At 45.4% G+C, this 117,363-nt stretch overlaps 2 protein-coding genes across 9 annotated transcripts in view; one reads left to right on the top strand and one right to left on the bottom strand.

The window, feature by feature from the left end:
• The window catches only part of PRDM10 (PR/SET domain 10), a 53,455-nt gene extending 46,738 nt beyond the window's left edge, over positions 1-6,717 (bottom strand). Inside the window, exon 1 of one of the 2 annotated variants that reach the window (XM_066607934.1) lies at positions 6,640-6,717. The gene's annotated coding sequence lies outside the window, so the exon portion shown is untranslated. The other variant, XM_066607935.1, reaches the window with a different exon arrangement.
• A 33,162-nt stretch (positions 6,718-39,879) lies between these two features.
• Positions 39,880-102,527, top strand: APLP2 (amyloid beta precursor like protein 2). Of its 7 annotated transcripts, XM_066607936.1 has the most exons (18): positions 39,880-40,033; positions 73,372-73,545; positions 74,195-74,324; positions 79,317-79,429; positions 80,257-80,450; positions 80,531-80,742; positions 83,268-83,435; positions 85,904-86,034; positions 86,122-86,196; positions 86,389-86,547; positions 86,761-86,889; positions 90,629-90,728; positions 90,809-90,982; positions 94,746-94,781; positions 97,080-97,156; positions 97,384-97,458; positions 98,706-98,861; positions 100,930-102,527. In XM_066607936.1, the coding sequence occupies exons 1-18, from the start codon at positions 39,962-39,964 to the stop codon at positions 101,029-101,031; spliced, it is 2,277 nt and encodes a 758-aa protein (XP_066464033.1). In that variant the 5' UTR covers positions 39,880-39,961; the 3' UTR covers positions 101,032-102,527. The 7 variants fall into 7 exon arrangements, with proteins under 7 accessions (XP_066464033.1, XP_066464035.1, XP_066464034.1 ...); XM_066607938.1 differs by lacking the exon at positions 97,384-97,458; XM_066607937.1 differs by lacking the exon at positions 94,746-94,781.
• The last annotated feature ends 14,836 nt before the right edge of the window (positions 102,528-117,363 follow it).

The raw sequence follows: 117,363 nt of genomic DNA on the forward strand, positions 1-117,363 counted from the left end.
TTCTGTGCAAGTTTTGTGTGTCTCATAATGAACAAAACTCGCTTGGAAAAATTGCCTGTGTAAATATAGCCTTAGTCTTCTATGTGTCTCTGCTACTAATAAAATAAAAAGTTTCTCCGAAACTACTGCATGTGTACAGCAGACATATTGCTATAAGCAGCATGCCTTTAATGGTCTTATACTGTCCTCAAAGACAGCAGGAAAACTAAGCCGGAGGCAAAATGTGTGAAAGGGGCCTAACTTGTACCAAGTTTAACCCAGGATGCTGAATACAGTGATAACGTCCCAACAATGTACAAAATTGCTCTGATTGGTTCTCGAGCGCTGGCTCGGCCAATGGCTGTAATTGGTGCATCGAGTGTTGGCTCTGATTGGCTGAGCCAGCGTTGAAGAACCAATCAGAGCAATCTCTTGCTGAAGGCAGGGTTTTCAATCCTGGGTACCAGCAAGAGATGCTCTTTCGGCGATCAAAACTCTACGTAAGCCTGCAGGAACGCCGGAGAACAGCGGGAGGGACCCGGACGGCGCCTGCTTTTTTTTTTTTTCAAGCTTGCTTGGCTGCGTTTTCAGTTGTTCTGAAAACTCAACTGAAAACGCAACCAAAACACTGGCAAAACGCATGCCAATGCTGCTGAAACCGCAGTCAACGCAGCATTTTTGCAAATGCCTGTGTGAGAGGCCTAAGGGTATTATACAAGCGCTTGCGGCTACTGCTAGCACTTGTGTTTTCCCGACAACTGCCGGGCTGAACTTGCAAGCACCCTTAGGTAGCATAAGTGACTGCGAATCAATTTCACCAGCATTGCTGCAAGTGAAGGGGACAACAGGGGCACTGGATATTCAACAGCAAGACAACCCCCGAAAACGGAATGGTTTCGTGGGTGGTGGCCACAGACAATGACTCTCTCGTTATCCTTCCTGGCTGATTCTTCTCTAGTTTTGCATTTTGCTGGTGTCCTTGTCCCCACTGGTACATGAGGGGATACCTGCAGCCCAATCTGGTTGTACAGGTAGTCCTGCTCCTCCAGGATGGCTCATCCATACGTACCATTTCAATAAGGTTTGCTGCATCTCCCAGCACAGTCTCAAGTCCATGGAGTATGTACCAGGATACAGGCTGTTATACAATAAGCGGTACATAGAAGGGCATCAACCCAGCATCAGGACCGGCATCTGTGCGAGGAGGAGCACTGCCACAATGCCCTCCAGCGGGCTACTGGTCTGCATGTTTCTGACCAAACTGTCATAAACATACTCCATGAGGGCCAATGTCCTGTAGTGGGACCTGAGCTCACAGCCCAGCACTGCGCTGCTTGATTGGCCAAAGACCACCAGACTTGGCAGGTCCACCATTGGTCTCCTGTTCTCTTCACAGGCTTTAGCAGGTTCACACTGAGCACGTAACAGACATGAAAAAGTCTGGAGATGCCGTGGAGCGATGTATGGCCTTCCATATCATCCAGCATGAGCTTCCTTTGGGCTGGAGCGCCCCCTGTGTGGTGTATAACCAGCTCTTGCTGCAGCTGTGCAGGACTAGGAGCTGGGACCTACAACATGCGATGAGCAGCATTGTACCTAAGCCCATACTGCAAACCTATGCCCAGCAAGAAGGAATTAACTGAGCGCAGCCACTACTCTATTAGACAGGCTCCTGTGGTTTGCAGCACTTGCCTTAATCTCTAGTTTCATGCTCCTGGAGCACATTAAGCTGAAACCCACTTAAACCTGCCCAGTAATGACTGAACAGATGCATTAGACTGTCTCTAAGACTGAGGGATAAATGCAAAGTATAGTTTATAATGAACTAATCACACATTCCAGCACCTATAGATGTCTCTGGATGGGACTACACGGAGGAGTCAGTAAGGGCTGTCACCTGCTGGATGCCACATTGTCCTAGGAATTACATGCCACCAGAACACCACACATAGTAAAGAAGGCATCTCATCTACATGTCAGAGCAATGTGCCCAATCATGTTTAGCCCCCGGGACTGGAAAGAAAAGAGATAGGGCTCCTGTTCACCGGCGAATTTTCATTGCGTTCCCCACAATGATAATCCGGTCGCGGGGAACGCTCTCCATAGCATTGCTATGGAGAGCGCAGCCCCCCTGTCCACAAGCAGAGAATCATAGCAATTCTCCGCTCGCGGCCGGCAAATCGCAGCATGCTGCGAATTGACACGATTATCCGCGGAAAGCCTCTCTGTCAGATAGGCTCACCGCGGAGATTCGTCTGCTGGCTTCTGCTCCCGGGCTGCAGCTCAACGCCCGTAGACAGGGAGCCTTATCCGACACTTAGATATTGATCACCCATCAATATCACATTGGTGGGGTTCGACTCCTGGCACCATTGCCAATCAGCTGTTTAAAGGCACCACGGGCACTTGGTAAGTGCTCAAGCCTCTTCCCCTTCACAGGTCCCCTGGCCTTCCTGCAGCCCAGTTCCTATCAGGTAAATAGAACTGAGCTGCAATAATATACTGTGCTGGTATACAGTGACTCAACTGAGTACTGCGGTCCTCTCAAACAGGGCAGACGGACCTCCACCCATCTGATATTGCTAACCTAAGTCACAGATAACCCCTTGAAGCTATTACAAGAATCCGAATGTATAACAAGCACAGAAATCACGAGGTGGGCGGCTATTATCAAGAATAACACAGTTTACTAAAGAGTGGTAATAAAACAGAATGGAATACAATACTTCTTAAAAAAAAGAAATAAATAAAATTAAAAAATATATATATATATATATATATATATAAAAAACAGCCCCCAGTGGGTTTAAAATCTATTTGCTAAAGATTTTATATAGAATTAAATCAACACTGTGCACATAAATTACTTATCTTGTACGGATTCTGGTAACGGCCTGTATTATACTCCAGAGCTGCGCTCACTACTCTGCTGGTGGTGTCAAGAATTGTTCTGAAGAATAGGCGGTGCACAGTCAACTTGCAGCTGAATACAACACTGGTGCTCCAACTAAGGGCTTATTCACACGTCCGTGCATCGTCTGGGACGGGGCGAAGCTAAGTTCCGCCCCTTCCCATTGCAAATAGTGGCGAAGGGTGGAGAGGGGGCTCAGTGCACTGCGCCCAGCCCGCCTCCTCCCTCTGCAGAGAGGGACACCGTATATCGGCCCGAGCGTGGAAACCTTGACGATATACGAGCGTGTGAATAAGCCCTAAAGGCTGATTTACACACAATTATCGCTCAAAAGCCATCGTTTGAACCAATTTTGAGCGAGTGCAGTATAAATGCTCCCATCGTTTGCTTTTCTGCCGAACGATGGATTTCATGTGACAAATAAATCCATCATTCATAATAGCAGGGACCGCACGCTGTGATTTTCCACAGGAGCGCTGTTAACATTGTATTTAGCTGCAGTCCCAGGGCAGAACAAAGGGGCTGTGTGCAGATAATAGACCACCTGCTGTTATCTGCATACAGCGAAGGGAGCCTCATTCACGTGCAAATTAAGCTAATAAGCTGCTAACGGGCATTAGTGCCCATTAACAGCTTACGCAAAATGATCGCTCAAACTGTCAATCATCCTGTCCTTTGAACGAATTTTGAGCGATCATCTTTGCGTGTAAATGGGCCTGAACACGTCTTGAATGCACAACTCGCCATTCCCTAGTAAGGATGGGCTATAACAGCAGACAACCGGTTCCAGCACCGTCACTTTCTAAAGAAACAGAATGGCAAAACTCCAGTGTGCAGAAGAGTTCAGAAATTGGATCATCAATAAGTCTGATGAATTCAGTTTTTTGTTGCACTATACTGATTTTAGGGTCAGAATTTGCAAAAGGCTTTCCTGCCCGCATTCACCAATATTCCTCCAGAATGATTTTAACACCTAGAAGAATCTACGCCATTATGAACTGCTGTTGTTCCGATGGTCAAAGGTGGTCCAGAGCTCTACTACATGACTATGAGCGGTTTTCCAATTTTCCAATATTTATCCTGTACTGCTCCTGAGCGGCATTCTGTATTATACTCCAGAGCTGCACTCATTATACTGCTGGCTGCTGCTGTAAACTGTCTAGTAATTCAAATAGGGGGGGAATTGCTCTATGCCAATGTTTGTAATGAAAATCACCCCCACTATGGAATATAATGCAGGATTAAAGCGTTTTCCAACACTATGGAAAAAAGTGGCTGAGGGAATGGTATTAAATAAACTAGCATACCGTCACTGTGGATAGCTATACTTTCACTGCAATGGCAAGGCTTCATATTACATTACTTCAATGGGAACTTTGTCTGTAATACCAAGCCTGACCACTGCAGTGAAAATGGAGCTGTCTGCTTCCTGCAAAAATCATTTCAGTGCATGAGTGCACTGGCTCACAGAGCAGCTGATAGGCAGGGATTGCGGGCAGCAGACCACCGCCAATTTACTATCAATGGTCTATCCCAACACTAGATCATCAATAGTTTACAACTGGCCAACCCCTTTAATCTTCTAAAACTAAAATGTTTTTAGACTGTAACCATGGAGATACAGAGAATGTGATGGATTTTCGCGCTGCAGCGTATTTTTTTGCCATCGCACAGCAGCCGCCAGCCGTGTGAATGGACGAGAAAAAGCTAATTAAGATCGGGACTTGATTGCGGCAATTCTTCGTTTTATGGTGCATTCGGGTGAACATATACGGTCGTGTGAACGAGGCCTAAACCTGATCAGTGTCCTCCTCACCCCATGAATGCACTTATGTGGATACTGGCTGGTGAGCGGCTCACATAGCATTATGTACACCACCCTATCTTTATGGCCGGACCACAGGACTTGTCCCTCGTGTGCTACCCCTTCCCTCCTAGATTGTGAGCTCTTGTGGACAAGGCCCTCACTCCTACTGATCAGTTTGGTTATTAGTTTTACATTGTATGTAATGTCTGACTTTGGATGTTCCCGCTGGTTTGTAGAGTGCTGCAGAATATGCAGGCGCTATATAAAATTTAAAGGGATTGTCCAGTTACCAGACAACATCCCTTTAATAGGGCTGCCTGTAATAAATAAACCGATCAGGATTTACCCCTCCCCCACCGGCAGGATCCAGCGCTGCTGTTGTCATGACAACTGCTGTCACCAGCATTCCGGTGAGCGCTACAACCAATCAGAGGCTGCAGCATTACCGCTCGCTCTCCTGGCGTATCCTGAGCAACCAAGATGCAAGGAGTTGGGAAACATGACGCTGCAGCCTCTGATTGGCTAAAGCGGTCACCTGACTTCCGGTGACAGCAGCTGTCACAACAAACACTGGGCTGCAGCACTGGATTGCAGTGGCGGCGGAGGGGTAAGTACCAATCAGTTTATGTACTACAGGCAGCCCTATTAAAGGGATGTTGTCCGGTAACCAGACATCTCCTTTAATTATCATAAAAGGGGTTTTACAACTTCATTTTTTAATATAATTTTGGACCCCTCGTGAGCCAGACTGTATTTTACCAATGAACTCCCTGTGACAACAGAGAAACACAACAGGGGGCGTCTGGTCTAATGTGGAAGCCCGTCGGGTTTATGGGACGTCACTGACTATATCCGCCCTGCCTGCTATTGGCTACAGCGGTCACATGGGCAGTCACATGACGGTGGCAACCAAAGTAGACAGAATTAAGGGACAGCTTAAAGTTTTGGGGTCTTTTTAATGCGATTTATTTCCTAACTACCACCAATGTACGGAGTATTCGGAAACCCTTCGAGGTCTGATTTCATTAATCCGTGCGCCCATGAAGCTGCAGAATATATGAGATTATTATAGGGCCCCCGTATATTATATGCCTAGTCACACACAGGCTGTTATTACGCGGACACTAGAACGGGCCCTGGGTGGCCAGCTCTTATGACATGGGGCCACAGAATATAAGGCAGGTGCCCCCATGTCACGTGATATATATGGAGGGCCCCGCAGTTGCATTACATGGGGCTCTGGAATCAGCTGACAGGATGAAAACGGCGGGAAGGCTGTGAGAACGGAGAAGCAGCGGTCAGCCCCATCCTCTGCTGGGTGGGGGGGACCCGGAGGTTTAGGGGCGCCCACCGCCCCAGCTGCAGCTCCGGCAGCAGTAAACCCGCTGTGTATACCCCCCGACCGTCACAGGCCAGACAGCCTCACAGCTCCCCCGCCTCATCCCTGCCGCTGTCCCCTCCAAGTCCCCGGATTCCCCGCAACTCCCCCCGGCCGGAGCGGGTAAGATGCGGTATCCCATCAGCTCTAAGGGGGCGGGGGATGGACTATACCACAACGCGCTGTGCGGCGGGGCGACCCCGGGCGAAAGGCCTCTACCCTACCGCTCCGGCGGGCGCTCTGCACGTACCAGTGACACCCGTCACGGATACCAGCGACCCCCAAACCCCAACCGAGGCGTAAATAGCCTCGGCGTACAGGAGAAGGAAGCTGTGTCGCCATTTTGGGTGGGACTAAAACGACAACAACCCCGGCTCCAGCCCACAGCACAGAGCGGGACGAGGAGGAAACCAATACCACCTGAAACGTGCCCGCCACGGTGCCCACCGACTATACCCCCACCCCGACCTACCTCGGGGTATCTGAGAGCCCCCCGCGCGCGGGCCGCCCCGCTCCGGCCTTCACATTTCTTAATTTAAATGAAAATTCCCAACTCGTTCTTACCTCAGAATGGTAGCTGCAGAGATGGTGGCTTTCCCCACATTAGCATAATCTGCCTAGCAACCGCACAATAGCCAACACTGATTGGTTCCCTTCCTCCGCAGGAAGTAACAACGGTTTTGTCTAATACGTCGTTTTATAAAGACCGTGAATACAACGTGAGAATGCTGCCGAGTCGGGACGGTATTGATAGGAACCGGGAACATGGGGATACCGGGGGTTTTACATTTATTATCCCTATAGCCTGGAGCTTCGCCATAGCTATTTTAGAGACGGCTCAGCGACCAATCAGAGAGGCCGACACTTTAGCACCTATGCTGGAACTGCAGACTGTGCGCCCCTAGAGGACATCAGGAGAACTGCAGTATGTGCTAAAGTAATGTGTGAAGATCAGGTGATGATGTGACCCTCCAGATGCGTAACCTGAACTGCTGGGCTCCAATGCAGAATCTGTACCAAGGCCTTTACCTGCCATCTGCCAGTAATACTGGGGTCTTGTGTGGCAGAGGAGCTAACAGGAGGGACTGCTGCATCTGCACCCCTATAGTCACACCTGTAGTCCATATGTTCTATCCAGTATAACACAGCACCAGTATATTCCTCACTGATATATATATATATATATATATATATATATATATATATATATATATATATATATATATATATATATATATACGCATCTGTGTGTCTGCTGTAGATCCAGCATACAATGCTGGAAGAAAAGTTCTGCAAGCAGGACTTTTTCGTCTACCAATGTCTGTTCGCATACCATTATACTCAATGCGGTCTGTTTGGCGCTATCCTAAAACAAATCCGTTCGGCCAGGAGATTCCGCTTTCCTTCTCCCATAACAGAGCAGAAAAACGGACCCCATAATACCAGTGTGAACAGAGCCCAACATGACTTCCGGCCAATCATTGGCCATAATCACCATCAGTCCTCCCATTTATATGCAGTATACTCAATTGTAGGCCATGATTGTGGCTGAATGCCATTCTTATCACGCCACGTCTTCCATCTTTTGACACTTATGCAGTCGTGTTAACGTCAACTGTCGGTGTGGGGTTTGATTGGTCGGTGGGAAAGTGGTTTCCTCAGCCAATCAATCATTATTGTAGTATATACCGGTCCCTCCTCTCCAAAGGTGCCGGTTATTCCTCTGTATGGTGGAGTTCTGCTCCTCCGCTTCCATCTCTGATTCAGAGACATCCCTGGTGCTAATACTTTTATTAGCTACTTACTGCTGTTGTTGCTGTTAATATTGACATCTGTCAGTTGTAATCCCCTCTACCATCTAGGGATAGTCTAGGTTGCCCCCAGGTTCCGGACATGGGGCTGCCCTTGTCAGGGCGATCACCCCGCTTTAGGCAGGGTTTTCTCGTATTAGTATCACAGGTAGAAAATTCTCTTTTCCCCTTTGTTTTGTTTATTTAATGATTGTTTTGTTCTCCGAGCTCTAAGAAGGGTGTATATATGTCCTCTTGGACAAATATTATATCCAACCCAGATGTGCTTCCGGTGTCCGGCTTATATATGTAGACTGAGTGACTGGAGCGAAGCAGCGACTGGACACGGTTGTATTGGCCCACTAGTGGATCCTGAAAAGAGTCAGATTTTTATGCCATGCGCAAATTTCAGAGGCGGACAGCGTTGGATCTCGGGAATTGCAGGGTTTTTTTTCAGTCACAATCTGTATCTTTTTATTTATTTATTTTTTAATTCTTAAATCCTGCATTTTAACACTGATCACAGAGCCTAAAATTAGTCTGTTCTGTGGAGAAGGCTTGGCGGTAGTCATCTCACTAATCACGACAGGATTGGGGGGTTCAGATGGGGTGGATTTGCCGTGGAATTTCAGTGCGGAACCTGCACACAGATGTTCCGCAATATTTACAGTAGCAACAAGGTGAATGAGATTTTGAAAATCTTGTCCACAAGCTGTGGATAGAATCCGCACAAACCAGCGCGGAAATTCACTTGCGGTGCAGAATTCAGTTCTGCAGCAAGGCGATTTTATCACTGTTTCTGCTGCAGAATTTACCTCTTCTTAAAGGAGTATGCGATAAACCCCGATTCAAAATCCATATAAATGCTGCGGGTTTGGAGGCAGGCTTTCCGCTGCTGATCTGCTGCAGAATGCCCGCTGCGAATCATCCCTGTGTGCACCCAGCCTTAAACTGAAAGGTGACACTTATATGTTGACAACACCTATTGTGAATTCGGGAATCCTATGTTAATTTGTGACCATCTACTCCTCCTTCCAGTACAATAACCTCCGCACAGCTCACAGAGCATGCCGAACAGTCTCCTATACAAGTCAATGGGTCAGCTCCTGTCCATAGTGTAAATGGCCCATGAGGCTGCTGTAAATCTGATCTCTAAATGCTGTTAAATGAAGCTCATGCAAAATGGCCACCCCTATAGATATATATAAACAAAAAACTACAATCATGAAATAAAAACAGATTAGAAAATTTGAGCACTATCTGGTTTTAATTAAAAAAAGATGTTAGTCTCTTTAATATCTTTCTTTTTTTCTTGAGTCTCACAAGGAAAATTAATACTGTAATATAACAAAGGACAAAGCATGACTGCTTGACAGTGAAGAAAGACACATGCTGTATGTTCCAGACATGGTCCTATCGAATGTCTGCTCAGAGGTCTGGGGGTCCTAAGTGCTGTAACAGGACAATCAACCCAATGACCTCACATTTTAAGGAATTGGTTAGGGCATCCATGAGCTATATATGTTAGTTTATACCTTTACACTGTTTTATTAATTTCACAAATCCATGCCATACAAGTTTTATATAAAGTGTTTGAGATAACATTCACTGGACTATCATCCACTAGGCCTGAGACACAATATTTAGGATGCATAATGTTCTTGGCAGCTAGAATAGATAATCTATAAATTCAAGGACGTCTCTACAGTAATCTTGAAGAACCCCACATTCCCAAAATATATCAGTGGTAGCTAAACAGCGTGGGCTGTCCCCCGAGGCACCAATTGTATATAGGTACTAGTGTATCTTGTCTCCACCTGAAGAATGGGTGGAGACATGGGCTAGCCAGGTTGACATTGAGGTGATGCCCCTAGGTGTTGATTGGCTGATGCACACATGTAGCATTCCCCGCTGTCAGATTCCCCGCCGCCCTCCCATGTCGCCTCCCGAATCCGCTATCAGTGTTAGCCTAAGCGCACTTGCATATCAGCTGTTACTGCTGTCACTGGTTCCCTGGCGCCTTTTTCCATGTCAGCTCCTGGACCAGGCTAACGCTTCCCATTGGCCTAGCATGTACGGTCTTGTACCCGCTGACGCTGTCCTCGTGGCCGCACTCCCATCTCAGCTCCCGACTACTCTCTGCTTCTACCCATTGGCCTGCCAGCTGCCTATCACTCTCTGACGGAGGATGTTTCCCCAACCACCAGAAGCACGAGCTGCTGCCACTTGAAGTTTTATCTCTTCCTTGCCGGCGTATGTGGGTGGTGGCTGGAAGAGTTGCCAGCGGCAGGAGGCTAAGGCGAATCGGCCGGCCCTAGGACTTCCTTGCTGGCGCTGTGAGGTGCTCCAGGAGCCGGCACTACAAAGGGGAGCCTTATGATAAGAAAATTTAACCGCAGGAAAGGCCGGGATCTTGTGTGGCCTCCTGCAGGACGTCAGCCAATCTGGAGCTTTCGGGGGCGTGAACAAGGCGTTACCTATCACTACAGGTCTCCACCCATATTTCTGGTGGAGACAAGATGCACCAGTATCTTGAATATAATCTAGAGGCAGTGGGGTAAATTCTAGGCAAGAAATTAACTTAAATTAACCTCAGGCACTTACAAGAGGAAGCCAGAGCCAGCAAGGATATCCACACAGTCATTGGAGTCCAAGTCCAGTATCTCCACCTCCCATTTCTGAAGGGGGGCGAGGTGTGATATCAGATGTCCATAAAAGGTAGAAATGCTTTCCTAAGATAGTTTTCAGCAAACCTAGGAGTGACCTATTTAGAGAGATACTGAGGCCCCCAATACATGTCTCGGTTGGCAATACCTGAAGTAGGAACTACCTGGGACACCAAACTGGATGTGCAATTGCTGGAAGGTGCATATGATATTCTCAGTAACTATGTAAGGGCAGTTAATTAGCAAAGCCTCCAGAATCATGAATCCAGGCGCTCCAGCTGGGGGTGGTATAGATTGCACCATAAGAGCATGTGGGATCAATAACCTCCTCAGGGGTCAAATGAAGAGTGACCTAACACTCAACGTGAGTAGCATAGTAATAGGCAGCGCAGGTCTACGGCCTAAGGGCCTCTTAACAGTAGCCCCTGCAGGATCTGATCTAGCACCATTGCGCGTTCCCGGCACACTGCTGGATTATGACCAAAGAAAGACAACCACCACTACTGTCCTGCTAAGTAGTAGTAATAAACTTGGGGGAGTGCTGTACCACCCCAATCAGCTTAATTACGGGGTAGAGTGTACCTATAATACTTATTAATAAGTATTTTCCTGTGTAGATTACAGAAGAAACTCCTTGGAATGCAAATAGCGGTTGGGATATTGGTAAATAACCTGAGAGAAAAGCAGAAACCATTAGGCCGCTTTCACACAGGCGGCAAAATCGCGCAATTTTTGCCACACTGCGATAGCACAAGAAAACGTATTTATGTGAAGCCCATGCTTTACAACGGGTTCCCTCACGTTAACAATGTTCTCTCTGATGCTATCTTGCAAGAGAAAAAAAACGCGGCATGCTCTATCTGGCTGCAATTTGCGGGGTTTTTTTTGCAGCCCATGATTCCCAATAGAGCCTTCCTGTCTATCGCATCGCATGAACTTGCAATTTTCATGCAATGCATTTTTAATATTAGAAAGTCCCATTGACTTTTGCGATACCAAATCGTGCGATTTTAATTTGCGATTTTATGGCAGGCGGCCACAATGCAAGGTTATTTTCACAAAAAAGCAGCGATATCGCAGACAAATCGCAGGAACAAAGACGCGAGTTTTGCCTCGATTTTCTCGCTGCAAAATCGCAGTCGCCTGTGTGAAAGAGGCCTTAAGGACAACATGCGCCTGATCAGGTGCAGATCCTTCACCTTGTGTCTGTGCACGGCTAAAATTATTTGCAACGAGACACTTGTGAAATATCAAGCACAGGGAGGAAGATGGAGGTGACATCAGCGGGTACTCATGTGCTTAGGTCACTGGGAGGGAGGACCAGAGCCATTGTGAAACCCAAGTGAAGATTATCATTTCTTGTCAGGAATATCGGGGATACAGGATACAGTGGATAGTAGCTGCCACTAGAAGGCGGCATAAAGCTTGGACAAAAGTTGGCTCCTCCTTTTCAGCTATACCCCTTCTGCATGATGGGGAAGGTCCGTTTTAGCTTTATGTCCAAAGAGGTCAGGCATGTCTTGCAAGAAGAATTTTTTATTTTATCAACATACATGTTTACGGGTTTAGGTTCTCCTATCATGCCCACAGGGTAGTGGGAAACAAGTAGCCTCATAGCTCACTTGTTTTGCCCCAGTCCTGAAGATGATTGTGGCACTCCTGTCCAGGCGTGATGCCCTCCGGCTACCGTGTAGGCTGCTCCACACCCAGTTTCACGGAGGATGCGCAGCCCTGGACGCCACGTGCAGTGGGGTCTACACAGACGGCGCCCTTACTGGCTGCTACTACATCAGCTACAGCCACTGCTCAGGACTCCCATCTGCCCTCTACTGTGGCATGCCCTGTCTTTTCCTGCCCTGGGCTTCTTGATTTCAGCATGGGGGATGCCTGGCTACTCTTCCATAATTCCGCACCTTTATCATGGGGGTGGCGCATATAGCTCTGCCATAACGTTCACCTCCCCCGGCATGGGATCTCAATTTGGTATTGAATGCTATAGAACAGCGACATCCCTTTGAACCCCTTGCGGAAGTGTCGCCTTGCATGATGACTGTCAAGGTGGCGTTCCTAGTGGCCATTACTTCCATTCGGAGGGTGTCGTAATTGGTCGCATTCTCAGCTGTACCACCGTTCGTGGTTTTTCATCAGGACAAAGTGGTCCTGCGTCCCAATCCTTTTTGCCAAAGGTGGTTTCGGCCTCCCACCTCAATGAGGACATTGTATTGTCCGTATCCGGTGCACCACATGGAGAGGGCCCTTCACAAGCTCGATCTCATCCGAGCTTTGTGAATTTACTTGGTGCAGACAGCCTCGTACTGGCGTTCTGACGCCTTGTCTTGTTTTTGCTCCCCGAGGGCGCACGCCATGGTCAAGCCGCCTCCAGGGGTGCAATTTTGTGCTGGATTAGTTCAGCAGTGGCTGAGGCCTATCGGACCAAGGGCCAGACTCCCTCCTTATGAGTGACTGCTTACTCGACCAGGGCTGTGGGAGCATCATGGGCAGTGCGCCATGGGGCGTCTGCCGCACAGGTGTGTAACGCTGCCACATGGCTCTCTATGCACACCTTCACCAAATTTTACATAGGGCGGCATTGGCTGATGCTGCCATCGGCCGCAAGGTTCTACAATCAGCTGTGGTCTGACAGCAGGCGTTCGTTATAATACCCACCCAAGGGGACTGCTCGTGTACGCCCCCCCCCCCCCCCCCCGTATCCCCGTTATTCCTGATAAGAAAACAGGATTTTTTACCTATGGTAAAATCCTTTTCTTGACCAGGATATCGGGGATACAGCCCCCTCCCTTTATTATTATACCAGGTTATGTGGCTCCCTGTTGGAGCCCTCGGTTCTCGGATTTCACATGATGTTGCTAATATCATGCTTTTTTGTATCGTGTTATTGTGTCTCACATTCATGTGTTTTCACGGTTTTTGGTTGTGCTTCTCTGCTAGGACTTCTACCACTGCTTGCTGACACACTGACTTTCCCCAGCAGGCAGGAAGGGGTATAGCTGACAGGAGCAGCCAACTTTTGTTCAATCTTTATGTCGCCTCCTAGTGGCAGCTACTATCCACTGTATCCTGTATCCCCGATATCCTGGTCAAGAAAGAGATTTTACGGTAAGTAAAAAAATCCTGTTATGACAGCCTACAATTTTGTTTTGGATTAGACAATGACTTCAGTCACAGCAGACACATACATGGGAAAGCAGTCATCATTTATATTCCATTGTGACATGAAGACTGTTGAAATGGCTTCTCATCACTGTTGTCACGACTGGAGTCCGGGCGGGTGGAAGTCCCTAGTCCTACCCGCAATCCCTGTCCCTACCTACTTGCCCCCCTAGGCTAGGCCCTAGGGCAACAACTGGGCGACAGTCCCTAAGCTCACTAGGGATGCGGGTCAGGAATGTGGTACAAGGGTTCAGTCGAAATCGAGTCCAAAGCAAGTGAGTCAAAACAGGGCATCAATTCAAGGTAATGCGGGTGTAGCTGGAGACCAAACATACACTGGCAAAGTCAGAAAGAAACTGAGCAGTTTAAATGCTATCAGAACTCTTGCCCCCGCAGCTGATTGGGGCAGGCAGCCTGACAGCAGCAGGACCCAATCACAGGACGTTGGGAGAAACAGCCCCCGGTGCCTGCTAAAGACAGGCAGAGACAGAGCAAGCGCGCCCGGGTGTCATGGCAACAGGGACGTGGCACGGGACGGCAACCACCACGTCCCCAGCAACCTGGCTACCTAGGCGCCCGCTGCCTGAGCACGGAAGTGCGTGCCTGGAGCCGGTGGCCAGGATTACGGTGGCCAGGGGAGGTCACAAAGACGAGGGCTCCCCTGCACCGCAGCCCGGGTGATAGGACCGGCGGTGCGGGCACGGAGACCCCGAGAGCTGCCGGTCCTGACAACTGTCTGATCAAAAATCTATGGTGGCTGAACTCTAAGCTATATACATTGAATGACCACTGCATTAAGAACATCTACTCATTAATGGGTTGGTCCACTTTTTTGGGGCCATCGCAGCTTTCAGCAGTGTGGAGTATTCATTGTCATGTTTCTTCTACCACTCCCTAGTGATCTGATCTTGATGACAGAACATCGTCCCGTTGAAAGATAACACTGGTCGGGGGAAAATTTCCTGAAGATAATGATGTAGATTGTCAGATAACAGGTCCTGGTAGCATTCACCGTTCCTAGGCCATGCCAGGAAAATGCCCCCCAGACCATAACATCACCACCAGCAGCCTGCTGAACCCCAATGGTATAACCATGGGATATGGCTTCATTCTGTTTATGGCAAATGCGGACCCGCCCATCCATATGGTTCAGCAGGAAACAGGACCCATCACTACAGATGACCTGCCATGTGTCCAAGGTCCTTTGATGTCTTTCCTGAGGCTATGCGAAGCATTGTATGCGATGACATAGGGTCATCAGGCGCACCCTCATGGGTTTTCAGCTATTGAATCTGAGTCGACACAAGGTACACCGCATGGTCATTGGGCAAGTTTGTCTAACTGCTGGGTCAGTTGGTCCACTGTGGCATGTCTTTGCTAAGATACCAGAGGTGCCCCCCAACAATCGCCTCTAGGATCAACCAAATGTGGCCAACCACCGTGTGATCTTCTGTTGGATGTCTGTCCATAATTCAACCAGTCTTGGTACACTCTTGATCTTGTGGTTCGGGAACAGCTAACAAGTGCGACTATTTCCGAAATAGTGGCACCACAACTCTGGGCACCAACAATCTGCCCGCGGTCAAAGTTACTCAAGTCACCACATTTACCCACAACTGCCGAATGTCTTCTGCTGCACAAAGGAGAGGTCAGCACATTATCTGAGAGCGGATCATGGTGCTCCCGTCACATGGTACTATGTTACTGATCACGAGATGTCACGCACCGGTTATTCCTAATGTAGTAATAGTTCTCTGTATATACCTTTATTTTTAGAAAGAGTAAAGCTGTTATTACATCGCCGGATGGACTCGTGAATTATGGTGAAATTACTCCGGAAACTTTCATTGTTCCCTTTGGAAGAAAAGAAAATGTAATTATTGCTAAATTGTGTAAGAGGAAAACTAGGAATTGTTTCTAGAATGCAGTTCCAGAAATGGAAGTCACATATTTCCAGCGGTCTCCAGTGAAGAAGTGGTGCTCAGGAGGCCCATTGTCTCAAGCTTTTACTTGCAATCCCAATAATCATATAGTACTGACACTCAAGTTACTGTTTGCACCATCTCCTGGCCAATATCAGACAGCATAGTTTTGGTTTATTAGTACTTTGCAAACTATTTTGGGGTATTCTCTATCTGGTTCTGTGCAATGACAGCCAGCGAGGCACAGAAATTAGTTGCAGGGACCCTTAGACAGCCACTACTGTGATACTGTCACTCTGACGTTCTACAAAGCATGTCTGTCACACAGACCCAATTAAAGCAATAAAGGGGTGAATGCCTCATTCCCATGCTTCCTCCTCATTTGCTCTTGGCGTGTTGAAGGGAGGGGGGGGGGGGGATGGTGTCTCTTTCTACTTTTGTATTGTCCATGAGATACAATAAAACGCTGCGCACAGCTTCAATGGATTTTAGTAGGAACAAATTCCAGGATCAAAGGGTTAATGTAGCTGTTAATGAGCCATAGTGGAGAGCTGGCAGATAGAACAGCCTGGCCCTCACTATTTTTGTGCCTGGTCAGCGGCAATGCTTTGAATATCGGATGAGATGAAGAATAACAATGGCAGGGGAAGTGATGCTGTATTTCCTGAGATATTTTGGCTGCAGACAGGGTGTTGTATTAGATGAAAAGGAGACATATATGGAGGTAACTCCCTGCCCGTATGTGTGCATGGCATCAGGCAACTCTGCCACATGCAATATTTTAGTCTTGAGCAAACAGGACTTGGCAAAAATGTTTCTTCCGCTGTCAATGCCCTTTTTCAGCAGTGCCTCACATGGTAAACGTGTGACCTCAGTATCATATCTGTGCCAAATTCCAACTCGATGCGTGAAAACCGACTTGGTGTGCGACTCACCAAGTGCTTAGTGACATTGCTCACGAGCACCACTTGATGGCAGCAGAAAGCTCATGTATTTGGTAACTCTGCCCTCTATATTCATCCTTTAGGGGGCAGTCTCTGAGAACTGCTATATAGATACTATTCACTTCCAGTAGTCAGTTGGCTTTATCATGAGAGTCAGATTTCAATCAGTGTATAGTTATAGTGAAGGGTAAAATGGTAACAAACCCTCCATTTGTTTTTTTTTTGAGCCTCTTGATGTTAACCGTAAGCATCACTGACTGCAAGCAGAGATCTTGAAAAAGAGGAACTGAAACATGAAGTCTATTAGTAAGTCACAGATGTTTCCATTGTACAGTGATTAGGCATGCTTTACAGAACACTGAGAAACTCAGATGAGTTATGAGATTTTCTCCAGAAAGTCCACTGGGAATGATGGTTATCTTGTATACCTTCAGTGTCTCCTGTGGGCTGGGCCAGGTGGTCGTTGTACAGATAGCTGCTAACCTGTGACCCCCTTCTATAGTCCTGTTGTGCCTGTGTAGCTTTCAACATTCAAGATGACGTAATAATAATCTTTATTTATATAGCGCCAACATATTCCGCAGCGCTTACAAAACAGGGGGAACAGAAACAAGGCCACAGTTACATGTAGTAATCAGTTGATGGAGACAGTAGGGGTGAGGGTCCTGCTCCAACCAGCTTACATACTACAGATAATGGGGTAATACAGAAGGTAAAGGGGCTGGAGATGTGCACGGTATGGTGAGGTGGAGAGTGAGGGATGCTATACACATAGACAATGGTCAAAATGAGCCACACAGTGGCTGAATTGGTATGGCTGCAATTTGGGGCTGAGGAGGGAGTGAAAAGTGTCAAAGAGTTGTTTAAGGTTATGGGATAGCGAGGAGACGAGAGAGGTGAAGTAGACTTGTTTGGCATGGTGGAGGGCAAGGTTGTAGGGTCTGAGCATGAATTTGAAGTGGAGAAAGTATGCAGACTTTTGTGACTTTCTCCATAACCCTTCAGCACGCCTAGAGCACTGCCGGATGAAGTGCATTTGAGACTTAAAAGCCTAGGCTGCCAGAGCCTGCATAGGTTGGTTCGAGTCACGGGGGGCGCCACTTCATCTAGGGTGCGTGTGAGAATGGAGTTGTAATGTGTGGCGGCCAGGTCGGGGCAAAAGAGGAGAGATATAGGAGACAGAGAAAACTGTAGGGTCTCAGCGAAGTTTTGGGTGTGAGTGGCCTGAAGGTTCCTGTAGGTACGGTAGGAGGGTCTGGAGAGATGCTGGGGAGCTTGACGACAGAGAAAGAGTGGAGGTTCTGGTCTGAGAGCGGGAGAGGGGAGTTATTGAAATGATGAGGAGAGACGGAAGAAGACCAGATCCAGAGTATTGCCATCTCTGTGACTGGGAGAGGCTGTGAGTTGTGAGAGACCAAGGGAGGAGGTAAGCCATAGAAGCTGAGAGGCAGATGGGGTCATTATGTTTAACCTATACGCTAAATGTACATTAAAAACGGGATGCGAACTGCCCTTAGTGGAGAGTTATGATTTCTGCAAATAAAAGTTGAAGGGATCATTCCCACGGCTGTATGCGTACAACGCTGCGTGGATCACACAGCGTCTCACCGTCTTGGGAGCCGGCTATGCTGCATTCTTTTTGTATATACGCTTATATAAATGGATCAATGTTCTTTCACTGACTCCATTCACTGCGTAATACGCAGTGAAAATACATTAGTGGGAATGAGCCCTAAGGCTTGTTATAGGACAGACTCCTGACCACTGTACAGTAATTATAACAAGTCTAAAAATCAATAATAAAGTTTTCAATTGAGTTACAGCAAGCAGAGTTCTTGAAAACTATGAAAAATGCATACACATTGTAGACTAAGCAATTAAAGCCTGCCCTGGCATGCCAAGTTTTCACTGCCCCTGATTAGCACACGTGTGTGGATGTAAATGCCCCTTTTTGGCCTGATCAGCTTTCTATGGAGCGTTACAGATTTTCCTGCGATCCAGTGATTTCCCCCTCTTCTGTGCCTTGGACAGGGAGGTTTGCGGCGCTGCAGTGATTGTGGCTGAGGTCAGGGCTGTGTGTTTGAAGCGTCTCCGCAATAGAAGGTTGGCTTCAATATGATGATCGCTTCTCAATAGCCGCTGATTTAATATCTTCTAAACACAATGCTGACCGAATAGCAAGGAATACACACTGACTGCAATGTCTGGAGCCTCGCACAAGGCTGGATGTTCCAGAATGTTCCTTACAATTCAATGGGGAAAAATAGCACAGTAACCAGTGAAGACTCTGAGGAATAAGACGCCTCTTGCTTTACCGGTGTCAACGGTTCCTTTTACATTCTAATTACCCTCAATAATATAACTTCGAATTTCTCAGTTTGCTATGACCTGTAGATACAATGGGGCACATTAATACATAGCGGCACTTGGCTGAGCATTGGATTGTGCTGAAGGAAGAGCGTAGCGTGTGCCATAATTATAATATTGGTTCTCATTTATCAAACCTGTCTAAAGTAAAAACGCATTGCAACCAATCACAGCGCAGTTTGGTGCGGGATGTAATGCCCCTCCCTGCTGCTGTGCTCCATAACACTTACATGTGACTCCTTAGCTCCACTTATATAAGATATGCAGTTTATTCACCTTCCCTGAGGCGTGAGATCTCAAGAAGGAGGAGACATTTATGACATAGGGTGTGACACTCCTGGCAGGGGAACTTTGCCCTGTGTCATAAATCTCTCCCACTTCTTGAGATCTTATGGCCTCAGGGAAGGCTATGTGTTTACTGGTATGTGACTCAGGTATGAGCCAGGATACCTGTGAGGTGCAGATATGGGGATTCATAGCAATCGCCTGTGACATCACAGGAAATACAGCATCCTCAACAGGCACATGACTCAGGATGTCTCATTGTACGTGTTCATATATGCAGCAGTAGTAGCGGGGAAGGGAGCCACAAGGGCCCATAAGTCACATACATGTCAGTGATCGGTTATATGCCTTAAAGCTGAAAGAAGGGAGCAACTAATGAGTAATTACTTTCTGATTGCGAAGGGTGATATGTACTGTGCCACTTGAGAATGGCATAGTAAATGAGGTAGCATGTCTTCAGTATACAGAAGCTATAAAATGCACCAGTTTCAATCATAATAGGTATAAGTTGACGGTTACAGAGGTACATAAGCTTTAATATATAAGCTTGGTGGATACAATATTGGTACAGAGCTTAGCGGTTACAGTCTCTCTATGAGAGCATTTAGCTTGGCGATTGCAGGTAACAACAGAGTACTGAGTATTTAGCTTAATAGTTACGGTCCCTTTCTAAGGCACTTGGCTTAATCGTTACGGTCTCTTTGTAAGGCACTTGGCTTAATCGTTACAGTCTTGACTACTTTACTTGCACAGGGCAACAAGTTATACCCAACAACTTCATTTCTTTCGGCTGTGCTCCCAAAACTTGACTACAGTGCAAACTTCTAAGTAGCAGTCCGAAACTGCCCTAATAATTCAGGAACACTTGCTAAAAGAAACACAAAGCTACAGTCACACATCTCAAGAGGGGAGGACAGCGGATCAATATCCACAAGATCTCAGGGTCTATGGTTCAGCTTTTAGTTTACTGGATCCAATTTGAATTCTCATAGATTTTCGTACTCCAGATAGAGTGCTTTTAGATAGAATGATCATACAAAAAAACATTCAAACAAGCGAAAGTCAACGATAATTGTTCAGTTTAAACACAAATCAATGACCGAACGACGAATGATAATTGTTCCCTTTTTGCTCGTCATGCATTTTATGCAGGCATAAAAATCATCATTGGGTCGATTACTTATCATTTGGTTTAAACAGGGCTCATTCAGTTGTTCTCATTCGCTTATGCAGTGAATGTGAAAAGCTGTTTAAAGGGAACCTGCCACCATAAGTTTCGCTATTAAGCCGATGCTGTATTGCTTGCTGCACTGATATCCTGTGCATGCGCTCTGCAGGCCTCTGCGTCTTCCGGGACACTTTGCTTCACTGCCCGTGCGCCAGATGTGAGGAGAGAACCACACGGTGCATTTTCTGGTGCATTCGCAGTGAAGCAGGGTGTATATGCCTTACTTCACTGCACATGCATGGCATGACAATGGGAACTGGGGGAGGAAGTGGTTGAAAGGAGGCGGCATGAGAGCGAATGAGCTATCGGTGATATCGCTTGCTCGTTCAAATGATAATTCGGCTCTTCTACTTATAGTCCTTAGCTTACTGATACTGATTCACTCTCTTTGACACTTCGACACAACAGCAACTCACTACGAGGTGCTTGAAGCATCCCAAATTATAGTCTCAGCATCCCAAATTATAGTCTCAGACTCCACCTTTGACAGAAGCAGGATGGCACTATGCTCAGCATCCACAACCAGGACCAACCATATACATCATAACATAATTGGTAATCAATTATTTAGACTTCATGGTACCTGCACTTAATTGTTGTTAGGACATGGCATAGCAAACAGTGCAACAACAACATAATAGTGCTAAACATGACAGTCCTAGCTCTGATCATTAGGATCTCTGCAGTCCATAAACAGTAATAAATGGTAGCTCAGTTCACATAGTACTGATGCAAGGGGGTGGGGGGTGTAGTTATGGCGTCATCCACTGGTGTAACTATAGGGAATGTGGTTGCACCCGGGCCCAGGAGCCTTAGGGGCCCCCTAAGGCCTCTCTTCTCCATATAGGGAGCCCGATACTATGAATAAAGCATTATAGTTGGGTGCCCTGTTACAGGTTTCACATTGGGGCCCAGAAACTTCAAGTTATGCCTCTGTGTTAAGTGGTTAAGAGAAGTTGGGGGCCCAAAGATAAACTTTTGCACCCGGGCCCATGAGCCTTTATCTACGCCCCTGGTGTCCTCAACTACCCACTAATGTGCAGCACATAGTTGAGGGTCTACAACTGTACAGCTGGTAATGGTGAGTAATTTGGTGTACAGCTAAGGCTGGGTGAATGCTTGCCGTGTGTGCAAGTTGCGCCCAAGAGGTTTGCGTGCAACTTGCATTGGACATCACACAGACACCTGTTTGTGTGTTGTCCGATACATGGACTGGCCGCACATTGACGGGCATTTGTATGTCCTAATTCTTATCCATGAAATGGACTGGAATAGGATATGCGTTTTTTCACGTGGACCCTCAGTCCTCATAAAATGAAAATGGCAGTGTGCATAGTCCCATAATAGGGAGGGCTGGTGTGCTGTCCGTAAAATAACACAGACAGCTCACAGACCCTAGCACGCTGGAAGGTGGAGTGAACTTGACATAGATCTCACACTGGGCCCCGAAAGAGCTCCTGAGCTTCTCTACGGAGAACCAATCACCAGACACCACCAACCCTCTGATAAACCCCTTCCAATAAGAGCCCCCTCCCCATATAAATCAGAACAAAAGTGTAACTGGAAACCTCTGAGCGCCAATGTAAAATTTGTATCAGGGCCCCCACCTACCATGTGCCATTTAGAACACTGTAGTCTTATGTGACACCAGGGTGTGAATGTAACTGCCTCCTCTCACCACCTACAGCTACACCCCTGGTCCGTTAATAAGAAATTCTCAGTATTATGCTGGTGGCTGATAAGAGCAGGGAACTAGGGGAGAACTGGATGAATTAATAGCAGTGACTACAGATAAGAGGAGCAGGTGTGGAGCCTTACACCAAGAAAGTATCCACACCTAATGTCTCTGCTCTTACCAGAAAGAAAAAAAACCTTCTCTGAGATCTCTAAACTGTCATAATACACAGGCTACTGCCAATAATAATAATGAGGACTGCGCCTTAGGTTACATTCACACTGCTTCTGCAGTATGTTTGATAAATAATTTTGTATATAAACAATGATCAGCCCGTGTAAACAGGCAGTCATTGATCTATGAAGGACTGCCTGTTTACTGTGAATGGAGGCTGGAAAGATGCTCGGCCCGCTGCGCCTCTGTTCTCTGAGCTTTCATCACTTCTATGTAAAAACACAGGAGCGATCGCTGCGCTGACTGACAAGTGCATCTGCGCCCCACAGTCATCCCATGGCCGTCCATGGCCAACGTCGGGAAATCCTCCAGATGTCTAACTCCGACATTCTCCACAAATACAGTTGGTGTGCGCCCTTATGGGGATTTATGTATGAGTTTATCATTATAAAATGTATGTTATATTCTGTATATTATGCTCTACAACATAATATAGCGCTGCAGGCTTATTACAAATCTCTCTCTTGTCCTGATATTTTTTTTACAATGTACTAGTGCAGCCAAAATATATCAGACTGGAGGATTGTCTAGACTTGATGCCTAAAGGGTCCTTCTACATGAAGCAATTAATTGCTGGGATGAGCCAACGAGTCATTTGTGTTCCTACAAACGCTAACATGCGCAGATCATTGTTTACATTTTCACATCATTTTTCGGCACAGCTTATTCATTCAGTCCATCATTGGTCGATCAAGGCATCTAGAAATACCTAGGCACGGCCTGTAAACAACTGAACAGTCGCCTTTTACATGAAATGACGACGGGCGATGATTTTTACTCCAGCATAAAATGAACGAAGAACGATTATCATCCATCCTTCAAATCGTTGGCTGCGTTTACACTGAGCATCATCGTTAATTTTCACACAATGCAACAATTATTTGAACCATAATTGTGCCGTGTAAAAGGGCCCTAAGCTGTAGGTCAGAAGGGGCTTTCAATGATAATGTTCCTATTCACTTAAAATAAACTAAGATCTTGAAAAGGGAGAGGAATTAAAATGCGAAGTCTATTAGAAAGTTGGGGTGTGCCGTGTGCATGGTGATACTGTGTATGCAGGGTGATGCTGGGCGCTGTTCGGATCATGCTGGATTCTGCCGGCAGCAGAGGATACGCCTCCCCGGCTCTGCGATGTTTTACAATGATTTCCCATTTTCCCCATCACTGAGCACAGTATGAAGAGTTCTCGCTGCCGGGGATGCAGGAAAACAAAAGCATTTTATCCTGAGTCACGAGCCGCAGTACGCCTCATCACATCCAGGAGATGCTGCCACGTACACAGGAGCCCATGCAGCGAGGCCTCGGTTGTCGAGTCTCTGGGTTCTGTACCCCAATAAATATTAGTCCTTGAGTCTCCTCTACTGTCAAGTTGATAAAAATTCTATGCAGCCGTTCTGTGAAAGCTGTGTGACAACCAATATGGCCGCCATTATAACTCCCGCAATAATAATTCCCAAGTTTCCGAGGGACTTAAATAGCAAATGCACTCAGGTAAAAAAACAAACTGAATTTTGGCAACTTTTATTCTAAGGGGAAATTCTCTTTACAGTGCCCTACTGTGCAGGGAGCTGGTACCCGTGTCGTCAGTCTCCCAGTAAGCCCTTTTCAATCTTGCACAGGTTCCGTCCTGGTTCCTGTCTTTTATGCAGAATATTGGATGAACCCATTAGCTTTTAGAAGTGAGACAAAGACCTCCTTGGTCTCCGTTTCACATGGTTTCCATACCTGACAGTTGTTTTTAGCTGCATAGAAAAGTGATGAGTTTAGCCCGGATAGAAGCCGCGTGAAGCAAAGAACAAAAGAGGTCTCCATTTCACTTATTGAAGCCCATGGTTCCGTCTTGGTTCTGTCTTGGTTTCTATCCCCATGCAGTTTTCTGTATAGCACATGGAATCTAGGATGGAACCAGTGCAATATTGAAAAGAGATTAATGGGAATGTAAGGCCAATGGGACATTTAGGAGTGGAGGTCACATGGGATATGGGCATTAAATGGTTAATATGGTCAGTTTTTTTCCTTAGTGCCTCTGTAACTCACCTATGCTGTGAGGCCATTTCAGGATCAGCAGAGGAACTTTTGAGCGCTTTCCAGAACATCTGCCTGGAGAATTAGGTGACTTGGTGACAGCACTGTATTGGCTGTCCATCAGCTGGCGGGAAGATCTTGAGCCCATAAGAAGAGGAGAAGCGGGATCCTGGCATCCAGATGTAGATTGAGCTGCAATGGAGGACCTCCTCAGGCAACTGATCATCCGCACTAAAGAATTCGGCAGTGAAGAATGCCTAACACGGCGCTTAATGGCGCCCCCAGCAGGAAAACACCAGAGCATGGAGATGTCATAGAGGTCAGCGATCTGGAACCAAAGGTAGATTACCTCTGCATCAGACATGCTGGAAAGAGAGCCAAGAGAGAACAGAGGCGCTACTTCCCAACCGCTGCTGCCCGCAAGAAGCAAAGTGGACCAGGGGAGGGTGCCGCTCCTGTCAGCATCAAAGGAACAAAGTGCTACAGTAGCAGGGAGCGGGTGAAGACCCTTAAGGATGGTGAGATCCCCAGCGGTCAGAGTCCGTCTCTGTCTGCTGGCAACGCTATTTCTTCCCCTGTACCTAGTAATAGTGACCTGGATATTGCAGATTTGTACAGTGTTTTATTAACCCTTTCTAGCCTGCTGCAAGGAACTGCATGGAGTGGGGCTAGGTTATCAGTTAGTACATCTACTGACTCTTGGCTGTCAAGTGGAGGTCCAGGTCCAGCTAGGGAGACAGTTTCTATTAGACGCAGTTTAGAGAAGGTGCAGTTGTTGGTCAGGTGTGTATGAAGGAGGCACTGATGTGTGAGCTGTCCCCTCTGGGTGTTCCTCTCCCTCAGAGTTTACAGGAAAAGATATGGAGAGGTGAATTTGTGGAGCTGCTGGACTTATTGCCGTCGGCAAGAGAGTTTGCAACAAAGTCCGATAAAAAGGTCGATGTTAAGGAAGACAAGTGGAGGAGAGCTCCTGTGAAATCTTTTAATGATTGGCTACAAACCTTTTGTATATTTGCTGTTGCTTTGTCAGAACGTTCACAAGTCAGCGCTTCTGGGTTATCTCAACATATTGACATAATTTTAGAAGCGTATCATAATTTTGGCGAGCTTACTTGGTATTCATATAATGAAATGTTTAGCCATAAATTAGCAGTTTATCCTAACGTTACATGAGACGTTTGCCTCTGAGTGAACTTAATGCTCCTTCAATGGCCGAACTCTAATTTTAAATGGCAGTCTTCTAGTACTACTTTGCCTGGCTTTCATAAACGCGTCTGCTTCACCTTTAACGAGTGTAAGTGGTTACAGAATTGTAGATACAGCCATGAATGCTGCTTTTGTGGTGGGATGCATACCATGTAGCGGTGCTCTGCTTAACGTCCATCCCTCTGGTAAATTGGTAAATTGACACCAGTGAGGCTTCCAAGAATGCTGTCCTTTCTGGAAGTCTTTCCAGATCATATAAAGGCCCAGCTAATTAGTTCGGGTTTGCAGTACGGGTTCTTTGTTCCCGAGTTTACAGGTTCAGGTTGTTCATGAGTTAAATATTTTAAGTCCGTGGATATGCATCATGACGTTGTTAGAACTAGAATTGAAAAAGAGGTGGCTGGGGGCCGTGTCGCTGCCCCTTCTGATAGCCCCCCCACTCCCCCCCTGCCAGTTTTAGACTCTAAAATGGATCAAAAAGTTTTCATATTATTCACCATTTATCGTATCCCACTAATTTGTCACTCAATGATGAGATTGATACTAATTTATCATCAGTTGAATAAGCTTCCTTTGATTCAGCATTGGTTTTGTTAAGACATTCTGACCTGGCGCCTTATTAGCCAAAGCTGATAACAAAGCCTTTTACCTGTGTCCCCCTGTGGCTATAATTTCTTCAGGTTTCCAATGTGAAGGGAAGTTTTACTTTGATACCTGCTACCTACGGGATTTTCTTTATCCTGTTTTTACCTTGAGGCCTTGGTGTCCTTTCTAGAGTGGATTGTGACACAAGAGTTTCCATCAGTTGGCATCATGCACTATTTGGACAATTTTTTGCTTATCGGTCGTCCAGATACTGCTGAGTGTAAAATGGCCCCTGCTGGTTTCTAGAAACTTGTGGGATTTTTTGGTATCCCTCTGGCACATGAGAAAACAGTTATTGTGTTTGCTTGGAATTTTTAGGCAATTACTATTGATAGTCGTACTATGGAATCTCTTTTACCACAAGACAAGTTGCAGTGAATACGTAATCTTTGGGGTACGACACTACGTCGTAAAAAGAACTACAATCTTTTATGGATATTGGTCTTTGCCACAAGGATGATTCCGATGGTTGCATTTTTTCTCGAAGATTACTTAGTGCCACTAAGGGCTTTAAATCTCCTTCTTTATATGAGCGTTTGTCTCGTACTTTGAAGGAGGACTTGGCAATTTGGTTAGAATTTTTGTCTGATTTTTAATGGTCATTCACTTTGACAAGCTGATTTTGTTGAAGCCTCAGAATTGCGTTAATTTACTGATGCCTCAGGTACTCGTGGATATGGAGTTTTCTGGGATGGGCATATGCCATGGCTCAGCCGACCAGTTTCCTGTGTCAAAAACTGCGTGACTAAGAATTAAGCATTACCAGAGTTCTTCCCTGTGGTAGTGGCAGTGGTCCTTCGGGGTCAGTATATTCAGTATATTATAGTCAGTATATTCCCTGTTGTAGTGGCGGTGGTCCTTTGGGGTCAGTATATTCAGTATATTATAGTCAGTTTATTCCCTGTGGTAGTGGCGGTGGTCCTTTGGGGTCAGTATATTCAGTATATTATAGTCGGTATATTCCCTGTGGTAATAATAATAATAATAATATACTTTATTTGTATAGCGCCAACATATTCCGCAGCGCTTACATAGACAGGGGGGATACAGAAAGACAAAAGTACAAAAATTACAGAACCACGGTTAGAAAGTAATCAGTTGATGGAAACAATAGGGGTGCGGGTCCTGCTCCAACGAGCTTACATACTACAAGTAATGGGGTGATACAGAAGGTAAAGGGCTGGAGATGTGCACGGTATGGGGAGGTGGAGAGTGAGGGATGCTATACACAGACAATGGTCAGACATTTAGCCGTGTGACCGCAGAAACAGTATGACTGCAGGGGCGGTTTATGACGGCTAGCAGGGATTGCAGTCAGTAGGTCAGGGAGCATGTTATCAGGCGGAGTACAGAGGGGTTTATTTAGGGAATGCGGTATGCCTCCCTGAAGAGGTGCGTTTTTAGAGCACGCCTGAAGTTCTGCGAGTCCTGGATTGCTCGGGTAGCCTTTGGTAGTGCGTTCCAGAGGACCGGTGCTGCTCTGGAGACGGGAATGAGAAGTTCGAATTAAAGGGGCGCTCAGTCTGGTTTCGTTAGCAGAGCGGAGAGCCCGGGCTGGTTGATGTATTGAGATGAGGGAGGCGATATAGGGTGGCGCTGCACTGTGGAGGGCTTTGTGGATGAAGGTAGCGAGTTTAAATTGAATTCTGTATTTAACGGGCAGCCAGTGCAGTGACCGACACAGGGCAGAGGCATCCGAGTAGCGGCTGGACAAGAAGATGAGCCTGGCTGCCGCATTCAGGATGGATTGGAGAGGGCAGAGTCTGGTGCAGGGGAGGCCGATCAGCAACGAGTTGCAATAATCGAGCCGGGAGTGGATGAGGGCAACAGTAAGCGTTTTTAACGTTTCTACAGTGAGAAAAGAGCAGATTCTTGCGATGTTCTTGAGGTGCAGCTGACAGGTTCGGGCAAGAGATTGGATGTAGGGGGTAAAAGAGAGATCAGAATCAAATATGACCCCAAGGCAGCGGGCATGTTGTCTAGGAGTTATGGTGGCACCACCCACTGAGATGTCAGGATGAGGTCGGTTAGTGGAGGGTGGAAATACCAGTAAGTCAGTTTTAGAGAGGTTTAGTTTTAGGTAGAGAGAGGACATAGTGTTAGAGACAGCAGACAGACAGTTAGTGATGTTTTGGAGTAAAGGTGCAGAGATGTCACGGGCAGAGGTGTATAGCTGGGTGTCATCAGCATACAGGTGGTATTGGAGGCCAAATCTCCTGATGGTTTGTCCAATAGGGGCTGTGTAGATAGAGAAAAGAAGGGGGCCGAGGACAGAGCCCTGGGGGACCCCAACAGCAACAGGAAGAGGAGGGGAGGTAGAGCCAGCAAAGGAGACACTGAAAGAGCGGTCAGATAGGTAGGAGGAGAACCAGGAGAGGGCAGTGTCCTTTAGGCCAATGGAGCGTAGCATACTGAGGAGTGGTTTGTGGTCAACAGTGTCAAATGCTGCGGAGAGGTCGAGGAGGATCAGTTGGGAGTAATTGCCCCCCGATTTGGCTGTCAGTAGGTCATTGGATACCCTTGTAAGGGCAGTTTCTGTCGAGTGTTGAGGTCGAAAGCCGGACTGTAGGGGATCTAGGAGAGAGTGCTCCGATAGGTAGCTTACAAGGCGGGAGTAAACCAGCCGTTCTAGTAGTTTGGAGATGAAGGTGAGGTTTGAGATGGGTCGGTAGTTGGCAGTGGCGGTGGTCCTTTGGGGTCAGTATATTCTAGTCAGTATATTCCCTGTGGTAGTGGCGGTGGTCCTTTGGGGTCAGTATATTCAGTATATTATAGTCGGTATATTCCCTGTGGTAGTGGTCCTTTGGGGCCAGTATATTCCCTGTGGTAGTGGCGGTGGTCCTTTTGGGATCAGTATATTCAGTATATTCCATGTAGTAGTAGCGGTGGTCTTTGGGGTCAGTATAGTCAGTATATTATAGTCAGTATATTCCATGCGGTAGTAGTGGTGGTCCTTTGGGGTCAGTATATTATAGTCAGTATATTCCCTGTGGTAGTGGCGGTGGTCCTTTGGGGTCAGTATATTATAGTCAGTATATTCCCTGTGGTAGTGGCGGTGGTCCTTTGGGGTCAGTATATTCAGTATATTATAGTAAGTATATTCCCTGTGGTAGTGGCAGTGGTCCTTTGGGATCAGTATATTCAGTATATTCCATGTAGTAGTAGCGGTGGTCTTTGGGGTCAGTATAGTCAGTATATTATAGTCAGTATATTCCATGCGGTAGTAGTGGTGGTCCTTTGGGGTCAGTATGTCATCAAACTCTGCCCCGGTTGTAAAGTTGTTGTGTCATCTTGTGCCGTTATGCTCAAGTTTGGATACTTTGTTGAGAGCGAGGCACGTCTATGGGCGCAGCAATGTAATTACGGATGCCTTGTCACGTTTTCAGAAGCAACAGTTGCAGGAAGCAGCCCCGGATGCAGACATGGTGGGCTTGGAGTATCCAATACAGCTATGGGGTCCAATATGGGACTAATGCATCAACTACTGGCTTATTCAGTCACAACCAAGACAGTCAGCCTGGGAATTATGGTTCTGAGAAGTGAGTTGATATTTTTACTCCTGATGTGAAGGTTTCTCTCTCCTTTTTAGTTCTCTTTTTCGTCAGGGTCGGTCATACAGCTACTGTGTTTTCCTGAAAATAAGACACCATCTTATATTAATTTTTGCCTCAAAAGAGACACAGTGTCTTATTTTCAGGGATTGGGGGGGGGGTCTTATGGCTCAGCCAATCAGAACCGGCGCTCGATGAACCACTCACAGCCATTTAGTGATATCATTCACTGAATGGCTGTGAATGATCGAGCACTGGCTCTGATTGGCTGAGCCAGCGTTGCTCGTGATACAATCACAGCACTCACTTGCTGGAGACGGGGTATTCAAATCCCTGTTACCAGGAAGAGAATGGTGTCAGCGCGGAGGATTACACTGCAGCCTGCTGCAGCGTTAGAGACCAGCGCGAGGGACCCAGATGCTGTTGCCTAGGTGAGTATTGCTGTTTTTCTTTTCTTTTATCTAGTGTAGCTAGGGCTTATTTTTAGGAAATAGCTACCTACACCCCCCAAAAAACCTGGGTAGGGCTTATTATCGGGTAGTTCTTATATTTGTTGGAACACGGTATGTAATGAAACTTTCAGCTACAATTTCGCAATGGTATAACGTCGTCCAATTAATTCTTATTTTCAGGTTAAACAGTTGGCTAAGGGCTATAAATGTAAGGCGTCCGGACCCGATTGTTCTCCCATTTCATTTAAGTTATTAGGTGAATTAGTATCTGTCTTGCCTCAGGTTTGCTCTTCAGAGTGCGAAACATTGCTGTTTGGTTGCGTCTTCTTATTGCCTTTTCACACCGAGCTTCGCACTGGTGAGCTAGTCTTTTGGTCCAAGGCTTCTTTGTCGCCTCTATTACTGTCGGATGTGTGTCTCAGTGAAGGTTTCGTTAAGTTATTGCAGCGTCAATCTAAATCGAATAGGTCAGGTCAGGGTATTTGGATTCGGGTGAACAGTGTGGTTATTTCAGATATATGTCCGATTTATAATTTATTGGTTTTTGTTGAATCTCGGCCCTTATGAAGTGATCCTCCATTAATTCATGCTGATGGTTTTCTCTTTGCCTTTTTCAGTTTAATATAGTTTTAAAGAAATGTTTAGTGTTATTGGGATTAAGTAATGCGCAGGTTACTTCGCATTCATTCAGAATTGGGGCCGCTACAGAAGCTGCTGCCTTGGGGTTTAGTAAAGAAGCAATACTAAAGATTGGGAGATGGGATTCTATGTGCATTAGGCTGTATGTTTGGCCAAATTTGATAACTGTTTAATAGTTTTCCCTTAGGTGTTGCAGAGCGATATATTTGGATGATTGGTCACTCCTTTGTTTCTATGCCCAGAAGAGGACTTCAGAGAGAAGTTACACTGTGAATCTTACACTGGATGGCTCTAGATTTCACATTTTTGGGGGCGTTTTTCGAGGTTTAAAATAGGGTCGGTTATTAGCTAAGATTTAAAGTAAGAGCGGGATTTGGTCTGACCCTGACATTTTAATTTTGCACACTGGAGGGAATGAGATTGGCAAGGTTAATACTCTAGATCTCCTTTGGGAAATGAAAAGAGACTTCACAAATCTTAAGACTATTTTTACACAAGTTGTACTTTGTTTTTCTGGTTTGGTCCTTTCCTGATTTCTATTTCATTGAGCGGATTAGGAAACAATTGAACAGTTAGAGGGATTTTTGCCTGGCTTTTACAGAAGCGACTGTCTATTTATCGGACATAGTATTAGATGTATTTAATGTCAATCTTCAATCTATAATTGAAAAGGCTGCAATATTGTGGGGGGGCATGTCATCCACTATGTCATGGGTGGTGGCGGGTTGGTGAACATTTTTTCAATAGTGTTATTCAGTCTTGGAGTTGGCAGACTTGTATCTGTATGGCTAAGTCTCTGCACGTGTTTATATATATATATATATATATGATACTTAATACAGTTGGGTAACTATTTAAATAAATACCTTGTAAAATCCAAATTGTGTGGTTTGTGTGTTTATTACTGATTAGTAATGGCACATAGGATCCCATGACTGTTGACAACATTAGGCGACTGACAGCACAGGACCAGATCCCTACACAATATCATCCAGTGCCCCCATCATCACACTGTGCAGGAACGTTGTAGCTACTGAGGGTTTCTAATAACAACTTTCAATTCTAAGTTGTGTTGGTGTTATTACAGGGACATTGGAGGGTATTCACAAACATGTTTACATGTTTAAAATTATAGCTGAAATCAACGCCACATCACAGCTGGCATGAATTTCAGTCTGCGACACGAAATAGCCAAACATGCAACAAAGTTTATAAAAAGGCGTGCACCTAATAATAAACTTGGCGTACTTCACTCCACATCTTTCTAGACTTAGATCAACAACTAAAATGCCAGGCTAAACAAATTTTCCCTAATGTGTGTCTGAATCACCGTCCACATAACTGTCCCCCTTTGACACAGGCTTTAAACCAGATGTAACAGAGCTCCACAGATATCGGACACAATGATTGCCTTTGAATCATGTCTTGGTGTTATATTGATGTCATACAAATTAAGGCCCATTTAGACACGACAATTATGACTTTTGAGCGATAATCGTTGTGTGCATTTACAGAGTAAGGTGATTGCTCAAACGTTGAGCGATCACCTTGCGCTCCGAGTGGGGGATGCAGAAGACAAGCGGGGCCGCTTTTCTTCTGCATCCAGCTGTTCTCTGCTCAGAGCGCCTGGCTGTTATACAACAGAGCGCTCCGAGCGGGGTATGCAGAACACAGCTGGACTGCTGTGTTCTTTATCCCCCGGCTGTTCACGGAACGCTCAGCTGGTGGTATACAGCTGTGCGCTTCATGCGGAGTATGAAGAACACAGCTGGACAGCTGTGTTCTTCATACCCTGGCTGTGTTCAGGCAGCAGGATATAGCTGAAACAATAGTATCCTCTGTATCCTGCTGTGAATTCCTGATTAGGCTCATCGTTGTCTTTCAGCATGCTGAAAGACAACAATCAGCGACTGCTTAACGAAAACTGCACAATGTCAGGGCAGTTACACACAATAATTATCACTCAAAATACGGCTTTTGAGCGATTTTTGAGTGATAATCGTTGCGTCTAAATGGGCCTTAAGTTATGGATATTCATTAGGATGTGATTATGTGTTAGCATTTTTCAGTCGTGTTTTGCAAGATGGAATTGGTGATTGGATACTGTTTGGCTTTAAAATAAGGACCTTCTACACGGCTGAAACGCATTTGGGTCTGGTATGTCAGTGTCTGAATTTTAAAGTTCTCCAATAAAGGATTTGTCTGCTGTCTGTAGAGCTGGATATTCTTTCCCCGGCTATGTGGGATCCGTGCTCCACATTATGCGGACATGCACACAGGTGGTGAGCTGGTTTCCCCTTTTTACTATTTTTAAAGAGGATGCATTATCAGAAAATGACCCATGGTATCACGTTTTTATATGACAAATATTTTTTAAAGGATATGTGATGATTTTTAAAAAATATTTGATAATCTATATTTAAAAATAATCCTAAAACCCTGCATTTTTCACACTGACCATTAAGCAAATAGTCTGATACTCCTACATTTCAGCAGTCATCATTAGCATTATCATCACAGCCAGAAATACAATGAAAGAAACACCTCCATATAGATAGCACAGGATCCACCATTCACAATAGCCGATGGTCACATCTCACCTCCTCCCCCTCCCTGCACAATGACCGTTGCATAGGTCATAGAGCATGCCTAAAACCGTCTCCCATAGACGGCAGTTCCCTCCATCCCTATTAGTGGCCAGCGCGCACTGCCCCTCAACCGCAGCACTGCATTATCCAGGTATCTATGTGTTCTGTATACAACCACCACCTGAAATTCCCAACAATAGGTTATAAATATCACAGTGCTCAGCAAGGGATTGATGGGCGCAGGTGCTGGGTGTCTCCCCAGAGATTGCAGAGCGCGCCGAGCCATCATCTAATTACTGAAGAAGAGGATAAATGATGGCAATGATGTGCCCACTACAGCAATCATGATAATTCACCTTCTGTCTGGTCAGTGGGCACACAAGTGGTCAGGGAAGATCACACTGATCGCTGTAATGTAAGGACAGGACTCTATCTCTTATGACAGAGCAGTGGATTCCTTAAAGGGAACCTGCCTAAAGCACCATAGACTACAGTGCAGGTGACAGGGCGCCGGTGAGGTATTTTCATACTCACCCGCCTCCTGGTTTCTGCCTTGTCAGCTGGAAATCCGACTCTTTTCAGAGTCATGTGTGCACACTCTCCTAAAGAAGTCTATGGAAGAGCACGCATGGGGCTCTAAAAGAAGTCGGATTTTCATCTGGCGCAAAAATTTCACGAGAAAGCGTGAGTATGAAAAATACCTAATCTGACTCCCTGTTATCTGCCCTAACAGCACCATAAGTTATTCTATGGTGCTTTAGACAGGTGAAAGGTTCCCCTTAATACCTGATAAGAAAATACAGGGTTTTCCCATCAAACCTCCCACATTTCAATCAATATAATAAAATGATGATGAATGATGGCTTATAATTAGAACTAGATGACAGAAAACCTCAGAGGATTTGGGGCCTCACATATCAAACCTCTGCTGCCCATAGCAACCAATCACAGCTCAGCTTTCATTTTACCAGAGAAGCTTGGCTGTGATTGGTTGCTACGGGGCAACAAAGACAGTTTTACTATTACGCAGGTTTGATAAATAAGGCCCAACATTCTTTGAGATTTTCTTTCATCTAGTGCTAATTACAGTCCATCATTCCTCATTATTTTATCATGAATGATTGATTGAAATGTGGGAGGTTTGAACAGAACACTTTGTATGGTGTGTGAGGGATTAGCGTTTAGGATCGGTAGCAACCTGGGCATAAGCAGTCAGAGACAGTGACACATGGGATAAAGTCTTTAGTCCAGGCTTTGCCTGGGTTTATTTCCAAGCAAACAAAGCAAAATACAGGCCTTTACATCAGGCAAACATAAAGTAAATCCTGCTCGTCTGAGCACTTACTATACATGGAGTGTCCCTGTCTACACACTGGTAACCAAACTGGCTCCTGCACACAGCCAGCCAGGACTCTCAGACCTGCAGAGGTCTCAGCTCTCTCAGCCCACATGCTGGGCTAGCCGGGCTCCCTGCTCCACAGAGCCCTCTCTCTGGCTCTCAGCCAGATGCTCTCTCTCTAGGCCCTGTAGGCCCAGGCTTTATATGGCCTGGTACCAGCCCCACCTGGTACGTGGGAGTGACCATCCCACCCTTCACTTTGGTCACTCCAGGAAAAGCCGGCCCGGATTATGTGGCTTGGAGTCACCTACTCACTACAACGTGTCAGTAACTTAATGTTACTGACACCATACTGCCGGCTTCCTCCACCGAGCCCAGGCTGCTCGGTGGCACGTATCTGCCCAAGCGCTCCCCAAAGCCTCATAGGAGAGCATCCTAGGCGAAATATATATGCCCTCCAGCAATTTGCCGGTCACCTTCTCACAGGTGATAATAAGATTATTGTGAACAAGCACCTCTCCAATAATAACGGCAGGCACAGTCCTATGTAACTAAAAGCTTTATCATTGTATGAGGAAAGATTTAGGGCTCTTTCACACAAGCGCTGTTTGAGTGCTCAGATAGCTACAGTAAAACAGCACGGCTAGCTGAGCGTTAAATCGCTTGAACACATAGCAGCCGGGAGCACGTTGCAGCTGCTATTAGCGAGATTAGCTCCCCCTCCCTTTGCCGGCCAACTCCCATAAAGGTCTATGGGAGCCACCGGCACTGCACTGTCAGAAGATTTGGACATGTCCTACCTTTTGAGGCGCAAAATCTCTGCATCAATCTATTGCGCAATCTTTTGATGCATGATTTTCTCGAAGTGTCAAAAAACCCACTCATCTGAAAGATGAAATTCTATTAGATGAATTTTTTTTTTTACGCACCTAATTAGCACAGTTGTCATTCAATGCTGAGCTGTGCCTCTGATTGGTCACAGCGCTTAGCCAATCAGGAGCAGCGCGTCAGGAGGTGGGGATTTTCAATCCCTAGAGAGAAGAGAAGCAGAAAAAGAGTGCCGGGACCTGCAAGAAGACGCGCTGGAGATGACAGCGCTTCTAAGGTGATGTATTATTATTAATTTTTTATTTTTTCTACAGGTATTGATTATTTTCGGGGATGGTGTTGGGGGGGAGCTTATATTTCATCCTCCCCTCCCCCCCCCCCCGTCCGAAAATCCTTGTCACGTAGAGTCCCCTGCAGTGACAGAGGATTGCAAGCATCTCCCACTGATTTCAATGGGACTGGTGCTGCAGCCGCCGGCCCCATTGAAATCAATGGGAGAAGCAGTGGCAATCACAGCAGTGGCAGAGGATCACAATCCTCACCCATTGATTTTAATGGGGCTGGCACTGCTGACGCCGGCCCCATTAGAAACAATGGGTGAAATCACAAAAAGAATGGACATGCCGCGATTTTGTTTCTAACGCTGCATCGCAAGAGTTAAAACATCGCAAATGTGCATGGAGCCATTGGCTTCATAATTTTGTGATTTCTCGCAGCCTCGCAGCGCTGGGAAATCATGCGATTCCCTCGTCAGTGTAAAGCCACCCTTAGTCAGAAAAGGTATCCTATCTACAAGATTATTTGGTTTCTCTTGCTGAGAAAATCACATTTTTATCAAACATCAGGTAACAGTTTGTTAAATTTATCACATTTTGCATCCCTGTCATGATAAATCAGTAAAGTGTGCTTGCACAAAAATTTGGCTACTTTATGAAAAGTTACAAATGATAATTGTGTCCTAGAAGTGTGCGCCAACTAAACCACACAACCTCTCCTGCCAAAAAAAAAATCTAAACTGCTGGACTATCACAAAACACAAGAAAAAGATGCAAGATTTAAATCTATACGACTCAAACAGGAAAATCAAATAATATATAAGCCATTTGCGTTTTTACACTTGACAGTTTTCAATATCTCTGCTTGCTGTGGTGCTCATGTGTTTAGCTGACAAATGATTGCCTGATCTGCATAGAGCGTAGACCTCATTCACACATCAGTATTCTGTTCAGTATTTTGCATCAGTACTTGTGAGCCAAAACCACAGATGAAAAACGCAGAGAAAAAAGGAGCACCTTCCTGCCACTGACTGGCCAAATGGGGTCCGCAGTTAAAGGGGTTATTCCAAAATCTAAAGTTAACCCCTATCCATAGGATAGGGAATAACGTTATGATCATTAGGGGTCTTACCGCTGACACTGCCACCAATCCCGAGAACGGGGGGGGGGGGGTCCTGTATTCCCCCCTCCTTCTTATTGTGTGCTTACTACACCTTGCACAGGCCATAAACACCCAACCCACGACCGAAATCCATGTCTGCTATTATATGCTTGGTAAAAAGATAGTTCTGGATCTATCTTTCGACAGACATACACTGGCGGCTCCCATAGACTCCTATGGGAGCTGGGGGGAAAAAGGAGGGGGAGGGAGTTTAATAGCATCCAACACTGCGAAAAACTTACAGGTGCCTCTATATAGGCATTGGAAGGCATCTTGAGGATTTATGCTGAGCGAGGGGTTTCCGGGCTGCGACATATTTTTTTGCTAAAACATCGCACCCAGCCATGTGAATGGACGAGAAAACGCGAATTAAGCTCGGGACTTGATCGCGGAAAATCATCCATTCATGCGAATTCACGGCGCAACATATTAAATGCATACGCTCATGTGAAGGAGCCCATAGGATCATTGGGGGTCTAAGCTGTGAGATCGCCACCAATCATAAAGTTATCCTTTATTATGTGGATAGGGGATAACTTTAGATTGTAGGATAATCCTATTAAATCCATGACTTTTATTAGGCCTCATGCACAGAACTGTGTTATAGATCCCTATTATGGCACCATGGACTACACTCGAAGAACCCCTGAATTCATATGGAATCCACAATTTAAAAAATTGGTGTACTGTGTATATTATAACTTATTATCACACATTTTTACTAAAATCTAGAAAACCCTAAGCTATAAATTTGCGAGATGTCCTCTATCTACTTCACAGAAAACCTGAGGGACTCCTATTATGGTTGATACTGGAGCTCCAGAGGCATAGAGGAAATATCACTGGACTCTAGGAGAGCTGGATATGAACCTCTGTGTGAGCTGAACTGATGGCACTGAATAATGGATATTATTACAGGTTCAGCACTGTATGAGGGGTAGTACTATAGGATCTGCACTGAATTATATTACTTCAGGACAGCACTAGATACTGTTATATTATTACAGGTTAATTAAGCACTGGATGATGGACATTATTATAGGTTCAGCACTGCATGATATTATATTATTACAGGACAGCACTGGATAATGATTTCATAGAGGCTATCAAAATTGGGATTATTCACCCTGGAAAAAAGAAGGCTAAGGAGCGATTAGGGGTCAATACAGGGGTCTCTCCCATGATCTATTTATACCCAGGACTGTTACTGTAACAAGGGGACGCCCTCTACGTCTATAGGGACAAAGGTCTCATCACCAACATAGAAGGGGGTTCTTTACTGTAAGAGCAGTGAGACTGTGGCACTCTCTGCCTGAGGATGTGGTGATGGCAAAATCCATAGAGGAGTTTAAAAGGGGACTAGATGCCTTTCTAGAGTGCTACTATATTACAGGATATAGACATTAAATAACCAGCGATTGTTGTTAGTCCGGGTCTTGGAGTTAGGTGGGAACTTTCAAACATTGATCCAGGGATTATCCTGACTGCCACTATGGAGTCAGGAAGGATTTTTTCCCCCCAAAAGGGCTAATTGGCTTCTGCCTCATTGGTTTTTGTTTGCTTTCTCTGGATCAACAAGGGGGGTGGAAACAGGCTGAACTAGATGGACGTTGTCTCCCTTCAGCCTAACATACTATGTTACTATGTTAATATAGGTTCACCACTGGATGATATATTATTACAGGACAACACTGGATATTGATGTCATTTTATTACAGATTAAGCATTGGATGATAGATATTATTATAGGTTCAGCACTGATTGATGTTATATTATTACAGAACAGCACTGAATGATGATATCATATTATTACAGATTAAGCATTGGATGATGGATATTATTATAGATTCATCACTGGCGGGTGTTATAGTGTTACAGGACAGTGGTGGTTAATGTTATATTATTAAAATACAGCACTGGATGATGTTGTTATATTATTACAAGGTAGGCATTGGAAGGTTCACCACTGGATGATGTTATATTATTACTAGATAGCACTGGATGATGGTGTTATTAGAAAACAGCACTGGATAATTAGAAGTTAGGCATTGGATAATGATTACTATTATAGGTTCAGCATTGGATGATATATTATTATAGGACTGGTTGATGTTATAGTATTACAAGACAGCACTGATTGATGTTATATTATTAAAGAACAGCACTGGATGATGTTATATTATTAGAAGACAACTGGTTGGTGTTATATTATTGGAGAACAACACTGGATGATGATGTATTGTTACAGGTTAGGCATTGGATGATGGATATAATTATATGTTCAGCACTGCATGATGTTATATTACATGACAGCGTTTGATAATGGTGTTGGATTATTAGAGAACAGCACTGGATGATGATGTAATATTGTTACATATTGTTACAAGGTAGGCATTGGATAATGGATAGTATTATAGGTTCAGCACTAGACGATGTTATATTATTACAGGACAGCATTTGATGATGGTGTTGCATTATTAGAGAACAACAGTGGATGATGATATTATATCATTACAGGTTAGGCATGAGATGATGGATATTATTACAGGTTCGTCACTGGATTTATATTATGCATTCACGTACACTGGATGCAACCTCTTCTGCAGTGCATCCCGAGTGGGCGTGGTCACTGCTCTGTGATGGGCGTCGTTTTATCTGGTCTAATGGAGAACCGCAGCTGAAGAGGCGGGGTTAAGGAACACTGTTACCTGTAGTGGGCGGGCTGTGGGTGGTGTTGACAGTTTTGGAGTGCGTTCATTTGAGCATTGGTCGGTGGGCGGGCACGTTGAGAGCAGAGTGTCGTGACGTCAGATCCGGTTGGGCAGGCTCCTGGGCTGCGGATTCCACCTCTCGCCAGTCCGGAGCTGGAGGTTGTGACGAGAGGAGCTGTGATCATGGCTGCATTCCCCGCGCTCTGCGCTGTCCTGGCCGCGGTCATTGTCCCCAGTTTGGCCGGATACATCGAGGTACGGTGTCCCTGTCACCCTGACGAGGGGAGGGGGAGACTCTCCAGGGATATGAGCAGAGCCCGGACCGCCCCCTCCCCGCGGTGCTGGTGATACGTTGTCGCCGTGGATGTGCCCCCTCCCCGCGCTGGTCTGATATGTTGTAGCCGCGGCTCCTGTGCGGTTATGTAATGCGGTGTACTGCGCTGTGTGTGCGGGGACTGTGCAGTGGGGAGCCGTAGCGGCTGAGGAGGATGTTCTCCGGGGTGCCGTGCAGGTGGAGGGGCGCTCTGTAGAGCAGATGCTGGGAGTGTTAGTGCTGAAGACACCGTGGAAGGTGACTGATCAGTTATATGGAGATGTGTAGGGCCGCAGGAGCTCTCCAGCATTACTGCTAGATATGAGCAGGTGCTCTCCAGCATGCCCGTAGTTCTGTATGTAAGGGTCAGGTGCTCTCCAGCATGGATGGTAGTATCTTTGTGCTCTTCAGCATTTCAGGTAGTACCTTGGTGCTCTCCAGCATTTTAGGTAGCATCTTGGTGCTGGAGGGCCTGGCGCTCTTCAGCATTTTAGGTAGCATGTCGGTGCCGGAGGGCCTGGCGCTCTTCAGCATTTCAGGTAGCATCTTGGTGCCGGAGGGCCCGGCGCTCTCCAGCATTTCAGGTAGCATCTTGGTGCCGGAGGGCCCGGCGCTCTCCAGCATTTCAGGTAGCATCTTGGTGCCGGAGGGCCTGGCGCTTTTCAGCATTTTAGGTAGCATCTTGGTGCCGGGGGGCCTGGCGCTCTATAGCATTTTAGGTAGCATCTTGGTGCCGGAGGGCCTGGCGCTCTCCAGCATTTTAGGTAGCATCTTGGTGCCGGAGGGCCCGGCGCTCTTCAGCATTTTAGGTAGCATCTTGGTGCCGGAGGGCCCGGCGCTCTTCAGCATTTTAGGTAGCATCTTGGTGCCGGAGGGCCCGGCGCTCTTCAGCATTTTAGGTAGCATCTTGGTGCCGGAGGGCCCGGCGCTCTCCAGCATTTCAGGTAGCATCTTGGTGCCGGAGGGCCCGGCGCTCTCCAGCATTTCAGGTAGCATCTTGGTGCCGGAGGGCCCGGCGCTCTCCAGCATTTCAGGTAGCATGTCGGTGCCGGAGGGCCCGGCGCTCCCTAGCATTTCAGATAGCATGTCGGTGCCGGAGGGCCTGGTGCTCTCCAGCATTTCAGGTAGCATCTTGGTGCCGGAGGGCCTGGCACTCTTCAGCATCTTAGGTAGCATCTTGGTGCCGGAGGGCCTGGCGCTCTTCAGCATTTTAGGTAGCATCTTGGTGCCGGAGGGCCCGGCGCTCTCCAGCATTTCAGGTAGCATCTTGGTGCCGGAGGGCCCGGCGCTCTCCAGCATTTCAGGTAGCATCTTGCTGCCGGAGGGCCCGGCGCTCTCCAGCATTTCAGGTAGCATCTTGCTGCCGGAGGGCCCGGCGCTCTCCAGCATTTCAGGTAGCATCTTGGTGCCGGAGGGCCCGGCGCTCTCCAGCATTTCAGGTAGCATCTTGGTGCCGGAGGGCCCGGCGCTCTCCAGCATTTCAGGTAGCATGTCGGTGCCGGAGGGCCCGGCGCTCTCCAGCATTTCAGGTAGCATCTTGGTGCCAAAGGGCCCGGCGCTCTCCAGCATTTCAGGTAGCATCCCGGTGCCAAAGGGCCCGACGCTCTCCAGCATTTCAGGTAGCATCCCGGTGCCGGAGGGCCCGGCGCTCTCCAGCATTTTAGGTAGCATGTCGGTGCTGGAGGGCCTGGCGCTCTCCAGCATTTTAGGTAGCATGTCGGTGCTGGAGGGCCCGGCGCTCTCCGGCATTTCAGGTAGCATGTCGGTGCCGGAGGGCCCGGCGCTCTCCAGCATTTCAGGTAGCATCTTGGTGTCGGAGGGCCTGGTGCTCTCCAGCATTTCAGGTAGCATCTTGGTGCTCTCCAGCATTTCAGGTAGCATCTTGGTGCCGAAGGGCCTGGCACTCTCCAGCATTTCAAGTAGCATCCCGGTGTCAAAGGGCCCGGCGCTCTCCAGCATTTCAGGTAGCATCCCGGTGCCAAAGGGCCCGACGCTCTCCAGCATTTCAGGTAGCATCCCGGTGCCGGAGGGGCCGGCGCTCTCCAGCATTTTAGGTAGCATGTCGGTGCTGGAGGGCCTGGCGCCCTCCAGCATTTCAGGTAGCATCTTGGTGCCGGAGAGCCTGGTGCTCTCCAGCATTTCAGGTAGCATCTTGGTGCCAAAGGGCCCGGCGCTCTCCAGCATTTCAAGTAGCATCCCGGTGCCAAAGGGCCCGGCGCTCTCCAGCATTTCAGGTAGCATGTCGGTGCCAAAGGGCCCGGCGCTCTCCAGCATTTCAGGTAGCATGTCAGTGCCGGAGGGCCCGGCGCTCTCCAGCATTTCAGGTAGCATGTCAGTGCCGGAGGGCCCGGCGTTCTCCAGCATTTCAGGTAGCATCCCGGTGCCAAAGGGCCCGGCGCTCTCCAGCATTTCAGGTAGCATGTCGGTGCCGGAGGGCCCAGCGCTCTCCAGCATTTCAGGTAGCATCTTGGTGCCGGAGGGCCTGGTGCTCTCCAGCATCTCAGGTAGCATCTTTGTGCCGGAGGGCCTGACGCTCTCCAGCATTTCAGGTAGCATCTTGGTGCCGAAGGGCCGATCAGTTTTTCAGCATTCCAGGTAGCATATGGGTGCCGAAGGGCCTGGTGCTCTCCAGCATTTCAGGTAGCATCTTGGTGCTCTCCAGCATTTCAGGTAGCATGTCGGTGCCAAAGGGCCCGGCACTCTCCAGCATTTCAGGTAGCTTCTTGGTGCCGGAGGGCCCGGCGCTCTCCAGCATTTCAGGTAGCATCTTGGTGCTCTCCAGCATTTCAGGTAGTGTTTTGGTGTGCAGGCAGCCCCATAGAAGTATGTGGGAGGGGGTTCAAGAGGATGCACGAAAAATAACCTAAAACCATGGGTAAAAAAAAACACATTTGGACCTCATTAGGTTAAATAGCCTTTTAAATCATCGTGCAGGAAGGGAGGGGGTATCGCTCGCACATATGAACATGCCCTGCGTGCGCACAAAATACAGTAAAATGCACAGTTACCAGCGCAAAAATGCCTCATACATAGCACAGATGCATCGCACTGAGGCGCACACAATTGTGCATATGTCCGTGTGAAGCCGCTCTTACAGGTAGTATCTTGGCATGTAGGTGGCAGGTGCTCTCTAGCATGACAGATAATGTCTTGGCCTGTAGGGGAAAGGTGATCTTCTGCATGGCAGGTAGTATCTTTGTATGTATGGGGCTGGTGCTCCCCAGCATTTATAGATAATGCCTTGGGGCGTAAGGGCCAGGTGCTCTATAGCATTTACAGGCAGTAACTTGGAGTGTTGGGGACCAATGCTCTCCATTGCAACAGGTGATGTACTGTTGTGTAGGGTGCAGGTGCTCTCCACCAGGACAGGTAGATATTTCGGCATGTACATTAACATTACATGAAATAAACCGGTGACTGTGTAGCACTACAGGTATTAGGACTGGTGTGTAAACTGCAGGTTCTCCTCAGTAACGCAGGTAGTATGCTAGTTTATATGGTACAGTTGCTCTCTAGCATCCCAGATCTTGTGCAGGTGTGCTCCAGCATTGCAGCTAGTACAATAGTAACGTGTGGCTCCAGCCGCCTTCTACACTGGTTCTGGACACCTTCCTTGTGGCTGCTGTAACTCTATCAGCCAGCATTAATGAGGCCAGAAGGGGTTAATCTGGCAGCTCCCCACCCTCCTGTGTCAGGATATCCTTAGGATACTGCTCTGCTCCACCCGCCTGCTTGGGAGGGGGATATATCCTGGGGCCTGTGTGGGATTATATGTGAGCAGCCTGGGTGTGGGGTGGTAGATGTGACAATGCAGGTGTGCCCCTGTATGGGGGGGTTGGATGCCCCCTGGGTATGACCATTGTGTTGAGGCTGTGCCAGGTATAGTGACTTTCATCCTCCTGCCGCTCCTTACTCATTTATCTCATATAGACGATCTATGCAACCACAAGTCTCAGCGAGTGGGCACTGGCTGCTGGATGGTCCCGATGCTTTATGGGTTGTTTGTTAACCCCTTGTATAACATCTTTCCTCCTCCTTGCCGGTCTCTGATTCTACTTTTGCAGGCAGAATGTCGCCCCCCCCCCCCCCCCGATCCTATTGAAATCTGTTTTAATAATTGATATTCTCGCACGGAAATTCGCCCAAGGTCGTCTGTCTGCAGTGAGCGACACATCAGAGGCAGCACCGCATGCTGTCATGTTCCCCAGCGCCGGGCCTGGCAGGTTGTCCCTCTGATGTGTGTGGTCTGGCTCTGTGTTTCCTCCACCTGCTCTGCCCTGGCCGGGGGTTTGCTTCGGGGTTGGGGAGGTCCTGGCAGCACTCTTCACTGTTTGTTTTTCCTCTGCCTTTTGAAGCAGTGACCTCTGCATACTTGGCATGGCACCAGCCGGCTCTCTGCTAACATTTGGCATGAAGGACCCGGGTACCTGGGTATACTTTGGATATAGGGCTGAGGTTGCAGATCTGCGACTGTTTGGCTTATGTGCATTGCCGGAATTCATGCTCGAGTTGGTGGATGTTCCAGGTGTGAGAAGTAATCAGCCACGGGATACCGGCTACACCTGGATAGGCTCTTGTTATTGATAGTGTCCAGGACTGTATGCCATCAGTACAGCTCTTATCACCCAGTTTTCTTATAGGCTCAAAGCCGGCAGCTCCTGCCAATCAGCGGAAAGTGAACTGTGCCTTTTAGAACTTAAGACAGCATGGTGTATATAGGGGCTGGCCTGCAAGCATGCTGACATGTCGTAATGTGTTCATGGTGAGATGTCTTCTGGGCAGGAATCCATCACTTCTGGAGAACGCTTGAGTTTTAAGACCCGATCCTCAGAGAAGAGTGCAGTCCTAGTTATGCCTGATCCTGGTAAAGTGGGTGGGATTTATTTGGCAGTGGGTGGGATTTATTTTCTTACACTATGAATGGCAGATCCGTATATACAAGATCCATCCCATACCTGGTATATAGGAATCTGGGACAACTAGAAGCAGAGCAGTGTGGGATCTTTGATGTGTATCTCTAGTCAGATTCCTCGCACTGGTTGAAGCTCATAAATAAAATAAATCTTGTTATTTGCACAGCGTCAACTTATTCCGCAGCGCTTTCAGGAAAAGTCACCCAGAATGTCCCTTGGGTTGACTCTAGTCTGTCATGACTCATAGAGAAACTTTCTCATCGTTTGGATGCCCTAGAGAGGAGATGAGGGCCATCATGTTGTCCCCAAGCACAGGAGTGTCAGTCTGGGGATCGTATTAACTTTTCTGGTGATATCTGTGCTGCCATCTTGTCTCAGAGGTTACTGATCTATTTAAAGGGAACCTGTCACCTGAAAAATCCTCCGCCATAGTGTAATAGAGTATGACACAGGCAGGCACACAAAAAAAGCCATTAAGCACTACCAAAAAAATTCTTGTTTGCTTATCCAGTATGCAAGTGTGCCATCTTGAGTCAGAGGTGGCGCCATCATCCCTCCGAGTCTCCAGTGGGGAACCTTGCCTCCCCACCGACTCGCTGCCTCCCCCTCTGTAATGACATCGGGCTGGTACCCCTTTGGCCCCATCTTTTGGGGCATGTGCTAGTGAAGAGTCAACCTCTACATTTCAAATGTACAGGGAAGACGTCACCAGTGCTGCCATCAATACAGAGGTGGAGGCGGTGAGCTGAAGAAGAGGATAGGTGTCTGCTGTGACATGCTGACTCGAAGGGATGTTGGCGCTGCCGCTTTGAATTGAGATGGCGCATTTGCATACTTGGCGAACAAACAACAAGGTTAGTTAATTTCTGGTAGTGATGGTTGCCTTTTTTTGTGTTCAGTCACGTGTGGCCTGCTTGTGTCATGCTCCATTACACTATGGCGGCAGGTTCCCTTTAAGGTCTGTCAAAGATGGAAGATCGCCGCTGTCTTGTGTTGGAGGATGATTTGGTCCAGGAATAAATTATGGCCTGACCGCAGCATAGATGGTTTTTGGTGTTTCGATTCCTTGTGGTCACGATGGCAGATTAGGGAACTATGTCTGCTTGTTGTTGGTGCCTACTAGGATTATAGGGAACGGTGCGGACATGCACTGCAGTACTCAGGTGACCGGATCCTTTACATTCTGGGGATTTTTCCCTCAAGTAGATGCTGATCTCATTATACAAAGTCTTCCCAGAGGACCTTGTGACTGTTGTCACTTCTGGTCTTTGCAGGTGATTTGTGTGTTAATGTGCTCCATTTCCTATTGCATTGATGGGGGTTAGGAGGTGTATTGATGGGATCAGTGGGTTGGTGACCCCCCCCTGAATGTCCTCATTTACACTCAAAAGGTGGCCTCCATTGTCTTGGGATTAATGATTGCAGACTTGACATTATGTGTCTGCTGGTGGTGGGGGACATTCAAGATGGTGATTTCTTGGAAACTCCCCAGGGAAATATTCATCCTGGATTTGAAGTAAGAGCCCATTTAGACACAACGATTATCGCTCAAAAGCCTTCTTTTGAGTGATAACCGTTGCGTCTAAACGTGCGGCCATCGTGCACTGTTCGTGCATCACTCACTTCTAGTTTTCTAGAAATGAGCGATGACTCTTATCAGCCACGCAGGCTGATATATCAGCCGGCAGCAGTGATAAGATTCTCTCAGCTGGTATCCTGCTGGCAGTTCTCAGCGGGACACCAGCTGAAAGTGCAGAGAAGAAAGGAGCTGTATACAGAAGACAACGCTCCAGCTGTCTTCTGTATACCAGCTGAACATTCCGAGAATACGGCAGCTGTATACACAAGACAGCACTCCCGCTGTCTTCTGTATACAGCGGGAGCCTTCATTTATACACTAATAAGCTCTCAAGTAGCTAATTAGCTACTTAAGAGCTTATGCAAAGTGAACGCTCAAAACTGTCACTCAAACTGTCGTGGGCCTTAAGTTTTACTGATGTGTAGTTTTTGAGGAAGTTCAGTAACCTCCATAATGGCCATGATGCAAACTTTTTTACACATGTTGGATGCTTTCCATGCATGGAATAAATGGAGAACTCCCAACAGTGACAACTCGCCCCCATATATTATGTAGTCATCGTTTCAGTGGGGCACCCACAGTCAGAAGTGTGTAGGTCGTGATCATTACGTGATTGAGTCGCAGCTCTCTGGTTACACAATTTTGTGGTGGTAACTTCTGTTACTGAAAATCTTACGTCTGTTACTGAGAAGTTGCATGGGGGGGAAAACCTTGTGTCGCATGGCAGACAGACCGACCATGGTTATTTTTGGGGTAGGTTCCTCTATTCATTAGATGCTTCTAAACTGAATCATCTGTCCTGACCTAATCCTGCCTGATACTGCTGAAGGTTTGTCACAAAGTATCAGTGCGGGTTCGTTTAAACCTACCGATTTCTTGTTTGACCGAGCGAGTTATGTCCGTTCGCTCAGGCAGCCTGCTTATACAGGCAGAGACATTGTTGACTTGTTCATATGAGACATGTATAAGTGAATGAGAACGAATGAACGGTCGGTATTTAAACCGTACGATTAGTGAATGAGCCAACAATAATTTTTATGCTTGAATGAAAAGTGAACAATTTATCATTCAATTGTTGGCTGTGTTCAGAATGAAAGATCATTGCTCATTTTTATTCGTTCGAACGATCGTTCCGTGTAAAAGGACCTTTAGGCTCCAGTCATATCGCCATTATGTATCCGTTTTTTTTAATGGATCTGTTCTAAAATTTAAGCAAACTGATGAGGAATGGATGTATTAACAGAAACAGTAAGGCCTCATGTCCCCTAGCTAAATGGAATTCCGGATTCCGCAGCGGATTTTGCCCATAGGGAATCATTGGCTTTCTCTATTTAGCTCAGAGGATTGTCCAGATGATGCATTGTAACAAACCCTCAGCTGTGGGAAGTACAGTTTTTAGCCCATTTACTTACAACAACAGATTTTTAAAGTAGGCAGGAATTGAAATATTTGTTAGAAAATTACGAAATGTTTCACTTTTACGCTGATTCAGTTGTTTCCATGGAGTTGGGTAGTGAAGCGGTGTGCGGTCAGAGTCCGGTGTCGGGGCTATTACCTGCAGGAATGTGATCTTCGCCCTTCCTGTTGTCGGCGGTCTCTGACCTGGCTGCAGTGATTGTTATGGCGCTGCAGTTTTGTGGCCCATGAAGGTGCAGTTTGTAGTAGGAGATGTCATGGCAGGTGGCGTCTGCCATGACTGCCAAGATTAACCTTCCCAATAGCAGTGACAGAGTAGCTGGGTGACAACAGCATGGGCTCCTTACACCCTAGTATGCAGCACATACTAGAATGAGGCGCTGTAGCGTTTGGGACAGCTGGTTGACCATCCTAATGGGAAGTTAACCAGCATGTTACTGGTCTGCGGTGGCTGCACTGACTGGCATGGAGGTACACGGTTACACGTTGATATCTTGTATTTCTACGCCTCTTGCTTGTATCATCTGTCTAGTTATCCGTTCTCTGCTCTGTTTGTCACAGAATGAACCGGCTCAGCATTTCTTTTCATAGGAGGGAGGTGAAACGCGCTGTGGGCTAAAGCTGGACCCTGCAAACACGGCTCATTGTATCCGGGGCCCGCGTTGTCTCCTCGCCCTGCGGGTCACCGCTGACTGTTTACATCCCGCACCTACGACTCTTCAGCCATTACTATATCAGTGTGTGGGGGGGGATCGGCTGGTCCTGCAGTTTAAGGTGACACCCAGTGCCCCCCAATAGATCACTTGGTCATAATACACCATGGAGTGATGATTCCAGACCCTTTGTTGCTGAGCGATTATCAGTGGATTGTGTGAAACCGAACAATAGTTAAGTGTAAACGTGCCAGCCACTGAAAAATGGCCAATTTTGTTTTTTTATCGTTCGCCGTTTATGCAGGTGTAAAAATCAAACAGTCAGTCTGTGTAAACAGGCAGCTCATCTATGAGCGACTGCCTGTTCACTGTGAATGGAGGCAGGCGGACGGAAGCCATCTCCGGCTTGTTCCGCTTAAATTCAGTGAGCGATAATCGTTGAGGTGACTGTTAGGTGCTTAAGCGTGCAACGATTGTCCTGTGTCACTGCGTCTTCCCACAATTCCCTGCAGAAGTGTTCATGAACCAGTAGGCACAGGATGAATACAATACCAGAGCTACAGATCAAGCTGACATAGCAAACCAGACCAATAGGAAAGGTTGTTGAATTGCTGTACTGTGAAAAAGTATTTGCCCCCTTCTAAATCTGCATGTTTGTTTAATATTCGACAAATCAATGTTAGACAATCAACGCATTTGTGCCTTTTTCAAGTGAGAGTGCACAAATATATCAACAGTTTGTAACATTTTAATAGATTTGTTGTAAATAACATCAATGTTGTCTTCAGCAAAACAGTATTCAAAAATACCGCAGGTGAAAAATACATCCCAAAATTATTTCATTTTGTCTGTTTTCACACGGGCTTGTTTGGTTTGGTAAGGACACATGGTGCCACTAGTCTGTGGTAGCCTGAGTGCCGGCTGGTATGTACGAGGCTATGGCAGCTGCTTGTCTCCTCATCTGAGACAGGGAAGTGAAACTTGCTGATGGGAGTATAGTTCAGGCTGGTTATTAAAGGGGTTGTCCCGCGGCAGCAAGTGGGTCTATACACTTCTGTATGGCCATATTAATGCACTTTGTAATGTACATTGTGCATTAATTATGAGCCATACAGAAGTTATCAAAAGTTTTATACTTACCTGCTCCGTTGCTGGCGTCCTCGTCTCCATGGTGCCGACTAATTTTCGGCCTTCGATGGCCAAATTAGCCGCGCTTGCGCAGTCCGGGTCTTCTGCTCTCTTCAATGCAGCCGCTCGTGCAGAATGCCGACTCCGTGTAGCTCCGCCCCGTCACGTGCCGATTCCAGCCAATCAGGAGGCTGGAATCGGCAATGGACCGCACAGAAGAGCTGCGGTCCACGGAGGGAGCAGACCCCGGCGGCCATCTTCAGCAGGTGAGTATGAAGACGCCGGACCGCCGGGATTCAGGTAAGCACTCTCCGGTTTGTTTTTTTAACCCCTGCATCGGGGTTGTCTCGCGCCGAACGGGGGGGGGGGGGGGGGGGGTTAAAAAAAAAAAAAAAAAACCGTTTCGGCGCGGGACAACCCCTTTAAGGCCCTTTTAGACGGAACGGTTATCATTCAAGAAATTATTCAAACGAGGGAAAGGGAATGATAATCATTCAGACTGAATGCGAGCCAACGGAATGCGAGAAATTGTTCATTTCTTGTTTGTCATTCATTTTCTGCAGCATAAAAATCATCGATGGCTCGTTCACTAATCATTCAGTCTAAGTACCGATCATTCAGTCGTTCTCAGCACTTATACAGCGAATGACTGAACGATTTCTGGTTTGAACGAGCCAACGATATATCTGCCTGTATAAACAGGCTTGCGGAGCGAACTCCAACAACATTTGCTCGTTCAAATGATAATCGTTTGGTATAAGCGGAATTGAGGATTGCCACAATAAGCTTGTTCGCTCGGACCAACGAGAATCGCTTAATTCTCGTTCAATGTAAAAGGGGCATTACCCTCTAAGTCAATGTCGGTGTGCAGAAAAATTGCATTGCTCATTTGCATAGCTTTTTCCCAGGGAGCATTGCACGGCTTATATGACTCCCTACACCCCTGTGGAGCTCTCCAATATTACCCCTCCTAGAGTGGCAGTTGACCCTCAGATTTTTGCGAAGGCCGAGATGCAGTTTTCTGACCTCAGATCCCGTGAAAGTTGTTTCTTAGTTATCTGTTCTTGAGAAAGCTGGGTGACCATCAATATGGTTGTCATTACAGCCACCTGCCTGTCGATCACCTCCGCACCCCGGGCGCCGATCGCTTACATGTCCTGTGCCAGATTCTGACTTAGAGGCAGTGCATTGATGGTCACATTGCTACAATAACCTCCCCACCCTATTGAGCCTCTTTCACTGTATGAGTTGTGGGAAATGTTTGCTAGCACTGAATGGCTAGTAGATGTCCTTCGTGTGGTTTCTCAAGGGCCATTTACATGGGACGATCTGTCTAAACGCTTTGCATGATCGCTAACAACCCTGGCAGTGACTTTGGCGCTCGTGTGAACGTTTAGCTGACAGTCGTCCCATCTAAACCCAGCGTTAGGAGTAGCATATAGCGTAGCACGGTAATAATGGATTCCCAGCTACGACCAGCACGTGTATAAAGCCTAGAGACTACCATGAACGATGAAGCCCCATCCCACATTCTCCTTTTACCTGTGGCTCTGTGGGCGATGGGCACCTCTCAGCAGTAGCCCAATCAGCTATTAGTAATGCCCCCCCTCTGCCAGGTTTCTTTGTGACATAATTGTAGAGTTGGGCGCATTCGGTATTTTATGCATCACACTTTTCCGCTGTGCAGAATGTGTGGAGAGCTAATAAGCATGAAATTACAGAGTGATTACAGCTTCCGACTCCTGATCTTCCTCTAATGGGACTGTTAAAAGCAACACCTTCTATTTTATATCCTCAACTGGTGCCGCAGCGATGGTGAAAAATAACGTGCGGTTCCATGTCACAGTAACGGGGGGGATTGTTCTGGTAAGTTGTGAAAGAGGAACAAACAGCCCTAGTGCAGATGTGAATCAGCCCTTCCTGAGCTGCTTGCTTCGTGAATAGGATCTCAGCACTACTCTATGGAGAGGAATGCTACATAACCAGAACGAATGTCGCGGGGGCTTTGGAAATCTAAGGGTTCATTTACAGCAAAGATTTTTCGTTTGAATGAGTGAACGATGCTTAGGCAGGCAGACACATCGTTGGCGCGTTCAAACGAGAAGTCATTCAGTCGTGCACATTGACTGTATAAGTGACTGAGAGGGACTGAACGACCAAACAACTAGTGAATGCGTCAACTATGGTTTTTATGCCTGCGAATGATTTATCATTTGATCGTTGACTGTGTTTACACTGAACTATTATCGTACATTTTTGCTCATGTGAACAAGAATCGTTCCGTAAAAAAGGACCTTTACTGACACCTTTATGGTTGTCGCACTGCAAGCGGTGAGGTTGGTGCATTGATAGCTGCTGCCTCAATCACTGGAGTGCAATCAAGAGCTGGTTTATGAGAGTGCAGGAAAACAAGGATGTGTCTGTTCCCAGAGCTTCCGCCGCCGTCTGACCCTGCACAACCACTGAAGGGCTCTTCCTGCCTCTGCTGCCTTATTCTCCACTTCTGGGTCCTGTCCCTGTTGCCCTCCAGCAGCACCAATAACCACCTTAAAATGAATATTTGCCATAAATATTAATTCTGGAGTTGCTCTGAGAATGCTGTGTGACCATTATGGGCACTTGTATAGGAGCACTCCTCCTACAAGTCTCATGTCTGCTGTCTGGTCCTGCTCTGTACAAGTCTGCAGTCCTGGAGTCCTGCTGGTCCCCTGGTGTGGGGGGTTGGGGGTTAATAGTCTGCATCACTGTTGATTGCCCACTTATATCACAGCTCATTGCTCTTTCAAAGGACTGTCTCCATTTTCCCAGAAACTGAGTCCCACCCGTACCCATTCACATCAGATCAATAGGTTAAAGGTCCCCGATGGAGCCATAAAGCCTGTCATACGCATTGTCCAATAAGTAGCACAGAGCCACAGAGGTCATAGGTCAGTCTTTTTATGGCAAGAGACCTGCATCTGTTACACTGAGTCAAGGGGTCTATCATTAGGAGTGATGGAATTATCCTCCACAGTGCCACCTATTGGAATGGTAGTTATGCAGCGTTTAAACTCAGATTATTGTTAAGTCTAAACGCAGCCAACGACTGAACGTCAATGGCGCAGTTTTCATTCTTCGTTCAATTTCAGCCAGCATAAAAATCAGCACCGGCCCGTGCAATTTAAACACTGATCATTCATAGGAATGTGAAAGGCCGAACGATTAGTGAATGAGAACTACACGGATCTCCATGAGAATCATGCGTTCTAAGGACACTGCCCGACTGCAAATGAGCTGATGATGTCATACCTCGGGCAAACGAGAATCGTTTGATTCTTGTTCATTGTAAAAGGGGCATTACCCGCTAGGTCAATGTCTGTGTACAGAATAATTCCATCACTCATTTGCATGGCTTTTTCCCAGCCAGCATTGCACAGGCTATGTGACTCCGTACACCCTTGTGGAGCTCTCCACAAGGCTAAACATTCCTCCTCCTAGATGAGCTCAAAAATCTGAGGCTCAACTGCTGAAGGGTCAAGATGACGTTTTCTAACCGCAGATCCTGTGAAAGTTGTTTCCTAGTTATCTGTTCTTGAGAAAGCTGGGTGACAACTAATATGGCTGCCATTACAGCCTGGCAACCTTCAGTGTAGTGCTATATCCTCTGCTCCAGTACCACCAAGGGCAAAATCCAGCTCAGCCAAGAAGTACCTTTGTATTACAAAAAATATCAAAAATAATTGGCCATTAGAGCATTGACCACAATACATCAAAAATGTTTTTCTGATGCTTTTCTGGTGCGAACACCACCTTTGGGCACTAGGCTACGACTAAGGGTGCTGTTTACATCAGAAATGCGTCAGTTTTCCTGGCACGTTGACATATTGGTGTGTTGTCGTCAATGCCTTAATGTTCTATACTTTTGTAATAAAAGGTACCTTTTAAATGTCTAGTGACTATTAAAAGTCTACTATTGGCTGAGCTGGATATTTTCCTTGGTGCTACTTATATACTGTAATCTCCTAGCTCCTGCTGTGTCCTGTGCCGCTACTATGTGTCTCCCCTCTGATGTCACATTTACAGGCTGCCCCGACGGTTTACGGGACCCTACAAGCACTGCAGTTCATAATGACTCGGCAATCGATTGCTGAGCTCTGTTGTTGGCTGCAATGCCTGTGATGTCCCGAAAACGGGAGGGACTGCAGGTCTTAGTAAAGCGGCGGAGGACCGAGCACCGATGTAGGGTGGGAGCTGGGAGAGCTGAGTATATGCCTGTTACTTGCTTCATGGGAAAGGCTTTTCACTAACAACCTACAACTTGATAAACCCCTTTAAGGATCTTGAGCAAGTCTGACAAGGGACAGTTTATTATGATGACGGGGTGAGAGCATCTCCAAAATGAACAGGTCTTGGTATTTCTGGTCTGCAGGGTTTAGTAGCTTCCTAAAATGGCCCAAGGAAGGGTGGTGAACTGTTGACTGGGTCATGGGAACTCCGTGTCCATTGATGCATGTGGGGAGTTACAACTAGCCTGTCTGGTCCAATTCCACAGAAGAGCTAATGTAGCCCGAATGCTGAAAAGGTTAATGCTGACTATGATGTATCACAAGGGTAGCACAGCTTGCTGCATATGTGGCAGTGCCCATTCTGACACCTGCCCACTGCTGCAAGTGCCTACAGTGGGCACATGAGCATGACAACCGAACCATGGAGCAATGGACGAGGGTGGCCTGGTCTGGTGAATCACCTTTTCCTTCTACATAATATATCAGTAACTTGGTGCAGGTGTGTTACATAACTGGGAAAGAGATGGCACCAGGTTGCATTATGGGAAGAGGACAAGCGGAGGCAGTGTGATGCTCTGGGAAATGTTTTGCTGGGAAACTGGCATTCATGTGGAAGTTACTTTGATATGCACTACCTACCTAAGCCTTGTTGCAGACAAGTACATGGCAGCGGTATTCCCTAATGGCAGTGGTCTCTTTCAGCCGGATACAGCACATTGCAAAAACCTGTTCAGGAATGGTTTGGGGAACATACAGCGTTCAGGGTGATGGCTTGGCTTCCAAATTCTGCAGATCTCCATCCAGATCAAGTATCGGTGGGAGGTGTTGGGAAAAAAAGTCCTATCCATGAAGGACTTAAAGCGACCCCCTGGTCTTGGCCAATAAAGATGGTTGAACTGTTTTGTTTTTTTTGTTTTGCTTTTTTTTTAGACTACCTGATGCACACTGTACATTATAAAAAATAAGCTTATAGGGACTCTCTCACCTAATGTTCCGGATAGTGTGTCCTCCCAAACATATCATCTGATCAAATGCCACCGACTCCAGTAGAGGAAACCAAGTAATCTTGTAGATATGATACCTTTTAATGGCTAACAAAAATCCATAATGTTACAGCAAGCCTTCCAACCTACTTAAGTTTCTTTTTCAGGTTTATGGACACAGTGTGTATCAGGTAGTCAGAGAAGCTGTGCCGCCATCTTTGTTTGTCCAGAACTGGAAGGTCGCTTTAAAGGATCTGCTGCTAAATTCTTGGAGCCAGATACCACTGGACACTTTGAGAGGTTTTGTGAAGTCCATACCTCGGTGGGTCAGCATAAGGCAGCTAGACAATATTGTGCAGGTGGTCACAATGTTGTGGCTGATTGGCGTACTTTTGTATACGCTTAGAGCTCTACCCCAGATTTGGCGCACCAGGTTGTCTAGTCTCCTCTTTGTCCCGCTGATGACTTTTGCCTCTCTTATAAGCCACTTGAAGCTGACACGTCCTCATGACTAAAGGGCTCTTTTGCACAAGATGATCTATTGAGCGCATATGCCAAACAGACCACCCCAGCTCTTGTGCTTTTACGCTGGAGCGATCATCGCTAATGAATGGAGGCGGCACGCATTGGGGATTGTTCCAGCCCCCCCTACCTCCATTCATAAGTGAATGACTGCCTGTTTACACAAAACGATCCGACATCCAGTTTTCTGCATGCATAAACTGAACGCCGAACAAAAAGCAAACAAGTTCTCGTTCGTCGTTCAGCCAGGACAGTGAACGAATCGTTCCGATTCCTGCTGGATGGAGGAATCTGAATGATTTATCGGTCCGTGTAAAAGGGCCCTATCTCTGGGTGCCAACGCGCAGTTTGGGCTGGGCGTGGTGATGAAGGTTTCCATATGGATCAGTTGCATACCTCAGCTAATATCAGAGGCTCTAGTTATACACGGTGCTGTCGTCTCTGTACACGTGCGACTGGCCCTTTTTAAGATGTGCCAGTATTGAAAATGATAGGCACAAATGTAACTTGAGCTGTTTTCACAATTTTGCTGCATTGTCTGCATTGTGCTGACAGAACCTGCTTTTGGGGAGTGTTAAAGGGCCTCTTTGTTACTGCAATTTTTGGGAATTTGTACTTGCTACTATAAACTACAACTCCCAATCTGCAGCACAACAGAACATGTTCTGCCTTGCAGGGCGGTGGTATAAGTAAAGGTAATTAAGGAATATCCATCATGTCGGTCACGTGATAATACAGCTCGGGACGTGACTTGCAGCTTGTGTCTTGCTATATAAGAAGACGTGTGCTCCGCTGTGTTGCATTGAAGGAGATGTGGTGGTTGGACAAGCAGATCTTAGATGCAGCGTGTGAGATTGTAGCTCAGTGTTAGATCCTCCGTAATCCCTCACTGAGTGACCTACATTCCGGCCCTGACGCTCTCCGCTCGTGATCTCTCCTTCCTCATTTAGATATTCAGCCGGGATTGAGCTGATACATTTCCAAGTGTTTGGGTTTCCAACCTGTGTCGTCCTGGATATAGACCTAGCTGCCATGTTTGTAGCGTTCTTCATAGCGGGGAGACCTGACTACTCAACAGCCATGCAAGAACGTTGGCATCCTGGAAAACTCATCTGCATTTGTAGCAAAGTCTCAACACTCGTGGATGGAGGGGCCTGCGCAGTCCCATGTAAATAAAGCTTCATCAGTGTAGAATGAGAAGTTGTATAACTTCTTTTTTTTAAATAGAAGTTGTTCAATTTCTTCCCCATTTCCAAAATCGATGATTTCTTAGTAAATGGGGACACAATTGTTACAACCACAGATTGAAAAACTGCACAGATAACACTTATTAAAACTGCTGGTTTGTTACAGTGTAGGCTTTAGGTCGGGCTTACACGAACAGGTCGGTTTCTGCATTGGAAGACCTGTGATCCAGTAATTTTGAATGGTCACGGATGTGATATTTTTTTCCATGCGGATGTACGTGTATGCATATTGTCCGTGTGGAAGAAAGAGCTCTCTCTCCCCTTCAGCCTGCATTCCGGCTTTTCTATCTATTTTCCTATCAAGCTGCAAGCGTTTCTGCTGCTCGTACACAATACTAATTGCATATGGACAGTAGAACGCTCGCATCTATAGATATCTATTAATGCCATCCGCGCGGAATACGCCCTAAAATAGAGCATACTGCTATTTTTCTTCCACTTACGGAATACGCAATTCGTACCTGTGATTGTGAAAGGAAAATTAGAAAATACATGCCTTTCAATGCCCGTGTTGTACCGCCATCTTCCTTGTGTACAGCGATCGCAGATTGCGCATTTAACACTTTCCAATCCAATTTGTATCCTGGTTTTCCTAGGGGGCTCACTCTTTTTCTGCCGTTATACAATGGTGCTAACTGCTGAGTACTGCATGAGGTGACACGTTGGATAGGCTCTGACAGCAGAGAGGCTGGCAATGTACAGTAAGAGAACCCGACGGATGTCTTCCAACATCGAAGCTGTACAGCCTTAAATCATAATGTCTTCAGAGGTCAGACAGTGGATTGGAAAGGGTTAACCCTTTCCAATCCAATTTCTATCCTGGTTTTCCTAGGGGGCTTACTCTTTTTCTGCAGTTATACAACAGCGCTATATGCTGGCTAAAGCCAGTACTGCATGACATGACACGTTGGATAGGCTCCAACAGCAGAGGCGCTGGCAATATACAGTAAGAGAACCCCGACGGACGTCTTCCAACATTGAAACTGTAAAGGCCTTAAATCCTAATGTCTTCAGAGGTCAGACAGTGGATTGGAAGGGGTTAAAATCTGTTCATCTGAGACTTCCCTTATTCACATCTGCATCAGAGGCTCATTACAGAGCCTCCGGCGGCGCAGATCCAGCATGAAGTGCCGGACGAAAAAGTTATGCGTGCAGAACTCCTTCATTCAGTAAAAATGCTAGATGGGAACGGAACGGACCCAGTTATAGCCAATGAGGTCCATTCGGCACAGTTTGGTTATGAGATCTGTTCATCCAGGGGATTCAGTATTCCTACCCCCATAATGGAGCAGGAAAACGGGAATCCCTAATGCAGATGTGAATTTGGCCTTATCAGTCTAGATAATCCTGGGAGAGCTGAACACTTCAAAAGCACAAATGTCTCTCCTGTTCTGTTACAGTGTATCGGTCTGGAGTTCAGACTAATATCCTCCTATGGGGTAGACTGCGTATATTGTAACCATCTCTGAGAATTCCAGGGTCGGCATGTTCCATACACTGATGACAAGCAGAGATCTTGTATTTTCACAGATAAGCTTCATTATACAATGATGATCTTTATTTCCATAAGTGGTTTCTTACTTTACATTCCCCGTGGAAGAGTTGGCGAGGTAGATTGCGCCTCCATTCGCTGCTGCTCTGGGCCTCCAGGCCTCCGCACTGATCAACCATTATCACGGCTGTATTTGCATTGCTCACATAACTGGTTTCCATGGTGATAGAAATTCTAGGACGAGGGAATTTGAGCCAAATACTTCAACCTGTTCTTGTGTTTGCGCAGTTTAGAATTAATCATTGACGGTGTTCTCGCTGCCACACTAATGTTGCTGCCAGGATGCCTAATTACCCAGATGTTCAGAGCAGAAACTGTGCCATTCTCTCTGGATGTGCAGCAGAGTCCTGGGGTTCATTGCAGCAGTCTCCCCCAAGACTAATCCGAGAACTAGTCCTTCTTCTGCTCCATCGTAGGCTCTTCACGTTGTTCAAGGACTTGAAGCACCAGTAACCCTACAGTTGCTTGCTTCTATCTGTGCAGGTAGATGTCTCTGGAGGTCCTCGGCACCGAAGATACCTGGAGGTTGATTTAACTTTTCCACTCATCCCATTGAAGAAAAATTAGCTACTCTGCCTCTTCCCAGGCTGAAAGGGGAACGATAGATCGTATTTACAGTCAGTCTCTCCCCAAAATGAAACAGCTGATAAAAATAACTTTTAAGGCAATTTTTTGGTCTGATTCTGGGAAACCTGACTGATGGCCAAAGGGGCTTCTGCTAATGAATCCTGCGGGGGTTAACCTCCTGTTTGCAGCGGCTATACTTATAAGATGCGTAACAACGAATACACCCATCAGATGCCATTATGGAGCCTATAAAAACAAGTTAGTCCATTTAAAGTCTATCTCTGATTGTAATCAATTCTCCATAAATCAGTAGCAAAGGTGAAGATGATTAAAAATATCTCTATCTCCCAGCATTTACTAATAAAATTATTACTTTGGGCTCTACACTGAGAGATCGAGTTACGCTTGGTACCCATAGAAGGTTACGGAGATAGAGGAGCAAGATCTCTTCTATGTGTATAGGAAGTTCTATTTGTCACACACCTTCAGAGGAAGAAGCAGCGTGGAGGACATTATACAGCAGTGCAGATGTGAATCTAGAGTCATCGGCAGCATCTCTCCTTTTTTCTGTAGCTTCCTCCTCTTTTCCTAGATTTCGATGGGCAGCATGTAACCTGATCACTCAGTGAGCTGAAAATCCTGTCTTCCCTGGAGATGTTTTTTTTTTCCAGTAGATAGGGAATGAACAGTACAGAGGAATGGAGAATCTTTTGTACTACTAGTTTTATAGAAAGTTGTTTAGAATTAGAGTTGCTCTTTAAGCAGCAATGTGTAGGGGGGTGTATTGCTAAAAATAATTGCTGACTGTACTCGCTCACCTAAGGGTCCTTTTACATCAGATGACCTGTCAAGCGCAGATGCCTGACAGACCGTTCCAGCGATAATCATTCCTGTGCTTTTACAGAGGAACGGCCATTGCTTAGTGAATGGGGACAGAACAAGCCGGGGATCGTTTCTGCCTGCATCCATTCATGGTAAATAGGCAGTCATCATAGATGAATGACTGCTTGTGTACACGGACCGACCATCATTCCGTTTTTATGAATGCATAAACCAAACAATAAGAGAACGAATTATTGTTCGTCATTCAGTCAGTGAATGCATTTAGACTAAATAACAGTCGTTCAAATTCTCGCGGAAAGCAGGAATCTCAGCGATTTATCTTCCCGTGTAAAAGGGCCCTAAATCTGTGCTGTAAACTTCTTGCAGTGTGGAGTGACTTTCTCTTTATGACTCTTCTAAAGTATAAGGATGTTAATGCCTCGTGCCTTAATATAGCAGGGGCCGCTCACATTAGCTCTGTGAAGTCTATCCTCCTGTGCCATCCTCTTGGGGTTTGGGAGTGTTAATACGGTTTGCCCGTTTCGCTTTCTCTTTATTCTATAGAATCGCCCCGGAGCTCGGCGCGTGAGATGTGTAAGGATGATGGTTTCTCTGCGGTTGAATAATGCAGATTATGAGATTTAAAGCTCCCGCCGTGCACGACCAAGTTTTATTGAGGACTAATTACTGAACTAATGAAGTTTTCCACAGACTGAGCTGCACTTCATTAAAAATGCTGCTTCAAGCTGAAAGTCCCCAGATACAGCTGTGAGCTGCTCCAGGGGCCGGGACACATGCAGCAGCGGCATGCGCTGTGACTGGTGGGGATCCGATACATAGGGCGTCTCACACATATTATTATGATGGATGTGGGTTGGATAATGGATGACGTGGTTATGTTTGTTGCCATGGTTCGCACTGCCATGGTTATTTTGCACAAGTTACTAATACATATAATATGAATAAATAACAGTTAAGGCCCTTTTACATGGGCTGAATATACGGCTGGTTGGACATAAAGCTCATATAAAGTGTCTATACGCTTATACATGTGTATAGTGGGTATGTACACTCCTCAACAATGAAATTGCAACACCAAGAAGGAAGTCGTGAAAATCCCAGGATAGACATGGTAATGATATGAAAAAATGGAAACAACATTCAAAACCTCTTGATTTATTCAGTATCAAGTATGAGCGCTACACATAGAAATACACGCGATCAGTGAGGTTATTAATGGTGTCTGAGGTATGTTCTGCCACGCTGAATGCCCTTGGGCATGCAGATCATCACGATGCTCTGCTGGCAGCTACCTTTGCAATTACTGACCAATGTCTCCCATTGACCACATGTGGGGCGTGAAGTCAAGATACACTGCAGGCCATGGTAGCACCTTTTAGGCCATGCAGGCTGCACAAGCACCATACGGCTTGCTCTTGTGTTAAAAACCATCTGGGACACTTTGGGGAAGTGGGTATACCACTGGTTCCATGACTAAAACGGCATAACGCAGAGCTGTTAGTGTATCTTGAATAAAGACTAGATGGTCTGGCTACTGTACATTATGCCATCACTCACCATAATCTCGGACATTGGAACGGTGGGATGTTCCTTACTGAAGGCCCCCTTAATGGTGTTGCCCGCGTGGTCTCCAGACCAATCTCAGGCTATCATTGTGTCTGGGACAAAAGTGGTGGTCATTGCTGAAGAGAACAGATGTCCATTTCAGCCTCCATTGCCATCTTGTTCTGCACCGCGGTAACCTTTGAGTCCGCAAGGTCTTTGGAACGCCTGTCGTCGTACATCTGGTTCGTAGCCCAGTGTCGGTCGTGTGGCACCTTGTGATGGTTTGTTTATACACTGTTCATCACCCTAAGCTTGGGAGGTCACATCCAATTTAATTCGCAGTAGAGAATGGATCACTATGCGCCATTCTTCTAACCTGGTGATCTGTCCGTTCAGAGGTTCGGCTCTGTGCTTCTCTTGCTTGTATTCTAGTGTGTTGTTCTCCCAACCACTAGGATACACAACATTGAACAGAGCTGATATCTCGGCCTACATGTGTAGCGATCTACCGGAGCAATAAACCAAGATCTGAGTTAAAGGATTCTGTCCCTCGGTTTGGAACAAGTGGTGATAATTGACATGTCAAACATGAGGCATCACACAATCATACTTTATCTGAATTTTTAAGGTCTCATGTGGCTGAAAAATATTTGCTTTTGATCTGGCTTGGATTCCATTGAAGCCCCTCCCACATGTCAAAGATTGGAACTAGGTGCTTGAAAATTTGATCATTTGTATATCTTAGTAACACCTCCTACTTCTTCGATTTGCATAACCTTTAGGGCTTGTCCTTTTGGGTGTTGAGGTGTGTGTTTTATACAGTGATCAACCATATTATAGAAGCCACCTGCCTAATATTGTTCTAGGTCCCTCTTGCCCTGCAACTAGAGGTATGGATTCCAAAACACCCCTGAAGGTGTTTCTATGGTATGGTTTTGGTGCATCTTGTCTCCACCGGAAGAGAGGGTGGAGACATGGGTTGCCGGGTTGAGTTATAGGGGAGGGGGCAGGTCACACCCCTAACAGTGTATTGACTGCTCCCCGCACACAGCATGTAACGTCCTGCCTGTCCTGGGTGTCCCAGCTGCTCCCCGCACACAGTCATAACCCTAAGGCTGGGTTCCCACAGGGCAGAATCCTGCCGGAAATTTCGCGGTTTGGCAGCAGCGAAAAACTGCAAGATTTCCGCCGGGAAAGTGCTGCTTAAAAACCCGCAGCACTCAGCCGCGGGTTTTGGAGCGCCTTCGTCACACGCTTTTCCGCTGCGGCCAGTGCTCCCACAGAGGACAGCGCGTCCGCAATGGAAAACAAGAAATAATTGACATGCTGCGGCTAGGGAATCCATGCCGCAGCGCTGGCTTTGACTCGGCGGATTGCCCATGTGGACGAGATTTTTGACAAGTCTTGTCCACATGGCTGGCCAAACCCCAGATTAGCGTCCGCAGGCGGAATTGCCGCAGCAAAATTCCGGATGGAATTTCCGTGGCAAACCCTAACTCTGACCCACTGTCATAACCCAAACCCTAACCTTTTCTGCCCCACCCCTCTGCCACACATAACTTGTGAGGTGCCGCATGTCTTACCCCGTAACGACCGTCCCCCCTCCCTCCTGACTCTGTCACCTGCTCTTTAGAGTGTAAGGTACAATAAGCAACCAAAGGGTCCATGACTGGGACAAAGAATTAGTGTTTGTATGCGATGCTGTGAGGTTAATTTAAAAAAAAAAAAGCTACATGTGCTATTTTTTGGCGTTCCCGTGAAACGCATCACCCATTGTTTTCAATGGGATAATCAAACGCCGCGCATGCTGTGTAGTGTGTTGTTTCCCATTAAAATCAATGGAAAGCACTTGCCGATCATCTGACGTACGTGAAACAAGTGCGGGAGGATCGCAGTTTCAAAGATAAAACGCGTTGACAAGCGTGACATCGCGCTCGATCGTGTAAATGGAGCCTTATGCCTTTACATGGGGGGAGGGGCAGATTCCCTTTAAGTCCTGTAAGTTTCAAGGTGGAATCTCCATGGATCGGACTTCTTTTTCCGGTACACCCCACAGATAATAGATTGGATGGAAATCTGGGGAGTTTGGAGGCCAAATCACCTTGAACGTTGTCATGATCATCAAACCATTCCTGAATTATTTTTGCAGTGCAGTAGGTCACATTCACTCGCCGCAAGACGTCACTGACTGTACAACCTTCAGGCTTGTACAATGATCGATCACTGAGCTCTGTTAGTGGCTGCAGCCCATGTGACGTCCTTTAAATCAGGCGGGACTGCAGCGGTCATTGGAGACCGGAGCGGGGGGGGGGGGCTGAGCACCGTGACCGTTGAGAGGTATATTGCACGGGGAAGGGGTTTGCCAGACATGGCACAACTCGGACAACCTCTTTAAGACTTTCCTGATAAGTTTTGTTCTTAATGGCTTCCACCATTTTTGTATCCTGTCTTTGATAAAACAGAACAAGTCCAGTGTCTTTCTGTAATCCAAAACCATACATATTATATAGCAAAACGTCCGAAACAAAATGAGGAACCCGTTCCCATACTTTATTTTAGTGTAAATATACTAATTAAAAAACAATTACTATAAATGTTAACATTTTTATTGAAAATAAAGATAGTGAAAAAGATAGTAGAAAAATCGCCCTATATGTCACAGGAAAAAAATGCAGCAAAAATAATTTTTGAAGCCGAAGGAAAAAAAAATAGGGTAAAATCCCTAAAAAGTGTCTGATCCTTAGGGCTCATGTCCACGGGCAAAATAAGAATTAAAATCCGCAGCGGATTTTAGCTCTTCTCCTGCCCGCGGATCCGCACCCCATAGGGATGCATTGACCACCCGCGGGTAGATAAATACCCGCGGATCGTCAATAAAAGGGATTTTTAAAAAAAATGGAGCATGAAAAAATCTGGACCATGCTCCATTTTCATGCGGGTCTCCCGCGGGGACGGCTCCCGCGGGCTTCTATTGAAGCCTATGGAAGCCGTCCGGATCCGCGGGAGACCTAAGATAGGAATTTACTCACACGCTCCGTTTCTTCTCTTTGCGGCGGCGCCATCGTCTCTCCGTCGCGGCTGGATCTTTTTTCTTCGGGACGGCGCATGCGCGGGGCACGTCACCGACGTCATCATGCACATCCGCCGAGCCGAAGAAAGAAGATCCGGCCGCGACGCAGAGAAGATGACGCCGCGGCGAAGAGAAGAAACGGAGCGGATGGGAGGTGAGTTTATTCTCATTTATTCCTATTTTCAGCGCTCATGTCCGCGGGGCAGGAGGGACCCACTGCAGATTCTCCATGGAGAATCCGGAGCGGGCCTGATTTTCCCCGTGGACATGAGGCCTAAAGGTACAAAACAGCCTGGTCCTTAAGGGGTTAATATATCTGACCCCCTTTACGGGACCTATTGCCACAAGACGATCCATTATTCCCTTTACCGGTTAGTGGTTTGGATGTTGTGGCTGCTCTGCATGTTTAGTGTTCTTACTTTGTGTATGTAGTGTGGTATGTATGTATGATATATCTATCTCATGTAGTTTATATGCTATCGTGTGTACTATAGATGTGTGTTGTGTGTCCACTGTTTTGTTGTATGGGAGGTTTATGGCATACCTGTGTACACAGTTGGGATGTCTGAATGTATTGCCTTTGTTGTCTTTGTTTCCCTGTACACGATGCCACAGTATTGATTCAGGTGCGGTTCTTGGTTCCCCGGCTCCTCCTCACACACCTGGCGCCGTCTGTACATGTCAGTCTATGTAAACCGTGTTTTCTGCTGCAGCTTGTGGCTACACGTCACGTCATACATGTAGTCAGCCGCTGTGATCGGTTTCCATGGATTAGTCTTGGTCACCAAGGTGCAGAGCTGATCACAAACTGTGGTGAATTCTCTCGTCCCTGTTTATGTCTTCTGTCCATTTACTGATATCCGTTCTTGTCTCCTCTGTACTTCTTTGTCGCTCTACGGGTGATTCGTGATGCCAGCTGCTCTGAGGCGTGAGGTTACGTTATGCCTCTGTACAGCGATTATATACAGGGTGCTCTTATTATTTGGTGCTAGTATTCTGGCTGACACATTATAGCATTTGTTGTAGTTTTGAGTCCGATTTGGGACTGTTCACACGAGGATTTAAGCATCTGCGAATCGCATACATTTTTTTACAAAACAAGTATAAACTCATAGCTTCATGTACCCATAGGCTAGAATGGGTGAAAACTATTTAAAAATGCATATTTTGATACTTTTGACTACATTTAAAATCACATGTTTCGTAAGGGTGTCTTCACACTTGTGATTGCGATATCGCTGCATATTTTTTTACCGCGAATGTTATTGCACAAAATTGGCAAGTTTGTGCTTCGTGTTTTTTTTTTTTTTTGTGCGGTGCGATTTTAACACTAGAAAGTCCTATTGACATTCACGTTAAAATACAGTCGCAACATCGCAAGTGTGAAGGCACCCGAAATTGTTTTATTTGTGGGATGGGAAAAGTGCAGCCTACTACACGTTTCTGCGCCATAAAGTATGTATATAGATAATTTATTTTTTTTAACCCTTTCCAATCCAACTTGTATCCTGGTTTTCCTAGGGGGCTTACTCTTTTTCTGCTGTTATACAACAGCGCTATCTGCTGGCTAAAGCCAGTACTGCATGGGGTGACACATTGGATAGGCTGCAACAGCAGAGAGGCTGGCAATATACAGTAAGAGAACCCCCAACAATTGTCTTCCAACATCGAAGCTGTACAGCCTTAAATCATAATGTCTTTAGACATCAGACAGTGGACTGGAAAGGGTAAACATTGCAGTCAGTAGGAAACGTGTTGAAACGTTTTTTGCTCTCCAATACCTTCAAGGGAAGAAAGGGTTTAACTAAACTTAGGCCCAGGTTGATTCTGCATTCGGGAAGCACTCAGCGGATTCCATCTGTGAGCCTGGGCATTCACCCTGCATATTTCATTAAACTATATTGCAGATGACCGCGGAGACTTGCTGGCGGTCATGCGCAATGCACTTTTTAGTTTTTTGTTCGTAGTTTCTGTGCTGTCGCTTAGCGATGACTCCGGTATCCGCAGCCCATACGCAATGTTAATATGTAATTCGTATCTGCAAGTGTGAAGGAAATATCAAATGTACATGTCTTTCGATGCCTGCGTTTTACTGCAGGTTGTCCGCGCAGACGGTGATCACGGAATCTGCAATACAAATCCGGTCGTGTGAGCCTGATCTTATAGAGATAAGTAAAAACTTTAGAAATGTAGGGCTAGCTGCCAGTATTTACATTTGTTAAATGTATGCTTAAAATGGCGTATGTTCGTATACGTTTTTAATGTACGTTAAACATACATGAGAATCCTAATGTGATCAGCCCCTTATTGACCTATGGAGTGAAGCCACAGCGTCGCTGCCATTTCATATCTGCCTGATCCTATGATCCAGCTTGAAGGCCATGATGCGTATAAGACGAGCTCCTGCGCCGTCACCATGATGGATGGAGCTGCCGCCCTGCCACGTGCAACCCTCCTGTGACTGAATGTGTCCATCAAGGAGTCCTTCTCCATTGTGCTGGCTGGAACTGTAATGGCGGTCAGGAATACTTACGAGTTTCTTATTTATCAAGGGTTAACCATCCGCCCTTCAGCCCCTGGAAGCTGAGCAGAAGGAGCCCCGGGGTGGAGAGAGAAAATCTAGCACTAAATCCCTTCTCCTTGCGGCCAGCTGAGCGTTATCGTGGCCACCCGTGGCGGAGATGTGGACTGAATGCTTATCAGACAAGGGGTCTGTGACGGACGGGGTGACATTGTTTTTATAGATTACTTTATTTATTTGTCCTCCCACAATTTATTGCGCTACAGCGTTTTCTTACATGTGAGGGGTCTAGATTCCTGTCAGTCCTGGGTCTCCATGGTCGTGAATGTAATCACAGAACTGCAGTAAAAACTGACACACTAGCACTGCACTAGGAAAAAGAATATTTGCATGACCACGTCTGCAGCATTCAGGGCATGAGGAAAGCTGGGTGGCAATGGTCACACGTGTGTGTATATGATGAGACTGCACATACAAAAACATCATATTTGGCATGAATTCTCATTCATTTGCCATCTATGACAAGTAGTGAGGTCATGGGCTTGTGTTGGCTGCTAAACTTGCCCAACTGGTTTCACTGTGATTCTGCGGAACAGTAATTACCTTCTCCAGTGTTGATGATTTAACCCTCTACATTCCATTGTGCCAATGTATTTACTGGGATTGTGGAGTCAATAAGCCAAACTTATGACTTCTGTATTTTTCCACATTCCAACTCCTTCATAATTGGCTTCTGTATAACAAATTTGCTGTGGTAAAATGGTAACCTTAGGCTTTATATACTGAAGAATCAAAGTACTAACAACCACTTGTCCGTCCGTCCGTGAGTGAGTTACATGTAATGTCATTCACTATAAGTGTCGCATTGCGCCACTAGAAACACTGGTACTATAAATAATACTAATAACTAGTTTTATTCTAAAGCTTGGCTCACACGACCGTATCGTAAAAATCTCAGTGTTTTACCTGCATTAGGAATTGTGTAATGTCACATTTTTGCTCGCGTATGCCTGTGCATGAACAGCGTATTTTTTTTGCACTACGTTTTTTTTTTAAACTTTGCATGTCTCCTAGCAACATGCATAAAAAAACGCTGTGCATGCGCAATGTAATTGCATAAGCACTGCATTCTGAACACACCCATAGAAAACAATAGGTCTGTACACACATAATACGTGGTAAAATAGAACATGTGCGTTCTTTTTGACATGCGCAATATACACAATAAATATACGCCAGTGGAACAATTAAGATCTGTGTACTTTCATGGACGCCGTTCACCACGTATTATGCGCGCGTAATATGCAACACAAATACGTTCGGGTGAGTTTGGCCTACTGCTGGAATCAGTATATTTCTACTGACTACACAACAGCTGGAATTTCTGTAGTCTGCGTGCTGCAGGAGGAGACCAGCAGGAGCAAACCCCTGTCCAGTAGCTTCACCCCACACTCCAATGCTTATCCGTGTCAGTATAAACTGCAGACTATCTCCGCTAACATTATGTTTATTAGGGCTCATGCCAACGGGCATATGCATAAAATGCGTCGGGTCTCAAGCGTCGTTTTACACACTACAGCCCATATGCTCTTCCGGCAGAGAGCCAGCAGAGGCCTTGTATGGGCTGAATATGGCGTCACGGACCTGCACAGTTTTTTTAAAATTCCCTTCTTCGTTTATAGCGGGGATGCGTATCGAAATACTGCCCATACGCAATGTATTGCGTATGGGCTGTGTATCATACACAGAGAAATAGAGCATGCTGCGATTTATTTCTATAGTGCATGGAAGAACACGTAGCATGCATGCAATGCACACGTGATACGCAGTGAAAACACGGTTGTGGACATGAGCCCTAAGGCCACTCGCACACTGGCGCTAATCACTGTACAACGCTCCCATTGATTTCAATGGGGCCTCGAGACCTGCAGCGTTGTTCGCATACGCCCATGTGAATAAGCCCTAACGACAGCTTCAGACGTGTGTGCATAAAATATACATCCTCGATGCGCAGAGAATAAAGCCTATTCATGTCAATGGGTTCGTTCTCATGAAAATTGTTTTTCCACGTATTTTGTGCGTATTGCACAGCAAGGGACCCCATAGAAGTCAGGTAATTTCCCTTATATTTGGAGTATAGAATAACATAGTCAACTACATTATTCTATACCTGAAATACAGGATGAGCCATGGAGAATGAGCCCAGCACCACACACTTATGAAAGCTGTCTAAAAGAAAAGCTGTGTTGCCCATAGCAACCAATTACAGCGCAGCTTTCATTTTACCTCAGCAGTATCAGAAATGAAAGCTGCGCTGTGATTGGTTGCTATGGGCAACAAAGACAGGTTTTCTTTTAAGCAGCTTTCAGAAGAGTGTGGTGGCGGCCTACTTCTCTGTCATCCAGCGTATATAACGGAAATGATGGGAACCTTTCTAAAACAGACACCAAAGTGGTGTCCATTACACTAATGCAAGCCAATAATTCCTTTCTATTCATGAATTCGGCACAATGCGGTTTTTGGCCGCTGTGATGGAACCCCCTGATGTAATCCCACGGTTTATTAAAAAAACATTGTGGGAACGCTCCTTTATAACCTGTTTACATATAACGGTTGTTGCTCAAACGAAAGTGACTGCTTATCATTGCGTCTAACAGCGAGCGAATGACTAAGGAGATCTGTGCGCTTCTCGTCAGTCGCTCCGTTTCAGCCGGCATGAAAATCATCGTCGGTTCACTCGCTTCTCGTTATGTATGAATGCTCCCCGCTCATTGTGTAACATACAATGAATCGTTCTCAAGGATGATCTGCCTGTCAAAACAGGCTGCACGAGCGCAGACGAGTTAGCGGTGACGTCACTCGCTCGTGCGCTCATTCAATCGAGAATCGCCTTGTGTAAAAGGGCATTTCTGTTAATTGTAGGGTTAATTGTAGCTTGCGTTGCTATTGTTTCAACTTGCATGTTCATTTGAAGCCCAGCAATTGGCGGTGGTCAACATGTACGCGGTTACCGCACATCATCTGGAGCAATGGGACCCTAAAATGAGGATTGACCAAGAACAGTGACCATTGTGGATATGAATGTCTTCGCACTGGCATTGTGTGGCAGGGAGCATTCTACACATCTAAGCACTTATTCTAGTGAAGAACACTACAGTCAACCTCTCCTTGGTCTGAAATGGTAGATAACAGGGAGCAATAGCTTGTGTTCAGTGAATGAAGAGTAGATTGCCTCCAGGTGTATGACCCTTTTTAAAGATGTCCTAGTACTGACCTGTCTTCCATGACCCCTGCTCTGTCACGGAGTATTGGAGAATGCCCGGACTGTGCCGCAGCGCTTCTGTACGTTGGTATGACTGGCCGCTCAGTGTCTGCTACAAGATTTACTGCATAATTCCATATCCTACAACCGCAGCTCAAATGGGATCTTGTGGTTTGTGTGAAAGTATCTTATGTAACAGGCTGCCAACAGGGAGTCCTCCCCAGAGCCTATTCACATACAGTGCCAGCGCAGCAAGCGAACGGCTGCTCTTCTACTCAAGTCACAGCCAGAGCTGCTGTCTACCCTTTTGTCTACTGCAGTAACTGCTGACCGTGGCATTCAGAGGTGCTTTTAGGCGAAACGATTATCATTCAAAAAATCGTTCAAACGAGCGAAAGTGGACAATACTCATTTGGTCTAAACGCGAACTAACGACTGAACGATGATTGTTCGCTTTTCTCTTGTCCATTTTATGCAGGCATAAAAATCATCGTTGGCTCGTTCGCTTATCGTTCGGTTTAACCAGCGCTCGTTCAGTCGTTCTCAGTCACTTATGTGACAGCGAATGTGAAAGACTGAACAATTTCTCGTTTCAACACGCCAACGATGTATCTGCTGCATAAATTGAGCGCATGAGCTAATGATGACGTCGTTCGCTCGTTCAAGTGATAAATCAGCTCATCTAAAAGGACTCTATGGGGTTAAATGGTTGTAATCACCTTTCCGGTGTGTGTCGGCTGTCTAAGGCTACGTCCACACTGGGCGTATTCCCGCCGGAAATCCCGCAGTTTGGCCACAGCAAAAACTGTGAGATTTCCGCCGGGAGAACCGCCGCGGGAAAAACCCGCAGCGGCTTTGAAGCGGCCCGGCCTCTCGCTCTTCCGCTGCGGCCGGCGCTCCCATAGAGGAGAGCGCGGCGGAAATAAAAAAAAAATAGACATGCTGCATATTCTGAAACCGCGGCTGCGGCCGCCGTAGCCGCGGTTCCAGCCTGACTTACCGCAGCGGATTGGCCGTCCCGTGTGGACGAGATTTCTGAGAAATCTTGTCCACATGGCTGGCTAATCCCGAGATTAGCGGCCGCGGGCGGATTTGCCACGGCGAAATTCCGTGCGGAATTTCCACGGCAAATCCGCCCTGTATGAACCCAGCCTAAGGGGAACCTGTCACCAGATGCTATAGTGCTTGTCGCACGGACATCCCATGTATGTGCTCTGCATCTTTCGGGACATGGACAATAAAGTAAGGTGTGTACACCTTGCATCGCTAAGCATGCTTAGAAGACATGGCATGGGCACAATTTCAGCGGGACAAGTGCTGATGATGGGAACTGGGGAAGACGGTGGTTGAAAGGTAGGGGTGTAATAAGTCTGCTGACACAGTGACTCAGAGCGCCACTGGCACCAATCAGATGACTCGATAGACTGGGCTTCAAAGAATAAAAGTAAGAGTTTGGGGTGACTCTTGACCTGTGTTTTTAGACCAATACATGTATGTAATGCATTCATGTGAACTATGGGGGACGGCTTAATATTGAAATTTCTGGTGACTGGTTCCCTTAAAAACAGTTGCCACTCGGATACAGAGCGGGCATGGTGCTGCTCCATGCACCCCCTTGTGCTCTCTTCTGTGAAAGGGTTAAAAGGTTTGTACCAGAATTCCCTTCTATTGCCTATCCATGGAATGGCTCTTAGTCGTGCAGGGCTGGCCTCCGGTTTTCCACAAGTGGCAGTGTTTGCATCCTCTGATCAGCGGAGAGCACTTAGTCACCGTGAGCTAGGGATTAGGGTGTCAGGCCGTCCCTGTGGCCGCACCGTCCCATGTGATCAGCTTACAAAGCATTTGCCGACATGAAGGGGACGATTACAATTTAGGTCATGAGCCGAAAATGATTTTCCTTTTTGGGAGGGAATTAAAACGACAAATCCGATTCTGACTGAAAAAGTAGAAAATGAAAACCTAATGGTTTTTGCCGTCGCACTGTGCAAACCGCTGGTGTGCTAGTGTTCCCCTCCGCCACAGGCCGCCCTCCTGCTTATCACCTTCATCTGCAGGTGTGGCTGTGTGCAGTGTCAGCACTGAGCACCAGTTGTCGCCGCTGCACCTAATTCCGTGTGTCAGATGAAGAGATTACAGGGAATGGCGCACGCTTTATGTCAATATTAAAGTTTATAGGTAGTTTGTGCGGAGTTACAGGCTAGTGCTGTGCAAAGCACAAGAAATCTTCATGTAACCAGAAAATCTTTGGCCTCATTCACATGGGTGTAAATACACTTGGTATTATGCAGCACTGAATCCCCATTGATTTGTATTGGGGCAGTCAGACCTGCGTTTCTCAAATGCGTGGGAGAAAAATCTGCGTGTCCTATTTTCTCCATATTATAGATTTGAAATAGCCGATTGTAGTCAACGGGACTGCGCAAATATGCAGTGAATGTGCGTGCTACATGATTATTCAAAAATCAATAGGACCTACTTGCGAATTTTGGTGCATGTGAAAAATGCAGTTAACATGCGTGCAAAAAAACGCTACCTGGGTCACATGTGCAGGGAATTCGCAGTGTTTTGGTCTGTGCGAATGAACCCTTACCTTGTAAAGTTACATGTGCAGTCACAATTCTGGTGATTATTGGAAACGGCAACTTTTTGACACTCCCTGACCTCTCAGCTGAGCTCCTATAGTGCTGGTCAAGTTTCATTTTTTTCACACCAGACAGTTATAGAAAACCTAATGTAACGGCCCTTTTACACGGGGCGAGCTGTAGGGCTAACGATGCCGACACTTGTCCCAGTGATGCTTGCTCTGGTGCTATTACACAGGGGCGAGTATCGGCATTGCTCGTGGCACTGACAGAATGGAGGTAGAGCGGGCCGGGGAACATTCTACCCCCGACCACCTCCATTCACAGTAAGCAAATTCTCGTTCAGTCGCTGCATGCAATTTCACGGGACGATTATCATTCAGATTTCTGCAGGAGATTGGGATTCTGAACGATCGTCCCGGTAAAAGTGCCATAAAAACACTTCCCAGAATGAAAATCACATGAACAAGCAGGGAATGCTGCACAGAAGTTTAATAATTACTTGGGCAGTATATGCTCTGCATCTCTTTATCATTCCAGTATCTGAGGATAATGAGGGATAACCTGCATAGAGGACCTGGTTTACATGTATTGATCACCTTTCATCCTCTTACCTTGTTTCTCCCATACAGGCCCTTGCTGCTAATACTGCTGCTGGGTTTGCAGTGTCTGAACCACAGGTTGCGATGTTCTGCGGGAAATTAAACATGCACGTGAATGTTCAAACCGGTAAATGGGAGCCAGATCCTTCAGGAAGCAAGAGCTGCTTTCAAGCCAAGGAGGAGATCCTGCAGTACTGCCAGGAGGTGAGTGGCACCCGGGTCCTGTATATTAAAGGGGTTGTCCCGCGCCGAAACGTTTTTTTTTTTTTTATTCAATAGGCCCCCCGTTCGGCGCGAGACAAACCCAAGGGATGGGTTAAAAAAAAAAGGTTTAGTACTTACCCGAATCCCCGCGCTGCGGCGACTTCTTACTTATCTTACCAAGATGGCCACCGGGATCTTCACCCACGATGCACCGCGGGTCTTCTCCCATGGTGCACCGTGGGCTCTGTGCGGTCCATTGCCGATTCCAGCCTCTTGATTGGCTGGAATCGGCACACGTGACGGGGCGGAGCTACGAGGACCAGCTCTCCGGCACGAGCGGCCCCATTCATCAGGGAGAAGACCGGACTGCGCAAGCGCGTCTAATCGGGCGATTAGACGCTGAAATTAGACGGCACCATGGCGACGGGGACGCTAGCAACGGAACAGGTAAGTGAATAACTTCTGTATGGCTCATAATTAATGCACAATGTACATTACAAAGTGCATTAATATGGCCATACAGAAGTGTATACCCCCACTTGCTTTCGCGGGACAGCCCCTTTAAGGGCTAGTTACTGTTGAGGGTTGGGGAGGGTGGCTCGGTGCGGAGCTCACAGTTCATGGTGATTTCTTCTGCTCCTACATCCAGGTGTACCCAGACTTCCAGATCACAAATGTGGTGGAAGCCAATCAGCCGGTGAGCATCGATAACTGGTGCAAAGTGGGCAAAAAGAATTGCAAGGGACACAGCCACATCGTCCTGCCCTACAAGTGTCTGGGTAAGTGTCCTTCATATCGCAGGCATCAGATCACCTGGCACATGCTCGTACTCTTCCTGTGATTGGCCCCTTTTGGTTCAGGATTAGGAGTGCCCAGCCTACTACAGATTACCGAGAGATAGGAGTCATCGGAGGGCTGGAGAATTGCTATTTTCTCAGCAGCTGTTTTTGGAGCAATTGAAGTATTTTAGGGATTTGTTGAATAGTATATGTAATCTCCAAGATAACAGGTGTAAATTCTCCAAGGGTGAATAGACACTTTTAGGGTATATTCACACGGAATTTTCTGTGTTAATTCCGCCTCTAAAAACCGTGGCTAAATCTGCAGCTTTCTGCCACAGATCCGTACTCTGATTTAATTCTGTCAATGAGCAAAATCCTTCTATGGAATTCTGACCCTTTTCTGCACTGATTACTGCTCAGAAGTAACTTGCCACTGCTTGGCAGCAATCTGAGCAGAAATGCGTCAAAATACCGCACGTGGATTTTGCCCGATGACAGGGCTAAACCCGTGGCACAAACATTCAATTTTTAGAGGCGACATTGATGCTGAAAATTCTGCAACAAATTCCACTGTGTAAACATATTCTTAAGGCTCGTTCACATTTGCACTTATGGGTTGTGCTTTCCTGCTGTTATGGGAGCAGAAAAAGGGCACCCAATAGCCGTGTGAAGCAGTCATATCAGCAAATTGAATAGACCCAATTGGCTATAATGGGGTTTGTTCAGTTTCTGGCCGAGCCTCCAACATTTTCTGGGCTGATATGGCTCAGCATGCTGCGATATTTGTCACTGATTTCTGTTTAAAACTAGCAACAAAGGTTCTGAACAGAACCTTCAATGCTGATGTGAAGAAGCCCTTAGGGCAGGGGCGTAACTATAGGGGATGCAGGGGATGTGGTTGCACCCGGGCCCAGGATCCTTAGGGGGCCAATAAGGCCTCACTTCCCCATATAGGGAGCCCAGTACCATGAATAAAGCATTGCAGTTGGGGGCCCTGTTACTGATTTTTGCATCGGGACCAAGAAGCTTCAAGTTACTATACAACTCTGCCTTAAGGAGTTGTATAGTTGGAGAAAACAACTTTTGACTACAAGGCTCCTATAATAACATCCGCCAGGATGTGGCCTGGTATAGGATCTAATCACGTGAAACAGACTTCATGCTTATCCTTAAAGGAATTTGAGATGTCTGTTCTCACAAATCACCCTTGAACCATGTATCTAAGCTCCCCTGTGAATCACATTGCAGCGGTCAACCTATTCCTGCAGGATTTATACATCCACACTGCCCTGCGCATTATCACAATTTATGTGCGCAGAGTCTTCGCTTTGAAGCATCAAGGCTGGAGTGTTGGGGTCCATACGGATATATTATCTGCAGGTTTATGCTCCATCACTCCTATATTTTCAAAGAGGATTCAAATGTCTGGTACATGCAGCGCTGTTAGGATGGAAAACCATAGACTATTCTTAACGTGCATGAGCCGATATAACAATATTCTGGGTACTACTCCTTAGTGTGATACTGTTTTTTTACCATTATCACTACGCCTAGGTGATTAGAGCCCTAGGGAATGTGGGTCTTTTGTGTGTGGGGTTGGGTATGGTGTGTTTTTTTTTTTTTTTTTTCTTCCCTTCTGTTCTCTCTCCTCCTCTACCATGAAATGCCACCCATGTCTTAAATTATATGTGTAAAACAAAACCTAAAAAATGAATATCCTTTACTGTGGTTCAAGAGGTTAATATAATTTTGCAGAATGTGCGGGTATGGGGGACAAAACTAAAAGCTTTAAAATTGTTGAATAGAGGAAAAAAGCAGCAATCTATTGTTTGTCTATTAGAAACACATTTGACAAAAGATACTGTACACTTGTCACCATTCTGTATGAGCACATTGTTTTCATTCTGTGTTCTTGAGTTATTTGCATGGAGTAAGTGTAGTGATTCATAAAAATATCTTTTAAATGTGAGTCATCTTTTATAGACTATGGGGAGATTTGTTTGTCTTAAATGTCTTATTGCACAAAAGATTTTTTTTTCATTTAGTGGAAATCCACCCTTCCGTATATTAAGCAGGTGATGGAATTTGCATCTATGTTCCCTGCTGTTCCTACATTAATCGTGGGTGATTTTTAATAATTGTCTGGATCCCTGTTTTGGATAGATTTAATAAAGGCCCTATAGGCACTTCTCTTTCTCCAACTGCCATTGCACGCTGGTTTATGTGATCTGTGGAGGTTGAGAAATCCAGAAGTTCAACAATACTCTTGTTGTTCCAGTTCACATAATACACATTTTCTAGAATAAATCTCTTGATGAGTACTCTATCTCAACTATGTCGTTGATTTTGAATGGTGGGGGATTTGGTTTGGATGAAGCTTGGAGGTTTAAACCCATTTTGGTTGAACCTGCTTGATAGTAATGCTAGAACAGAGGAGGCTCTATTTGAAAATTTTGACATTAATATTGGCTCTTCCTCAATGTCCTGCAGTGTGGGATGCTATGAAGGCATTTATATGTGGTCATTTATATATAGAAGATTAGCCTACATAAGCCTAAATCTTGGGATATCATTAGGGCCCTTCAGCGACAAGCTTTAGATGCAGAGCAAGCGTAAAATATATTCTCCCACTAATCAGGCGGAAATTAATTGGACAGAGGCGCACAGCCTCATGTGAATTATTTTAGAGGTGTTACAAAAAAATAAGTGTCATTTTATGAAGCGATAGATCTTTGAGGAAGAGGAAGCAGGGGGTCATTTTTTGACTGCTATAATTAAGGTATAGGAATCCTCTTATGCATTTTTGGGAAGGTCTGATAAATCTTTGGTTATAAAAGAAGATGGAATTTTGAAGACCTTCTTTTTTTTTTTTTTTTTTTTAAAACCTGTGTTCTTCTAAGTTAAGTGTGGATTGTGAAGATCTTTATGAATATTTTGCCAAGGATTTGTCTTTCCTTTTCCTACCCTTTAATGTCTTTGACCACTGATGTTAAAATCATGGTGAAGATACTCGTGAATAGATTACTTTTAATAATGACTCATTTATTACATGAGGATCAGCCTGGCTTTATGTGTTGGAGAGGGAAATAAGGCAGGGGAGTCCCATCTTCTCTTTGCCTTGGCTATCGAGCCACTGGCTGGTTTGATAAGGCAATTGCCCGATTTTAATTGCAGTATGAAGAAATTTTAGGAATGTATCTCACTGTAACATACGTAGTTCCAAATAGTAAAGGAATTCAAATATTTGGGAGTTGTGGTATCTTCTAAGCCTCATGACTATATTTCTGCCAATTTGCTTCCATTGGCACGAAAGTTTGAGGATGGAGTCAAGGTTTGAAATAGTCTCCCATTGTTGATAATTGGCAGAGGAAATCTTATTAAAATGTTTTTGATGCCACAGCTCCTTTTTTTTATTTTTCAAAACTCTCCAGTTTGGATTCCATCCTGATAGTTTTTCACACTCCATATGATATTTCGGAGTTTATTATGCGATATGAACTCTGCTAGAATTAAATTGGAGACCCTTCAAAGGGATAAACGGTCTGGAGGGTTGGCAGTTCCAAATGTTTGGATATATTTTCTGACATCTTAATTACAACAGTTGAAGGGATAGGAAGAAAATGATGTTAAAGGGTTGAATGGTTGATTGGTTTCTAAAATGACAGGTTTTGCCCCCCTATAACAGAGTGTGAGAGAGAGATGAAAGTGAAAAAAAGGGGTCAATATCCATCAATTATTGTAATATTTTAATTATGGAATAAATGTAAATAGATTTTACAACTAACTCTAAATTGCAAGAGTTTAAGTTGGAGGACTTTTCACCATGGGGGAAGAGGTGAATAATCTTTTTGAAACGGGTACGTTCTGGGGGCTTTTATTTTTAAAATATTTATTTTTTATTATGGTTTTGAACAATTTAGAGCGCGCTATGATATTCCCAAAAGTTATATTTTCCAGCTCCTTCATTTACGACATGCATTTGCTGTTTGGGCCCGGTCGGTATCTGTGCTTATGGTTCAACACCTTTGGTGACTTTTCTTGGGTCTTCTGGAGCTCTGAAGGGTGTAATATCTTATTTATATAGACAGATGCTTTCATATTATTTACAGCAATTCCTAATAAAGGTGGAAGAAAACTGGGGAAAAGATTTAGGCCGTATTAGCGAAGATAAATGGTCCGTAGTATTGTGTGTGATTCCAATAACATCTCTGTCTGAAAGTCAACGAGTATCGCCAAAGTATTTAGTGCTTAGAGTTTATCCTATTCCATTAAAGTTGTTTAACATGGGTATTAGATAAAATGCAGACTGTCCGAAATGTTACATGAATGGTGGAGATTTAATGCATATGGTCTGCGATTGTGTGAGGGAGATTGATTGGTTTCAATGTAGTTATGATTGTTTGGGTGGGTTAATATGTTTTATATATATTATGCTTATGCATGTATACATATGTAGAAAATAAGGGGTAATTGTATTCAAAAATATAACTACAATAACAATGATCTGATTTAAAAAAAAAAATCTATATTTTGTCTTAAATATTCTGTCTTAAAGATATGATGTAGTAGAATAACATAAAGTGGTGCAGCATTACATTATATAATTATCATATTTACAGGAAATGGATGCAGTTCTTCTGTTAAAATCCTTGAATCCCAGAGCATATAAATCTTTGATGATAAAAAGTAAATTTTATTCAGCAGTTTTTTATGTAAATTTGTCTGAGAAAACTAGGTGACATCCATGTGGCCAGTGTCAGTTTCCATGTTTATCAGCTTTACTTTCACTCCTTAAAAAAAGTGAATCGACAGAAAGTAGTGGAAAATGGCTTAATTTGGGACTTTGGGAAAGCTGAGTTGCATTGCCTGTCACTGGTTGATGCCCAACTTCCCGTGTGGTAGCCAATCTTTGTCTACATGGGGTTGTTACAACTTCCATTGAACTGCAGATCTTCCATCTTGGCTCATTGATGTCTCTTCTCCTTTCAGTTGGTGACTTTGTCAGCGATGTTCTCCTGGTTCCTGAGAAATGCAAGTTCTTTCATAAGGAGCGGATGGATGTGTGTGAAAGCCACCAGCACTGGCAGAATGTTGCCCGGGAGGTAAACACCTGCCCCAGATGGGGCAACAGACTTGATAACTTGCTAGTGACAGACTTCTGTATATACATTGGGGAGAATTTACAGCTAGTGGTACACTATAATTGTGGTATAAAGTTGCACATTACTGCGGGCACTGCAGTTTTTTTTTATGCCTATATCGCCACACTTGCAAAGGGGCAATAAAAGTGGGCAGGGCTTATCAGAAGGTACATGTCCGGCACATTTACTAAAAATTTTTACTACAAATTGGCACAAATCTATGCCAGTTAATACTTGGTGTAGATTTGCATTTCTGGTGCACAGACCTCAAAGAACACGCCAGACACAAGGTATATGCACCACTTAATACATTTTGGTGCATCTTTTGATTCACTGCTGCTAAAGACTTGTATAAGATCACCATATGTCTTTGGGAAATATGGCCCCTTGTATTTGAATTTTTAACAATTTTCACAATCTCTGCAAATGGGCACATTTGTGGTTCACCTCGAATGTCTGAAACCGCAAGTTGATCCTGTCCCACTTGCACGGATATACCACGGTAAGCCGTGCATTGAGGCTCTCTCGGATTGTATTGTACAGGTGTCACTTGGGAGAGATCAGTAGGAATTTTCAACCTCTGAATATAAATATTTGCATTTGCCTGAAGGCAAACACAGATCTTGCAAAATAAAGGCATTAAAACACATAGTATATTAAAGTTGCAAAACTGACGGGTCAGAACCTGAGAAATGTAACAAATATCCTGCTCTGAAACACATCGTTGATCTGCGGTATCTGGTGACGTATTGAGACTTGTGTCCTCATAAAGATTTTGCTCCTCACAGGCTTGCATGGCAGAAGTCATGATCCTCCACAGTTATGGGATGCTGCTTCCATGCGCTGTCGATCAGTTTCGTGGCACAGAATACGTCTGCTGCCCGCAGGCTAAGAAGATAGAGGAACCTCTTTCCAAGGACGACGAAGAGGAGGAGGAGGAGGAAGAAGAGGAGGAAGAAAACGACTATGACTCTTATAAGAGGTTGGGATCTCTGTATCATGACCGTCTTGTTTGTATCCTTTGTATTTCGTTTTGATGGAACTCTTCCTTTTGGTTTTCAGTGAGTTCCCGACCGAGGCTGATGTGGAGGACTTCACAGCTGCGGCGGAGGATGAGGAGGAGGAGGAGGAAGAGGTGGAAGATGAAGACGACGTAGTGGAAGACCGTGATTATTATTATGACAACTACAAGGACGACGACTATGAGGAGACAACCACAGAGCCGAGCAATGGCAGGACACTCTCCGACAAGGAGATCATTACAGACGTGAAAGGTGGGGCCCACAGACATGGCTGCTTGATCCCTACTCCAAGACCTTATCATATAAAACTCATTCTATCTTGTCCTACTCACACAGCTGAGGGGTAGTTACAGTAGCAGTTCAAGCATGAATATATTGTATTTAGCTAATCATCCCCTATGTGACACATTGTAACAAATCATCAACTGTGTGTATGACTAGGTCAGAAACTTTCCATTTACGGTAGCCGCCCGTTCTTATTTTACATCCTGAGGCTGAAAGGGTTGACCGTGTATCAGAGCACTTGATAGCAAGCTATGTCAGGGGTACAACCTTGGTCAGGATGGATTTTCAGGCCATGGTTGTTAAGCATGTACTAACAGCTAGCAGAGATCTTAAAAATGATGAGACGTTGAAACAAAGTATATTGAAAAGTTGCAGAACATCATTATTAAAGGGGTTACCTCACAAAACCAACTATCCCCTATCAACAGGACATGGGATTGTAGCTCGTCGGTGGGGGTCTGACTGGGACCCAATTTATGAGAATTAAGGTCCCTGAATGAATGGAGCGGTGGTCACATGTGCACATTACTGCTCCATTCATTTCAGTGGGACTGCTGTAAGTGGCCAAGTGCTTGCATCCCCATGATCGGAGATGCTTACCATTTTTTGGGGGGTATAATCCCTTTAATCCTTATTTTCCTGAAGTCACAGCTTTGAAAATGGTCATTTTTGTTTCTAAGGTACAATGAACATTAATTTGTTGTATAATGCTGTGTTTAACAGTGGTCTGATCACTTAACCAATCCTTTTGTATGTACTATTTTCCTTCTAGGTCTGGCAGCAGCTGTCAGTCACTGTAATATATCCCAGTGATGTAAGATTGGGGAAAGGACTCTCAGGGGTGGTGGGATGGGGGTTGCCAAAACCATGAATGAATACGTCCATATTTGTGGAAATGATGTCATGGTTTGATTATGGCAAAGTTGTTAAGTGGATCTATACACTGAATGATCACTGCATTAGGGACACCTACTCAATAACTGGCTCGTCTACCTTTTGGGGTGATAATGGCTTTCAGACATTGGAACAGATTCCACAAGGTGGCGAACATCCTCCATACTTGACTCAACCCATGCCCGCTGCAGCAGCTCCATCAGTCGGTGCACATTGTGTGGATGATATAAACCTTTCCAGCATATCAAAAACTTGTTCAGTGGGATTACAGTCCAGTGAGTTTGGGGGCCAAGGCAGTGAGGAGAATTCATTGTTGTGTTCCTCCAACCTCTCCCTTGTGATCAGAGCTCAATGACATGGAGCGTTGTCCTGTTGAAAGATGGCATTGTGTTTGAGGAAGATTTCTTGAAGTTATAGGTCAGGTAACAGGTCCCTATAGTGTTCACCATTCATGGAGCAGGAAAGTCTCTCCAGACCATGACACTAGCGCCACCAGCCCGTTGTACTCAAATGCTGCACCCATGGGATACGGCTTCATGCTGTTTACGCCACATGCAGACCAAGTCGTTCATATGGTTCACCAGAAAACAGGACTTGTCGCTACAGACAACCTTCTGCCATGTGTCCAAGGTTCATTGATGCCTTTCCTAGGTCCATGCGAGACGTTGTTAGCAATGGTGCGGGGACATCAGGGGCACCCTTATCGGTCTTCCAGTCAATGCAAGGAATGCCACATTATTGCAGAAATTTGTCTAACCTCCCTGCTGTTGTACTGCTGGATCTGATGGTCCACTGTGGCACATCACTGCTGAGATACCAGGTGTGCCACCTGACACTTGCCTTTGGAAGCAACCACCCATAGCCTGCTGCTACATGATCTTCTGTCTGATATCTGTCCTTGGTTCAACCAATTTTCTGGTACACTGTTGTGGTTTGGCAACAGCTAACAAGTGCAACTGTTACAGAAATACTGGCACCGACCATCTGCCCGCAGTCAGTGACTCAAGTCACCATGTTTACCCATGACTGTCAAATGTCTTCTGCTGTGCAGAGGAGAGGTCAGCACATTATCGAAGAGCTAACCATGACATCACGTGGTACCGCGTTACTGACACTAGCCAAGCCAGAATCCTACTGCACACTGATGATGGGCAAAAACCCCAAAAAACAGCTGTCGTGTGTATGGATTTTGGCTTGGTTTTCAATTCCCAATTATTATTGTAAAGACTTGTTTAAAGGGTCTGACATTGATTTGAATGAATGTTGCCATCCCATAGGTGGCGCTGCAGAGGTATTGTTCCATCTTCCTTATTTGCATATATTTCCCAGACACACCTTCTAGGTGCTCTCCTTAAGGAGAGATGATACCCCTCCTGATCACACAATGTCATGCGCCAGCTGTTCCGATTGCAGTGATTGTTCAGTATAGATTGGGATGTATTTGCCCCTACTCAATAGGTACACAACACAGGTATATGACAAGGTGGAAGAAGCAGTGGTGTGCGGGCATGTAACACATGAACATGGGGTGAGTGGAGACATCTGACAGTGTGGTCTGTCTTCCCTCTCCTTGCTCATTGTCAACCGTCTTCTCACAGCTGTCTGCTCTCAAGAGTCCGTTACTGGTCCCTGCCGTGCCATGTTTCCTCGCTGGTACTTCGACATCAACCAGAAAAAGTGTGTCCGGTTTATATATGGAGGCTGTGGCGGAAACAGGAACAATTTTCAGTCTGAGGAGTATTGTATGGCCGTTTGTAAAGTGACCAGTAAGTGGAGCCGCTGCTCAACTCCCTCCAACTCACCAGGACAATTGTGGTGCAGCTGCGTCCTGTCTGTCACACTCCTTACATGCCAGAGATGATTTCTAACCATTAATCACTGCACGAAGTGCCCTTCTAGCTCGCATGGCAAATGACATAACTATGAAAGTGCTTCACCCTGGAATCAAAGGGTTAACGTGTGGCGTCATGTCTGCAGCTTCATAGATGTTGCTGCTCCTCCCTGTCGTCTGCTTTCTGCGCCTCCGTGTCTGTCTGTGACTAAAGCTCCACATAATTCAGTATCTGCTTTTACTCTAAGTGTCTGGAGGAGGGGAAGCGATCTATGTGCACAGTCGAAAGAATGTCCCCCCCCCCCCCCCCCCAGAGGATAAAGGTGCTTTTTACACCTAACGATATATTGTTTGAGGGAAGGAATGATTTTATAAGAGTCTTGCAAAAAAACCTGTGTTAAGGCCCATTTAGATACAGCGATTATCAATAATCGTTGTGCGCATTTACATGGTATACAGCTGAGTGCTCTGAGCGGGGTATGCAGAAGACAAGCGGGGCCGCTTGTCTTCTGTATACAGCTGTTGTCTTCTCGGAGCGCTCAGCTGGTATCCAGCTCAGTGCTCCGAGCGAGGTATGCAGCTGGACCTTTGTCTACTGCATACTCCTGCTGTGTTCATGGAGCGCTCTGAGCAGGGTGTGCAGAATACAGCGGTTAGATTAGCTGGCACCCTGTGCAGAGCCTTTCAGAAGCTCCTCCCGTCATAAGAGAGGAAAAAAAAGGGCAGCTTGCCTGTATTTGCTTGTGCAGAAAGCAGCAAGATGGCAGCATACCCACAGCAGAACCAAGCTGAATACATAAATACCGCACCAGAACCAAGCTCAATACATAAATCCTGTACCAGAACCAAGCTCGGTACATAGATACAGTAGCAGGACTAAGTGACTGTGTTGCGAGGTGCCAATTGGCTGACAGCAGTGCCTTGGAACACAAGAGATGAGGAGAGGGCAAGGAAGAGGATGATTCATGTAGATCCACAAAACCCTGCAGCACAAAGAAAGAAGAACTGGCCAGGTGGACCTAGAGGCGATCACCACCGCCCTATATCCACCTATTGGCCGGCGTCCTGTGCGACCACATGGGTCGCACGTAGCTAGGGCCGGGCCATGCGTAAGTGGAGCTGCTCTTATTAGGCCTGTGTCTGCCTTTACACTGTTTTTTTTTTTTAAGTATTCGCATGACAAAACTAGAAGATAGCATAGGGAGGGGGAGGGGGGGAGTGACCCTGATCGCCAGACTTTTAACAATGCCGCTCTTAGAGCTGGCCCTTGATCTACTTTACCTGTGTTGGATGAGTCTCCAACCCTCCTGCTGTAAGGTAGGGCACTGTGCTCTGACATTCCTGAGGATGCCTGATCCCTCCTCTAACAGAGGGCTGATTGTGCTACATAGATGGACGCTTCAGTATCGGATAATCTGTGTTTCTGATGCTTTACGTTTACAATGTTTCACTGTTTTCCTTTCTTTAAAGCCTTGTATATAAGGCACATTGTCTGACTCACCTGTTCTACTACTCCCTGTATGTTCAGAGTTGTCTCCTATAACCTCCATGACTCTGCGGCACTAACCTGTCTGTGATGTGATGAGTATACAGTACATTGGTAACTGGCATATCTGATGAGCGTTGCCCTCACCTGCTGGCAGCCATGGGATGCAGGAGACTTTTGAGTTCATCTGGGATGCTACTTTCCATACTCTGAATGGACACTTTATCAAAAACATGCAAGACACATGGTTTACTGTCCAACACCCCTGATGCCAGGCAGATAAACTCAGACACTGGCAAAAACCAGATGAACAGTTTTTAGGTGCCTAGCCTCCCACTGGTTCTAATGCCATCTCACCGTAACCTTTTTCTGTATAGACCTGTGTAAATCCAAACTGATTTCTAATGTCACATACAGGGCTGCCATCACAATTCTACTGGTTTCTCATTAGTAGAAGATGGTGAATTCAAGAACTTCAGATGACCGCTACACAATCAGAACTGAGGCGTTAAGTCATGTGACTGACTGTGGAGCGAAGGAAAAAGTGTCCCCAAGTGTACCTAAATGGGTCACTCGAAATTGTGATTGGAGTATATTACCTGCAGCTCTGGTTATGACTGCAGTATAAACTCAGTATTGATCGCCGCTCTGGATGTGACTGGATATACAACACTTGAGTAACTGTATCCGCACTCGATATATAAAGCAAGAGTTTAGAAAATGGAGTTACATGGCTTGGTGTGGGCAGGGGTCAGATGGCGGCTTGTTTTGGTCATCTGGGTATTTTGGCAGTGTGCTGTATACTCGTCTCTGCTAATTTTGCTGCATTCACTGTTGCACTCCTTTCTTGGCTAGATTTGGTGTCTTCGTGAACCGCTTTAATAATGGAGTTTTCGGAATTTTGTCCCTCTTTGCAGTTCCCACCACCCCAGCCCCAGTAGATGATGTAGACATTTACCTGGAGACCCCAGCGGACGACTACGAGCATGCACGTTTCCAGAAAGCAAAAGAACAGCTGGAGGTCCGACACCGCAACCGCATGGACCGGGTGAGTGAGTGACTGCTTCCGTGCAGCACTGACATACTGTTGGCTCAAGAGCTTACATTTCATGGCTTTGTAATTTTTTTTCTTTAGGCCAAAAAAGAATGGGAAGACGCAGAGCGCCAGGCAAAGAATCTGCCCAAGGCGGAGAAGCAGACACTAATGCAGGTAAAGTGCTACAGACCTTGTATGGTGCCCCATCTGGTGGCACTTACCTGACTATGTAAGAGAATCACTCAGAAGGCAATTCCAGAATCTGACTTTATAGTTGGGAATGATTCAAGGAGAGGTCCACTGGGGTGCCCGCTGCATCATGGCACCAGTGTCCTGTTATATGAATATTTACCCCTTGTCTTGCAGCATTATCAGGCCACAGTCAAGGCTTTGGAGAAGGAGGCTGCCCACGAGAAGCAGCAGCTAGTGGAGACTCACCTGGAGCGGGTAGAGGCCATGCTGAACGACAAACGTCGCGTTGCTCTGGAGAACTATCTGTCCGCCCTGCAGGCTGACTCCCCTCGTGTGAGTGACAAGATGTAGCCAGTCATTGTAGATCTGATTTCCCAGCGTATCCCCTGATAATCACGGAGCTACTTCCAGGACCTGTCCGTTTAAATAGACCGTTCCCGGTTTGTTTGACCTCTTGTAGTTTGCTCTTGGTTCCACTTCTTCTTGCCGCTGATGGCTGTGTAACTTAGTTTCTGATCAAGTTATTAACTTCTTGGTTTCTTTTAGCCTCATCGCATTCTTCAAGCCCTAAAGCGATACGTGCGGGCAGAAAACAAGGACAGACTGCACACCATCCGGCATTATCAGCATGTCCTAACTGTGGACCCTGAGAAGGCTGCCCAGATGAAATCTCAGGTGATTGCAGCTATAGCTGGTACTGGCGACTCTGCTGACTCCGGTTTTGTGGTGTCATCATGACCTTGAATGAGTGGGCTGTTTATTATGTTATGGGTGGTTCTAAATCTCCTGCAAAAATCTGAGAAACTCTCATTAAGGATAAAGCTACTTGTAGACTTTCTGTAGTGCGAATTTACAATTTTAACTATTGAGTGACTGCTGCAGTTCACAGGAGGACTCGGTTGCATGCAACTCAGTGTTCCTCTAGCATGCAGCTTGATAGTTAAATTTGGAAAGTCATGCTTAAAAAAAAAAAAGAAAAAAAAAAGTCTCACTGTAGCCCCTGCCAAATATCAAATTTAGACTTCTTCACTAGACACAGGAGAGAATGTGACTGTGATTGTGCAGTGGGTATAGGGCCACGTGTTTGCCCACCCCCAACGACGCTAGGAAGGAGCACAGGAGAGGAAATGAGTAGTGTTGTTTTGTTTTTGGTTGTTTGGTTTCTTTGTGTTTTTTTTTTGTTTTTTTTTTAACCCTCTTTCAAACTGGTTTACAGGGCACATATTAAATGAATCTCCATAATTCTGTATCGTACTCCAGAGCTGCACTCACTATTGTCCTCTTTACACCGCAGTCATTAGACTATAAAGTTACCTATACACAGCGATTTTCGGCAACAGTCATTCTGTTAACACACAACCACCTACAGGGTACTGAACGTGAAATCGCTCAGGAGTCGCTTTGTATCAGCTCACTGAAACGAAGCGACTAGCTTGAGACTTCTTGCTCGGTGTAAACAGGATTTATACAATCTTTTGAACTACTTACTGCCTGCTTGCAGTGAATGGAGGTGGGCAGCCGAAAGATCTTGCCACACACCGCCTCCATTCACTGAACGACTATCGCTGCTGTATGACAGCAGAGGAGCAAAAGTTGTCCCGTGTAAAGGCGCCTTTTAATTGTCAGGGGTGTGTTTTAACAAGCTTGCTGACTGTTTTCAGTAACAACCGGTGAAATAGTGAGATAAGTAATAGGTGCTGGAGATGAATTGTATATGTGACCTGTAAATGGAGATTAGAAGTGCATATAACATTACGTGTGAAGTTACACGATCCCTGTGGTTACTGTGCTGAATGTTTCTAGATCTGTGTTGATATAAATGAGTCTCCGGCTGTTGCATGGTGTGTGAACTTGATGATTTTTGCAGTTGCTGGATGGTTTACAGGAGGCTGGTGGGAAATATCCAGTAATTACAGTGCAGATAAGCACTTGTTCTCCTATATTGTGGAGCTGTCATTGTTGCGGAAGAATAGGATGTCATCCACATTTCTGCAGACCATCGTGCTGATTGTATGTTCCTGTAGTACACTGAATGCTCTGCAGTATTGTGGTCTCCTCCTCTTTCCAGGGCTCATCTGCTTTTATGGTTGCTGTTGTCATGCAGCTTCGGCCTCTTCGTCACATTTCCTGAGCGCTGATTTGACAAATGTATGTTTCCACCCCAGGGGATGCACCTCATTCGCGCCTCTGTCATTCAAGGTCACCTAACAGGAGGCTTCAAGTCTAAATGGGGATGGGGGCTGGTATAACTTCATTGTGTGTCTCAGCCCCCATATTCCTTGTAAGCAGCGGTGATTCTGCAGTTGCGTCATCCTTGCTCCCCCAGAAATGCAGCTACAGTGTCGGCTTCTCAATATGGAGGGATCTTTTCCTTCTCTTGAAATAATAACAAAAGAATGAAGAGACGGAGCCACTGGTTTATCATACATGTTTGCTGCGACTTCATAGATCAGCAGTGCCCCCTGGTGGTCAATTTGGAATATCAGCTGAAAATGTGCAGTAGTGGGCAATCTTGAGGAATTTTTATTTTATTTTCTCACTATCTGTGGTGCACGTTCATACTAAGAAACTTGTGCTCTTTTTGGTGAAGCGGCTGCACTTCTGACTCCCCAAATTATTCAGTTTGTAATATAGCCACCGTGGCGCCAATCTTCCACAGGCATTTCTTTGTCCTGTCCCTGGGCCTTATTTACACAGTGAAGAGAGGAGGCAAAAGGTATGGCTCAAAGCCCTGATAGGACTAACTGAACTGTACCTGTGCATATGAAAGGTTAAGCTTTAGAGATGAGCGAGCATACTCGGAAAAGCACTACTCGCTCGAGTAATCTGCTTTATCCGAGTATCGCTGTGCTCGGGTCTGAAGATTCGGGTGCCGCTGCGGCTGACAGGTGAGTCGCAGGGGAGAGCGGGCGGGAGAGAGGGAGAGAAAGATCTTACCTCCATTCCTCCCCGCTCTCCCCTGCAGCTCCCCGCTCCGTGCCGGCACCCGAATCTTCAGGGACGAGCACAGCGATACTCGGATAAAGCCACTTACTCGAGCGAGTAGTGCTTTTCCGAGTACGCTCGCTCATCCCTATTAAGCTTTCATATGGTTAAGATGGAGCAGATTCACAGGGGAAAATTTATTAAGTTTGATCTAATATAATGTCCGCCAGGTCATGATGCACCTAATATATAAGAAGCGCATGCCTCTTTCATTTTGGGTGCATCTCTGCTCCTCCATGGACCTAGAGAGAAATCTACGCCAGCAGGGAGTAGGAATAGATCTCTGGTATATAACTTATACCCTCAGTTTCTGGTGTAAATTATACATCAATGTGGTATCCATGCCCACTTCCTATAAGTCATGCCACCTTTTTGGGAAAGTGGTGCAGAGTGGCTAACCACTCTGACACTGTGCCAGTGTCAGAGAGATTACATAGAAGTGATGGCAGGATAAACTGAGCACGCTTCAGCTCTGCCAGTGACTACTGTCACTACAAGGGGATGTTCTTCTATGTAACTGGGGCTCCTATGGATGCCCCAACTACAGGGGAAAAACGTGGGCGCTTTTGTTTCTTTTTATCTCACTGTGAATGACCCTCACGTATGATGTCACGGGGGCACAGATTTGAAAAAAAAATAGTTACCAAAAAGAACTATTTAGTGGGGAAAAAAATAAAGAAATAAAAAAATATATATATTTCCGCTACAATAACTATAAATTTAAGACATTTTTTAGCTTTCTACCCCAATAAAACAAACAAAAAAATAATGGAAAAAAATGTCAGTGAAAAAAATTCTAAAAAAAAAACAGCCCTATATGTCACGGTAAAAAAACACAACAAAAATAATTTTGGTAGCTGAAGAATAAAAAAAAAATAAAGCAATAAAATCCCTAAAAAGTATCACTTTATTATAATAATTATTTGTATATATTTTTCTAATTGGTTTTTATTTCCTGATTTGTAGATTTTTATTTTTTTTTTCCTTTTTTAATCCCATTGTCTGTACAGGAGCATGGGGGCTGCCATCTTGCCTGAGCTTCAGTTAGCAGTATGACTCATGGAGCCATAGACAATAGTGTCTCAGTATCTGTAATATCCACTGATGTGACCTGCATTCTCTGCACTCCTGACTTATTCAGTGCATCATAAAAAAGATCCAGGTAGTTTGGGCATAACAGCTCCAACGCGTTTCCAGAATTACCGCTCTTAATCATGGCATACAAGTAAATGAAAAAACTTCAGGTTTAAAAGCAATGATATTTTACACATGTCCGGGGATTTTTATAAAGAAAGTGTGATACAATTCTATATCACCAGAGGTCCACCTGCACTCTCCAGCACTGGAAACTGGTTACAATCATGAACTGCAGGATCGGGTGAGATTACTATTTTCTTAGTATTTTTCAATGGTTCTATTGTCCCTGCAGGTGATGACCCATCTCCGTGTGATTGAGGAACGCATGAACCAGAGTCTGTCTCTCCTCTACAAAGTCCCATACGTGGCTGATCAGATTCAAGATGAAATAGGTAAGATGGCAGTGACTGGTCAGTTTGGGGGGTTTTGACAGAATCGGGGGTCTCACTCCAGTTTTCTTTCCCCTGTACAGATGAATTATTCCAGGAGCAGCGTTGGGACATGGACCAATTCACCTCTTCCTTCTCCGAGTCCCAGGGAGATGTGCGGGTCAGCTCAGAGGAAAGTGATGAGACGCCAGCAAGAGAGGGCAAACCCTTCCGACCTCTGCAGGTCAAGACCTTCCCAGTAATCTCAGAATCAGAAGGTAATTCACCTACTGTGCGCACACTGCCCTGTGGAGCTAGCAGCCAGTATACTTGCCTGTGGCATGCAGCCATCCTAGTTTAGTCTGCATCATAAAGTGTATATGGCCCTTTTGGTGACCATCACTTTAGGCCCCAATATTTGCTTGACCAGCATAAAAACGTGTATCATGACTGCCGTAGACCTCAGCATCTCCCAGGTTCTGATGCCAACCCTGGTATTATGAACGTCCTCTCCTTTTGGTTTCCTGTCAGCAGCTGATTCTCCAGTCTCGTCATCCCTCAAGCATTCCAGGTTACCGTACTATGCAAATGTTTTAGGCTGGTGTGAAAAAAATGCTGCAAAGTAAAGGCCCATTTACACGTAACAATTACCGCTCAAAATTCGTACAAACTACCGAAAATGAGCGGTAATCGTTACATGTAAACACTGCACTTTTTGTTTGAATGATGATTTTAAGGTGCACTTTAAAATCCATAGTTCATCTACTAGGAGATAAAGCAAACACATTTATCTCTTAGTAGACTGCATGCTGTTATCTCCATGGGAGGCGGCAGATAACATTGTAATCTGCTGGAAGACATGAGCAGAACAATGCAGCTGTGTGCACAGCTGGGCGTGTGATCAATAACATGCTGGGCTCTGCAAATAGCTCCTGGATTCCCCTTTACATGCAAATGAAGATGATAAAGTGTTACTGGCCATTAAATGCCCATTTAGATACGAGTATCACTCAAAATTCGCTCAAAAGCTGTCTCTTGAGCGATAACCGTTGTGTCTAAACGTGCAGCTGTCGTGCATTTTCGTGCATGATTCGTTGAATGCTGATTTTTAGCATGCTTAAAATCAGCGATGACTCTTATCAGCGCCACACACTGAGTTCTCTGCTGATAGCATTCTTTTAGCTGGTATCCCACACAGAGCTCTCAGTGATGGCTCCGAGAACAAAGCAGCTCCTGCTGTTCTCGGCTCTATCAGCTCAATGGGATACCAGCTGACAGCTCAGAGAACAAAGCAGCTGTTTGCATATACAAAGCAGCTGCTGTTCTCTGAGCTGTCAGTGGTGTCCCGCTCCGCCTGCATTTAACTCTTTTGTAGCTAATTATCTACTTAAGCGCTTATTCAGACAACCGTATATCGGTCAGGTTTTCACGTTTTCACGATTGGTGCTCGTAATCGCAGGCACAGCTCTCATTGAAATCAAGTGTACCCTGGCACTGACAGCTGGCGCTGCTGGGAAAACCCATTTAACATTTCTATTTTTGAAAACCTTCTTACTTTGCAGCATTTTTTCTACAACCGCCTAGAACTTTTGTGCAGTTCTGTGTATCTGGTCACTCTCGAATGGCTTACCTGTAGAGTCATCTGGAACCCCCGGAAATATTATTGGACAGATTTCCCTCTTTCTTGTGTTGTACTAGTTTCTCAGCTAGAGTGTACTCCACCTATCTCCATGCATGTACCCCCACCATTGTCCAGTTGTCTTTATGTAGATGGTCCTGTGTACAATCCTCAGGTAGAGAGGAAGGCCTCCTGGATAATCTCAACATAATGTAACTACATGCATTGTACCCAAATGTCCTGTACGTGTTGTGGAACAGATGATTGCAGGACCTGGATGTTCCGACTGGATTCAGTCACTAATCTACATTAGAAGAATGTACCGACCCATCTATTGATAAATGTTCAGCTAAATTTACATTATTTAAAGGGCCACTCCAGTGAAAACACATTTTTCCCATCCCCGCCCCCTCTCACAGGTCTCCTCTGTGTATTCCAGCAACTTCCATGCAATGCACCCCCGCCTACCTGGTCTGATGCTTATCAGACATCATCTTGAGGCTGAGATTTTTGACTTTTAATTAATCCCATGATGCATCCTCACAGCATTAACGAAGGACCCTTTTACACGGAGCGATTATTGTTTAAAAAAATCACAGCTTTGTTTGAATTTGAACAATAATTGTTCAATGAAAACACGGCCAACGATTGAACAATAAACACTAATCGTTCATTCGTTCTCATTCACTAGTACATTGAACTGAACAATAAAATCTATCTGTGTGTTTAAAATGACCGCCCAAGCAAACTGTGCCATCGTTTGCTCTGGCGAACAATTTCTCGCTTCATGTAAAAGTACCCTAAAGCTATACCATTCTACCTACTGGGGTGGTGGGGAGGGGACAGTTTAATTTTCATTACCTTCTATATTCTTCTAAATAAGCTACATACCCTAAGTATACAGTCAGGAGGATGAGCTGTGATCTCCTCTATTATAACTGTGTGACGGGAGCTGTGTGATCATCATCAGTAACTCTGTCAGGAGTGCCTGTATCCCACTAGAAGCTATTTCAGTGGTAGATCACTGTAAGATCGCCTGTACACGGCCAGGTTGGATTCTGCATGCGGGATCCCACATCGGACTCCGACCCTGTGCCCATCCGGTGACCCTTGTGTACCTATCCACTGTCTTCATATCTGTGCTGCGGTCGTGCCGGCCGGCGCACATGTGCAGTACAGAATACTACATAATACAAAAATAATAATTGGAGTGGCCCTTTTTAATGTTTCAGCTTTTAGTTAATGGTTTACCAGTACAGTCAAAGTTTCTGATATATTACAAGTTATAAAGTCACATTATATTACTGTTACTAATCCTGTGATGCGGACGGTATTATGCTCCAGAGATGCGCTCACTATTCTGCCGTACATCCATTAGATTACTGTATTATACTCTACAGAGATGCTGGTTATTACTGCAAATAGTCAGCAAGCTTGTGGCAAATTTCACCCCTCACCCCCCCCCCCCCCCCCCCCAAAAAAAAAGAAGAATGCAGGAGGGCAGTTAGTGACATCAGATAACTGCATGGAGTAAAGATGATTCTTCCCAGAATGCAAATTAGAGCAGACTCTATGGTAACACTGAACAAGTAGAGAATGCTGGATGGCTGAAGCTGCAGAATAGTGAGTGCAGCTCTGCGGTGTTACACAATCTTTAGCTCAGGATCAGTACAGGACAAGTAATGTATATGGAGACTACACCAGCAGAATAAGGAGTGCAGCCCTATAGTTTTGTACAAGCTTTAGCTCAGGATCAGTATAGGATAAATAATGTATATGGAGACTATACCAGCAGAATAGGGAGTGCAGCTCTGCAGTGCTGTACAAGCTTTAGCTCAGGATCAGTACAGGATAAGTAATGTATATGGACACTACACCAGCAGAATAAGGAGTGCAGCCCTGTAGTTTTATACAAGCTTTAGCTCAGGATCAGTACAGGATAAATAATGTATATGGAGACTACACCAGCAAAATAGAGAGTGCAGCTCTGGAGAAAAAATACAGGCTGAGACTTGGCCTTAGTAATACATGTATAGAGTCTATGGAGATGTAATATTGTGTAATTAGATTTAACATTACAATGTGGTTGTGCCTAGCAACAATAGAGCTGCCATCATCTGCTCAGCACTGGCCTGTGCTTGGTGATCGGTGCAGCATTAACACTACTCAGCATGGCGCATGTGTCCACATTCCCAGAATGCACCTCTGAGGTCACAGCTTATGTTATTGCCTATTGACCCCCTGCATGCCTCTGTAACAGGTCATGTGACCAGCGCTCTATTTACCGCACAGGAACATGTGATATCACTCGTCAGTCCTGAAGCTTCACAAACTTTTCAGTTATTTTTTAATCTCTTCTGCTTTTTCTATCTTTTTATTTTCCTCCTCCCCTTCCTCGCACCTCCCCTCAATCTTCTGCGTAGAGTCATCACGGAACTCCTACCTTCCAGTGAGAAAAGGTTGGTCGTGCTCTTGCACTGCTCCCATCCCATCTGTTTCTGTCTCTTCACATTAATTCCTACAAGTCGCCTGCTGAAGACAGCAAATCAGATTGGCGCCAGATTTGTAAACGCTTTTCCGCTCTGATCAATGTATCCTGGGTGACTTGCTGCCTTCCTCCTGGTGAATGGGGATCACTACTACTCCTGTTCTCTTGGTGTTCATCCACTCTAGTGTAATTGGTGAGGTGTAGGAGTGCTAGATGGTGGCTGTTGGTGTATGCATAGCGCTGCTACCACATGGCGGGTGAAAACGAGCGTTTCCTGGAACATCCCTGCCCTTCTAGTATTTCACAACTCCAATTGTGAAGGCCTTGCTATAGATCAAGAGTGGAGTTGGTTGAACTTTTTACACTCCCTCCAGAACCTTTATTGGGGGGGGGGGGGAGATTTATGAACAGTGTCTTGCTGCTTCCCATTCTGTTCACATATTGTTTCAATTCTTCACCAGTTCAAAGATCTCTGCTTGCTGTTAAAACAACAAAAAAAAAAAAAAAAAAGTGACAGATTTGTGAAACTGCCTAAAAAATACTTTTTTTTGCCCATGGCAACCAATCACTGCACAGCTTCCATTTTCCAAATGTGTTATAAGAAATGAAAGCTGCACTGTGGTTGCTATGGGCAACAGATACTTTGGAGAAGGCTTATGAAACGGTCCGAAAAAAGCTGTAGAACTTTGTTGTACGGCGATTAAAACCTCTATGCCTTCTCAACCAAAACTTTGCAGTTGGTCTTAGTTGAACGTTTGGTATTTTGTTTCTCCAGCTGTTTTGCAAACAAAGCTCTTCCATAGTAACAGGCGGCAAACAAATTCTGTATAGTGTAATCTTGCCGTCTCATTTTTTTTTTTTTTTTTGCCCTTGCCCTCTTACTTTGTGCTGACATGCATTTGGTATTTTAAAAGGGACTATAACTGTAGGATCAGTCTGCATGATATCTTATCTGTTACCATGGAAACACAGAGTCTGTTTTACTATTGAAAACTCAAGACGAATTGCACCGGGAAACCGTCAAACATGCTTTGCGCCAAAAAAAGGCAGATTTTTGTTTTTAAAAATAGATGTAGCCTAAATTTGTGCCAAAATCTTGGTGCAATTTTGGGATAAATTAAGCCAACTAAAAGAAGGTGGTCTAAACTTAGACTAGACAGTCTTAACCCTTTTCAATCCAATTTTGGATTCAGGGTTTCCTAGGGTGCTTTGTCTTTCTGCCATTATACAATGGCACCATCTGCTGGCAAGAGCCAGTACTGTGGTATCTGACATGCTGCAGAGGCCCCCAACAACAGATCGGCGAGTAATCTACAGTAAGAATACCCTGCCGGATGTTTTCTGACATTCGAGCTGTACAGCCTTCAATCAGAATGTCTTTACACGTCAGACAGTGGATTGGAAAGGGTTAAAGTTTGACAGATTTATCATTCAGCGGAGCTAATTTTGTAAACTAGCACATTTTAGGACCGTCTAAGGGCTCTTAAACACAAGCGTTTACCAGTGCTTACCGCACGCGTATCTCACATGCAGCAGTACACAATACATTGCATACTAGTGCGTGCCGAGAAATCCCCATACACTATATGTTGGCGTGTATGCGTGCGTAATATGGGCCAAGATAGTGCATGTTGCGTTATTTTGGGCATGCATTTCGCGCACGGTGTGTGGAAGGAACCGTTGAAAGAAAGTAAAGTTTGTTACCGCATATTACATGCGCGAAACCCGAGTACGTAATACGGACTAAAACACTCACATGGGAGAGCCCTAACTTTTAGACACTATTGGTCGATACGCCTCCTAGTCTGCGCAGGATCGGTTAGAAACAAAATAGGAAACTTTTAATTAAGACCCACTGCTGAGTTTCTTCACTTTCTCTTTGTATGCATTGAAAGAATAAAAAGCTTTCACGTTCCAGCCCCCCAAACGCACATCTCATCCCGATCATAGCAACATGTATCACAGCATGGCGTTTGCTGGGGTCTCAATGGATGCTGTGTTGGAACATGTACAGCATGATGGCAGTGTAATTACAGGGTGCATCTAAGCAGCTCCTGTAAGGTCGGGGCTTCTCCTCTAGGCTGATAAGCTTCTTTTAAGTCCATATTCTCAATTCTAACACCATGGGTCCTGATTAGTTTTCAGTGGGGGGCAGGGGCATAGCGGTGGTCTTCAGTGGATGCGCTCTGTTCTCAACCTTCAAGTGGTGGTGGCTTCATAGCAATAATTCTCATGTCTGCTTTGATAACACTGTTTCTTCTCTGCCCAGGCTCCGGCATGGCGGACAACAAGCCGCTTATTGGTGCAGAGGAGAAGATCCTGAACAGCAAAGACAATAAGAAAGTGGTGAGAACATCTTCTGTGTCGTCCTCTGTCCATAGAGATGAAATATCGAGTCTGTGTGGTCCCCTCGCAGAAGGTTCCTGTATACTGTACAGACCCTTCCTCCCCTGCCCCCTACCCACCAGGACCCCCTCTACTTTGTGACCCTTCCATCACTTCTCCATACTTTGTTTTTCTTTTTGTTTTGTTTTTGGATTTATATTTTTTGTTAACTTCATGACTGTTTCCAGGTCATTGATGAGACCCTGGATGTGAAGGAAATGATTTTCAATGCAGAAAGAGTCAGTGGACTTGTGGATGAGCCGGTATGTATGTCTGCGAGATGCAGCCAAGGCCACTGGAGGCTACTTGTATGTTGTGCGTTTTCCCATTTTGTCCCCCACCCTCATTGTTCATAAGGAATAAATCCAGGTAGTCCCCTCTCCACATGTGTCCCATACAGCAGCATTTATAGACATTAACAGCTCAGTCTCACCCCCGGCTGTATGGTGCGTGTGGTGTGCAGATTATCTCTGGGTGATACATTTTATCTGATGAGCCTCTTCTTGTCCTGTCTGTTGTGTGTGGGATCATTGCTGCTACTGCCGTAATGATGACTTAAAGGAAAATTCCCATTTAATTAAACTTTGTAAATACTTTTATTTACAAAAGTAGCTTAGCACACAAAGCTTCCATAAAAAAACTTTTCTATATTTTATTCATTACAATTAAAAAGACGTTGAGTACAAAAGAGATGAGTCTCTAATGTGCAGCAGACAGGCGGAAGGAAGGCATACAACATATAAAGTTCAAAGAATTAAGTATATGCTCAAAAATGCATGTATCCAAATTACATATTGTATATATCATATATAATCATATATTTTATTTATGATTTTGCATACACACATTTTTTGAGCATATGCCTAATTCTATGAACTTGATATGTTGTATGCCTTCCTTCCGCCTGTCTGCTGCACTTAAAGAGACTCCTCTTTTGTACTGTAACATCTTTTTAATTGTAATGAATAAAATATAGGAAAGGTGTTTTTTTTTGTTTTTTTTATGGAAGCCTTGCGTGATGACCCTTTATTTTTGGATTAATTATGCAGCAGAGCATGTGCTGCTGGTTGTGGGATGCAACTGTGATTTATTATATTACATTTGCTTTATTTACGTCAAACTTTTCCTGAATTGCAAAAGTCGCTCCGAATGTGAAGAATGACTGATTGACTGTCCATCTGTTGATTTGCTTTAAATCATGTCTAAGACCTGATGTAACATTGTGACTGGAGTATGAATGCATGTAAGACAGTCTGGATCTGTGCAAGATATATGAAGGAATTAAGTTTTATATAGGACATTTATTCCCTAGCCATTATCCCAGTCAATTGAGGGGAATGATTAGGCCATGGAGACAGTACAGGCTCACAAGTCAGAGTCCCTGCAGCTGTGGTGGTGGCCTTCAGTGCCCAGGTGGCTCCTGTGCCTCCCTACTTAAGTCATATGTCTTTAAATTCCCTCAATTGCTTTTATTAGGGTCTTCATTTTCCTGCTCTGCTTTCTCCTCCAGGACACAGATGGATCTCTCCGTAATGAGTTCAGTTTTAGCAGCGGCACATTAATTGGCCTTCTGGTCATCGCTGTGGCAATTGCCACCATCATTGTCATTAGCCTGGTCTTACTGAGGAAGAGACAGTATGGCACTATCAGTCATGGGATTGTAGAGGTAAGGATTGATCTGCATTTGTAGGGATCCTCCACTTTTTAGCCTTTCCACTCCATGTTTGTTACTAATGTTGGGACTTTGTAATAAAAATTTTTGAAAATGGCACAGAACATTAATAAAGGTTGTAAGACTTTCCACCTTGTTTGGTAAGTCTTCTGTACCATCTGCACAGAGGTCCTATTCACACTGTTTATGCAGAGAACAAAAAGGGTGTAGCGCCCTGGAAATGGCTTTGGTGTGAGCCACAGTTTGGGGTAATATCGTGGGTGAAAGTAAGTACAGAATGAATAATGGAAGGTGCTGCCAGCCCCAGGACTACGCCACACATGGGCTGCCAGCCCCAGGACTACGCCACACATGGGCTGCCAGCCCCAGGACTACGCCACACATGAGGCAGTTGGCATAATATATACTGGGGATGGAGTGCAACTTTTTGGGTATGAAGGCAAGCACAGAGTCAGCCGTGTAAGCCTGACTTCTTTTATTGATAGCACCAGCACAGTAGATGTGTTTCGAGGCAACAAGTCTCTTCCTCGGTAATGCTGGGGGTGTCCTGTTACATACAATGTACCAAAACCGGAAATGCATGAACGAGGATCAAAGGCAAAGAAAAAAAGAGGAGGAATATGGGCAGATGTAAGAGGAATAGCAAAAATGAGATTAAAAGTGAGCAGTTCATACATAGAGGGACGACCAAACAAAATGATAAACTCAGTAAAATCTTTAAAAGCACAGTTATTCAGATAGCTTTACATTTCTGACTTCGCTCCATACTAAGATGTTCATACCATAGCTCCAGTGTTTAGTTTTTTCTTCACATCCATAAATTGGCTGCTGATGGAGGGACATGTGACCAAACACATCGCCCAGCCTCTTCCATTCAAACACACTGTGCCTGACCTCTGTGCTTGGGCAGTTGCGGAATAAGGGGCGTGGCTTATGGAATATAGGAAACTGCACAGAACATTAGCAAAGGCTATATTGTTAGACTGAACCTGATATCTCAGACATACGCGTTTTTATTGCTCATCTCGTATATCAGAAATTTGATTCAAGGATTTCCTGACGTATCCCTCTGATGGAAGGCTGAATAGTATGCTGCTTTAAAGACATAAAGAGGCATATGTCACCCATGGGCTGTATTCATATTTTATTATTATTACTAGATTCCTTGGTATAGAATAGTCTAGTCATTTTTTTTTCCTGCTGTATGCAAAGCTACAAAGGTATACTTTTGGCCTCTATCGAGTGAATGGAGTACCGTGAATATGTTTGACATGTACGCCAGGAGATTTCCTGCCACAATCAGCAAACCTACACTGCAAACACAATGGGAATGTAGCCTTAGGGTGCGCTTACATGAGTGGTGTTAACACTTGGGTAATAGCGCTGGTTACTGGGCAGCACCTGGCAACTGTCAAGAAAATGCGATCGCTAGCAGCCACCCCTGGCACTCATGTAATACAGTGTTTACCCAAAAATAAGGCCATGTCTTAATTTTTGCCCGAAAAGAGGCGCTAGGTCTTCTTTTCGGTGAATGTCTTATTTTACTTAGCAGGCTCGGTCCAGGTCAGTCGCGCTTCCTGCGTTCCTCTGCCTATTGTACAACATTACTTCCTGGTTACGGGATTCAGAAACCTCCATCCCCAGGAAGCGATGGCTGTGATCGGCTGAGCTTGAAAAACCAATCAATGCAGCGCTCGAAGAACCAACCACAGCCATCACATTAGTTCATTGAGCACTGCATTGATTGGTTCTTTGACCATTGCTTAGCCAATCAACAGCCATCACTTCCTGTAAGAGTGGCTAGGACTGTGAAAACCTGTGGACCTCTGCAGAGCAGCGGGAGGGACCTGGACTGAGCCTGCTAGGCAATGTATTCCTTTTTTTTTTTTTTTTATTCTAGTGTAACTAGGGCTTATATATCATGCCCCAACCCCCTAAAATCAGGCTAGGGTTTATCTTCTAGATAGATCTTATTCTCAGGGAAAACACGGTAGCACCCTTACTGATGTAACTTATTTTCACCTGTCCAAAGTTTGATCGTTAAACCTCTGATTTATTATAGGTGGATCCCATGTTAACCCCCGAGGAGCGTCACCTGAACAAGATGCAGAATCACGGCTATGAGAACCCCACCTACAAATACCTGGAGCAGATGCAGATCTAAGAGCTGGGGAAGGGGGTGTGGGAAGGGGTGGGGGGGAGGGGTCTACATAAGCCTGGGTCGGGCATGTAGTTGGAAATGGGGCCAAAGTTATTGGGCGGGCATTGATTTGGGTTTCACTGCTGACCAATGGTGTTGAAGAGAGCTTGTCCATTACCCCGGGCGCTCGTGGACTCTTTGATCACTTCTGAGACTTTTTTTTTTTTTTTTTCTTCCATTCTTTTAGACGGGTGACAGGATAGGGTTAATACAGAGTCTTCACTGAATATTTTATCTTTTTGTCGTATTTTGTTTTTTATGAATCAGATGCCATCACTGTGTGAGTTTCCTGCATACAATATACATAGATATAAATATATATATATATATGGGCGGGACCTTGTTTCCGTGGGTCTCGGTAGGACGCTTGTCGCCTCTTTCTGTTTGCTTATTTAAGGGACAAAAAAAAATGTTCAAAATGTAGGATAAAAAAAATTGTCTAATTAAAAAGAAAGAACTAATCAAATTGCAAAAGACGCGAACAATCATTGTCAGGATGGAAACTATGGATATCGCTGTAGATTTTCTTATCGGATGGCACTTTATGAAGTGATGGCAGGCAGGTGTAATCTGCACTGATGTGGCAGCTGTGGGACTGCAACTCCCAGCCTGTGCTGAAAATCCATGCTGTCATCTAATACAACTGCTAATGTTACACCAGATGTTGCCAACCCCCCCCCCCCCTTTTTTTTTCTTTACTATGGAGGTAAATTTAAAGGTGCGGGTGGGTCGGTACTTCCTGACCATGTGACCCCACCACCACCTTCATAACAATGTTCCAGAATGGAGAATGATGAGATCCTGCAGACTTTATACTACTGATGCTTATTCTAAACCGATGCATGACCGCCACAGTGACCGCCTGGCTTTTGTTCTTGTCCTTGTTACTAATGAAGTCAATCGTTTCATTCCTGGTGGGGTTCTGTTGAGGATCTCTTGCCACATTGGAACTGCTGCACTTTACTAACTCCACCCCCTTCCTATGTAACAAAACAAAAAAAAAACTTTATTTGTAATGAGAACAAGATGGCGGTGAAACATTTGCATGTGGTGTAGGCGTTGACTAGCGTCATATTCCGCATTCTGGTTTTGGGTCCAGAGTCAATAATTCACTGTGTGTCGGAGTGCGGCGACTGGCAGCTCCTTCTCGCCTATCGCCCTGTTGTGCGACGTGGCTCCCCCAACCACCCTGTGTCTGTTTTGGCTTGTAATCAGCGCATCATCTCAGAGTTTAAGGTTCTGGTAACCTGTGGTTGTGTCCTTTACCCCACGCTCTCGTTTTGTTCTTTTGTTGTTTTTTTTGTTTTTTTCTTTAAATTTTTATCATATTTCCTCTATCTGAATTTTTAATTTCAATCGCACTATGCACAGATTTAACTTTAACCTGCAAGATCCCTTGTGTGTTCTGTGGGGAATGTAAAAATTGGAGAAAACACGTCAATAAACACTAACTTCCATAACTCAAGTGCCTCTGGGTGGTTTATATGAATTTCACATCTGTAATATGTAGGTATTGTCTGTGCAAGACTTGGTTGTAGGAACCGTAGCTTCTACTGCAAAACCTTGTCTTCTGCATCCAGCTGTTCTCTGACGGAGCACCTGGCTGTTATACAGCTGAGCGCTCCGAGCGGGGTATGCAGAACACAGCTGGACCGCTGTGTTTTTCAGACCGTGCCTGTGTTCAGGGAGCAGTTAGACACAACGATTATCGTTCAAAAGATGACTTCTGAGCGAATTTTGAGCAATAATCGTGGGGTCTAAATGGGCCTTTATCCTATTGCATAAACTGACAAAAAATGACAACATCCAGTTGACAAAGGGGTGTGTACATCAATCTAATATTGTTAGCTCTGATTGGACAGTATCAGACTGTGTAGGCCACACCCCCAACTGGTAATGCCCAGCTGTGAATTTATGCATACATTTCTAAGTGGAACAGCACAATGTAGAGTTCTTACTGAAATACTTCAGAACGGTTTTTATTTTTCATGGGGGAAAAAAATACTGAAACGGACAGGTAAGAAGAACAGCAGCATCATCTTTAACCAGCATTATGGAAGTCCATTATATATCCTGGGCTGTAGCCTGTATTATACTCCAGAGCTGCACTCACTATTGTGCTGCTTATGGTCAAACACTTGTCTGTCCTAGAGGGAATAGTTTGAAGTATTGGGGGTTTTTTTTTGCTTTTCTTGTTTGTTTTTTTTACGAGTACAGAACACGGAGCATGCAGGGAATGCTGGAGAATTGTAGCTATAAAGCTGAACTTTAGAATGTAGGTTGCAAATGTATTGCTTATCTGAGATTCAATGGGGCAATACAAAAAAAATTTTTTTAGGATAGTAAAAGGATTAAAGGCCATGTCTATCATGTACTGCACTGGCAGGTGGACCATTCGCCATAGAACTCTCACCTACAGAAGAGATGTGGCCTAGTGCAGGAAACCACTCCCTTGTTCCCTGTGTAATCATGCATTATACACTGACATGACAAATGTCATGGAACAGGAGCTAATATCATGTAGGATCGCCTCTAGCCCAGCGAAGTGCAGCAGTTTCACATGGCATCAATTCCACAAGTGGATGGAAGGCATCTGGCGGGATGTTAAGCCATGCCATCTGCATAGCCAACCACAGCTGTGTAATATTTGTAGGTGTAGGATCTTGCGTGTAAATGGACCTCCCCACCGTATCTCATAAATGCTTGATTGGGCTTATGTCAGGTGAACATGCAGGACACGCCATTCATAGGAACCCTTTAGAATGGTATTTGAATCAATTCTGGTGAACGTGGGTGCGATGGCACAGTGCATTATTCTGCTGGAATATCCTATTATCATGGAGGTACATGAAGTCCATTGGACTGGTCCGTACTACATTTCACTGCTTGGTGATTTTTAGCTCTTCATGAGATGTTTAGGAGGATGAGTAGACCCAACCCATGCCATGAGAACAAACCCCATACCAGTATGGAACCACCAACATTTTGCACAGAGCCTTGTTGACATTGTGGTCCATGGCTTCATAAGGTCTACACCACACATGAACCCTACCGACAGCCTGAAACCATTGGTACCATGACTTATTGAACCACACCACATGTTGCCAGTCCTCCAGGATCCAGTTAGTAACCCCCCAAGCTTAGGCAAGGCGCCATGTCCAGTGCTGTGCTGTTAAGAGGCACTCTGATGGGTCCTCTGCTCCCATATCCTATGGAAGCTCATGCTACACTGACCTGCAAGATATGTGAGCAGGGTCTCCTGCATCAAATTGGGATGAGATTTCTATCTGAGTCGTTGTCTGCGTGCAGAGACAATTGCTGACTGTCATGATCATTAAACACCCGTGGGCATCCACTGTGGTTGATAATGCTGTCTATGATGTATTTGTGGTGCACACGTGACACTGTGGATCAAGGAATGTTAAATGCCCATACAACTTTGGAAATGGAATGTCTCATTCATCTGGCACCCACTATTATGCCTCACTCGAACTACGCTAATTAATGTCACCTCACCATGAGCACGCTGGCCGATGTTCAGCTTCACTCACAAAATAAAATCTCACAACGTCTACAGGCACGGGCGTTCCCAAGCCGTCACATGAGCTAATGCTACTTCCTAATGCATTTACATACCGTCATGTCAGTATAAACTCATTCCGCTCTTGAAAGTCTTGCCCTCAGTCTAAATTTCTATTCTTCGCTTCAGTCACTTTCTTCCGTTTGTTGATACAAAGTACTGTCTGAGGTGTGCAGAATGTGGTGTAACGTTTGCCACAGGATCCCAATGCAGCCTGTGCGTGTATAATGAGGGATACCCAACCAATTATGTAAGGACTCCAACTTGTGGCACTTTAGCTATTGCACGAAGAGAACTCCTACCATATCCCAGAACAAAAGACCTAATGTTTTCATTCCTTCTGGAATTAAACTGTTCTGTTTGTGTTTATTTACAAGCCTGTATGTAACTGTCTGCCACCTGCTGGTGAAAGGGGAGTATTACATGGGAGAGTTTCACTGTTCAACAGATGGCAGATTCTTCTTGAATTCTCATTGGATGACTGTGAAACTGTCGGTGCAAGATTATTTTCCACTTGGTTGTCTAAGTGGAATATATGGTTTATCACTCATGGTCCTCAGTCAAAGCAGTAATAATATTAAGCTACCTAACCTAAGCCCACTACACAATAGCGTATTTGGGATTGTGTGCAGTGTTAAGGCCCATTTACAAGATCGCTGAAATGACAGTTTGAGTAGCAGCTTTAAGTGATCATATTGCATAAACCTATTAAGTAGCTACTTAATAGCTATTTAGTGTGCAATTGAAGCCTTTAGCTGAATGCAGTTAATAGCCCGAGGGCTCTTATCTGCTTTCAGTTCCTTTGTTCTCCAACGGAAAAACAATGTCATCAGCACTCCCCGTGGAGAACTCCTGATAAGGCCGAAGGACGATTTTTAGGTTGGCTGGAATTTTCAGCTAGCAGTGCATGAAAAGTGTGCAATGGCTGTGCATTTAGATGCAATAATTGTTCAAACGATCGCTTTTTTTGCAATTTTTGAGTGATCATCGCTCCATTTAAATGGAACTTGACTCAATGGATGGCACATGGCCCCATTATACTCCTAATGAGGTGCGTGAAAAACCTCATCGCATGTCCTATTCCTGTCCATATCTGTGGTGGCAAGTAGGTTACAGTCTATGTAAATCGGACAGCATACGGACTGGTGTCCATGTACTGTCTGATGCGAGTTGCACCTAAGCCTCTATGGTCCACCTAGCCCTATGCAGTAAATGCTGTGCAGTAGGGACAAGAAGTTGGGCCTTTTTGTTGGGACAACCACCTTTTGCTTGACATCAAAATTCTAAACCATTCCTGGCAAGATCTGAAGTTGGGAAGGGAGTCATCTGTCCAGAAGATCTGATCCACTAGAAGAAAGTACTCCGGATGGATATTTCAGTATCCAGTTGGCGTGGCCATGTATAGAACAGTTGGGTACAGAGAAAGTGGTCTCCAGGAGAGAGAATGCTGTCCTCCAGCCTGAAGAAGCAGTCAGACCGGCTCTGTAGAGGTTCTACTGATGGGTTGTGAGCGCAGCTAAATAGAAGTGCGCCATTTCAAAAACTGCAATACTTGGCCGAGAAATATACCCATGTGAATGGGCCCTTACACAGCCAGCACTTGGAGAGAGTACTTCACAAAACGCTATTTGGCATAGCCAAAGGCAATATTATCAGTAGGCCATTGCAGTATCTCACACCACATGTGCAAAGATCTATATGCATGTTAGAAAGGGGGAAAATTCCTACTATGGTATATCAGCTGAAATATAACTTTAAATTACGCTTATATGATGCAAGTCCTGCAGATGCCTCTTATGCTGATTTAATACATGCCTTCAAGAATACAGAAAGAACTTGTATAATGTCAGGAAATCTGTCCCCAATCCAGGTATCCAAACGGGGGACACCGCAGATCCGAAACCGGACGTTGGATAAATGGAGTATAAATTGGGGCACATATATGCAAAGGCTATTAACATAATTGTAACAATCAGTCACCCAATAAGTAGAGCAGCATGTATGAGATTTAGAGAGAGAGGAGGCTCCCTCCTTCACACCATCAGTACTTCATCAACCCAATCACAGCATAGCAACAGTTGCCATGGTAGCCGGAGGCCAAATGATGGCGTATTGGTCTGCCATGTACTGTGACTTTGAGATGTCTGTTTCATCACGGCCCGGCTGCTTTCACACCTGTGTTAAGGCTCAGGTCAGGGTTTGTCTCGGCTCCCTTTGTGCCGGGAGAAACTGAAGTAAAATGAAAAACAATGTATCTGTTCTATTTCCATTGATTTCTATGTGGTTTAAAAAAAAACAACAAAAAGCAAACAAGCTTCAGTTTCCATTCTGTTATTTTTCTGATAAAAAAAATGTAAACCTGATGCTGCAGACTGCACTATTCTCCTGTCCAAAAAAAGGGAAGCCTGATTGGATGGAGGCAAACGGAAACCTTCCGGTTTTTGTGGGGTTTTTTTTGTTTTTTATTTAATTGAACAATTGCAGTGTATTAAGCAAATGTTTTGACAAACCTCTTCAAGTATTTTTGTAAGACAAATAAATATGGTAAAATAAAAATGTTTTCGTGTGCTACCTCCCCCCCCCCTCTCCGAAAAATAATTCTAAATATAATATGCATTTTTTTTCACATTGGGTAAAGCAAGAACTTGCAAAGCAGTACTGCGTTGCCCCACTAGCTAGGGGAAGTATAGTATAGGTAAAGGATAGGAGAAGAGGTGCAGCGCCTGCGGCTCTGATGGTGAGCGGCTGGCAATTTGGGTACCACTGCTAGCCCACATAAGCGCACTCTGATCCATTCCCGCAATAGGGAATTTTTATGGATCAAGAGCCTTATTATTATCTTCTATAGGCCTTTCTCGTCTTTATCTAACAATAGGAAACGATCTCAGAATAGGAAACTATCTCAGAACTATTGTGCTTGGACCATACGGTCCACCTAGAATAGTTCCTTGCCATCTACGGGCAGGTTATAGAGTGCGCTATAGGAGATAGACCTCTGTCTCCTGACTCTCCCTCTGTGGTGAGATATCGGGGCTGCTAACTCCCACCTACCTGCTTCGAGATTATTATAATACCCTGATCGGCATCTCGAAGCGGCTTGGTGTGGTCTCCGATAAATTTATCTAGGGTGAAGTTAGACTCTGTGCTAATTCATCTAACAAGTGACCTACTACATCAAGGTCATGAGCCAAGACAGGTAGAGGAGTTATAGGGGAATTTTTGTCCAAACCAACGACAAAATTCAATCTCCTAAAGGACTATCAACAAGGGTCTGAATCACCGTGATAGGACGAATAGGGATAATCACGCACAATCGTCGGCCCCGCTCCTGAGGAACTGCCCTAGACAGGGACGGAGAAACGCGTCGAGCGACAATTAAGCAATAACTCTACCTCTAATGTTGAAATATGTAAAAACATCTGAGTGACTATATCACCCTCTAGAGTGAAACATGCAAAAACATCTGAACAACCATACAAATCCCTACTGTGAAAATACGTATATAAACACTGAAGCGGCGACATTAATAGCCAGATAGCTTCCATTCCTGAATTATGAATAGGAGTATCTAAGTTACGATACTACCTAACGATTGGAAGTCTGACACCTCTGATCACTTCACGAAACGTGACGTACCGCTCTAGACCAGTGACCCAGTCCCCGAATATTGTTAATAGGGTTTAACTAGACTGGTTACCTGAGGGAATTGATACCCTCATACTATCCGCTCACTGGGTTTATTGAGCACTATCTATGTTTGTTAGTCCATGTTTGTTTTATGTTGTATGTGGCCCTATTTTTAATCAGTTGATAATAAAAATTATTAGTTTTAATCTATATCTGTGAAGGGCGTTACTCTGACTATATATATTCGAAATACCACTGTGATTTGCTTGTCTTGAGATTATGATGAACTTTGAAGAGTGAAGAACTACAAATTCCAGTTGATAGCTTTCTTTGATAATGTCCAGAACCCAGTCATCTGTGATGGATTCCTGCCAGGCTGTAGAAAAAAAGTGTTAATATGGCCAAGACAATAGGGTCTGTCTGGCGTCAAAACTTCTTTTTGGGGTAAGAAGAGCCAGTTTACTTTTGATTACGCCTCTTGATTCCTTGCTCTCTTTTTTTGACCAGACTGAAAAGTCTTCTAAATCTTTGTGGGGATGTCTTGTTATTCTTAAATACCACTGGCTTGCCCTTTTAAAGGTGAAGTGCCTGAACGAAATGTGCCAAAGTGGGGGAGACCACGTGGGTTTGCAAGATGGATGTCATGGGTGGCTCTGCAATCTCTCCCAACAATGGCGGCAAAGGTGTACTACTCGGTCACAGCACAGTGGCACAAATAATAGATAGATTTCCTTCTATAATGAACGGTGGTTTGTCAGCACTTCATCCGGGACTATAAGGATCAATGGTGGAAATAACTTGACACAACTCCTGGTAGCTTTTGATTAGTAAACTGGAAGTGCACAGTTTTACTGAAGCTTAAAGTTGGTAATACAATATGACAATGGCAGTCTTGCAGAAGTCTGGCAGAGAAACTGATCATGCAGTGAAACATGTGGTAATACAGTTGAAGTTGAATGAGCAGTTTCCTCTTCAACGTTCCCTCTATCTGTATCTAGAGCTTACACAGTAGAAATTCCCACAGGCCTAGTTCTCTTTTGGTCTTACTGGAAGTTGGTGATGCAGTAATTTGAGTTGAGATGAAGATGGACCTCTGCACTGCACCTGGCTTTGACCTCACTGGGTGTTGTGTAACTCACTGTTTTAGTGGAACAGGTCCCAGCTTCTCTCCTCCTCACTGCTGGCAGACTAAGGAGCTGATGAATCCTGGCTTTCCTGTTGAAATAGTGTGTTGTAGCTGCTGGCTTTGCTGACCTCCTGCTACACGACCTCCTCCGACGACTCTCTAAGCAGACTACTTACCAACTCCTCCTTCACTTCCCGTGTTGTTCCCCCACTTTCTCCTTTCCTCTCCTCCTCTCCTCTCCTCCTCTCCTCCTCCCCCTCAGCATACTAGCTCACTATACAGTTTCCTGCTCTAAGCTCTCCCCACACCCCTTGACCAATCAGTGAGGGCATGAGATACAGCCAATAAGCAGCCAGCTGTTGCCAAGCTTTAAGGAAGTAGGGGGAAACAAGGTTTTGCCAACGTACAGCAATTTCTATGTCTCCTGGAAGCACATATCAAAGTGTAACAGGACCATGAATGCGTGCCTAGTCTGGAGGACCCTCTGGGCCACCGCAAAGGTATTTGAAACCTTTGTCCTCATTCAAGCATTTCAAAATTTTTGTGTTTCTCTCCAAAATGAGCCCCCAATTCAAATGGAAGAGATAATGTTTAGATAAAGTATCCCCATTCCATGGCTTGATCCAGATTGCTGTCCACAGAGCACTGAAGGTTGCCCTAAGTCTGGCAGATAAACCTACTGAAACTAAGGCAAAGTCATCTAAGTCTGTTGAACTCTTCATACCTGGGAACATCAACAAATCCTGTCGGACTGCCAGCTGCAATCTCTTCTCTTAACTGAGTCAGCCATATCCTTAACACATAGGCAACTGGTAGAGAGACTGAAGAGGCCTTAAGTGAAACTTTGCCACATCTTCGGCTCAGTTAAGAAAAGTATCAGCTTTTCTATCCATGTAGTTTTTCAGGATAGATGAATCCTGTGCAGAAAAGACTGAGAATAGTTTCGCCATGCTTAGGCCTACCTTACGAGGGCTGCTCCAAAATTCACACACTATCCTGAAGCTCATACACCGCCTTAAATCGATTTCCCATCTTGGCCCTTTTATCAGGCTTGCCCTATTCTTTCTGCATGACCTGGCCAACAACTGGACGGCTATGGAAGTCTTTTTCATCTACTCTCAGAAAATATAACAATATAACAATCTTTTTCTTTCTTCTGAGACTTTATCTTTCTCCGCCTCAACAGGTTTCATAACGGATTTGATTAATTTAGAAAAAGGTTCCTTTTTTGACAATGAAGATGTTATCTGTATTGGAATGGGAGGAAGATGAAGGATCATAAGACGCCGGACCCTCCTGTGCCTCAGGAGATGAAGACGATCTGCGTCTCTTATGTGACTGCTTTTAAGTCGTTTTAAAAGAAGCTTTCATTTCTTCAAAAGTGTCAGCAAGCTGGGAGCGAAAACAACCAAAGAACCCTTTTACTTTAGCCTGAAGTGCATCATCAGGAAGGGGATGGCAATTACTACAGTCAGGACAATCCGCAGGTAGAGGTTGGCAACAGGAGATGCATAATGCTTTTGTCTTTCTTTTTCCAGATACAACAGAAGATGGTCTGGACATCTGAAAATAGCAACTAAGAGCGGAGTTAATATACACCCTGCCAAAACAAGGACTCCTTCAAACAGACATATGCAAAATTGCGCACGCTTAAGTGCAACGTATTTGCACTATGAACTACATTTGTGCACATCGTGTATTTTACTGTACTATTTGCGCACGCAGGGCATGTTCACACCCTCACACCCTCCCACCATAACTTAAAAGGCTAATAAGGTCCAGATATGTTTTTTTTCCCCACAGAATTGCACAGCGTAGCACACATTTGCACCCCTCCCATAGACTTCTATGGTGACCCTTGATGCACAAGAATAGAGCAGGCTGCAGTTTCTTCTGTACATGCGAAATGCGTGCGCAAAAAAAGGAAATAAGAATGAACCTATTGATATCAATGGGTTCTAGGCTGTACATATTGCATGCACAAGTTTTGCACAAGCGAATACGTCCATCTTAAGGAGCCCTAATCTTGCAGTTAGCTGCTTTTTGACAGGGAAAAATTTGCTGCCTAGTACTTGGGGTCCTTTTACACGGAACAGAGAAGCTTCCATCTGCCATCTCAGCAATAATTACTCCCGTGCGTTAACACAAGAAAGCTGATCGCTCAGTTAATGGAGGCGGAGCAGCAGGAGATTGCTTCTACCTGTCCACCTCCATTCAGAGTAAACAGGCAGTTATTACACAGGCCAATCAGTTTAGGCAGGTATAACTGATGAGCGAACTGATTAATATTCCTTCTTCAGTTGATTGTCATTCAAATTCCTGCAATCCTAAGATCATCTGAATGATTATCATTCCGTGTAAAAGGGCCCTTAGCCAGGCTGAATGACTGTCTGGTGCCTCTCCTATCTTCCCCCTCCTGCAGACTCCACCCAGATGACAGTCTTCCTGCACTTTACACAAGTAGTGTGGTGAGCCCACAGTCACCTGTGCTGGGAGACAGGCTGTGAGGCCTATACACTTGTATAAGCTGTGTATGATATGCTGTCCGTATGCAATACATTGCATACAGGCAGCGTTTTCATACGCATCCCTGCTCTGAACAGAGCATGAAATAAAAAAAAACAAAAACGATGAAAAATGAAATTGCACTGCACATATCCATGTCTACAACGGAAGAGAGTATGGCTGCAGAATGTGTAAACTGCCACGGGTCTCCCTGCAGTGTCCTATGCATACGGCCATGGGAAGAGTCTTAAAATACAAAGAAGTAATGCCACTACTGTAGCCTGAGGGATGGTGGTTGTGTCCTTTATATGATCTGTCTGGTGGTACTGGTGTACCTTGATGCCACCGGAAGTGGTGGGTGTACACGACTGTTAGGCTGCTTTACAGCAAGGTGACGCCCCCACTTCATTGGCTGAGCGCCGGCCACATTGAAAGGGATTACGGAGGGGCACAAGGGAGAAGGCACAGCAGTGGTGGTACAGAGGAGCTTCAGAGCGAGGGTCCAACAGCGCCAGAGTATCAGGGGTCAAGGCAGAGCAGAGGTGCAACAGCGGAGCCTCCTGTGGCGCACGGGGACCTTCACAGCGGGGGAACTACACAGCCGGAGCAGCATGGGAGAAGGCACAGCAGCAGGCCAACAGCAGAGGCTCCAGCGGAGCGTGACAGCAGGGGACGGAGAGCAACGCTGGAGAGTGGAGGATCAGCGGGCAGATTGGCCAGCATTGCAAGTGATCCGCTGCATTGGCAGCGGGGGCCATGGTGGCAGCACTGCCGGCAATGGGGGGGGGGGGGGGGCTTAACACACGGGCGCCTAACGTGATTGCTTCGTGGCCTAGTAGCGTAATGGATGGCTGGTTAGGGGTTGTTTCACAGTTAGGGGTAAGTTATCAGCTGAACATGCATCCATGTTCATGTGCATAATGTTAAACTACCCCTAACTTTAACCTGCCATCCATTACAATACTCCTTCCACACTCCTAGCAGCTTGCAGCAGCCAGGAGCTTTTCAGCCAATCACGAAGTGGGGGCGTCACCTGGTTGTCAAACAGCCTAGCACTGGTGTACACTCACCACTTCCGGTGGCGTCAAGGTACACCAGTACCCCGTCTGGCATCTTATCTGTTTGTGAACAGTTTCAGTGCTGCTGAAATAATTTAATTATGTAGATGAAGAAAAAAAAATTAGGGCTTACTGAATACGGTGATGCAAAAAACATTTTTCTATGCTATGACTCCTAGAATAAGCTTAACATCCATATTATACAGTATTGAGAACGGCACAAAAAAAAATTGTTGCTTTTTTTTTTTTTGCTTTTTGTACACCTTAGCTTACAAAACACACAATAAAAAGAGATCAAAAAGTCATCTGTACCCAAAACTAGTATCAATGAAAACACATGCTCATCTTGCAAAAAATAAACCCTTTAGGCCTCCCTCACACAGGGCGTTTGCAGAAACGCAGTGTTTAATAAAACTTTTTAATAAAAATTTTGGCAAAAATCGCATACTAAAGTAGGTCGGCATGCAGCCTATCGGCAGGCAGGGTGCCTTGATGTGACCTCCATCTTACATATGGGCAACACTTTCACTAAATGCCTGCCTTACATGACCCAGGCACTGTGTTAACCGCTCCGCGCAGAGGAGTTACAAGATACTGTGGGGGAACTGCAGCAAGTTTATATGCCCATAGGCACAGTGCTTTGCTCTGCAGAGTATCCCTCCAAAACTCTATATATTTCTGCTGCTGTCAAGCACGATATACCAGCAGACAGATAAAGTGCACCATAGTGTGGGGAATAGTCTGTCATTCTGGCCTATTAGATTCTAATGATTCTGCCTGTGGGTTTTTGTGAACTAAATAAAATAAAACAAGAAAAAAGCCAAAGACACTTTCTGATGTCACAAATTTTTCAGAGTCGCAAGTCTGGCCTCTACCTCCCTTCATGCAGTAGCCTCTGAGCACAGAGAGGCATTTTGTCTAGAGGCAGTAGCAGGGCTGGCCCTGGCGTTGCATAACACTGTCAGTGGCAGCTCGCACTTGACCACAGATAAGTGGCCCAGCAAGCATAGCCAAGGGCATTACATATCCTTAACACGCTGATAGTTCAGTCTACTGCCCAACCGTCTCATCTGTGACATGGCTACATGGTAGAATTCCACATTACGTGCGTTGCAAAGGCTAAGCCTGCAGCAGAGAACGATCAGATAGATGGTGTATGTCATTAGCAGGCGCTGTATAGAGGTCGGTCACTTGACGCCTATTGAGTGGCTGTAGGTTAAAGACATTTGTGCCGTGTTTTTACCTGCTTTGAGGAAGCGACAAAATAGTCTGTTGTGATGATTCAGTGATCAGAATGACCAATACTGTTGTCTGTCTGCTGAAATTAACAGTCACAGGCAGCACTTATCCATGATGGTCCAAAACTATGTGTACTTCCATGTGGATGTACTCAGACATGGTTTTGGCCCTATTGACTTCTGTGTGTCTAAGCTGGATGAGTGGCTAGAGCTTGCCCAACATGTTTTAGAGGTGCTTGTCTACCCCACTGCCAGTGTGCTATCAGAAAGGGTGTTTAGCGTAGCTGGCAGCAGGTTTAAATTGGCTTGCAGGGGAATATACTCTGTATTTATATACTACATACAGATGGCCAGCATACAGCATCTCAGCCAGTCCAAGGCGAGTATAAGAGTGCTTCTGCCCCTTCGACTGTAGTGTGTAGGTGGCTGCTACCACTCTGACTGCGGCCAAGATGAAGTTCTGCCCACTTGCACTGCTTTTTTCTTGGAGAAGGCCCGTGCTTGGGTCTTCTTTTCACCTGGCATAATTTTTCCCTTGAATAATGCCATTTACTGTAAAAACAACCATGCGTCACCCACGCATCCCTGGACACTATTTTTACCAATTTTTTTTGATAAGCAAAGTGTTCCCCAGATGTGTGGCTGTATTTCCATATAATCTTTGAGAACCTTTTAGAGAGCAAGATTGGCTGTCCTGACAATGTATGTAAAATTGGGATGATTCAGATCCAAACCAATTATTCTAATAATTGCTCATCACTAGTCTTAAGCTACTTGACCTTTGTCACTAAAAAAAAACCTGAAATTGGTTACAAATTTTCCCCTACAGATTGCATCATGGTCAAGCAAAAGTCATTTCACATGGCAATACCTTGCATCAGTATTTGTAAGCCAAAAGCAGGAGTGGAAAAGAGAGCCAGTATCATGGAATGATCTGTAGGTTTTCCATATTTTGGAGTTTTCATAAGCATCTCTGATATGAAACAGAGCAGGGAATTTAATTTGAAAAAAAAAGTCACACTGCTCATGACCGCATGTGTGTGATACGTGAGCATGCGTAGTACACATAGCCATATGCGGTCTCTGCCGGCAGACCTGCTATTTATAAAGATCAGAAAAACACTGCGGGGTAACGTGCAGAGCTTTACCTATACGGCTGTCGACATAAGGCCTAATTGAGAGTTATTGACTATTTTAATTTTGACCTGAGGCAGACCTCTCAAGAGAGAGCTAGACTGTCTTCAGAGAGGGACTCCTTCACACTATTGTTTGGATGCATGTAATGGACAGCTGCCTTCTTTCATGATGGATTTGTTTTGGTGTACTTCTAAGTTACATGGAGAAGATAGCCAACTAGTAACACTGTCTGTTATACTATGTGTTGGAATAATACTAGTGCTTCAAGAATTGGAGCTGCTAACTGAAACCAACATTCTTCTTGTTGACGGTGATCACTAGCGTTACCATATGACACATTTAAGTCTCTAGAGTATATACTACTCAAAGTTTCCATTTCTTCACTTTCCATGTTCCTAGGCATACAGGCTTACATAGTAACATAGCATTTTAGGATGAACTAGCAGGACATATGTCTTTTTTCAGCCTATTACCCTCCAATGTTGATCCAGAGGAAGGCAAAGAACCCCAATGAAGTAGAAGCCAATTTTATTAATTCAATGGAAAACAAATTCCTGCCTGACTCCAAGCCTAGCAATTCCCTGGTTGCTCCAGGTAAGTTTACAGTTAACTAAAATCCCCAAGTCCTTTTCCATGTCAGTATTAGGCTGCATTCACACGAACGTATATCGGCTCGGTTTTCACGCCGAGCCGATATACGTTGTCTCTCTCTGCAGGGGGGAAGGGGGGGATGGAAGAGCCAAAAGCAGGAACTGAGCTCCCACCCCCTCTCTGCCTCCTTTCCGCCCCTCTGCACTATTTGCAATAAGAGGAGGCGGGATGGGGCGGGGCTAAGGTCCGAGAATTAGCCCCACCCCTTCCCCGCCTCTCCCCATTGCAAATAGTGCAGAGGGGCGGAGAGGAGGCAGAGAGGGGGCGGGAGCTCAGTTCCTGCTCCTGGCTCTTCCATCCTCCTCCCCCTGCACACGAGGACAACGTATATCGGCTCGGCGTAAAAACCGAGCCGATATACGTTCGTGTGAATGCACCCTTACCCAGCGGTTTCCCATTTTACAGTGTAATGGTGACATGTATTTCCCTGACCATGAGCAGAACCTTACATTTATCAGTGTCAAACCACATTTGCCACTTTTCTACCCCCAACTTATCTAGATCCTCTTGCAACTGCCTTCTGTCCTCTCTTGTGTTAATTATTTTACAAAGTTTTGTATCATCTGCAAATATTGATATTTTACTGTACAATCCTTCTATCAGGTCATTAATAAATATATTAAAAGGAATTGGGCCCAGTACTGCCCCCTGTGGTACCCCACTGGTAACGGTGACCCAATCAGAGGCTGTACCATTAATAACCACCCTTGCTTTCTATCACTGACCTGTTACTTACCCCCTTACACATTAAGGCCAAGCATTGTCACTTTATATACCAACCTTTGTGTGGCACAGTATCAAACACTTTGGAGAAGTCCAGATACAGAAGATCCAGTGACTCTCCCCAGTCCAATCTAGAACTTACCTCCTCGTAGAAGCTGATCAGGTTGGTTTGACAGGATTGATCTCTCATAAACCCATGCTGATATGGAGTAATACAGCTATTTTCTTGAGGTATTCCAGGAAAGAAGACATTTTTTAAAATTTCGGCACCACATTGGCTATGCCCTAATTCAATGAAACAGACACCATTACTATAGAGTCCTTAAATATAAGAAACAACAATCTGTCTATCACCCTACTTGTCTTCTGCATCCTCTGCTCGGAGTGCTCAGCTGTATAACAGTCAGGTGCTCCGAGCAAAGAACAGCTGGATGCAGAAGACAAGCGGACCACCTTGTCTTCTGCATCCTCCGCTTGGAGCGCTCGCCTATTTAACAGCTGGGCGTTCCGAGCAGAGAACAGTTGGATGCAGAGGACAAGCGGCCCCGCTTGTCTTCTGCATCCTCCCGCTCGGAGCGCTCAGCTTCCCCCAGGATGCACAAACCATTCCTTCTTAGGTGGGCTCCCTTCAAAACTGCCCTTTATTTCTTA

Source organism: Eleutherodactylus coqui, chromosome 6, assembly GCF_035609145.1.
Source record: "Eleutherodactylus coqui strain aEleCoq1 chromosome 6, aEleCoq1.hap1, whole genome shotgun sequence".
NCBI lineage: Eukaryota > Metazoa > Chordata > Amphibia > Anura > Eleutherodactylidae > Eleutherodactylus > Eleutherodactylus coqui.

Coding starts and splice junctions, on each gene's coding strand:
- APLP2 (XM_066607936.1), top strand. CDS start 39,962: ATGGCTGCATTCCCCGCGCTCTGCGCTGTCCTGGCCGCGGTCATTGTC. Junction 80,743..83,267: donor GATCATTACAGACGTGAAAG/GTGGGGCCCACA, acceptor GTCTTCTCACAG/CTGTCTGCTCTCAAGAGTCC. Junction 94,782..97,079: donor CTACCTTCCAGTGAGAAAAG/GTTGGTCGTGCT, acceptor TTCTCTGCCCAG/GCTCCGGCATGGCGGACAAC.